General features: G+C 41.0%; 2 protein-coding genes across 3 annotated transcripts; one reads left to right on the top strand and one right to left on the bottom strand.

Annotated features, from left to right (window-relative positions):
* The first annotated feature begins 88,623 nt into the window (after positions 1–88,623).
* On the top strand, positions 88,624–89,866 carry LOC148865507 (uncharacterized). Its single transcript, XM_088979193.1, has 2 exons — positions 88,624–89,052; positions 89,168–89,866. Exons 1-2 carry the CDS (start codon positions 88,762–88,764, stop codon positions 89,576–89,578), a joined length of 702 nt encoding a protein of 233 aa, XP_088835319.1. The 5' UTR covers positions 88,624–88,761; the 3' UTR covers positions 89,579–89,866.
* Positions 89,867–90,142: 276 nt separating this feature from the next.
* On the bottom strand, positions 90,143–112,097 carry DRT111 (D111/G-patch domain-containing protein). 2 transcript variants are annotated; one of them, XM_088979192.1, is made up of 3 exons: positions 111,064–111,388; positions 109,718–110,705; positions 90,143–90,700 (listed from the first exon to the last, which is right to left on the bottom strand). In XM_088979192.1, exons 2-3 carry the CDS (start codon positions 110,609–110,611, stop codon positions 90,404–90,406), a joined length of 1,191 nt encoding a protein of 396 aa, XP_088835318.1. In that variant the 5' UTR covers positions 110,612–110,705; positions 111,064–111,388; the 3' UTR covers positions 90,143–90,403. The 2 variants fall into 2 exon arrangements, with proteins under 2 accessions (XP_088835318.1, XP_088835317.1); XM_088979191.1 differs by having other exon boundaries at positions 109,718–112,097.
* Between the last annotated feature and the right edge of the window lie 21,309 nt (positions 112,098–133,406).

The following is a 133,406-nucleotide window of genomic DNA, read 5'->3' as shown; positions in this document are numbered from 1 at the left end:
TGTGGTACCTCGTCAGTACCGACCAAAGTGACCTTGACGCGAGGAGTGACTTCTCTCGAGGGCTTGCCAACCTAATTGGCCACCTACGAAACGTGCTTTTTTGACCAATTCTACATGCATCCCATCACTCTTGGGTCTCTCAGAAGTTAGCTCCCACATCGAATGTTCTGGAGGAAACCGAATAAGGTGCAAAGGCTGGTCTACATGCATGACTACCTCTGAGGACTTTCGACCGATTAAGCACGTCTTCCCGGAGATCTCGGACGTGGTGCGTGAAACCCACGCCAAACAATGCCTATATAAGGGTCTTACCTCCAACCTCAGAAGACATGCACAATTTAGCTTTTGCATCTCTCTTTCTCTCTCGCTTTTAGCTCTCTCAAAATTCCACAGCTTGCTAACTTAAGCATCGGAGTGCACATCCCAGGCACTTTGGCATTGTTTCCTTACAAGTCGCCCTAGTAAACTATACAACTCATCATTATTCAGCTAGGCATCCAAGCCACCTTCCAGCTAGGAATTGTTCATCTAGGCATTCAAGCCACCTTCTAGATAAGAATTGTTTAGCTAAACGTCCGAACCACCTTCCAACTATGAACTGTTCAACTAGGCATTCGAGTCACCTACCAGTCAAGAACTGCCCAAATACACATCATCAGTTATCATCCAAATACATAGATCCAATCAGATATGGTTTGGTTCAATTCCAAAAATCGATCCTTCTTGAAAATAGAATGTTTCTCACATGTGACATGGCAATTTTGGCAGCTTATCTAATGGGTCTTGAGCCCTTCTTGGAAAAATAAAAAATTGCCGATTTGCACTATGCGAATGCCACATCTTCCAATTGGTATGAGAGAATATGGTTTAAATTTTTGGAATTTGAATCACACTTGTTCACACCTGAATTTATTTATGATAAATTACTCTATTTGGTTTTAGGGTTTTTGGGTTAATCTTGTTAATTCAACTAAAGGTGTGATTAAATTACACCCAAGAGCTATGTGACATGAAATTCTAGGGTTTAAATTTTGTGATAATTATTGTTTAATTGTTGTAGTTTGGCTGATTTATTGATTGGTTTATTATTTATTTAATTTGTATCATTAAAGGGTTGTAATAAACTTGGACGGCTATTATTATCATATCGACTTCCCAAATGTTTATCTTTTCTCATTCTTAGTTCAAGCTGTACTAGGTCTTTTTGTTATAAGCATCATAAAAAGTAGGTTCTTTTGTTTATTTTTGACAGATGTAGATGACACACAAAGCTGGACAGCCTGGACTCTCGATTTGCAAGATTGGATTGTGGTCAAATTACACAAAGGAGAAGGAGATTTTGGTCATATCACTTTAACAACATTATTATTGCGTGTTTTGTGGTTATTCTTCCTTGCTTTTGGTTCAGATAACATAAGTAAATTATGATCGAAGTTATAAGTTGTAACATGTCAAACTTTGAGGCCCCGTAGTAAAATACTTATCCGGGTAAATGTACTTGACCAGGTAAGTGTTTCTTAAGAAAGATTTACCCATGTTCTTTTATTTCACAGGTAAATAAGGTAATGACCATTTTAGCCATAAAAATCTATTATTACAAGGGGCATTTTTGTCCCATTCAAGTCCTGGCAACTTTTCCCCAAGGTGGGAAAGGTATTTACCCACCTAGGAGATGGGTATCACTTACCTGGGTAAGTAAAAGATCCCCACATAAATCTGAAAAAAGAACATGGGATTTTTTGTCAATGGGAATCAAAATCCCATTAACCAACTTTTCCCCCTCTCAAAATCCAAAAAAGAATGCCCCCTAAAATCAATGGCTAAAAATCCATCCATCTTGACAGGTGAATTCAAGTTGTGATGGGTGCAACCTGTTAAAGGTCATAATTTTGCTATGATTACTCATTACTTATTCAAGGATTTGAAAGTGCTAGAAACTCAACCAAATTGCCCCATGTTGGGAACCCAACCCAATAACAATAAAGCAAGACAAGCCCAATGTTGACCACACTAGTTTATGGGCCGAATTGCTATTTCTTTTAAGGCCCATGACTTGCATTGTTAAAAGTCACAAGTTTAGTGACGACTGAATTATTTAGTGGGGTCTAGGTTTCACTTGTTTATTATTTGTCGTTCTAATTAGCTTTATGTTAATGTGTTTACATAGTTGCTTGTCCTAAATCGCACATGGCCATAAGAACTTACCCATGTTTAGGCATTACACAGACTCTAGCTCATTTAAAAAGAATCTAACCACTTAAAATCCATAAAAGGGTCATTGCAGAATCCCCCTTACATAACTGAGTCCAATTTAGATTCCTTACAAGAGGGATAATTGCAATCAGTTACCCACTTGCACTTGGTTTTAATTCTAGCTTTATGAAGGCTAATAGGAGTTACCTTCCAAATACAAATTGTTCCCCCACTAAAATATAAGCGCATGAGATATAGGGATTGAACTTTTCCATCGTCGACAAGAAGGTGATGTGAAATAGAAAGAAGATATGCATTCTAAAATGGGGCTACCTACTTAACTATGGATGCTCTTGGATCCTTTCATGTGATAATAGGGCATCAGGGGTTAGATGGAAAAGGTCTATTCTTAACTATAAGACTTTTCACCATACCTTTGGTGTACCTATATGATGGATTTGCACTTAGATATTAGAAAAAGTTTGACCTAAATGATTATGAACCTTAGTACAATATTAGTTAGAAAGACTTTAGTACAATATTAGTTAGAAAGAAAATTCATTGGATGAACGGATAAAATATCTTTCATAGAAAGTGTTGGGTTATTTCTACATTCTTAGAGGTGTTAAAATACATCATTTTGTGTGGAATAGTACATATCCAAGGGTAAAGTGGCAAAACCACACCTACATATACACCGAGACTTATGATAAATGATAAAATTGATACCTCATGGCTCATTAAGAAGAAGAACAAACAAATCCTCCTAAGGCCAAGGCTAAAGAGAGACTCGTGTGACCTCCCAAGAATAGTAAGCAAACCTTGTGAGTCTAGCCTCGCGAGGCATGGCTAATTTGACCTTGCAAGGGTAATTCCTATGAGGCAAGGCTAATTCGACCTCATGAGCCAAGCTTTGTAAGGTAAGACTTATTCAATCCCCTGAATCAAACCATGTGAGTCAATTCCTATTAGGCTAAACTAACTTTATCTTGAGAGGTAGATCAAACCCCACTAATTTAGTTAAAACTTGTGAGACCAAATTAGGAGTTTAGAGTGTGGAGGGTAGCTCTAAGGATATCAAACACGTGATTACTGCCTTGGAAAAACTTGACTACTTGTACCTAAGTGTCGTATTGACACGAGTCACCCTTATGGAAAGCCTAAAACTGTGGTATTACGACCTTGTGGTCCTGAAGGACACACACAAAAAGGAAAGGAATAGATGAAATCTGTTCCCAAACAATTTTTGAGATGAAGAATATTCCATAATTATTGTTTCATGTAATGTAGCCCTTTCCCTCGCTTTTATAAATATGGAAACCATCCTTTGTGAATGGAATTCAATCTAATTCTATTCAAAGTTCCATTTCCCTTCCCCTAGATGACATCTTCCTATTTGCTTCCAACTCTACTGCCATCAGTAGAAGATGCCATACAGCCATTGGCATTGAAGGTGGAGATCTCTTCAATAAAAAAGAAGATGAAACAATGTAGACAATAACTAGGCCAGTTTGGCCAGAAAATGCATAAATTGCAAGATTGACTTGATTAGATAGAGGAGTTGCAACAAAAAATATTGAATCAGATAAATGGAGCAAAAACAACAATGACTATTTCAGCTTCTATAAAGCCACCTTTTAGCATAGAAAACTTAATCAACAGCACCAACAAGTATGAACACCACCAGATTCACTAGATTCGGATCCAACAACACTAGTAGGAGGCCTTCTAGCAATAAGAGCAACCAAGATTCATCAAGAAACAAGGATTGCACCAAGATCACCGTCACCAATAGCACACCATCCGCCATCCCCAGTAGTTGTAGATCTGGGTTTGGCAACATTAAAGCAATGAAAAGAAAGAGCCCAACACTTCACTAAAGAGGAGATCGTAGAGTGCCCATAGTCACTGGTTTTCAGGAGCAAACCAAATCTTTTGTTCCACCAAAAATTATATCCCATCTAGACTTGGCAAATGGGTTGGGTGGGTCGAATTCAGGTTGGGTCAAGACACTTCGATTTGATTTGGGTCAAGTTGAATTTCTGGTTGGGTTAGCAAATGCTAGACCCTAAATTTAAATGTTCAGGTTAGGGTTGACCCATGAGTCAATTCGTGTCATCCCTAAACATAACTAAAGTTTTACAAAAATAAAGAAAAAATACATGAAAATTCCAAAATTAAATGAATTAACCTTAAAATTCCAAACAAAAAATATAAAAGAAAAAACTTGAACATTCAACAATTCAAAGAGTAAACAATAAAGAGTGGAACCTTCTAACAATACAAAACTAGTCCCAATTAGACATGACAATAAAGTTAGTGGGTTGACCCATGACCCAATTGAACCCAACCCAACCCAACCCCTTTTTCCCCCCGGGTTGGGTTGGGTCAGGTCATTCTCAAATTTAGGTAGCCAATTATGATACCTTAACCATGTTTTTTTGGGTTGGGTTGGGCCAAATTTGCAAGTTGGGTCAACTTTTTTCCAGGTCTAATCTCATCCATATTGCACAAAGACCCTATCCACCTAGTTATTAGTCACCATTAACCAGACATGTGTACAATAGAAAGTGGGGGAGCCCCCGGGAACACATCAACAAGTTTGAAAATACCTTGTGATTCTATCCTATTAACAAAGAATTAAATCTAAGAGAATTTTTGAGGACACACATGGGGACAAGGTAGACGTGGTTCGTGAAGGGATGAGAGATCCATCATATAGATGGTCGAACCCTGCAGGAAGGTTGGGCAAAATTTCAAAAAATTTTCTCTATCTCATGTGGGAATCACATTTCCTATTTTAGAAAAACTGCATTTTCAAAGATCAATCTTGAAACCAAACCGAATCAGATTTGAAACCAAAAGGTAGGGGAGCGATATACTTGATACGGAGTAACAATAACTCCCAACGAAGGTGCTCATGCCCAAGGAGAAAACCAAAGACTGCTCCCACTGAAGATGACACAGTGTGAAGTGGAGCAGAATCAGTAGGATGGCTCTTCAGCAAAAACCAAATTCTTCAGCAAGAATGTGACGGAGGGCTGATGAGCATGACTTCAGAATAACTTTTCTACTAAAAGATAATATCAAGAACCTTTCTTGATCACACCCACAGGTGGAGATCGAACTAACAGGTGCGATAAGAGCAGGAAAGAGCAGAAGACAGGAGTAGTCAAATTGCATATTCTTCTCTCTTTGTAATCCATGAACTAAGTATATTGTCTCTTGGAAGTTCGCCCTGCTCCTCTATTTATAGCCTTTAAAGAAAGCATCTCCTAATCCCATTAAGAGTTTCTTAATCCAAATCTTGTATTTGGATCTGAACTATCTTTAAGAGATAAGGATAATCCCTTATCTGATATGCATATAGAAATCATCCCTCCTAATCAAATTAGGACTTTCTTTATCCAAATCTTTATTTGGATCTGGACTCTCTGAGTAGATGGGGATAATCCCTTATCATATCTGCTGATCTAAATCCCAGAACCACCCATAATTAATAAGTCTTATTAAGTTAGTTTGAATTAGGCTTTAGGCCCATTAAGTCCATCTTCTTACTATCCACTCAATCTGCTGCCCAATTGGTTATCCTTGTATGGCGTGGGACCCAAACATTGATCTACACATCAACCACATGGGTTCAGCCTAGTCTCTGTTACAAGGCCTAGCCGAATTCACTGTAGGAGATAGTGAACCCCTAAGTCCGTCACCATGGGCTCTTAAGGGGCCCAACATTTACACTAAATGGTCATTGGGTCAAGCCATCTTATAAAAACCCAAGGACAATGGGCAGATGCGAGATTAGCCCATCAAGTATTACCCTCAATGGTTTTACACTTAACCTCTCAGCCCATAATGATCAAAACACTGTCCGACAAGAGAGGACATCTCCCTCGGCTGCAAGGTACAATGTTGCACTCTCTACTCACATGGATCTTGGGAATTAAAACCTTTTTGCAAACATTTTGAAACCATAATATACATAGGTATATCTATATAGAAATATATTTTGCAAAACAAATTTTAACAGTTGAAATTAACTATCGGCAATTTAGGTTTCCATTAGAGAGAGTGCATCCCCAATCATTCACTTTATTCGATAAAGGGGTTGATCTTGTCAATATGATCACTCACTTAGATCACTCATTTAGTGATCACTCACTTTGACCCCCTCTAAGGATCTCACTGATTGGCATATCAAAGACAACTCAATCCGACACGTAGTGTAGTATCATAATCGAGTTTAGGGGTCAAGTGTAACATTCCAGTTTTGCCCATCTATCTCCAAGGTAGGGCTCGTGGTACCTGCTGCACACCCTTCCTCCTCTACTTTGAGAACCGTGTGAACGGAGAGTGGGCAGAAGGGAAGGAGGTCCTTATACGGATTCGCACACAACCTTGAGCAGTGCGGGAGACTGGGGAATGGGTCGAGTAAACTCCCCTGGGGCCGGAAAAATCACAGACAAAGTCAGCCTTTGATTTGATTGGTATTGATTTTTTCTTGGCGATTGGAAGCCTGGGTATGTTATAGAAAGGGAAGGCAGAGGTAGTACTTTGTATGACGAAGAGAGGCGGCTCGACAAGGAAGGAATGGGAAATCGTCAAGGATACTGGAATTTTGGTCCGATTAAGGGTTTCAAGAAAACCCACACTGCATGTACCTCAGGTCTCACCCTGGAAAGTGAGACAAAATGCCCCAACCAACTTGGCGGCACATCAGTGTCAGGCTTGGCAAGATAAATCTCCCCAGATCTATCCAACGACTGTGAAGATTATAAACTCATATATGTCGAGTTTAAGAGTATTACATAGAAACACACCATAATAACATGAATTAAATATGTACTTTATTCATTTGCATTAATTGTCATAATGTACATCATTCTGATTGGAGCTAAGGGCATACACTGTCTAACAGCTCCCACTTGCACTTAGGTCCAATCTGGTATAAGTCGGAGTCCCATGCTTTCCACGTGTTTCTCAAACATTTTCTGTGTCAGTGGCTTAGTCAATGGCTCTGCTACATTTTTCGCTGATGTTACCTTCTGAATCAGGGTGTCCCCTCTTGCAACTATCTCCCGTAGTACATGGCACTTCCTCTCGATGTTCTTCGACTTCGAGTGGGCTCGTGGCTCCTTAGTTTGAGCATTGCCTCTAGTGTTGTCACACAACAATGGAATGGGTGATGTGCTAGATGAAACTACACCCAATTCCTGAATGAACTTTTTCATCCATACAGCTTCTTTGGCAGTTTCACTTATGACAATGTATTTTGCTTCAGTTGTGGAATCCGCTGTGGACCCCTGTTTGCTGCTTTTGCAGCAAACAACACACGATCCTATCATGAAAATATAACCAGATGTAGACTTTCGACTTTCTATCATTTGGATCTGATTGGAAATCAGTATCAGCATACCCCTTGATCTATAGTGAACTCACACCGAATACCAGGCAAAACTCTTTTGTCCTTCGAAGGTATTTTAGTATATTTTTCACAGCGGTCCAATGCTCCTGCCCTGGGTTAGATTGGTATCTTCTTACCACACTCACTGCCTGAGAAATGTCAGGACGAGTGCACAGCATGACATACATGATGCTCCCTATGGCTGAGGCATAGGGAACCTCCTTCATGCCCTCAACCTCTTTGGGAGTCTTGGGAGACATCCCCTTGCAGAGAGTGGCTCCATGCCTAATAGGAACATTTCCTTTCTTGGAGTTCTCAATGCTATATCTCTTGACTATTTTGTCAATGTAAACAGATTGGGATAATACTATATCCTCTTCGATCTATCTCTATAAAGTCGAAGACCCAATATTTAGGAGGCTTCTCTAAGATCTTTCATGGAGAATTGCTATGAAAGCCACACTATCATCGTATTCAACATTCCTACAACATTCCCAATGATTAGAGTGTCATCTACATATAAAACCAAAAACGCAACTTTATCACCACTGGTTTTCCTGTAAACATAGGGCTCATCTGGATTTTGCTCAAAGTCAATCTGTTTGATGGTAGAATCAACCAGATGTTCCAAGTCATTGAAACTTGCTTAAGTCCATATATGGATCGGTTGAATTTACATACCATGTCCACCTGACCTCCAGCTATGAAACCTTGCGGTTGCTGCATATAGATATCTTCACTAAGATCTCCATTCAGGAACGCAGTTTTGACATCCATTTGGCATATTTCGTAATCATAGTACGCTGCTACAGCTAACAGAATCCTAAGGGATTTAAGCATGGTCACGGGCAAAAATGTTTCATCATAAACGATTCATTCTTTTTGAGTGTACCCTTTTGCCACAAGACAAGCATTGTAGGTCTCAACCTTACCATCAAGGCTCTTTTTTCTCTTATAGGTTCATTTCCAACCAATTGCTTTTACCCCAAAGGGCGGATCTACTAGAGTTCAGACTCCATTGGTCTCCATTGAGTCCATCTCAGCTCTCATGGCATCTACCCACTTCAAGGAATCTATGTCCAACATAGCTTCCGTATAAGTCACGGGATCCTCCTCAATGGTCGTAGCTTCCACCAAGTAACTATCCTGGTCATAGCCGAGATGAACCGGAGGCCTAAAAACCCGGGTAGATCTTCTAAGTTGATCACTACCTGGAGCTTGTGGGACATCTCCCACTGACCCTGAGCTTTCCTCATCAAGAACAACTTCGTGACGATGATTGTTCATGATGTAATCATCCTCCAAGAAATGGGCATTTTGGCTACAGAACACATTCTGTTCTCTTGGGTCATAGAATAAGTAACCCATAGAGCCCTTGGGGTAGCCTACGAATAGGCAACGACTGGTCTTGGATTCCAATTTATCCGCACTCATTTTTTTAATGTGTGCCAGACAACCCCAAATCTTCAAGTGTCTTACACTTGGTTTCTTTTTACGGTCCGAAGCTCTTAGGGAGTGTTCGACACTGATTTGATTGGAACTTGGTTCAGCACATATATTGCAGTCTCCAATGCGAAACCCCAAAAAGGATGTGGGCAACTCTAAGTGTACGAGAAGTGGCTGGACCATATCCAGTAAGGTCCTATTCTTCCTCTCTAAAACGCCGTTTAGCTGTGGTGTAGCAGGAGGAGCTAATTGTGATACTATTGTTAGACAGTGTATGCCCTTAGCTCCAATCAGATTGATGTAAATTATGACATTTATTGTAAATGAATAAAGTACATATTTGATTCATGTTATTCTGGTGTTTTTCTGTGTAATACCCTTAAACTAGACACTTATGAGACTCATGTTAGTTTAGAATGTTCACAGCCGTTGGATAAGTCTGGGGAGATTTATCCTGCTAAGGCTGACACTGATGTGCCACCAAGTGTTGGAGTGCCCGTCTCAACTGCCAGGGTGAGACCCGAGGTACATGTAGTGTAGGTTTACTTGAAACCGTAAATCGGACCAGATTTCCAGTATTGCCCTGGACCTTGGTGATTAGTGGGCAAAACTGAAAAGTTACACCTGACCCCTAAACTCGATTATGATACTGCACTAGGTGTCGGATTGGGTATCTATGACATGCCAATCAGTGAGATCCTTAGAGGGGGTCAAAACCAGTGTATGTTGGGACAATCCGAGAATTCATCTGAGAGGGTCATCATAGTAACAGGAATAGCCCCTTCGTCGGACAAAGGTAATGATTGGAGATGCACTCTCTCTGATGGAAACCAAGACTTCCGACAGTCGATTTCAATCGTTGAAATTTGTTTTGCAAAATATATTGTATATACGGATATAAATATATATATATTATGGTTTCAAAATGTTTTGCAAAAAATTTTAATTCCTGAGATCCATGTGAGTAGAGAGTGCAACACTGTTCCTTGCAGCCGAGGGAGAGGTCCCCTCTTGTTGGGTAGTGTATGATCATTATGGGTTGAGAGGTTAAGTGTAAGACCATTGAGGGTAATACCTGATGGGATAATGTTGCATCTACCCACAGTCCCTGGGTTTTTATAAGGTGGCTTGGCTCAGGGACCACTTAGTGTAAGTGTTGGGCCCATTAGGAGTCCATGTGATGGGTTTCAGGGGGTTCACTATTTTTTCAGTGAATTTGGCCAGGCCTTATAACAGAGGCTAGGCTGAACCCATGTGGCTGATGTGTAGATCAAAGTTTAGGTCCCACGCCATACAAAGAAGCCCAATTGGGCAGCAGTTTGGAAGCAGTTTGAGCACTTTGACTTATTGGGCCTAAAGCTCATTTCGAACTAGCCTAGTTTGACTAGTTAAATAAGGTGGCAGATCTGGTATTAAATCAACAGATAGGATGGGGACTTACCCTTTCCACTAAGGGAGTCCATATCTGAATTCAGATATGGAAACCTCCTAATGAGATTAGGAGAGAGCTGATCTAATCTGCAGATAAGATAAGGCTTATCCTTATCTCTTAAAGAGAACTCATTTTCCAAATACAGATTTGGATTAGGAAACTCCTAGTGAGATTAGGATCTCTCTTTATGGCTATAAAAAGGAGGAGGGGGCGAACCATTCAGATCATCCTTAGCATCCCAAATACTCCAGCATTCCAGAGATACTAGATCTTAAAGCACAGAGAGAAGTTGAATATAGTGTGACTGCGCGTGTGATTGCGCCTTCTCCCTACGTTCTCCTCCTGCCGCCGCCATACTGCCAATTCATTCTCCAGTTTAGTAGGAGCGATCAAGATCACTTCTTGATATCAGTCTTTGGAGAAAGACTGATTTGAAGTTGTGCTCATTGCCTCCATCGAAATCTTGTGAAGGGTTCGATTATTGGGAAGAACACTGCTGATTCTGCTCCACCCTACACTATGTCATCTTCAATGGGAGCAGTCTTTGGAGATTTTCTTTGGGCGTGAACACTTTCATTGGGAGATACCATTTCTTCATATGAGGTATATCCCTCTCATTCTTTTTGGTTCAGATCTGGTTTGGGTCTTGATTCAAGATTGATCATTGAAAAATGCAATTTTTCTAAAACAGAGAATGCGATTCTCACATGGGAGAGAGGGAAGTTTTTGAAAATTTGCTCTACTTTTTTGCAGGGTTCGGCCATCCAATCCGACACGTAGTACAATATCATAATCGAGTCTAGGGGTTAGGTGTAACATTTCAGTTTTGCCCATCAATCTCCAAGGTCTAGGGCAATACTAGAATTCTGGTCCAATTCAAGGTTTCAAGAAAACCCACACTGTATGTACCTCAGTTCTCACCCTAGCAGCTGAGACAAGCTACCACAACCTACTTGGCAGCACATCAGTGTCAACCTTGGCAGGATAAATCTCCCTAGATCTATCTAATGGCTATGAAATTCTAAACTAACACGAGTATCATATGTGTCCAGTTTAAGGGTATTACACAGAAAAACACCATAAGAACATGAATCAAATATATACTTTATTAAATGTCATAAGGTACATCATTTTGATTGGAGCTAAGGGCATACACTGTTTAACACTTTCTTGGTCATAACCAAAGCGAACTGCAGGCCTAGAAACCCGGGTAGATCTCCTTGGTTTGTTATTTTCTTGAGTTGGTGGGACATCTCCCACTACTCCTGGGCTCTTCTCATCAAAAACAACTTCCTGATGATGATTATCCAGGATGTAATTTTCTTCTACAAACTAGGCATTGCGATTACAAAACACCTTTTGCTCTTTTGGGTCATAGAATAAGTAACCCACAAAGCCCTTGGGGTTGCTTATAAATAGGCAACGATTGGTCTTGGTTTCCAATTTGTCAGCACCTTTTCTTTTAACAAGTGCCGGACAACCCTCAATCTTAAAGTGTCTTACACTTGGTTTCTTTCTGGTCCAAAGCTCATAGGGAGTTCGGAATGGATTTGATTGGAACCCGGTTCAGCACGTATATCGCAGTCAGGCTCCTCCTTTCAGACACACCGTTTAACTGTGGTGTAGTAGGAGGAACTAGTTGTGATACTATCCCATTGTCCTTTAAGTATTTCCTAAATTCTTAAGAGAGATACTCACCACTTCGATCTGATCGAAGGGTCTTAATTTCTCTCACTAACTGTTTCTCGACCTCTTATCTGAATTCTTTGAACTTTTCAAAAGATTCAGACTTATGTCTCATTATGTACACGTAACCATACTATGAGTAATCATCGGTAAAGGTTATGAAATAAACATGTTGCTTACGTATCCTAACATTCATGGGTCCACATACATCAATATGTATAAGGTCAAGTGTGCCTGTACATCTTTCAGGCTTACCGTTAAATGGCCATTTCATCATCTTACCCTGAATGCAAGGTTCACAAATTGGAAAATCTTCTACAATTGGAAAATCCAAAAGACCATCCTTTGCCAATCTTGTGATACGATCTATATTAATGTGGCCAAGTCGGTAATGCCACAAGAACATGGGATTCACTGTATCACAGGTCCTATTCTTAGAGATTATTTTCGACGTAGTTTCGATAAGGTTTGTTTCCAGAGAAGGATGAAGAACATAGAGACCATTCAAAAGTTCTCCATATGCAAGAAATTCGTTATTCCTTTTAATAGTAATCACATTACTGAATAAGATAGAATAACCATCCATGCCTAACTTTTAGACAGAAATCAATTTTTGTTTTTTAATTTGGTACAAAAAGACAATCTTTCAGTAAAATAATTCATTCTCTGAAAAATAATTCTAAAGTTTCTATGGCTGTAGCTGCAACTGTTACAGAAGTCCCCAAGTAGAGAGTCACTTCTCCGTTACTCAGTCTTCTGCTTATCTTGAACCCCTGTAGTGAGTTACATGCATGAATTGAAGCCCCAGAGTCAATACACCAAGAAGCAGAAGTAACCAATAAATTGGTTTCTATGATAAAAGGTTTGAAATTTCCTTTCTTCTTAATCTCCAGAAATTGACGATAGTTCCCCTTCTAGTGGCCGACCTATTTGTAGAAGTGATAGGCAACTGAGACAAGCTACCCCAACCAACTTGGCGGCACATCAGTGTCAGCCTTGGCAAGATAAATCTCCCCAGATCTATCCAACGACTGTGAAGATTCTAAAGTAACACGAGTCTTATATGTGTCAAGTTTAAGGGTATTACACAAAAACACACCCTAATAACATGAATCAAATATGTATTTTATTCATTTACATTAAATGTCATAGTGTACATAATTCTGATTAGAGATAAGGGTATACACTGTCTAACAGTTCGTGCTCTGGTAACCAAAAATATTCATACCTAGGATGACTTGGTAGAGAAGTTTGTAACAAAGTGATTCACTCTAAAGAGAAAGTCAACATTAGTAGACTTAAGTGATGTAAGACAATACAACTCGGAGAAGGTAGGAGATTATGCTATGAGGTTCAGAAATAAGTTATTGAGGGTACTTAGGGAGCAGAACAAAAAAATCTTGGTGGGCAAGTGCATACATGGTATGAATCCCAAGTATCACATCTTGTTGGAAAACTTGGGAATAAAAAAATTTTCAAACCTATATGTATGTGCAGAACGAACTTGTAAGACAATGAAAAAAGTAATAGAACAAGAATAGATGTAAGGTATGGCATGAAGCAAGAGACGTACATAGTTGACTTAAGGTGAGGCAGATTCTTATAGGTGGTTTTGAACCCCTAGATGAAGTTCAGGAAGATTGCCTTGCACTTCTTCGGCGAGGTCAAAGTTTAGAATTCCCTCATCATTTCCATACACTAGGCAAGAAGTAGTCCTTTTCATGAGAAGACTTATTGTAGATGGGAAGATTGAGCAACTCCAACCCTTATCCCACCCATCCAAGAAGAAAAACAAGGCCCCATCTTCTATGAGTTTCACCAATCCACGATACATGATATGATGGACTATTACATTATGAAAGTTATTTAAAGAGTTGTTCCTTTATAAAAACCCCAAGAAAGGACAAGGCAGTGGCAGTAGCATGGTAAACAATGATCCACTCCCACCTCACCCACCAGTTGGAAGAATTAATATTATTGTCACAATAGTCATCAACAGAGATGACGAGGCACCCCTAGCAGCAAGGTTTAGTAGGAATCAACCCTTGAAACAATTCTTTCAAATAGAAGCTATTATGGAGGAGGTGCAATAGAGAATGTTAAGGCAAATGGAAAGGGCAAGGCAAAGCAGAGAGGGAGACAAGGAGGTGACATTCAACCTTGAAGATATGTTGATCAAAGACCTAGAGCATAATAAATCATTGTATGACACAACGAAGTTAAATGGCTATAAGGCTAGACAAGTCCAATTAGACTACATGAGCTCAATCAATGTAATGGCCACCCACACCTAAAAGGTAAATGGGAATTGATCCAAAAGTGCCAATTTTTCCACTACTACAGGATACATTCTTCTGAAAATAGAGTTGGGCCCCTTCTAATTTGAGGAGGAATTCCAAGTGATCAAAGGTTGAACATCTACCAAAGATTTAAATTGGTACAATTTATTTATCATTAATGCATCAAAGGTGTGAATAAGGAGAAATGGATTCGCATTCCAAGAACAAGGGCCATGTTTGTAGTATTAGTGGCACATTGTCATGGTGTAGTGTACTTTACCCAGCTTTCCATAAACTTCGAAATGTAGTTAGTGAAAGTTACTAGCCATTGTCTACAAGAACCCATGCTAGTTGCATCAATGAGCACCTGATTTTTGCCTGGTCCCCTCACTAATCTACTTTTCACACTCCGAATGCTCGACCAGTCCTCACCAACCTCTCCAATATATGCCAAAGCCCAAAGAAACAAAATTTCAGCCCAAATACCCTTGATTCACCCTTAAATCTACAAGTTTCCCTTCACACAATCATGATTGTGCCACACCACCACATCTGCCACAAAAATTAGACTCAATCATATGAACAGTTTCTTTGAAACCAATCATACCAAATTTCAACCCTAAATTCTATGATTTCATCGTTCATTCATTAAATATTTCATTTCAAAGCATTTAACATTACAACAATTCACGAGCCGAAAACCTACAATTCATACATCCCTTACACGACCAAACCCTTGCAACAGCCTCATAATTCAAATCCATGCCACTCTACCAAGTTTCAACTAAAAAATATTCATTTTCCCCTTATCTAAAAAGATTCGAAATCATCCTCTCCCGTTATCCGCTACTCTCAAAATCTTAGAAACCAATCACGACCACTCCTAAGACACCAAAACTTTCATTAACCACCCAAAAAATTATGTATATAAAAATACCTATTTTGCCCCTTAAATGTAAAGATTCCAAATAAACCACTCCAATCACCTACTACTTTCAAAATCATAGATCTCAGTCGCAACACCAGTCCCAAGACACCTAAACTACACCAAAACTTTCATCAACTACTTGGTTTACTACCCAACAAATTTCAAATGTAAAAACGTTTACTTTAACCTTCATACACAAAGATTCCAAATTGCCCACTCTCGTTGCTTGCTACTCTCAAAACCTTAGATCTCTATCTTGACACTTACCATAACATTCATCAACCTCCCGATCAACCATATACCCAATTTCAAAACTCAAAATACCCATTTTGCCCTTCACCCAAAAAGATTATAAGCCAAACATCCTTAGCCACTTTCCTATTTCAAAATTTTCATCATGGTACATTATCCGAGACCTTAAATCCCACCATAACCTCCATCAATCACTTGATCAATTATCCATCCAATTTTAGACAACAAAATGCCCATTTTGCCCCTTATCTAAAAATATTCCAAATCAATCATCACCATTAGTCGACGTTGTCTAAATTCAAGATTTTCATCAAGATACACCATCTAGAACCTTCAAACCCTATCAAAACCTCCATCAACCTTTTGATGGTTGATTCGTCAAAATTTAGACCCTAAAATGACCATTTTACCCTTTACTTAAAAATATTTTAAATGAAGAATTCCATATTGCCCGATACTATCTAAATTCAAGATATCCATCATCACGCATCATCTAACACCCTTAAACCATATTAAAACCTCCATAAACCTTTGAACATTGATCTCTTAAACTTTAGACCTTAAAATAACCATTTTACCTTTCACTTAAAAGGATTCTAAATGAACTATCCTTGTCGCTCGATAATCTTCAAATTCGAGATATCCATTATCAAGCATTATCTGACACCTCCAAACCCCATCAAAACCTTTTGATCGCTGATTCGTCAAACTTCAAATCTTAAAATAATCATTTTATCCTTTGCTTAAAAAGATTTCAAATGGATCATCCTCATCGCTTGATACTCTCAAAATTCAAGATTTTTGCCATAATGCATCATTTGACTCCTTTAAACCCCGTCAAAATCTCCCGATTGACAACCTAATAAATTTTAGACCCTAAATTTACCATTTTACCTCTCATAATAAATTCTAAATCGAGGGCTCTCATTGGCCGCAATTACCCAAATTCAAGATTTGCATCACAGTATATCCTTTGATATGCATAGAGTACATCGTCACCTTTGTAAACGTCCTGATTGACCATCCTTATTTTTTAGACCCAAAATGGCCATTTTACACCTTCATCAAGAAAGATTCTAATATGAGGGCCCATATTGATCAATACACTCCAAGCCACAATTTCTTATTCCAACATGCCCCCTGAGGCTATCAAACCCCATCATTACCTTTTTTGGACACCTTAGAACCTCCTTGAAAAATTTCGTTGCGAAATTCCCAATTTATGCCTCCATCTATGAACATTCTAAGTTGTGAAATCTTGTTGGTTGAGACAAACCCTATCATCTTGAGGTTTAATTCCTACCCTTGAATCTTGCACATCACACCCCTGGAGCCTAGAATTTTGTTCAAACCCCCCTGCTGAATTTTCACACATACACATTTCTAAAAATTTCTTAGAGCTCCCCAACAACCCTAAATACAACCTTAGCCCTAGATCTAAACCCACACTCTTTTTCTACCCTAGGATCGGTCTAAGCCTCACTTAGCACACCCAAAACCCTAGCTTTCTACTCTTTCCTTTCTCTGAACAACCAAATTCAATCATATCTCCCATTGAGCTATTACCACCGAACCCTAACATCTTCTTTCTCCTTTCCGCTCCACCTCCTTCCTCCATCAATAACCAACCAAAATCCTCATCACCTTGTTCCCTCTCTAGCTCTCTCACTCCGCCACACCTAAACCAAAATTCCAAGACCCTCTCACCAATTATCACCTTTTACCTTTTCTATTCCCACAACCAAAATCCACTACCACACTCATCTCCCTTCTCAACAAAAACCCCTTAGCAGTCTCTCCCCCTTCACTATGCTCCACCAACAACCGAAACCCTAGAATCCATTCTCCCTAGCACTCTCTCTTTCACAACATTGAACCTAGCCTTCCATTTTCTTCCTCTCTTCATCAACCCAACAAAAAACAAAACATGTCTCTCCACCCCTTCCTTCATTCAGTCCCAACAACTCTAATAAAAAAAATCAGGAAGGTGGATTTAGCCATGTGAAGAAAAATGAAAGAAAAAAAGAAAGAAGGAGATTCACCCCATTGAATTTGTGCAAATCCAAAGCCAACATTACAACATCATTTTTCACATTCAAACTCCTCAATCATTCTTTTTGGAGTGTTTGTCAAAAGGCCACAAAGAGGTAATTTACTCACCTCATCCTTTTTCATTTTTATTCTTAATATTTTTATTTTCTAGAATTTTTTTGGTATCCTAGTTTCCAATTTTAGCATACGATTCCTTTCTTTTTGGATGATATAATGTTATTTCCTTGGTTAATTTCATGGTGGTGAGATGTAGGAGGCCCTAAGATGAATTATTTTAAGATGTAGATGAATTTTCCATGTCCTTGTTAGCATTTATGTAGCTTGATTTGGATTTATACCATTACTGAAATTTGATTTTGTCTAGTCAAGTAAAACATTCATGTTTGAATCATTGGCTTGGAAGTTAGAATACAATTTTAATGGCGCTTTTCCCCTTTTTATATCCAGTTCAGTTTATTTTTCTTTTTTACTTCTCTGATTATTTTCTCACATGATGTTCGTGTTTAATCTTATGAGTAGATTGTAATTAGGGAGTCCAAGGTGAGGTTGCTCATAGAGGATTGAATCCCTTGTTTTTAACCATTCTCATTTGCCAGTAGGATTCAGGGAGACCTTGGGCAAAAAAGCAGGATGCATGTAGTTGCCTATTCCTTTGCTCATTTAAGGGTTTCCCACACCTAAATGTAGAATGAGAAGGTTAAACCACATAGGAGATGATCCACTATGACAATCATTTTCTTGGTTGGACAAAGCTAATATTATTCTTGTAGATTGTGCTTTTTTAGTTTGTTTTTTCTTTTCTCTTATATAGTAGGGGAATGGTACCACAAATTGCATATGGGAGAGGGTACCTAACACCTTCCCCCTATCCCCTCTCAAGTACCTAAAAAAGTACTTTTTGGAAACATGAGTCATTTCTTGCATTCTTGAACATAGGAGGCCCATCACTCCCATGTATCTTCCTTTGATAGGTGGTGGCTCCACACAATTTCAGCTTTGAACATCACACCCATGTTTCTTCCTTTGATGGGTGGAGGCTCCATACAATTTCAGTCATGAAGTGAACCTCCGAGTATAATTGAGATGTTACAAAATGACGACTCCACTAGGGATAGGGATGAAATCTATGCAGGTATCATTCCCTTACCATTGAGTGGAAAAGTGCTTTCAGCCCACTTTTTTTAATTTGAATGTTGTCTAGATTTGTTTTATTTTAATTTGCAAATTATTTTTGTTTTTTTTTCTAATCTTTAATGCATATTTTCAAATCTGAAATGATGTATGTTAATGCATGTTTAAGTTTCAAATCATGATGTTTATGTTTCCATTATAAGTATTTCTTGAAGCTTGCTTATTGTAGTATTTGAATTGATCTATTGTGTGATCTTTTTTTATTTTTCTTAGTGCTGTCATCAAGGGTTTGAATTGAATCTCCCCCATTTTTCTTTCTTATGTTTGTTGAGAACCTAAGCTTAAGATATGTGTTGACATTCTCTCACCTTTGAACATGTTGATTTGAACTTGTACTTGCTAGAGTGATATTATCAAGTATGGGCAGATTTCGGCATGCTATTATGTTTTCTTCCTCCCTTAGCAAACCTCCTATTTATTTATCTTTTGGTGATGCTTTTGGGTCAATGATATGGTCTTATGCTGCTTTAGGGTCAATTACCAAGTTAGAAGTATGTTGTTTCACATTGACTTTGGGCATAATGGATGATGGAAATGCTAGTTTTATGTTTATTGTCAATGCTGAAAGTCTTGCTTCCATCTTGCTATGTGATTAATGCTATTTGTGGAACCAATCACCATACTGAAATCTCACTTTTCATAATCATTCTTAGGCTCAGAGGGGAAGGAATATATTGGTTTAAGGTTGATATCTAGGCTAAATTGTGTAGTAGGTTGTTTGTATGTGAAGCACATATTGAATTGAAAAAATGTACATGCTGTAGTTTGGTTTCTCATGTTATTTTTAGATGCAATATGTGAATAACAATGTATTTGATGATGGACCCCATTGTTGAAATGTTAAATGCACTGTTGAGTTTGGATCATGATATGCCTTAGGATTAAATCCTTGCTGAAATGTGTCTAGTGGGAGCATTATTTGTGACAATGATAATCAAATTCATCTGAAATTTGTCACATTAAGATTCACACACACACACACACACACACACACACACACATATATTTGCAAAACAAAATTCCAACAATTGAAATCAACTGCTGGCAGTTTGGTTTTCATCAGAGAGAGTGCATCCCCGATCATTACTTTTGTCCGACAAAGGGGCTGATCCTGTCACTATGATCACCCACTCAGAAGAATTTTCAAACTGTCCTAACATACCCAGGTTTTGACCTGCTAAGGATCTCACTGATTGGCATATCAAAGACAGCCCAATCCGACACCTAGTACAGTATCATAATCGAGTCTAAGGGTCAACTGTAACTTTTCAGTTTGTCCCATCAATCACCAAGGTCCAGGGTAATACTGAAAATCAGGTCCGGTTCAAAGATTCAAGTAATCCTACACTACATGCGCTTTGGGTCTCACCCTAGCAGTTTAGAAAAACCACCCCAACATTTGGCAGCACACCAGCGTCAACTTTGGCAGGATAAATCTCCCCAGACATATCCAACGGCTGTGAACATTCTAAACTAACATGAGTCTCATTAAGTGTCCAGTTTAAGGGTCTTACACAAAACATACCACACAATGAATCAAACATGCACTTTATTCATTTACACTAAATGTCCAAAGTACATCAAAACTGATTGGAGAGCCAAGGGCATACAAAATGGTCAAGCTACCTGAACCAAGCTCCAAGAAGCTCGATTAAAATTGGGAAGGTCCCTAGAAAGAGACTAACGCAATGGGACCTGGCACCTATGAGCTCAAAACTCCTGAGAGGAGGTTGGTCCCCTGTACGTGCAACGCTAAAAACCTAAGGAGGTATTATGTCTAACTTGAAATAAGAAGAAGAAGAACTGTTTACTGTATTATAGGTTTGAAGAGAAGAAAAGAGAGAGAGAGGGGGGGGGGGGAAGAAAAGAAAGAAGGGGTTCAGTAGTGAATGATCTGCTGCCCCATACACTCCTTTATTTATAGATTTTTGGATCCTTACAAGAATTGGAAATAAACAAAAATTTGAAACAATAAGGCCACCTGCCTAACTTAACAGAAATCAGAATCTTCTAATAATAGAAATTAGAAACTACTAAAAAGAAATTAGAAACTATTAAAAAGAAATTAGAAACTACTAATAAAAGAAATTAGAAAGAACTAGGTGTGGGTATGAAACCACACACCCTAGAGCCTAAGTGTGGATATTGAACCCCACACTCATGGCTAACCAACTGTTTCTTCACTCCCCCTCAAGTTACGAGTAGATATTTGTCATGCCCAACTTGCATAGATCTATCTCAAATTTGCCTTTTGTGACTGCTTTGGTGGAGCGAGCAATAACATTTTGTATCTTGCTTCTCCAAGAAACAAGATTTCCCCCCACAAGTGCACAATATCAAGAGGTGAACCTCCTATCACCAACACATCCAGCCTAATCCGCATCTGTATACACTTCTATTTTCGTATGACCATAATTATTGAAAAGTATACCTCTCCCTAGACATCTCTTTAAGTAGACAAAGATCCTTTCTACTACAAGAAGATGAGTGGTCATAGGAGAATGCATGTATTGACTGACAACACTGACGGCGTAAGAAATATCTGGTCAAGTTAAATACAGATAAAGAATTTTTCCATCCAACCTTTGGTAAATAGCCCTGTCCTCAAGGAGTTCTCTACTTTCTGCACTTATCTTATGGTTAGTATCAATGGGAGTATCAATAGGTTTCACTCCTAACTTGCCAATTTCTTTCAATAAGTCTAGAACATACTTCCTTTGAGAGATGAAAATGCCATGCTTAGATCAAGCTACCTCAATTCCTAGGAAATAGTGTAACTTTCCTAGGTCTTTCACTTCAAATTCCTTGTGAAGGTGTTGTTTAAGGATTTCAATTTCACTAGTGTCACTTCCTGTTATCACAATGTCATCTAGATAGACTGCAAGTAGAGTTAGGCAATGACCCGTCTTCTTAAGGAAGAGTGTGTGATCTGATTGAGTCTGTATTTATTCGAATTTGTTCAAAACCAGTCTAAACTTATCAAACCAAGCTATCGGGGATTCTTTCAGCCTGTACACAAGGCCTTACTTAAAAGGAAAACTTTCTTTCCTACTTCTGTACTATAAAAAACAAGGGGTAACTCCATGTATACTTCCTCTTGCAAGTCCCCATTGAAGAAGGCATTCTTAACATTCAGATGAAATAGTGGCCATGAGAAGTTTGCAGCAATGGATAGAAGAACTTTGAGAGTGTTCATTTTTGCAACAGGTGCTAAGGTTTTTATATAGTCTATGCCATAAGTTTGTATGAATCCCTTTGCAACCAATCTGTCCTTATACCTCTATATAGTACGATCACCATTATATTTCATAGTAAAAACCCATCTACATCCAACATATTTTTTCTCTTTAGGCTGGTTAACTAGTTCCCATGTGATGTTCTTGACAAGAGCATCCATCTCTACTTGCATTGCTTCCATTCAGGAATCAAAAGAGCTACTTGCACTTTTCTAGGTATAGCAAAAGCAGAAATAGATGCCAAGTAAGATCTGTAGGATTCTGAGAGACAATTATAGGAAAGGAACTTGGAGATGCAATGGGTAGTGAATGAGGTGCAATGGCGCTTCCCTTTACGAATAACAATTGTAAGATAAAGGTCATCTGTCAGTAAAGGCTAAACCTCTATAATAGTGGAATCAACAGTGGGAGCAGTACTAGTGTTTATATCTGGAGCTGTAGAAGATGTTGGAATTGGTCTGGATTGCTATTGAGTACGAGAATCAACCTGCCTCCACCACTTTCTGTGATACACTCTCAACTCCATACATTTTTTAATAACTTTTTTGCAACTCCCCCCTAGTAACTGGTATAGGTAACATAAATCTTGGAGGTGAAACTGGAATCCCATCCTCACTATTCTCCCCCTGAGGAGAAACCTTATGATAGTAGGGCATATCCTCAAAGAATGTGACATCCATGGACACGAAGCGCTTCCCTGAAATTGGCTCATAACAGCAATATCCATTTTGATTTTGTGCATACACAAGGAAAATACACTTAATGGCTTTGGGATCAAACTTGGAGCGATGAGGTTCAAGGATTTGAACAAAAGCAAGTACACCCAAAAGTTTTGAGGGGAATAGTGGATAGGTCATTATTTGGATATAAAAGACTGAATGGGGTTTCCATGTTTAGGACCCGTGAGGGAACCCTGTTAATGAGGTATATGGCTGTACGGATTGCATCTCCCCAAAAGCATATGGGAACATTGGAGTTGAGCATAATGCTTCCAGCTATGTCTAGGATATGTCTATTTTTTCTCTATAACCCCATTTTGCGGAGGTGTGTGAGGATAGGTGTTCTGATGAATGATCCCAGGATCAAGGAGATAGGATGCCAAGAGTTTTGCAAATTATTCTTTGGCATTATCAGATCTAAGAATCTTGATATTGGTTTCCAGGATCATCTGATGGAAAGCTTGAGTTAGAGAGGAGACCTCATCTCAAGAGTGCATAAGATAGACCCATGAAAAATGGGTATAATCATCAACAAATAATAAGAAATAACTGTACCCCCCATGGGGGGAGTATGGTTGGGCCCCCAAACATCGGTATACACAATCTCGAAAGGAAGGTTGCTTCTTTTATTACTTAAAGGATAAGATGATCTATTATGTTTTGCAATTTCACAACTTTCACATTTTAACCCAAACACTTCTACTGACTCAAACAAGTTTGGAAAAAGACTCTTTAAAGACCCAAAAGATAAATGACCTAAGTGATTATGCCAAAGCATAATCTTACTACAAGACTTGGAAACAAACAACTTCCCTACTTCACTCTACTCCCCCAATGAATGTTCTAGCAGCTAGACTCCATTCATCTCATAGCCAATCTCAATCACCTTCTTCGTTTCCAGATCCTAAAAAATACACCAATCAGGGAAAAGAAAGTTACTGAACAGTTTTGATTTTAGTAATACTACTATCTGAAAGTAAGTTAGCACTAATCTTGGGAACATGCAAAGCTGAGGATAATGTGATGGTATTTGATAATCTGATGTCTCCCTTGCTAGAAATTGGTACAAGAGAGCCATCGATAATAGAAACTTTGTCTTTCCTAGAGGATAAACAAAAGGTGCTAAATAGAGTAGATATGCTAATCATATGATCTGAAGCACCTGAATCTATTACCTAGGAAGGTCTAGTATTACTTGGGACAGAAGCATGACAAGTAATAGCTCTTGTACCTGTATGAGCGAGGGTTAAAGTAGGTTGTTAAGCTGATGTAGGCTGAGATGAATTACTATATTCATTTTCTAGCTCAGTTAGAGCAGCTTGGATAGTACCTAGGGTATCTAGAGGAGTGCCTCTTGTACCTGACAAAGTTGTATGATCAGGGTTGACAACCATATTAGCATTCCCTTTTTTATTTCTGAGCTTTGTTGGAACTAGATGAGGGTGCAACTTCCAACAGGTGTCCTTAGTATGTTTAGGTTTCTTGCAGTGTTCACAAAGTAAGTCCTTCTTAGCTTCCTTCTTCTCCTTATCCCCTTCTCCAGATTTAGGTCTCATTGCTACCAAAGCTGATTCGTAGGGCTATTGCTACAACATAACCTTCACTATGCACTAGAGAATAGGCTTGTGATAAAGTCACACTATCTCTTGTCAACTACTGTTATTTCACAATGTCATATTTAGAGTTCAGACTAGCTAGGAACTTAAAAACTCTATTAGTTTCAACCTGCTTTCTATATGATATTGCATCTTTCTGATTCTCCCACTCAATTGTTTCAAGATGGTGAATTTCATGTCATAGGATTTTAAGGTTGAAAAGTAAATAGAGACCTGCTCTCTTCTTGCCTCTGATTTTTAACCTCACATTTTAGCTCATAAGCCCTAGCAACATTAAGAGGTTGAGAGTAGGTTTCCTTCATAGCTTTCCAAATTTCCTTAGCTGTTTTGGCCCACAAGTAGTTTCGGCTGATGTGTGGCTGCATAGGTTCGTATAGCCATGCCATCACAAAAAAAAATTCTCTTGGACCCACCTAGCATAAGTTGGGTCCTCCTTGAAAAGTTCCTTCACATCCCCTAGCAAGAAGTTCAACTTTCCTCTACCCCCAATAATCATCATGGCTGATTGGGCTCATTCCAAGTAGTTTGATCCATCAAACTTAATAGTTGTAATCTAAAAGGTGTCTTCAGTTATGTTACCTGAACCACCAGTCCCAAAAACAACTTTCCCTTGGTTCTTGTACTCCATTCTAAGCTAAGAAGAGGCTTTAAACTACTATTACAAGAAAAAGCTGAATTTTAAGGTTAATAATGGTCGAGTTTATGAAGAAAAAAGCCCAGAAAGCATATTGCTACCTTCAGTCTTAAATCTTGATCAAGAATCGATCTTCATCACTCAATTCTTGTCTGATTCTTCTTCATTACAAGAAGCTCTCTCCAATCTTAGGACAGCTGCTAAAGCCTTCTTGCAACCTCCAAGAATCAGCCAAAATAAGGATCTTTCTGAACTTTTAGCCCTAAACAATTCTCATGTGGTTGGGTGAATTAAATCCACATGAGAAACCCTAGATCTGAAGCTCTGATACCAACTTGAAAGAAGTAGAAGAAGAACTGTTTACTATATTATAGGTTTGAAGAGAAGAAGAGAGAGAGAGAGTGAGTGAGAGAGAGTGAAGAGAGGACAAAAGAAAGAAGTTGTTCAGTAGTGAATGATTTTCTGCCCCATACACTCCTTTACTTATATCTTTTAGGATCCTTACCAGAATTGGAAATAAACAAAAATTAAAAACAATAAGGCTAGCCTGCCCAACTTAACATAAATTAGAAACTTCTAATATCAGAAATTAGAAACTACAAAAAAGAAATTAGAGACTACTAATAAATGAAATTAGAAACAACTAGATGTGGGTATGAAACCACACACACTAGAGCCTCAATGTGGGTATGGAACACCACACTCGTGGTTAACCAACTATTTCTTCAGTCTAAAGTTTTGAGCTTGCCGATGTGAACTTACAATTTATTTTAGTTGTCAAAGTATAGTATCTGATTTTTGTTACGGGGTAAGTAGCTCAGCTCTAAGAGGCCGACACTATCTATGCAAACTCCGCTTATGCAATTGGGTCCAACCAACCTACTTTTAGCACATTTGTTCAATTGTATTGCTTTTAAGTACCTCAGTACATCATTTTATTACTTAATGGTATGTTGACACACTGTTGAATGAAAAGGTCATTTCATTACTTTGCCAAAAGGAAAAGGAAGGAAGGTACATGGACACAAAAAAAACAAGGAAATGAGAAAACTGAGCTTGTAAGCCCAAGACACATCCAGTTTGTATCTACAAGGTCCAAGAAAAGAGTTAAAAAGACTTACCAATCAGTGGGGACAGGTCATTCCCCTAGTTCCCTCGTCCTCGCCATCCTCCCCCTCATCCTTGGAGTCCGGATCCTCATCGTCATTGTTGACCGGCCTCACCATCTCCTCGATAATGGTTGAGGTCTTCAACTTGCCCAAGTTAAAATCGGGGAGGAAGGAGGTGATGAGTTCATGACACAACTTGAATCCTTTGCTTAGAGCAATAACAATGTACTCATCTTTCTCCTGTTGGCATAGATCGGAAGAGTGGTATTCCTCAACACCTTTCACACGCTGGCAACACATATGTCTTTAGTGTACTTTGACCTTTGCTCTGCTAGTTCGGCATCCTTATGCTCTAGTTGGGCCATCAAAGTGTTAACATTCTTCTTGGCCTCATATAATTTCTCCAACAATTTTGCTCTTTCTACCTTCTCCTACCCCAGAGCAGCATGGAAGGACTTCAACTCAACCCCATGGTACGGACACTAGTTCGACCCCTTACTAGATGTGCCAGAAGGCTCTTCACCCTTCCCAATAGGATTTGGGCCAGGCTGTGGGCCTACAAAAGAGCTTCGGTGAGTGTAGATAGCATGAAGAAAATGAGGAAAGCAACAAAAAAGATGAATACTAAGTACTTACCATGGGAATAGATCGAATCAGTTTCTTGTCGAGCATCAGAGTGACCTGGTTGTCCTAGCCTTTCAGGTTGTTGGAAGGAGGATACCTTTGCCCTACTCGAGTGTCACATTCAGGTTCAATATCCTGCCGAACATCATGACCGTCTAATTAGGGCTCAGCTTTGGAGCCTATGTCTCAGTCACGCCTTTGACAAGTGCCAATGTCTTAGTCGCCTCGGAGCTAAGGACCAAGGAAGTCTACTCGCTGGAATGGACCTCACCAATGACGGGCTCCATCTGCATGTCCTCTGGCCTCTCCTCCTCAATGAGGTCGATATGGAAGACCTTCATAGCTTTGCATTCCACTGAGCCTGAATTCTCTTCCTCTACAACCCAAGCAGTGTCTCCAACCTTCCTCTCCGTTTGGTTCAACATCCCAAGACGACATATGTGTTGACTCCTACCATCTCTCCTACAAAAAATAAATGTGGGTTAGCCAAACAGCTGAAGTGAAAACCTAACAAAACAGAAGAAAAATACCTAAGTACGGTGTGATGACCTACCAACAGGACTCAATCAAACTCGGACCAATGCCTCTTCATCTATAAACTCACTGGCTTGCAGCTTCTTGCTCACTACTAAATTCTTTACCCAAGCTTCTAGCCGCTCATCCAGGGATACCCCCCTACATCCTTAAGCACCGCTCTCTACTTTGAGGACAAAGGCCACCCTCTTTCGGTCATGGTATAGATAAACTTCCTCTTCCAGGCCAACACTTTGGAAGGGAAGTCGCCCAACAACTTATGCTTGGGGTGATAAGACAAATAAAGAAACCCATTTTGTTGGCAAAGCTTTTTATTTGATAGAGGCCAGCGAAGATTTTGAGGTTCAAAGGGAACTTAAACTTGTGGCAGACTGAGATGGTGTTGACTAAGGTGTGGATGGAGCTGACCTAGGGTTATGCCATAATAGTTCAGGACTTAGGGAAACAAAGGGTATAGTGGAAACCGAAGAACAAGGGTGGCCAAGAGCTGATATTTTCATGAGGTATTTGTGAAGGAAGGATTAGGATCCATCAGATGGATGGGTAAACCATGATAGATGGTTGGGTGAAATTTCAAAAAATTTCGTAATGCTTTCGAGAATCCAATTTCCTATGTTTCGAAAAACTGCATTTTTCTTGGATCGGTCTTGCACAGAATTGGACTAGATTTGAAATGAAATAAAGAGGGAGATGTATACCTGATATGGATGCCACAAATGTAGATCCCAAGGTGGAAGTTTATGCCTAAATCAGACCTAAAACCAACCTTCATTGAATACGGTGCATTGTAATCTTGAAACCGCTTCAACAACATTGTTTTCAGCAAAACTGCAATCCAACTGGTTGTATTGAGATGGGGAGGTGAGTACAAAATCTCTCTGAATTTTTCTTTCAAAAATCAAAGAGAAAACTAATCTTTATCAGTCCCAAAAGCTGTACTCAAAATAGGGCTTCTTGGAAGACAAAAGAACAAGAGAGAGAAGAATTGAGAGGTGTTCTTGATCAGTTCACCCTCTTCTTCTTTTACTTTTTTATGGAGCACTTCTCCTAAACAAATTAGTAGATCATCCAAATATATTTAGATTTGGATTATACTAAGAGATAAGCCTTATCCTCTTAAGAGGATAGGTGCTCCCTACTCATTTCCAAACCCAGATTCGCTCCATGTCACATGAGAACTTAAGTTGTCATGTGACATCTTAATTAATCATATTAATTATTAGCTTTAGGTCCATTAGTTATAAGGCTCACAACCCAGGAGTGTTGTTTGGCCAATTTAGGCCTGATTTGTATAGCGTGAGACCCCACAATGATCTCACATAAGTGCACATGGGTTTGACCCAACCTCTGTGAAAAGGGTTGGCCGAATTCACTACTAAACGTAGTGAACCCCTAACCACATCACTATAAGCTCAAAATGGGCCCAACATTTACACTTAAATGTGTTAGACAGTTTTGTATGCCCTTAGCTCCAATCAGGATGATGTACTTTATGAGTTTATTGTAAATGAATAAAATTGCATATTTGATTCATGTTCATTGGTATGTTTCAATGTAATACTCTTAAATTGGACACTTAATGAGACTCGTGTTAGTTTAGAATGTTTACAACCAGTGGGTCAGTTTGGGGAGACCTATCCTGACAAGAGTGACACTATGGTGCCACCAAGTCAGTTGGGGTGGCCTGTCTCAGCTGGGCACATACAGTGTAGGTTAATTGAATATTTGAACTGGACCAGATTTCCAGTATTGCCCTGGACCTTGGAGATTGATGGGAAAAACTACAAAGTTACACCCGACCCCTAGACTCGATTATGATACTGCACTAGGTGTCGAATTGGGCTGTCTTTGATGTACCAATCAGTGAGATCCTTAGCGGGGGTCAAAACCTGGGTATGTTGGGACAGTCTGAGAATTCATCTGAGTGGGTGATCATAGTGACAGGATCAGCCCCTTTGTCAGACAAAGGTAATGATCGGGGATGCACTCTCACTAATGGAAACCAAGACTGCCGGTAGTCGATTTCAATCGTTGAGATTTGTTTTTCAAAATATATTTTATATGGGATATATAAGTATATAAATTATGGTTTCGAAATGATTTGCAAAAGGTTTTAATTCGCGGGATCCATATAAGCAGAGAGTGCAACACTGTTCCTTGCAGTTGAGGGAGAGGTCCTCTCTTGTCGAGCAGTGTATGATCATTATGGGCTGAGAGGTTAAGTGTAAGACCATTGAGGATAATACCTGATGGGTTACTGTTGCATCTGCCCACAGTCCCTGGGTGTTACAAGGTAGGTTGGCCTAGGGACCACTTGGGGTAAGTGTTGGGCCCATAGAGACCATAATAGTGTATTCGGCTTGGCCTTGTAACAATTGTCGGGCCGAACCCTTGTGGCTGATGTGTAGATCAATATTTGGTCCCACGCCATACAAGGAAGCCCAACTGGGCAACAGTTTGGAAGGCTAAGTGAATACATAACCTTAAATGGGCCTTAAGCCCATTTCAAATTGGGCTGATTTGATTAGTCATTCAAAGGGGCGAATTTTGAGATGGATCAGCTGATAGGATTGGGCCCAGACCCTATCCACTTAGAGAGTCCAAGATCTAAATAAGATTTAGATCTGGAATCCTCCTAATTAGATTAGGAGATGGCTGATCTAATCTGCAGATAAGATAAGGGTTATCCCTTATCACTTAAAGGGACTTCTTATCCAAATATGATTTGGATTAGCTACTCCTAATGGGATTAGGAGCTGATCCCTTTAAGATTATAAAAGGAGGAGGGGGCGGCATCCTTTAGACATGCAGTACACAACTCCTGTCTTCAGAGCTGAAATCACAAGAAGAGAGAATTCTACACCCTACGAATACTCTCTTGCTGCCTCCTTCCTGTAGCTGCCACCTCCAGTAGTTCGATCTCCTCCTCTCTATTGGAGTAGTCAAGATTCGAAATTGAAACCAATCATTTGGAGAAAAGATTGGTTGGAGCTATATTTACAAGCCCTCCAGTTGATTCTTGCGAAGGGTCAAGTTCTTTTGAAGAACACTACTGAATCTGCTCCACCCTGCACTACGCCATTTTCAGTTTGAGTAGATTTTGGATCCTTCCTTGGGTGTGAACTCCTCCATTGGGAGATACTGTTTCTCCGTATCAGGTATAACCCCTTCCTACTCCTTTTGGTTCAAATCTGGTTTAGTTCATGGTTCAAGAATGATCGTTGAAAATATGATTTTATAAATAGGGAATTTGATTCCTAATTGAAGGGAGAGAAAAATTTTTGAAATTCGCCCCCTTATTCTGCAATCTTTGGGTGTTCATGTGATGGATATCCTATCCCTTCATAATGATCATTCAATTCCGTCATCCTATAAAGACTCAAGGATAATGGACTTAAGTAAGATAAAGCCCATCAGGTAATCAACCCTCAATGGTATCTTACATTTAACCTCTCAGCCCATAATGATTAAACACTGCCTGACGAGGAATGACCTCTCCCCTGGTTGCAAGGTGCAATGTTACACTCTCTACTCAGATGGATCCTGAGAATTAAAACCATTTGCAAACATTTTTCATATAACATAATATATATCATATAAATATATTTTTCAAAACAAATCTCAAACACAATTGAAATCAACTACTGATAGTTTAGGTTTCCATTAGAGAGATTGTAAACTCTATCATTCACTTTATCTGACAAAGGGACCATTCTTATCACTATGATCACCAATTTAAGTGAATTCTTAGACTATCCCAACATACCCAGGTTTTGACCCACAATGGATCTCACTGATTGGAATATCAAAGACAACCCAATCAAACTCTTAGTGCAGTACCATAATCAAGTCTAATGGTTATGCATAATTTTCCAGTTTTGCCCATCATTCTCTAAAGTCCAAGGCATAACTGGAAAATGGTCTGGATTCAGTGTTTTAACCAAACACATACTTCCTGTGCTTTGGGTCTAACCGTAGTAGCTAAGACAAACTGCCCCAACTTATTTGGTAGCACATCAATGTCATCCTTGGAAGGATAAACTCCCCAAGTCTATCCAACGACTGAGAATGTTCTAAACTAGCATGAGTCTCATAAGTGTTTTCTTCACAACTGTTGGATAAATCTGGGGAGATTTATCCTGCCAAGGCTGACACTGTTGTGTCATCAAGTTGGTTGGGGTAGCTCGTCTCAACTGCCAGGCTGAGAGCTGAGGTACATGTAGTGTGGGTTCTCTTGAAACCCTGAACCAGACCTGAATTTCAGTATAGCCCTGGACATTGGAGATTGATGGGAAAAACAAGAATGTTACACTGACCCCTAGACTCAATTATGATACTGCACTAGGCATCAGATTGGACTGTTTTTGATATGTCAATCAGTGAAATCCTTAGAGGGGGTCAAAACCTGGATATGTTGGGATAGTCTGAGAATTCATCTGAGTGGGTGATCATAGTGATACGATCAGCCCCTTTGTCAGACAAAGGTAATGATCGGGGATGCACTCTCTCTGATGGAAACCAAAGCTGTCGGCAGCCGATTTCAATCGTTGAGATTTGATTTTGCAAAATATATTTATATAAATACATGCATATATATTACGGTTTCTAAATGTTTGCAAAATGTTTTAATTCTTGGGATACATGTGGATAGAGAGTGCAACATTGTTCCTTGCAACTGAGGGAGAGGTCCTCTCTTGTCGAGTTGAGAGGTTAAGTGTAAGACCATTGAGGGTAATACCTGATGGGAAAATCTTGCATCTTCCAACAGTCCCTGGGTTTTTATAAGGTGGCTTTACCCAGAGACCACTTAGTGTAAGTGTTGGGCCCATTAAGAGCCCATGGTGATGGGATTAGGGGTTCATTGTCCATAACAGTGAATTCGGCCAGGCCTTGTAAAAAAGGCTAGACTGAACCCATGTGGCTGATGTGTAGATCAATGTTTGGGTCCCAAGCCATACAAGAAAACCCAACTAGACAACAGTTTAGAAGGTTAGTGAGCACATGGACTTAATGGGCCTAAAGTCCAATTCGAACTGGTCTAATTTGATTAGTTAAAAAAGGGGGTAGATCTGGGATTTGGATTAGTAGATAGGATAGGGAGTTATCCCTATCCACTCAGAGAGTCCAGATCCAAATAAGGATTTGGATCAGGAAGCTCCTAATGAGATTAGGAGGGCTGATCTAATCTACAGATAAGATAAGGGCTTATCCTTATCTCTTAAAGAGAAGTCTTGATCCAAATACAGATTTGGATTAGGAAACTCCTAATGAGATTATGAGCTCTTTTTAAGGCTATAAAAGGAGGAGGAGGAAGAACCTCCATTCATCTCAACACAACTGATCTTAGATCACAGAAAGAGAGAAGACAACTACAGCAAGATTGCGCCATCTTCTGCTCTTGCGCCTCCTCTTGCGGCCGCCATTGCCAGTTTCTCCACTATAGGAGCGATCAAGAAGGGTTCTTGATATCAATTTTTGGAGAAAAACTGATTTGAAGTCGTGCTCACATACCCTCCATCAAATTCTTGTTGAATGATTCGGTTCTTGTGAAGAACCTGCTGATTCTCCTCCACCCTACATTATGTTATCTTCAATGGGAGCAGTCTTTGGAGTTTTCCTTGGGTGTGAACACCTTCATTGGGAGATATTGTTTCTTCGTATCAGGTACCTCTCTCTCCTACCTTTTAGTTTCAAATATGGTCCGACTTAGGTTCAAGATTGATCCTTGAAAGTGCATATTTTGTAAAACTGGGAATGTGATTCCCACATGGGAGAGAGAGGAATAAGACATGGTGAAAAGAATTACCTAAACATGAAGGGAAGGAGGAAGTTTAGGTTTGCTTAAAAATCGAAGGTTTGGGAGTTGTGGTTCACTCGAATGCGAGGTTTCTTGGAGACAAATGATGGAGAAAAATCGGTACTAAGGCACCTATTTAAAGAAGAATGAATGGCCCAAATCATGTTGAATCCAATGGCCAAGAAACCTCTGCTTCCACAACCCAACGGTGGTGCTCCACTTGGCGCCCAACCTCGGAAGACAAAACGATGCCCAAGCAATGACTCAGATCATGTCAGATCCAATGGCCATGGGGACCTCTACATCAACGACCTAACCATGTCGTATCCCCAGGCGCCCACCCTTGGGAGACAGAATGACATCTCGAGCAAACCAATGGACCCAGTCGTCCTGACTCACCAGTTCGGGCCCTTTAACTCGGTGTATGCACATACCGGCATACCCGGAAGGCTGTTCCGCACATGGGAGCCCCACCTGGTCTTCGAATCTATGCTAGGCACAGTCCCCATGCGCCAGCCCGAGATGCTAGTGCCGCATACACCTTCAAGTCGCTAGTTTGAGAAGGCACGAGCTCGGCTTTCCCGAGGCCTTGCTGCTTGACCTCCCTAGAAGGTCAAAGCGCGTAGGGAACTTCGTCCCCCTTTGGTGAAAGATGAACCGGACGAAGGCACAAGAAATCCGATGCTACTGCAGGTACCCCTTCATCGCCGGCCCACTACTGGCACCCACCATTGCTACTCCCCTTGGCCAAAGCCGAAGTCTCTGCCTTGGCCTCGGGAGTGGGGGGGCAAGTGATGTAGGGTAACCAGGCTAAACCCATTACGACTTGGAGGGCCTAGCCCACGGGAGACATCCAAGGTTCTGGTCCAGCACGGCGAGGGCTACCCTGCTCCCCTCATACGGAGCTCATCGGGAGCGTCAATCTTCACCAACCTCCAGGTAGTTCAAGTATAAATATGGGGTATCCCCCTCCAGGTAGGGGATTCCGGAACACTAGCTCTAACTAAAAGCTTAAGTAAAGGACCTTTCCTCCTAGGAGCCTAGTGGATATAAGCACCCTCTTCAGAGCCCTCATCTGCACCAGATCCCTCTCTTCTTCAACCACCATAAAACTTGACTGTCAGAGCCTTCGCCTTGGGTTCTCACCCGGGGCCTCTGACATTTACTATCTTGTAGGACCTCAGATTACCAAGGACTTCTCCACCTAACCACCAGCCCTTGGCTTCTACAGTACTTAGAGATGATCCGCCTCGGCCTACGACTCTCGGCCTTGGCACACCTCCTCCGAACCCCTCAAAGCCTTTAGCTTGCCTTCAGAGCTCTGGAGTGTTTTTACCTTTTTTCCCTTGGCCAATCCAGGTAGCAACAACTATCTTCTCAAGTTAAATCCCACTGTGATCGCACATCCTCTCTGCCGCTGCAATGGTCAAATATATGGGAACCATTGAAAAATTACACCGATCATCAACATCTAGACGCCCACAAATTTGCATGCACACTTTTATGTCACGAGTACCAAACGACACCAGAGTAAATCCCAACAATGGATTGGTTCCATTTTTCATCGTTGAGTGAATTGAAGCCTAATATAGTCATCGTTGTAAATATGCGTTTACACTGCAAACAAACGTAGCTTAGGCTCCATTTGGAAGGAGTACAAATACAAATATGTACAGCACAAAACCTTGTATTTTGTATTTTTTTTGTATGTATTTGTAATCTACGTATCTGTATTTATACTCCTTCCAAGGCTTAGCTTGGAAAGAATACAAATATAAACATGTACATTGTAAAACCTAGTATTTTATATTATTAAACTTTGTATTTGAACTATACACATTTGTATTTGTATTCTTTTCAAATTGAGCCTAATTTTCTTAATTTTGATTTATTGAATTGCATAACATTTCTGTTATCTCAATTTAACCAACTAAACATGTATTTACTACAGTGTTGTGGGTTGGCAACAAGAACCAAGAACTGTCGGAATTGATTGGAGGCAAAATCATGCACAGGGCTGGGCAACATGTCATAAGTGAACACCACAATGGCCTCATGTGTATGCATAATGTGTGGGTCCCATGTAGCCTTATACATAAATAACAATGGCATGTTCAATTATGATAGGTTGCCCAACCTGCTAAGCATGATTTTGTAGGTGTTTGGGATCGTTTCCTCAAAAAATGTGTCACATCAGCACCACATAAAAAATCTGTTTTATGAGAAAACACATGTTATTTGCTTGGTTGTTTTTTAGAAAAAAACGTTTTATCAGACCATGCCTTGAAAATCAGGAAAGGTGTGGTATGAGGAAAGATCCTTTTTGGTGTTTTCCTATTTTTCTACTATTGCTAGTAAGGATGTGCTGATGTGGATAAAGTACATTGTTGTTTCATGTTAATATTGGTATGTTTATGTGTATTACCCCTTAAACAGGACACTTAAATGACTTGTGTTTGTTTATAATGTTTTCAGCCATTGGATAGATTTGGGGGGTTTATCTTGACAAGGTTGACACCAATGTGTTGTTAAGGAGTTGGAGCAGTTTGTCTCAGCTGCTAGGATTAGACATCAAGTATAGCCAATGGGTGTTCATTAGAAGCACTGAACCTGGACCAATTTTCAGTTATGCCCTGGACCTTGGAGATAAATGGGCAAAATTGGAAAGTTACACATAACCCTACACTTGATTATGGTACTACACTAGGTGTTGGACTAAGCTATATTTGATATGCCAACCAGTGAGATCCATTAAGGGTCAAATACTTGGGTATGTTGGGGCAGTCTAAGAATTCACTTGAGTGTGTGATCATAATGATAGAATCAACCCTTTTGTTGGACAAAGTCAATGTCAGGGTTTACATCACCTCTGATGGAAACTGATGTAGGGTGAATTGAACCGACCTCGTAGCACAGGGACACGTGTGTGTGACCTGGCTCGACGAACAGCTCAACCTAACAGCACAACCATGACTCGACAGGAGGGACCCATCGAGTCCAACATTGGCCACTCAGTGGGTTAAGCGAGTCGCTGGGGACTACCGCCCGACCAACCTTGACTCCCAGCGAGTGTGGGAGATCCTGAACCCCTCTCGGGGCCCGAGCTCCTCTTGGGTCCCGAGCTCTCCCTTCCTAAGAAGCGAGCACCCCGACTTTTGGCTAAGTGTCCCGAGGGAGAAACAACTCGGGGCAGCACCGTCGAGATTCCTGTTCGAACTTGCTTAAGGCTCACCGCCAATTTGGGCACCTCGGTGCAAGACAAATCTGCCCCAATTAGTTCGGTATACGGTAGCTCGGTAGACTGTAGGGAGATCTGCCTGACATCCGTGACTACCTGACATTCGTACCTACTAGATCCGGTGGCAGTGCTCGGATCCCTTGCTAGGTGGTATTGTGCCTGCCGTCTCTGAAAAGCATGGCATGCCTGTTGAAGTCTATACCTTGTAGTAGCAGCCTGCACCTGCCACCTCTGCCCTGGCGGTAACGACTAGGGCAGTGGCAGTTACACCTGATGTGACCGAGCTCCGGTATAAAAGGACCCCAACCCTCACGAAGTGAAAGTATTGAAGCTAGCACTTTCAGCACTCTTAACTCTCTGTATCTTCTTTGAGTTTTCCATAGAGTTCTAACTTAGCCATCGAAGTGTTCCTTCCGGGAGAGCTCCCAAGGAACCCTTCACCTTCTTCTTCCTCTCAGGTGTCGTCCATCATTGCTAGGAGTCATTTCTCAGCCAGATAGGAGTGCCTAGATTGTGTTGCATCATTTGGCGCCGTCTGTGGGAACGCTTCAAAAGACCTTCCTCTAACTTTTGTGAAACTTCTCTCAAAGAACTCATCATCACCATGGCTTCCTCCAGCAACTCTGGACGTCGAAACACCCCAGAGGAACAACCCCAGCTACCCACCACCTGCATCGGGCAATTCATTGTCTCCCTCTCCGTGGACGGGGTACCTAGTCTGAATGTGCCCCTGACGGTGGCACCCGTGACCATTCCATTAACACCTGCCGTTGGAACTACCTTCGCTGAACCCACCATCCTCCCTCCGGTGGCCAGCCAAGGTCAGCTTGAAGACCTGATGCAGTGCATGCGAGCCATGTAGGCAAAAATGCAATAGTTCCAGCAACTTCAGTTCCACTAGCAGCAATTGCTTCACCAAGTGCCCAGCACCAAGTGTCCCAGCACCAGTATCAGCAACAGTTTCCTTCACTCACTCCTAGGCATCCTGCTGTGCAGCTATCCAAGCCTCACCGCTGAAGTGAAATTCCTTCCTGCTGAGGAGAGACCTCGGTATCATTCCATGGAAGGAAGCAAAGATCCCTTACCCCTGCCTCGTAGCCTGCAACTAGGTCGAGGGGCTCCCAACTGGTTAGGCCGGTATCACCTCAGTGCTCACAGTTTGAACCTCTGCTTGCCGAAAACCGGTTCAAAGTGCTGGCCGATGACTAGGAACAAGGTCCCTTTGTTCGCAGCTACCGATAACCATCCGAGCATTTTCCTAGGCCCATCGAGCTCAGTAATACTGAGGCTAACAGCACCAATGTCGAGCCAGCTAAGAAGCAGCGAAGGCATCGTCGAACTCGCCTAGCTGCCACCCGCGACCTGCTCGAGCTCAGAGGCAAGGTAGAGGTGAGTTCGAGCGAGGTAAAAGCTACATCGCTTCTTTCAATTCCCTTCCCCCTGTCACCGGAGCTCCTTGCTGTCCCCATGCCAAGGGACTTCAAGCTCCCCCTACTGGACAAGTACGATGGGTCCTTTGATCCCAATGACCATGTGGACATCTTTCAATCCCATATGCATCTGGCCAGAGTGAGCGAGTCTTGCATGTGTGTGGCCTTCTCCACCACTTTCAAAGGAGTAGCCCACAATTGGTACCGAAACCTCGCGCCAGGTTCAATAAGGAGCAGGGCGCAGTTCATGCAGGTCTTCACCTTCCACTTCATCACCAGCAAAAGGTGTCCGAGGACCCAAGAAAGCCTCTTCAGCATAGTCCAGAGGGAAGGAGAGTCCATTTACAACTACATCAAGTAGTTTAATGATGCTTGCCTGCAGATACCCGACCTAGACCCTGCAGTTCGGCTCACCGCGGCCAAGCCGGGCATTACCCAGAAGGAGTTCAAGTGGCATGTGGTGGTCAATCAACCCAAGACCATGATCGAGTTCCTCAAACTGGCAGATCGGTTCATCCAGACAGAGGAGGAGATCAACTAGAAGGGCGAGCAGACCCTTGAAAAAAGAAAAAGGGAACCGGAGCCTCCAACTCCAAGTGACAGCAAGAAGAAGAAGGACCTAGTTCGGGAGGCAAAGCCAATTCAGCCTTCCTGAGCTCCAACAGTTGATAAGAGTAGAATTTATCACATTTTTATCCCTAAATATTCTGTCTTGCATACTTAATTAGTACTTAATTTGACTCACATTTCTTGTATTTCGGTTTAGGGCATGAAAGAAGGCATCAGGAGCAAAGAATGGCAAATCGGATAAATTTTCACAGTTTCGGCACTGTTCAGTAATCTGGGCCTAACTCGCGTATCCGAACTCCGAATGGTCTGATTCATAACCCACTGGATAGATAAGAAAAAAATCCACAACTTTCATGTTTTGGGCTTTCGCAGATTCGACTTGTATCGAAGTCAAATCCGGGCCCGAATTCATAAAATTTGTAAAAAGGCCCAATCCGCAGCTTAAGCCCAACTTGTAGAAAAGCCTGGTAGCAGCCCAATTCGTAGACGAGGTCTAATACAAATCCAAGAACAAGAAACTGAGAAGAGTCCTATCAGATCTAAATTTATGATGTAATCCCATAAAGATAAAGAGATTGAGTTCATTAGATAAAGAGATAAGAGTAGGATTAGACTAGGACTTTCTACTTTTGAGAGATTAACTTCAAGAAAGAGTAGGAGATCACCCCCTCCCCTTAAGCTATATAAAGAGGTAAGGGGCGGACTAGAGAGGCATCAAGAAGCAGAGGAGCAATCAGTCAAGAAAGCAAGAAAACTGCAAGAAGAATGTGGCGGCAAGGAAAAGAGGAGATCTCAACTCCAAGGGCGAAACCATGAGTTCTTTTTTTCCTCTTGTTTATTTTATTTCTGCTATTTGAACTAATTTATCTGTAGTTAGGGTTGTGGAAAGCCTAATCATATCAATGAATATATTTTTATTCTGATTTATTCAAGATTGTGATTTCCATATAGTCTATGAATTATCTTGCTTAATGCTATTAGGAGTGACCATCTCTTAATTGATCAGGCGTATGTGAATGAATCGAGAGAGGAATTCACAAAACTGACCACATAGTTCATGGTGTGAATGGAATGGTATATAGGGGTATATACGCATGATTCATCTGAATGTAATAGTTTTTCCTTGGACTTAATGCACTTCTATCTTGAGAACTCTAGTCGAGAGATCAAGGGGTTACCTGATAGAAGTAGTTTTAGTATATCTCGAGAGAAAATATTAAATAAAAATGGAAAGACTTCAGCATATGGGAATGAAAAATTATCTTGGATAATCTCATCCACTAATATTCATTGGAATGGGTAGGAGGACCAAAAGCCCTAGCAAATTCAACCAATCGTTACATACTTCAGCATTGTTATTTCTACTCTTGTTTTCCTATTTCTGTTTTTATCTTTAGTTCTTATTCTCAAATCTGAAATTCGATTGTCCAAATAATTAGGGAGGGCTGTAGTTCTAATACTTATTTTGTTAAATCCTCGTGGGAACGATATTTTTATACTACTTGGTAACTAGTGCACTTGCTAGGGTTATAATCATAGCTATCAGTAGTAGAAAGGGATTATACGCCCCTCAACACGAATCGGGCCGAGACACTCATGGCGATCAAGGACGCCCCATATGTGAAGTGGCCACCTCGGCTTAAGGCCAATCCCAATGTTAGGAACAAAAACTTGTATTGTAGTTTTCATAGAGATCACGGTCATAGTACCGAAAACTATAAGAATCTCCGCGACGAGATAGAAGAACTTATCCGTCGCGGATATCTGAGAAATTTTGTACAATATAATAATAGTAATAAAGCAGGTTGGCATGGGGAGCAGAGTAAGGAAGCTTTGGAGTCCAGCAAACAACCTGAGCAACCACAGAGGCAGCCTCCCGACGAGAGACCAGTCCGGGGGACCATTCACGTAATTGTCGAAGGATCAATTGTCGCATGCTACACCTCGGTAGCAGCTCAGTCATCAGCTCGCGAGGCCGCCAGGGAAGAGCTTAACCCCCAAAGCGGCCCAGGATGGAGGAACCGATCTTCTTCACTGAAGATGATGTGCGAAGGGTCCATTATCCCCATGATGATGTGCTCGCCATAAAGATCAAGATCAATGACTTCGAGGTCAAGCGCGTCCTAGTCGATTCATGTAGCTCAGCAGATATTCTCTTCAAGACGGCCTTCAATCAGCTATAGCTCCAAGAAAGCGACTTGAAGCCCACAAACACTCCACTTGGGGGATTCAGTGGTGAGGAGGTCAAGCCTTTAGGGAGAGTCACTGTACCAGTAGATGTCGGCACCTGGCCCAACATGGTAAGGCTCAACCATGAGTTCCTAGTGGTCGCGACCCCCTCCCCGTACAACACAATAGTAGGTTGGCCCATTACCCACGCCCTATGAGCAGTAGTCTCCACCTACCACCTGACAATGAAGTTCCCTGCAGACTTTGGAGTCGGGGTGACGTGAGGCGATCAGCTCGAATCCCACAAGTGCTACGTAGCTGCCCTCAAAGAAAAGGCCGAGGTAGTAGATGACCTCGAGCTAGAATGACCTGTGGAGCAGTTCGCAGAGCGAGCCACACCTACCAAAGAGACCAATCCCATCCCGGCTTCGGCAGAGGATCCAGCTCGGGTACTTCAGATCGGTGCTTCTATTGAGGAAACCCTACGGTCTCAATTGGTAAGTTTCTTACTCGAAAATTTAGATGTTTTTGCATGGTCAGTGGTAGAAATGCCCAGCATAGACCCCAGCATGATAACTCACAAGCTAAACACTGATCCTGTAGTTAGGCACGTTAGACAAAAGAAGTGGAACCTAGCCCCAAATCGATGGAGGGCAGTCGAAGAGGAGTGAGAAGCTCATTGCGGCCAAATTTATCACGGTGCATGTGCGTCGACTATGCTGATCTGAATCGAGCTTCCCCAAAGGACTGCTTCCCACTTCTCAGGATCGACCGCCTAATGGACGCGACCTCGGGGCACGAGTTGGTGAGCTTCCTGGACGCCTATTCGGGGTACAATCAGATCAGGATGGACCCGACTGATGAAGAAAAAATTGCCTTCATAACCGACTTTGGCATGTACTGTTACAAGGTCATGCCCTTCGGGTTGAAAAATGCTGGAGCCACTTTTCAAAGACTTGTAAATAAGCTGTTTAAGCCAATAGTTGGCAAAAAAGTAGTGTTATGTAGAGGACATGGTCCTCAAAACCCAATTTTCACATGAATTAGTACAAGATTTACATTCAATTTTTGAAATTCTACATAAATTTAATATGAAGTTAAATCCAAACAACCGTGTCTTCGGTGTCACCTTGGGTAAATTTCTAGGTTACATCGTTAACCGACAAGGCATTGAGGCCAACCCGGACAAAATCAAGGCCATCCTAGAAATGAGACCACCCCGAAAATTAAATGAGGTTAAGAAGTTGAACGGTCGGTTAGTCACCATGAGTCACTTTTTGTCCAAGCCAACAGATCGCTGCCTGCCTTTCTTTAAGGCCATAAAAGGCAAAGGCTTTGAATGGACCAAAGAGTGCTAGCTCGTGTTCGACGTGCTCAAAAGACACCACGCTAGCATTCCAGTCTTAACCTGACCCGAAGTGGGTGATGTTTTAGAGTATACCTCTCAGCAGGTGACGAGGTGGTTAGCTCGGTACTAATAAGAGAAGTAGATTGGGTCCAACGACCTGTCTATTATGTTAGTAAAGTGTTGCAGGGAGCAGAGACAAGCTACCCAGAGATAGAAAAGTTAGCCTATGCACAGGTTATAGTAGCCCGAAAGCTCCACCCATACTTCCAAGCTCACACCATCATTGTCCTTACCAACAAACCTCTGAGGCAAGTTTTGCTCAAGCTTGAGGTCTCAAGAAGGTTGACAAAGTGGGCCATCGAGCTCAGCGAGTACGAACTCCAGTACAAAGAATGAAATGCTATCAAGGCCCAAGCCTTGGCAGATTTCGTCGCAGAATACACCTTTAGCTCCAAAATCCCCAGGCCGATGGAACACGAGGCCCCCAGTACGGGAGAGCTTGAAGTTCCCAGGCTGGTTGAACTCGAGCGCCGTGAAGTAGCAAACAGTGCGGCATTACTCCTAGTTAAGCCAAGCCCGAACTGGGATGAAGAACCCTGGCTCCTTCATGTAGATGGCTCATCAAATCGTCAGGGCAGCAGAGATGGGATCGTTCTATACAGGCCAAGCGGGGTGAAAATGGAGTATGCACTACGCTTTGAGTTTGCGGCATTCAACAATGAAGCAGAGTACGAGGCGCTGCTAGCCGGGCTGGATCTGGCAAAGGAAGTGAAAGCTAAGCACATCGTCGTCTGTAGTGACTCCCAGCTCGTGGTCAATCAGGTTCTAGGCGAGTACGAAGCTCGTGAGCCAATCATGGTAGCATACTTAGCCAAAGTAAGAGGGGCTCTGCTCAACTTCCGATCACACTTCATCCAGCAAATCCCGAGATCAAAAAACGCTGAGGCCGATGCCCTATCACGGTTAGCCAGCATGGGAAATAACACCATGAGGACTGTGTATATAGAAAACTTGCCTTGGCCTAGCATTGTCAGGGGGGCAGAGGAGGTCGCTCCCGTCATTCAAGCAGAGCCGAGCTGGATTGATCCGCTTACGAGCTTCGTGCTACATGGGGCCCTCCCTGCAAATCATAATGCCATCAGGAGGGTAGAGTACCAGGCAGCCAAATACGTCTTCATAGATGGACAACTGTACCGAAGATCCTACACGCTCCCCTAACTGTGCTACCTGTGACCCTCTGAAGTCGAGCTCGTCCTCTGCGATACTCATGAGGGCCTGTGTGGTGGACACCTAGGGGGTAGAGCCTTCGCTCATAAAGCACTACGACAAGGGTATTACTGGCCAATGATGAAGGCATACGCCACCAAGCTCATCAAAAAATGTGACAAGTGTCAGAAGCACACTAACATCCTTCACCGGTCTGCTGTCGACCTAAAATACCTCACTAGCCCGTGATAAAACTTCACTTCAGTCGCACACTCTCAAGCAAACGGTCAGGCAAAGGTCACAAATAGAGCTATTCTCCGCGGGTTAAAGGCACGCCTAGACCGAACTAAAGGACTATGGGTGGATGAGCTTCCCAGTGTCCTATGGGCTTACCGAACCACAGAGAAGACCGCCACAGGCGAAACTCCCTTCAACCTTACATACGGCACCGAATCAGTCATCCAAGCAGAGATCAAAGTCCCTTCACTACGGCTGGTAGCGTATGATGACAAGGTGAACGAAGATGAGCTACACACCAACCTTGACCTACTTGATGAAGTAAGGGACCTCGCATACATCAGGACCGCGACCTACCAGTAGAAGGTATCTCGGTACTATAACGCCCGGGTCAAGAAGTGGAACCTCCGAGTCAGTGACCAAGTACTCCGTAAAGTTATGGTACCTAACCCCGGTGTTGGCAAGCTCGGGCCAAATTGGGAAGGACCCTACCGAGTCAAGCGAGTGCTCAGGGAAGGAACGAATGAGCTTGAGACCCTAGAAGGGAGACAAGTACCTCGGGCGTAGAATATTGTCAACCTAAGACAATATTACCCATAAATCACCAAACTGAGTAGACCACGAGTCGCTCCTAGAGCCTAAGGGCCAATTCGCTGAGCAAGCGACGACCTCGGCAACATGAGACCCAGTCACCCCCACGGCAGGGGCAGACTTTAGGAGAATAGACCACGAGTCGCTCCCTCTAGCCTAAGGGCCAACGTGCCGAGCTAACTAAAGACTTCAGCGCTATGCATGACTTAACCATCTCGCCAGCATAGGATTAGTATGCCGAGGACAAAAAGCGTCTAAGGTACGAACTCTCTGACGCTTAACCTACCTTGGTATACGCTGCTAGGGGTAAACACCAACCTAAGTAGCCAAGTAGACAGGTCGGGCACGCGCCTTACTATGTCCACCTCAACGTACGTTGTAAGATCTTATGGTCACCCCTACAAAGTACAGGGAAACAGTTCAGAGTGATAGCAGTAAAGAAAAAGAGAGTAAAACTAAGTACAAAATATGCACTCTCACTACATAATATGTGCTTTCATTACAAAAACCTTGGTACAAAGGATCAAGAAAAAGAGAAAGTAAAACTGAGCTCGCAGGCCCAGAGTTCAAGGAGCACACAACTACTTCGAAGGCTCGTCGACTTAACTCGGAGCCTCTTTAGGGGTGTCTGCCAGGTCGGATGCACCAGCCTCCTCATTGCTGCCCTCCTCTTCGGAGTTTGGGTCATCCATGGCCTGGCGGGCCATGTCATCTGTGATCCTCCAGGTGGTGATGGCACTTGTGTCGAGGTTGGGGAATGCATGCCTTATCAACCACCTGCTGAGCTTAAACACCCTACGGTAGACTTGCGACATCACGTCGTCAAACTGAGATGATTTGACATAGTCGATGACGGCCTAGACCTTCGCCTCCCCGAGAGCTTGATCGAAGATCTTGGTCTTCTCCTTAATATCAGCTTTGAGGTACTCCGCCTCATGCTCCAGGGCCCCCTTGGCATCCTTAAGTTCTTGCACCTCGAGCTGCAAAGCCTCCTGACTCGACTTGAGGCTCTCCACCTCGAGAATTAAGGCCTCCTAGCCTGCTTTAAGCCCGTTCACCTCAGCCTTCGACCTGTCCCTCTCGCGGGATAACTCCTCCTTCTCTAACAATAGAACTTCAATGAAGCTCTTCTGAGCTGCAGTGTCACCTTCCAACTGATGGATCTTACACCGAGCTACCCTCATATCAGAATGGGTTGCGCGAGATGACTCCTCAACAGCCAAAGCCTGCTTCAGATATCTGTCAGACTAAAGGATCAACAAGTGGACGGTGGTGTTCACCTGGAAAAAGGAGGTCCGTCAGTACCAAAGAGAAAAGAATGAAAGAATGGGAAAATGATGATTCTTAGAATGTGAACTCACCACCATAAAAGTACTTTTGTAAAAGTGCTTTCTGTAAAAGTATTTTCCTAAAAGTGCTTTCATAAAAGTACTTTCACAAAAGTGTTTATGATGGAGCGCGATCCAGCCGGTCTTAGCTGTCCGCGGCCTTGCTTTTGAACGGGGTAGCAGGGAACCTGAAACGGAGGAGATGGGGAAGCTTCAGGGGGAACCCGGCGTAGAGGCTCCGAAGCTCATGTTAGAATCTTTCAAAAGCAAGGTAATACTAGATAGCGCAAAGTTTGCATACCTCCTTTGTCGGGGGGCAAGGGGCTCTTATAATCACTTCGTACACTCGCCGCGAGGCCCTTGTTAGGTCGGGTATGATTACTCTGGTGCTTGTCAATTCGGCCGTCGTCCTTTCTGCTGAGACAGAACCGTCACTGCCTAACCGTCTTTCTAACTGGAGATGGTGGTGGCAGGTGGCCGTTTAGAGTGCTGCCGCCAAACGTCAGATCCCAAGTCAGTCAGGCGCGGCGCCCTCGGGCACGGACTTCCTTAGTGTCAGGCATGGTACGACTTGTTTGGTTTTGGTGCCCAGAAGGTGATGCGAAGTGCTGAGCAAGGTGAGGTCTTGAGCTCGGAGGTATCTATAGGGCAGGTCAGTTCAGTGAGGTGTATCCCGAACTGTTAGTGGGTCAGTTCGGCGAAGTGTATCCCGAGCTGTTACAAAGTGGATCGGTTCGGCGAAGTGTATCCCGAGCTGTTACAAAGTGGGTCAGTTCGGCGAAGTGTATCCTGAGCTGTTACAAAGTGGGTCAGTTCGGCGAAGTGTGTCCCGAGCTGTTACAAAGTGGGTCAGTTCGACGAAGTGTATCCTGAGCTGCTACAAAGTTGGCCAGTTCGGCAAGGTGTATCCCGAGCTATTACAAAGGGTGAGTTCGGGCCCCCCGTAGGGAGTTCAGTCCGCTAGTGTCCCCTTGTTCCCGCCTAGGCTTGGCCCCTTTTTTTGAGCTATTGTTTTTGCCACATGTCACATAATAGAGAGGTCGGGCCAAATCTTCCTTCATCAATTGCCCCCCACTCCTTGCGCCGGGGGTCTTGCCATGGTGCGGGGAGTTTCGTGAGGTAGCAGGTGGATTTGTCCCGCCCTTCAAATCTTCACTGTGCAAGTTGCTTTTGCTAGGGTTCTTTCGGTTTCCGAGAAGGCTTGAAACGTGCTCACTCAAGAATGCTGATGGTTGTGACAGCGCACGTTTTAAATTTCAAACCAATTTGCGCCGCTGGGACGTGACAGCGGGTCATTTCAAAAAGGCACGCCACTGTTGTACGTGTGTGGGCGACTGTCAGGGAGACGTGCGGCGCGTTAGTTTCGGAAAGACGTGTGTCGAAGCGACGTCGGTTTCAAAAAGGCGTGCGTTGACGTTTCGTTTTTTCGGAAAGATGTGCGCTAATCACGTCTCGACCTTAAGGGTCGTGCGGTCAGTAAGAACGTGGGCTGTCAGATCGTCTTCGATCTGCACGGTCGATTCTTGGTTACTGTAGCTATAAATAGTGGGGGACCCCAGTCGGTTTGTCACTTCTGCGGTTTGTCTACTGAGCTCGCGTCCAACCCTTCAGCTCGTGTCAAGGCTGATTATATAGCCTTCACGGTTCTTTGGCTTGTTCTTCAAACTTTCTGGTGAGTACTTTCCTGAATCCATCTTTTTCCCCAATGTCTAGCTTTGATAGCTTAGACGATTCTTCGAGTAGGGCCGACGTAGGTTCCACCAACCGAGCCGTGTCCCCCGACTGTCTCAGTGATCCTGATGTGGAGCTTGAGGACTATGAACCAGTAGGCCGAGTCGCTTCGGGCAGTTTGGCATCTACCTCCCGCCGAGGTCAAATGCTAGACAGGTTTGGTCCTTCGACCATGACGCCTGAGGGGCTTCAATCCATACTTATGTCTTACAACCTTCCTGGGGGGTATACATATTTTATTCCTTCGGGTAGCTTTCCTTGGGAACACGGTCCAGACGAGATCGTGATTTTTCGAGAGCAGCTCGCTGAGGGGTTGCGATTTCCTTTCCATCCCCTTCTCGTCAAAGTCATAAACGACTTCGGTGTCACCATTGGCCAACTTCATCCGATCTCTATTCGGAACCTGGTGGGGGCGGTTTCTCTTTTTTGCGAGCAGAACTTCCCCTTAGACTTAGAGATATTCCCCTCCATCTTGATGCTCAAGAGACAGGCAGGTTCTCTTCCTGGGGGGAGACGGGCATATTACCTTTCTCCTCGCTAGGGTTTTAAGCTTCTGCACGATCTTCCTAATAAGGTCCCGACGTGGAAGCGGGACTACTTCGGTGTGTGAAGTGCACAAGGATGGCCCTTTCAGACCGGGTGGGGTGAGGCCGCTCCTGATTTAGGCGTGACTCTCGATAAAGAGACGGTGAAGGGCCTCCGGCAATGGGCACGGCAAGGTTTAAATTGCCACCACTACTTAACGAAGGCCAAGTTTATTGCAGTCGGCCTGAGTTCGGGTAGGTTTCTAGCTATGCGGTTTTCTTGCTTGCTCTGTTCTTTTCATTTTTTTCTGATGTCGAACTCGTTTCTGTAGGTGTGATGGACGCGGAGAGAACTCGTGGGGGGCGTTTTTTCCAAGGTATGAAGAGGAGGAAGCGGGTCACCAAGCGAACTCATACCGAGCTGCCCCTGTATGAGGAGCCCCAAGTTCCAGACCATACGCCGGAGGATCTGCCCAGGGAGCCCGAAGTGACTACACCGATGCACGAAACTGCCGGGGCACCTTACACCGAGACCACTCATACGGGCGCTCTTGCATACTGAAGTGCTCCCGCTCACTCCGAGTCCGCTCATACGCGGGCTGGGCCCTCGGGCTCGGGAGCTCAAGGGGAGTTCAGGAGCGTGTTGACGCCGAACTATGCTCTTTAGAAGAGTAGGGACGCTACTTTCCCTGAGGAGGTCGCAGCGTGGACCGATCTTCCCTTGAATCAGGTCGCTTGCCGCGCCGTAACACATGCCATGGTGGTAAGTTAGATTTTGTCTTCCTTTTTTATTCTGTTGCTTCTACTATTATTTGTCACTTATTTCTTTTGGTAGGTGAATTCTTCAATTCATGCCTTGGCGGCCTAAGAGGAGAGGAGCTCACGACAGGCGTGAGCTGCTGAGGCTGCCGCTCATGCTGCTGAAGAAGCTTTCCGTGCTGTAGAGGCAAATACCTGGACTGCTGAGGCGGCTGCTTACGCTGCTGAAGAGGCTGCTCGCATCACGATGGCCAGGCAGGCGATGTCTCAGCGTGACGCCGAGGCCATGGGGGTAGTTGTTAAGCATATGGCGGACTTGAAGTTGGATTTGCAGCATCAGGTCGAATATCTTCAGGAGGACATCAGGGAGAGAACACAGATTTTTTCCCAAGGCATTGAAGACGCCAAGAAGATGGTAGTTGAGGACTACATTGCCTCTCCGCGTTTTGACGATATGATGGTGGATTCTTACAGGAGGGGGTTCAAGTTGAGCCAGTGGATGATCCGGAATACGTATCCCGACCTCGACGTAAGTGCCATATCCACTTCGCGTATAACTCAGGAGATGGCCAATGCTGCCGATGGTGAACCGGACTCTGAAGGAGAGGCAGGGCCTTCAGGTGTTGTTGAAGTGCCTTCTGATGGCGAAGAGGTGGATCCAGGCATGTAAATTTTTTTTTTTTTTGTAAGTCCTTTCTGATGGCCAATGTACTCTTGTTTCTTGCAATGGAATAGATGGTCTTTTTGCCCGTGTTCTTTTTCCCCGAACTGATTCTTTGTCAGTCACTTTGTCCGGGTTATTATACTTCTGCGATCTGTTCTGCCGCAAATTGGTTTTTTGTTGAGCTGATAATATGCTCGACTTCTTTGCGTGTTTACGCCGAGGTTTCTCTTGGCTTGCATCGTGGCACATAGGACCTGATTTCGTCCACTTCGCTTGGTGGTTTATAAGTAGTATCGCCTTAAGTTTATGATGTTCCACGCTCGAGGTACTTGTTTGCCTTTCAAGGTTTTGAGTTCGTATGCCCCCCCCCCCCCCCCGAGCACTCTTTTTACTTTATAGGGACCTTCCCAGTTAGGTCCGAGCTTGCCCACGCCGGGTTCGGGCACCATAATCTTACGAAGGACCAGGTCACCGACTCGGAAGCTTCGTTGCTTTACTCTGCTATTGTAGTAGCGAGCTACCTGCTGCTGGTATGCCGCTGTTCGGATGTGCGCGAGGTTCCTTACCTCATCCAATAGGTCGAGGTTGGTACGTTACTCGTCTTCGTTCGTCCGGTCGTCGTATGTTTCTAATCGCAATGTTGGTACTTCGATTTCCGTCGGGATCACTGCTTCAGTACCGTAGGTGAGGTTGAAGGGGGTTTCTCTTGTGGCAGTTTTTTCGGTAGTTCGGTGAGCCCATAAGACACTTGGTAGCTTTTCGGCCCACAATCCCTTAGCTTGATCCAAACGTGCTTTCAGTCCGCGCAGGATGGCTCTGTTCATTACTTCCGTCTGACCGTTTGCCTGCGGGTGCGCAACTGACGTGAAGTTTTTCCGAATCCCCATGTTCTGGCACCACTCTTGGAACTTGATATCCTCGAACTGCTTGCCGTTGTCAAAGATTAGTACCCGAGGTAACCCGAATCGACATACTATGTTCTTCCAAAAGAAGCTCTGTATGTTTCGAGCTGTAACAATTGCCAGAGGTTCGGCTTCTATCCACTTCGTAGAGTAATCTACTGCAACAACTAGGAATTTTCTTCCACCTGTTGCTGGTGGGAATGGCCCCAGGAGGTCGATGCCCCAATGTGCAAAGGGCCATGGGCTGACAAGGTATTTGAGGTCGGAGGCAGGTTGATGGTGGATATTGGCGTGTTTCTGACACTTGTCGCATTTTCTGACGAGCTCGACAACTTCTGCCTTCATCGTTGGCTAGTAGTATCCTTGTCGAAGTGCTTTTTGGGTGAGTGCTCTGCCCCCCAAGTGTCCACCGCACAGGCCTTCATGAGTGTCGCGGATTACGAAATCGGCTTCGGCAAGTCACAAGCAACGCAAGTAGGGGAGCGTGTAGGACCGTCGGAATAACCGTTCGTCTATTATGACATATTTGGCTGCCTGCGCTGCACCCTCTTGGCCGCATTTGTTCTGCAGGGAGGGTTCCGTCTATTAAGAAGCTCGTGAGTGGGTCGATCCAGCTCGGCTCTGCCTCCAAAACGGGAGCGACCTCCTCTGTCCCCCCGAGAATACTAGGCCGAGGTAAGTCCTCTATGTAAACAGTTCTCATGTTGTTGTGATTTCTACTGGCTAACCGGGACAGGGCGTCGACCTCAGTGTTCTCTGACCTCGAGATTTGCCTGATGAAGTGTGACTGGAAGTTGAGAAGGGCATCTTTTACTTTGGCTGAGTATGCGATCATGGAGAGCTCGCGTGCTTCGTACTCGCCTGTAACTTGGTTGACCACGAGATGAGAATCGTTGCAGATGACCAAGTGTTTTGCCTTTACCTTTCGCACTAGGTCCAGCCCGACGATCAGTGCTTCGTACTCTGCCTCGTTGTTGGATGTCGCGAACTCAAAGCGTAGTGCGTATTCTAATTTTGTGCCGCCCGGGCCGCACAAGACTATTCCAGCTCCGCTGCCTTGCCGGTTCAAGGAACCATCCACGTGAAGGATTCAGGGCTCCTCATCCCAGTTCGCGCTTCGCCTGACCAGGAGAGATGCCACACTGGCTACTACTTCACGGGGTTCGGACTCTATGGGCTCGGGATCTCCGGGTTCGCATGAACTAGGACCTCAGGCTCGACCTGTGGGGCTTCGTGGCTGAAAGTGCACTCGGCGATAAAATTTGCCAAAGCTTAGGCCTTAATAGCGGTTCTTGGTTTGTTCTGGAGGTCGTACTCGTTGAGTTCGATGGCCCATTTCGTCAGTCGACCGGAAACCTCGGGTTTGAGTAAAACTTGTCTCAGAGGTTTGTCAGTCTGGACGATGACGGTGTGAGCCTGGAAGTATGGGCGGAGTTTCCGAGCTGCTGTTACTAGGGCGTATACTAGTTTTTCTATCTGCGGGTACCTTGCCTCTCCTCCCTGCAAAATTTTGCTGACATAATAGATGGGTCGCTGGACCCGGTCTGTTTCTTTTATTAGTACCGAACTGACCACCTCGTCGCTTGCCGAGAGGTACAATTCTAAGACCTCGCCCACCTCGGGTCGGGCTAAGGTTGGAATACTAGCGAGGTAACCTTTTAGCTCGTCGAACGCAAGCTGGCAGTCCTGGGTCCACTCAAACCCTTTGCCTTTAATTGCTTTGAAGAAAGGTAGGCAGCGGTCTGCTGATTTGGACATGAAGCGGCTTAGAGCGGCTATGCGGCCGTTTAGCCTCTGAACTTCTTTTACTTTCCGTGGTGGTCTCATATCTAGAATGGCTTTTATTTTGTCCAGGTTGGCCTCAGTACCGCGCTGATTAACAATGTATCCTAGGAACTTGCCCGAGGTGACACCAAAGACACATTTGTTGGGGTTCAATTTCATGCTAAACTGACGCAAGATTTGGAAGACAGAGTCTAAGTCTTGTATTAATTCTTGTAAAAATTGAGTCTTGACAACCATGTCATCTACATAGCACTCTATCTTCGTGCTAATCAGGGGCTGAAATAGCCTATTTACAAGTCTTTGGAAAGTCGCCCCGGCATTTTTTAGTCCGAAGGGCATGACCTTGTAGCACTACAGGCCGAACTCGGTTATAAAGCTGGTTTTTTCCACATCGGATGGGTCCATCCTGACTCGGTGTAGTCGACGCACATGCGCCACTTGCCGTTTGCCTTTTTCACCAACACCGGGTTGGCCACCCAGCTCGGGTAATGGACTTCCCTTATGAAGTTTGCTGCGAGGAGCTTCTCGACCTCCTCGTCGACCGCCCTCCAGCGTTCCAGGGCTAAGTTGCGTTTCTTCTGTCTAACGGGTCAGTTCGGTTCGTAGGGGATCCTCGATGGAAGCTCCGATCTGAAGTGTGCGAGCTGGGTCCATAGCCGAAGTCGGGATTGCGAACATTTCCTCCGTGGGCGAAGCTCGTTCCTCACCTTGCTCCGCAGGCCGCTCCAGTTCGAGGTCGTCGGCCGCCTTGGTTTTTTCCTTCAGGGCGGCAACATAACACTTGCAGGACTCGAGCTGGTCGCCCCATGCTACCCCTACACCGAAGTCCGTAGGGAACTTCATGGCCAAATAGTAGGTGGAGACCTTCGCCCGTAGGATATGCGTGATCGACCGCCCTATTATGGCATTGTATGGGGAGGGGGTCGCGACTACCAGGAAATCATGGTTGAGTCTGACTGCACAAGGTCATGTGCCGACTTCCACAGGGACGGTTATTTTTCCGAGGGGCCTGACTTCCTCTCCGCTGAAACCCACCAGGGGAGTGTTCATGGGCTTCAGCTCGCTCCTCTGTAACTGCAGCTGGTCAAATGCTAATTTGAAGAGGATGTCCATTAAGCTGCCCGAATCTACGAGTATGCGCCTGACCTCGAAGTCGCTGATCCTTAGTTTAATGACAAGCGCGTCATCATGGGGGTAGTGGACCCCTCGCACGTCGTCCTCCGTGAAGAAGATTGGTTCTTCAGTCTTTGGTCTCTTTGGGGGTTCCGTTCTTCGAGGGCCGCTTCGCGAAATGAAGTCCGGGTTGCTGCCGAGGTACACCCCGCTACCACCGAACCTCCCACGATTACATGGATGGTTCCCCGAATTGGCCTCTCTTCCGGAGGCTGCCGCTGCAACGGTTCGGCAGGTCTGTTGCTAGACTCGGGGGCGTCCTTTTCGTGCTCCCCTTGTCGACCTACCTTATTGTTATTATTGTTGTGCTGTACAAAGTTTCTCAAGTATCCACGACGGATGAGCCCCTCTATCTCGTCCCGGAGGTTATTACACTGCTCGGTACTATGACCATGGTCTCTATGGAAACTACAATACAAATTCTTATTTCTCTCGTTCGGATTTCCTTTTAGGCGAGGTGGCCACTTCACGTACGGGGCGTCTTTGATCGTCATTAAGATCTCCATCTGCCTCGTGTTTAACGGCGTGTAGTCCGTCCGAACTGCTAGGGGAGCTCGGAACGACTGGTTCGGCTTCGGCTCCCGGGTCGGGTTTTTTCTGTCCACCGGTTTGGAGAGCTCGCCTTCTCTCTTTCTTTTCTCGTTCCTGCCTTCGGTCCGTTGGTTGATTTCTTCCTCTGTCCTCATGAACTTATCCGCGAGCTTAAGGAACTCGGCCACGGTTGCGGGCTGGTTTGCCACCATGTGCCATTTGAATTCTTTGTGTGTCACCCCTCTTTTGGCCGTCGCGAGCTGCACTGCAAGGTCCAACCGCGGTATCTGCAAGCATGCTTCGTTGAATCGCTTGATGTAGCCCCGGATGGATTCTCCTTCTATTTGGACTACTCCGAAGATGCTTTCCTCTGTTATGGGGCACCGTTGGCTGGTGACGAAGTGTGCGGTGAAAACCTGCACGAACTGGGCCCAGCACTTTATCGACCCGGGGGCTAGGTTCCTATACCAAGTGCGGGCTACCCTCCTGAGGGTGGTGGTAAACGCCACGCACATGCACGATTCGCTGGCCCTGGCGAGTTGCATTTGGGACTGAAAGGCGTCAACGTGGTCGTTGGGGTCGAAGGACCCGTCGTACTCATCCAGAGGTGGGAGATTGAAGTCTCTGAGTAAGGGGACCGCCAGGAGTTCTGATGCGAGGGGGGAAGGAACCAAGAGAATCGGGGCAGCCCCTACCTCGTTCGAGCTCGTGTCTTTGCCTCTGAATTCTGACAAGGCACGGGTGGCGGTTCGGCGACTTCACCGGCGCCTTCGCTGCTGAGCGGGCCTTGTACTGGCGCTGCTGGCCTCCGTGCTACCGAGCTCGATGGGCCCGAAATGCTGGTAGTATGCCTCCAGGGCACCGAATCGGTTTTCGGTGATCAGGAGCTCGGGCTTGGAGCGCCGAGGTGCCGACCTCACGGGCGAGGTTCCCGACCCGCCTGCGGGTTGCGAGGCGGGGATGACATTTTTCTCTCTTCGGCCTGGGGACGAGGCCTGGCTGTTAGGGGGGTTCTGGGGTCGGGAGGCCTCCGCCTGGTGGGGGCGTCCATCTTGCGGGGAGGCCTTGACCAGCCTCGGAGCGGGGTGGCGAGGTGGAAGTAGTAGTTGGTTCAGTGGCAGTTGGGGGAACTGCCGTTGATAGTGATACTGGGAGATGTTGTGCAATACTTGGTGCTGATGAAGCTGGTGCTGCTGGAACTATTGCATTTGGGATTGCATGCCCGCATGCACTACATCAGGTCGTCCAACCGGTTTTGGCTGGCTGCCAGGGGGATGACAATCGGTTCAGTGAAGGTTGTCTCAATGGGGAGAGGAAAGGGGATGCTTGTGGTAGGAGGATTTACGGGTGCCACTGCTTGTGGCGCGTTCAAGCTGGGGATCCCATCCACTGAAAGGGGGATGGTGAACTGTCCAACGCACACCACGGGGACTTGAAGTAGTTCCCCGGTGGCGTTTGTCTCCGAGCCACGTCCGGTGTTGCTGGAGGAGGCCATGAGTGTTGGGTTTTTTGAAGAAAAGGGGTTATCGAAGTTTGGAGGGAGGCTTTTTGAAGCGTATTCCCACAGGCGGCGCCAATTGATGGAGCGCGATCCGGCCGGTCTTAGCTGTCCATGGCCTTGCTTTTGAATGGGGTAGCAGGGAACCAGAAATGGAGGAGATGGGGAAGCTCCGGGGGGAACCCGGTGTAGAGGCTCCGAAGCTCATGTTAGAATCTTTCAAAAGCAAGGTAATACCAGATAGCGCAAAGTTTGCATACCTCCTTTGTCGGGGGGTAGGGGGCTCTTATAATCACTTCGTGCACTCGCCCCGAGGCCCTTGTCAGGTCGGGTATGATTACTCTTGTGCTTGTCAATTTGGTCATCGTTCTTTCTGCTGAGACAGAACCGTCACTACCTAATCGTCTTTCTAACTGGAGATGGCGGTGTCAGTGGCGGTGGCAGGTGGTCGTTTAGAGCGCTGCCGCCAAATGTCAGATCCCAAGTCAGTCAGGCGCGGTGCCCTCGGGCACGGACTTCCTTAGTGTCAGGCAAGGTACGACTTGTTTGATTTTTGTGCCCAGAAGGTGATGCGAAGTGATGAGCAAGGTGAGGTCTTAAGCTCGGAGGTATCTATAGGGCAGGTCAGTTCGGCGAGGTGTATCCCGAACTGTTAGTGGGTCAATTCGGTGAAGTGTATCCCGAGCTGTTACAAAGTGGGTCAGTTCGGCGAAGTGTATCCCGAGCTGTTACAAAGTGGGTCAGTTCGGCGAAGTGTATCCCGAGCTGTTACAAAGTTGGTCAGTTCGGCGAAGTGTATCCCGAGCTGTTACAAAGTGGGTCAGTTCGGCGAAGTGTGTTACAAAGTGGGTCAGTTCGGCGAAGTGTATCCCGAGCTGTTACAAAGTTGGCCAGTTCGGCGAGGTGTATCCCGAGCTATTACAAAGGGTGAGTTCGGGCCCCCCGTAGGGAGTTCAGTCCGCTGGTGTCCCCTTGTTCCCGCCTAGACTTGGCCCCTTTTGCCAAACTGTTGTTTCTGCCACATGTCACGTAATAGAGAGGTCGGACCAAATCTTCCTTCATCAGTTTCCATAAAAGTGCTTTCATAAAAGCACTTCCATAAAAGTACTTTCGCAAAAGTCCTTTTATAAAATTACTTCCATAAAAGTGCTTTTATAAAAGTATTTTTGTAAAAGTGCTTTCAAAAAAGTGGATTCATAAAAGTGCTTTCATGTAAAAGTACTCAACTTTTGTGCTATGAATATGATTTTTTCATTCTAAAAAGAATGTGGCCCTTGTCAAGAATTTTGTAACCATACACTCTAGTGTTATTCATTCTTGTCCATTCTTGTTTAGAATGAGCAAGAATTAAAAGAATGAGGCCCAGAGCAGTGAACCAAACATGGCCTTAATTACTGGCAGTGGATTTCACCTGTGTTTGAAATCTGGTTTTCCAAAATGTATTTATATATTATATACTACTATTTTATGAAAAAAGATTTGCAAAAGGTTTTAATCCCAATATCCATCTAAGCAGAGAGTGTGACACGGTACCTTGCAGCTAGGGGAGAGGTCATTCCCTATTGGGTAGTGTTGTGATTATTATGGGCCGAGAGGTTAAGTGTAAAAGAACATTACGGGGTTGATTACATAATGGGCTTTGTTTTACATGAATCCATTATCCTTGGGTCTTCATAGGGTGGTTGAATGTAAGGATCATTTAGGTGTAAATGTTGGGCCCAAACTGGACTAATGCTGAATGGGTCAGGGGTTCACTGTAGTGAATTCTGCCTAACCTCTTTTAGAGGTTGGGCCAAACCCATGTGGGCTTATGTGAGATCATTGTGGGGTCCAATTCTATACAATACCATGCTTAAAATGGTCATGCAACACTTGGTGAAAGAATGGTAGGATCCATCTAATGGACGCCATAAAGGTTGCGGAATGGGTGGGCGAATTTCAAAAATTTCCTCCCTTCTCCCAACTGGGAATCATATTCCCTAAATTTAGAATACAATATTCAAGGATCCTACTTGAACCATAATCAAACCAGATCTGTACCAAAAGATAAATTGGAGGAATATACCTGATCCGGAGAAGCAGTATCTCCCAAAGTTGGTGTTCACGCCCAAAGAATGCTCCAAGATCCGTTCCTACTGAAAATGACACAGCTGTGGATGGAACAGAACCAGCAGGGTGCGTCCTACACACTGGATCCTTCACAAGAATCCTCTAGAAACACTAAACACTGAATCCTTTTAGTCTTTGTTGCGAGACTAATGTCAAGAACAGATTTCTTGACTTTCTTTTCTGCAAAGATCTAATCTTGCAAAAAATAGATGGCGGCGGCAGGAGGAGAAATCTAAAGGCGAAAAAACTGAACTGCCTTTTTCTTTTTCTGGAGTATGAATGAGATCCTATCTCAATTCGCAGGAGATATCCTATCTCTCTTCAAGGTGGTTCGAAATTTGATATTTCTCTTTCTGGGTTAGGGTTTCTCCTCCTTTCTTCTTGATTAAGAATCCTCCTAATTAGGAGTTATCCCAATCCAAATCAGTATTTGGATAGGGGATAATCTTAATCCTATCTACAGATAAAGTAGCTTACTCCTGATCTTATCAGGAGGTTACCAGATTCAAATCTAATTTGAATTTGGTCTCCAAGAGTGGATAAGGCTAAAGGCCCAATCCTTTTACTAACATTAATCTCATATTCGCCCCAAGGATGGGTGATCATATCAGCCCACCTCGAAATGGGCTAAAGGCCCAATCTGCTGCCCAGTTGGGCTTCTTTGTATGGCGTGGGACCCAAGCATTGATCTACACACCAGCCACATTGGTTCGGCCCAGCCTTTAATACAAGGCCCAGCGGAATTCACTGAAAAACTCAATGAACCCCTTGAGTCCATCATATGGACCCTATGGGCCCAACACTTACATTAAGTGGTCCCTGGGCCAAGCCATCTTATAAAAACCCAGGGACTGTGGGCAGGTGCAAGATTAGTCTATCAGGTATTATCCTCAATGGTTTTACACTTAACCTCTCAGCCCTTAATGATCAAGCACTGCCCGACAAGAGAGGACCTCTCCCTCGGCTGCAAGGAACAGTGCCGCACTCTCCTCTCACATGGATCCCGGGAATTAAAACCATTTGCAAACAATTCGAAACCGTACAATATATATATATATATATATATATATAAATATATTAATTTTGCAAAACAAAATTCCAACGATTGAAATCAACTGCCGGCAGTTTGGTTTCCATCAGAGAGAGTGCATTCCCGATCATTACCCTTTGTCCGACAAAGTGGCTGATTCTGTCACTATGATCACCCACTCAGATGAATTCTCAAACTGCCCCAACATACCCAGGTTTTGATCCCCGCTAAGGATGTCACTGATTGGCATATCAAAGGCAGCCTGATCCAACACCTAGTGAAGTATCATAATCGAGTCTAGGGGTCAGGTGTAACTTTACAGTTTTGCCCATCTATCTCCAAGGTCCAGGGCAATACTGGAAATCTGGTCCGGTTCAAGGATTCAAGTAATCCCATACTGCATGTGCCTCGGGTCTTACCCTGGTGGCTGAGACAGGCCATCCCAACACTTGCTGGCACACCAGTATCAGCCTTGGCAGGATAAATCTCCCCAGACTTATCCAACGGCTGTGAACATTTAAAACTAACACGAGTCTCTATAAATGTCCAGTTTTAGGGTTTTACACAGAATTAAACCAAACAACATGAATCAAACATGCACTTTATTTATTTCCACTAAATAACAAAAGTACATTAAATCAGATTGAAGCTAAGGGCATACAAAAACTGTCTAACACTTGGGTCATGAGTCTTTAAAGTAGATGGGCCTAAGGCCCATAGTTAATAAGATTAAGTAACTTGTCACATGACAATTTTATCTGGGTTTGGTAATGGGTGTGGAGCACCCATCCTCTTAAGAGGATAAGGCTTACCTCTTAGTAGAGCTTAGATCCAAATCAGATTTTGGATAATCTCCTAATTTGATTAGGAGAGTGCTCCATAAGGAGATATAAGAAGAAGAGGGCACACTAGACTAAAACACTTACCTCTTTTGTTCTCTCCTCTTCTCTTTGTCTCCCAAGAAACATTGTCACAACGTAGGCTTTCAAGAACTAATTCTTTATCGATTTTTCTTCTAGTTTTTACAAGAAAAACATTGAAAGAAATCAGACTCACTTACCTCATTTGATTCAAACAAGTTGGATCACAGTTTTGCTGAAAATAGTGTTGCTGAACTGGCTTCACCTACACACTACGCCATCTTCAGTGAAGGCTGCTTTTAAGACTGGTTTGGACGTGAACTTCTGCCTCAGGATCTGTGCTTGTGGTATCCATGTCAAGTATAATTTTCCATTCTTGATTTGGTTTTAAATCTAGTTTGATTCAATGCAAGATTGATCTAGAAAATTAAATTTTAAAATTTACCGGGAAATCGGTTCTTAAAAGGGTTAGAAAATTTTTGAAATTTCACCCAACCATTTAGAATGGTTCGACCATCCACAAGATGGATCACAACCCTTCCAACAACTTTTGCATTAGCTTTCTATAAGAAAACGCCTACCAAGAAACGACATCAATTCCAAACACTGCCTTTGTCTCTAGCCCATTTGGTCCTGGGACTAAGGCAATGAAAATGATTTTGACGTTATCTTAAAAATATTGATTTTGTCAAACTTAAATGTATTATATATTTAAAATGCTGTCTCTTTCAGCTTATTCTCTTTCCTTGGATAGCTTCTCGATCCAATGATTCTTATAAATTTGTGATTATTTAAATTGAAAAAAAAAATCAAACATAAGGATACTTTAATTCACTCAAAACCAATTCAGTTTTATTAAGAAATTAATGAAATCACTCCCTGTAGAACATGAACATCTTTTAACACCTGCCCAATTACAATTTATAATATCACTGTTTCAAGATTATTTGGATATGAAAAAAATGAGATTATTTGTTATTTCATATATATTTTTTATTTTTTGAAGTTTTAATTGAGCAGATCAAATCTTGGTTGATAAGATGATTAAACAGTTCGACCCATGACCTAGTGACTAAAATGGTTTTGCATCCAGTTCGAGTTTTGGCAACATCGTTGTATTACGTTCACAAGTTTGGGTTTAAGAGACAGATCTAGGGTCATTTTACTTAAAGACTGTTTGGCAAGTCTTTCTAGGTAGATATTTCAATAGACCAGAAGACAATAACATACATTCAGTTTTTTGGGTCTTATCTTTAAAGATGAAAACTGTTTGGTTCGCGTCATGGTCTACTGGCTGGACTGTTAAAAACAGTTGAAAGGGCTATTTTCAGTGTGGAAGGACCAAAAACATCAGTTGAAGTTTTCTGATTTTCGTCTTTTTCAATTTTTCCACACATTCGTCTTTGCGTAAAAAAATATCAATTTTTGTTTTTTTAAACTTCCGTTAGACCGAAAGATGTGCCAAACACCACCTTAATTAGTTTGTCCCATGTCTGAACCGTTCGTTGGGTCCCACCTAAATGAAAAACCATGGCGATTAGTAGATGAGCTAAGCTTCAACCAAAGTTATTCGAGGATTCCATTAAACTCGAATAATGCATGCATCAGAGCTGATCACTGAGATCCGTTGCTTCTGGATTGGATTAAATGCTGGGCCCAAGACCACAACTAGGGTACTGTGGCCCGAAGCCCAAGACAGCCCAGCCAACTCGACGAAAGATGTATCCAATGGAGGCCGATACAGTGTAGTGATTATTGACAATTGACAATATCGGCATCTTTCAGGGCTTGACCTTGACGGTTGTCCATCGCCGTTTCTACAACGCTTTTGGTAATCGCCCCAAGCCTAAAGTAGACAGGAAAGCATATGTCCAAGTTCAAATTCAAGCATATGTCCAACCTCAGTTCTCAGTTCTCCGCTGGGGATTTCAGAAAACGATCAATTCGAAAATCAAATCCATCCATCATTTGATCTGACAACTTCCATCGCATTTACTCTCCTGATGGCAATTACCAATTAGACATCGATTCCTGATGTTTTCGTTGATATCAGTGTGGGTAAGTTTGGGCCATCTGCGTGAAATGTCAGATCTCCAAGCAAGAGTTCAAACGGTAAGCCACTGTCGGATTGGAATTTTCTAGTTTAGCATGGACACTGATATTTCTGTACAATGGCTTGAGAGGATAATTGATTGGGATAAGTGTACCGCACTCCATCTCATGAGTCATGACAACCAGCTAGTTCGTGGTGATTCCGGTTCCGCTCCTCACCGCCTGGCGCCTCGCAAGTTCCTCACAAAACGTGAGGATGCCACGCGTTCCCAAAATCATGTAAATTACATATACGAATGGGGGGAGCTTTAATTGCCGTTAGTCACCATTCCGTTAGCCCCCCACCCCCGTCACCGAGTATTCCTCCTCTACAAGTTTTATTTATAATTTTCTGTTCTTTCCTCCTAAAGAACTGCTAAATTCTAGCGCCCTCCACCGATTGAGTAGTGCTTTTTCCGGCGGACAGCGATTTCATCGGCGACAATACAAAGTCTTTCTGCGATCACAGACGAAACGAGACTGACAACTCTAACCGAAAGAAAGGAGAAATTACAGAGTTCGGAAATATTTTGGCAAAAACTATTGGAATATGACGAAACAATGAACGAAAAGCATGGAATGTTTATCACCGCAATTGTACCTTTAGGATTTTTGTAAAGAGAAGATGCAGAGTTTGACCATAAGAAGTGATGCTGCACGATCTGGGTACTCCTAACTAGCTGACCTGGCTTATGACCGGAAAGAATGGTACCTAAGAGGAAGGAGAAAGTAAAGGGTTCCCGGGGAGTTATCCCGGTGGGAACACTCCGATGTTAGAGCCTGGTCATACCTGGTTCAAAGTGCTTAACCTTCAATACATTTTCTTTGTGAGAGTTAGAGTTCTTTTATGTTAGAGCCTGGTCATACCTGGCATAACCGCAATCGCCCTTGTCGTTACTGCCAGGGCAGGTATGGCAGGCGCAGGTTGCCGCCACAAACTGCCATCGCCAGGTACGGGCTTGACTGACGTGCCATGCTTTCTAGAGGAGGCAAATAGAACGCCGCCTAGCAAGGGATCAGAGCCCTGCCACCGGGTCCGGTGGGTACGGATGTCAGACAGGGCTCCCCACAGCCTATCGAGATACCGCGCACCGGACTTGTACCTATACCGAGGTGTCGAGGTGTCTGCACAGGGGGGGATGGTGCTGCCCCGAGGTGCTCGGGACACTTAGCCAAGAGCCAGGGTGCTTCCTCTTTGGGAAGGGAGAGCTTCGGGCCACTAGGAGAGCTTGGGACCTTCCACACTTGGTGGGAATCAAATTGGCTAGGCGTCAGTCCCCGGCGAGTTGCTTAACTCACCGAGTGGCCAGCGTTGGACTCAGCATGTCTTTCCCATCGAGTTGCGGTCGTGCTGTCAAGCTAAGTTGTTCACTGGGCTAGGTCATATACACGTGTCCTCGGGCTACGAGTGGGCCAAATCACCCTTCATCAATTGCCCCCCACTCCCCGTGCTGCGGGTGGTGATCCAACGCAGAGAGTTCATGACGCGTCGGGTGGATTTGGCTCGGTACTCGTGCCACCCTATCGGACGACTCGTTGTCCGAATCGATCTGGCATTCGGTTCGTTCGGAAAGAAAACCTGGGTCGTGTACAGCTTACGCGTGGACGTCACGCGATCTGGACTTTGCGGTCGCCAAAAAATGCCCTAAACTGATTTCGCCTTGAGAGTCTCGCAGCCGGTTTTCTTGAGGACCGTCATTTTCTTTCGCCACTAAGTACCTTTTGTCTACCGTGAGCTCGCATCTAGGGTTTTCAGCTCGGGTCTCTTAGTCCGGTTGCGTCATTTTCCTAGTGAGTCCTCGAGCTTCCCTTTCTCCTTTTTTCCCAGTTCATTCCCTTCCATGTCTAGCGGGGACAGTCTTTTAGACGAACCCGAGATGGGTACCTCGGGTCAGCGTGACCCGGTCGTCACCCGTCCTTCCCATGAGGCTCGGGTGACCTCGGGCAAATTGGTGTCTACCTCTCGTTGAGTTCGGGTTCCGAACCAGTTCGGTCCATCTGTCATGATGCAGGAGAGGCTTCAGCACCTCATCTAGCAATTCAACCTACCTCAGGAGTACTCGTACAATCTTCCCACCGGCAACTTCCTTTGGAAGCATGGTCCAGATGAGATCGTGATCTTCAGGGAACAACTTGTTGGCGGGCTTCATCTCCCGCTCCACCACCATATTCCCGAGTTGTTGAGGCGCTTCAGCATCACGCTAGACCAACTCCACCCCAATTCTATTCAAAACTTGGTCGGGACTATCTCCCTCTGTTCCGAACATAACTTCCCTTTAGACGCAGATATCCTTTGTTCCATCCTGTTAATAAAAAAGAGAGCCTCTGGCGCTCCCCCCGAGAATGGGTAGACCTACTATCTGTACCCTCGCCCCGGTTTCAAAATGCTACACAAGTTCCCAAGCAAGGTCCCGGCCTGGAAGTAGGACTACTTTGTAGTCTGGAGTAGCACGGAGTGGCCATTCCTTACCAACTGGAGGGTGGCCACTCAAGCTCACAGCATTGCTCTTAACCGGAAGACGTGGGAGACCTTTCACTCATGGGCTCAGGCCGGGTTTGATCACAGGGACTACATTGCCAAAGAAAAGCTCATTCAGGCCGGTTTTAGCCCGGGTAGGTCAATTTCCACTTTAGTGTTTTGCTCAATCAGTCTAGTGTCTTTGAATTTTACTGACCTCGAGCTCTGTTGCAGGTCCCATGGAGGAAGAGAGGATCACCGGTCTGAGGCTCCTCCGTTAGATGAAGAAGTGGAAGAAGCGGGCTACAAAAGAAGCCGCTCGTGGAGCCCTAAAGGACCCCTACCCCTGAACCCAATCTTCCACAGGTCCCCTCTTCGAGGCCTGAGCTCCCTAATGCCCCTCCCGTGATAGACTTGGAGGGAGACTTACCAGCTCAGGGGGCCTAGAATGGCAGCAAAGTCGATCACTGAACCAGCTGGGACTGCCGCTAAGTCCCAAATCTTGCTGGGGCTGCTGCCGAGGATTCCAAAGGATCGGCTCATCGTGCCACAAATACGGCGGCATCCAGCTCGGGGACTCAGGAGGAGGAAGAGAGGGTTGTTATCACCGCAGAGGGTGTAGATTGGGCCGAACTCTCCCCTAGTCAGCTCGAGGCCCGCACTGCAACCCACTCCATGGTGGTGAGTTCACTCCCTAAGAGCCACCTCTCTCTCTCCTTTCTCTCTTCTTTCTTTAGTACCAATCAACCTCCTTCTGCCAAGTGAACACTGTTGTGCACGCGCTAACCTTTTAGTCTGACAAACACTTGAGGTGTGCTTTGGCTGCTGAGGAGTCATCCCGCGCAACTCACATTGAGCTGAGGGTAGCTCGGGGCAAGATTCACCCACCAGTTGGAGAGTGACACTACCACCCAGAAAAGCTTTATCGAAGCCCTGTTGTTGGAGAAGGAGGAGCTAGCCCGCGAGGGGATAGGCTAAAGGCCGAGGTGAATGGGCTCAGAGCAAGTCAGGAAGCCTTGAAGCTTGAGGTGGAGAGTCTCAAGGCATGTCAGAGGGCTTCGTAGCTTGAGGTGTAGGGGCTTAAGAAAGCCAAGGGGGCCTTGGAGCACGAGGTGGAGTACCTCAAAGCTAACATCAAGGAGAAGACCGGGATCTTCGACGAAGCTCTTGGGGAGGCGAAGGCCCAGGCCGTCGTTGATTATGTCAAGTCGTCTAGGTTTGACGATGTAATGTTGCAGGCCTACCATAGGGGGTTCAAGCTCGGGAGGTGGTGGATGAGGCACACATACCCTAACCTTGACGTAAGCGCCTTCACCACTTATAAAATTACAGACGACATGGCCCGTCAGGCAGCGGAGGACCCAAACTCTGACGATGAGGGCGACAACGAGGAGGCCGATACTACCGACCAAGTTGACACCCTCGAGGAGTCCCTGAGTAAGGCTGATTGGCCTTCCAAGTAGTTGTGTGTTACTTGTATTTTCTTTTCTTGTTTCTTTGTACTTGGGATTCTGTAATGAAATTACACTTATGCAATGAGAGTATATATGTATTTTCTGTTAAGCACTTGTGTGATTTACTTCTGCCGGAGTGTTTTCCTTATCTGAGATGCTGAGTTAGTAAATTCAATTCCTGAGGTGAGAGACCCTTTACCGCTATCACCCTGAACTGTCTTCCTGCACTTAGTAGGGGTGGTCATCAGGTTTTAGCGACATACACCGAGGTAGGCATAGTAAGGCGCGTGCCCGACCTACCTGCCTGGCTATTTAGGTTGGCGTTTACCTCTAGTAGCGTATATCAAGGTAGGCTAGGAGTCAGAAAGTCTATTCTCGAGACGCCTTTGGTCTTAGGCATGCTAAGCCTATGCTGACGAGGCGATAGAGTCATGCATAGCGTTGAGGTCTTTAGTTAACCTAGCGTGTTGACCCTTAGGTTGGAGGGAGTGACTCATGGTCACTCCAAACTGTTTTCCTGGAGTCTACCCCTACTGAGGGGATGATTGGACCTCGTGTTGTCGAGGTCGTCGCTAGTTTGGCAGATTGGCCCTAAGGCTAAAAGGGAGTGGCTCGTGGTTCACTCAGTTCAGTGGTTCACGGGTAATATAGTCTTAGGTTGACGATATTCCACACCCGAGGTACTTGTTTCCCTTCTAGGGTTTCGAGTTCGTATGTTCCTTTCCCGAGTACTCGCTTTACTTGGTAGGGCCCTTCCCAGTTCGGACCGAGCTTGCCAACGCTGGGCTCAGGCACCATAACGTTGTGGAGAACCAAGTCACCAACGCGGAGAGTTCGCTTTTTGACCTTGGCGTATGTGAGGTCCCATACTTCGTCTAGTAGGTCGAGCTTGGTACATAGCTCATCTTCGTTTGCTCTGTCCTTGTATGCTTTCGATCTCAGCGAGGGGACTTCAATCTTGACTAGGATGACTGCTTCGGTACCGTATGTAAGGTTAAAGGGAGTTTCTCCCATGGCAGTCCTTTCCATGGTACGGTAGGCCCAAAGTACACTGGGCAGCTCGTCCATCCACAGTCCCTTAGCTCGGTCCAGGCGCGCTTTCAGTCCTCGAATGATATCCCTATTCGTAACTTCCGTTTGGCCATTCGCTTGAGGGTGCCCCATTGAGGTGAAGTTCTACTGAATTCCCATGTCTCGGCACCAGTTCTGGAACTTGATGTCCTCGAACTGCTTACCATTATCGAAGATCAATACCCGAGGTAATCCGAAATGACACACTATGTTCTTCCAAAAGAAGTTCTGCACATTCGAAGCTATGATTGTTGTGAGAGGTTCGGCTTCAACCCACTTTGTGAAATAGTCCACTACCACCACTAGAAACCTTCTTTGCCCTGTTACTGGTGGGAATGACCCAAATAGGTCAATCCCCCATTATTCAAATGGCCATGGGCTAGGGAGGTATTTTAGGTCAGCAACAAGCCGGTGGTGGATGTTAGCGTGCTTCTAGCACTTGTCGCATTTTTTGACAAGCTCAATCGCATCTGCTTTCATGGTTGGCCAGTAATACCCTTGTTGTAGTGCTTTCTGAGTGAGGGCCATGCCCCCCAAATGTCCACCGCACAGGCCTTCATGAGTGTTGCAGAGGACGAGCTCAGCTTCCGAGGGTCGCAGGTAGCACAGGTAGGGGAGCATGTGGGATCTTCGATACAGCCATCCGTCTATCACGACGTACTTGGCTGCCTGGTGCTCTACCCTCCTGGCGGCATTACGATCTGCGGGGAGGGCCCCATGTAGCAGAAAGCTTGTGAGTGGATCAATCCAGCTCGGCTCTACTTGAACGGTGGGAGCGACCTCCTCTGCCCCCTGAGAATGCTAGGTCGAGGTAAGTTTCTATATACATAGTCCTCATGATGTTGTCTCCCGTGCTGGCTAACCGTGACAGGGCATCGGCCTCAGCGTTCTCTGATCTTAGGATTTGTCGGATGAAATGTGACCGGAAGTTGAGCAGAGTCTCTCTCACTTTGGCTAAGTATACTGCCATAGTTGGTTCGCGAGCTTCGTACTCACCCAAGACTTGATTTACCACGAGCTGGGAGTCACTACAGACGACGATGTGCTTGGCTTTCACTTCCTTTGCAAGGGTCAGCCTGGCTAGCAGCGCCTCGTATTCTGCTTCGTTATTGGATGCCATTTACTCAAAGTGTGGCGCGTACTCCAATTTCACACCGCTTGGTCCTTACAAGACGATCCCAGCTCCACTGCCCTTCCGATTCGATGAGCCATCTACGTGAAGGATCCAGGGTTCTTCATCCTAGTTCGGGCTTGGCCTAACTAGGAGAGATGTCACATTGGTTGCTATTGCACGGTGCTCGAGTTCAACCGGTCCAGGAACTCTGAGCTCTCTCGTACTGGGGGCCCCGTGTTCTACCAGCCTGGGGACTTCAAAGCTAAAGGTGCATTCTACAATGAAATCTGCCAAGGCTTGGGCCTTGATAGCGGTTTGCGGCTTGTACTGGAGCTCGTACACGCTGAGCTCGATGGCCCACTTTTTCAACCTTTCTGAGACTTCGAGCTTGAGCAAAACTTGCCTCAAAGGCTTATTGGTAAGGACAACGATGGTGTGAGCTTGAAAGTATGGGTGGAGCCTTCGAGCTGCTATAACCAGTGCATAGGCTAACTTTTATAACTCTGGGTATTTCGTTTCTGCTCCCTGAACATTTTACTAACATAATAGACGGGTCATTGGACACGATCTACTTCTCTTATTTATACCGAGCTGATCGCCTCGTCACTCACCGAGAGGTACAGCTCTAAAACATCGCCCACTTCGGGCCGGGTCAAGACTGGGATGCTGACGAGATGCCTTTTGAGCTCATCAAACGCGAGTTGGCACCTTTCAGTCCATTCAAAGCCTTTGCTTTTAATGGCCTTAAAGAAAGGCAGTCAGCGATCTACGGAATTTGATAAAAAGCGACTTAAGGCGGCCAAATGGCCATTCAGCTTCTGGACCACTTTTAGCTTTCGAGGTGGTCTCATTTCTAGGATGGCCTCAATTTTGTCCGGATTGGCCTCAATGCCTTGCCGGTTTACGATGAACCCCAAGAATTTACCCGAGGTGACACTGAAGCCGCACTTATTCAGATTTAACTTCATATTAAATCTACGCAAGATTTCAAAAACTGAGTGTAAATCTTGTATTAATTCATGTGAAAATTGGGCTTTGACGACCATATCGTCTACATAACACTCTACTTTTTTGCCAACGAGTGGCTCGAACAACTTATTTCCAAGTCTTTGAAAAGTAGCCCCAGCATTCTTCAGCCCGAAGGGCATGGCCTTGTAGCAGTACAGACTAAACTCAGTTATGAAGGTGGTTTTCTTCTCATCAACTAGGTCCATTTTGATTTGGTTATAGCCCGAATAGGCATCCAAGAAGCTCAGCAACTCGTGCCCCAAGGTCGCGTCCACTAGACAGTCAATCCTGAGAAGTGGGAAACAGTCCTTTGGGCAAGCTCGGTTCAGGTCAGTATAGTCAACGCACATGCGCCACTTACCATTAGCCATTTTCACCAGAACGGGGTTGGCTACCCACCTCGGGTAATGGACTTCCCTAATAAAATCATCTGCAAGGAGTTTCTCGACCTCCTCGTCGACTACCCTCCATCACTCCGGGGCTAGGTTGTGTTTCTTTTGTCTAATGGGCCTAACTACGAGATCAGTAATAAGTCTGTGAGTGATAATGTTGGGGTCTATGTCGGGCATTTCTACCGCTGACCATGCAAAAACATCTAAGTTTTTTAGTAAGAAGCTTACCAGTTGAGACAGCAGGGGCTCCTGGATAGAAGCGTCAATCTAAAGTACCCGAACTGGACCATTTGTCGAAATCGTGATAGGGACGGTCTCCTCGGTAGGCGTAGCTCGCTCCGCGAACCACTCTGCAGGTCGTCCTAGCTCGAGGTCATCAGCTAGCTTGGCCTTTCCTTTGAGGGCGGCAACGTAGCACTTACGTGACTCGAGTTGATCTCCTCGTGCCATTCCGACTCCAAAGTCTGTAGGGAACTTCATCGTCAGGTGGTAGGTGGAGACTACCGCTCGTAGGACATGGGTGATGGGCCGTCCTACAACTGCATTGTATGGAGAGGTGGTCGCGACCACCAGGAACTCGTGGTTGAGCTTTACCACATTGGGCCAGGTACCGACCTCCACCAGCATAGTGACTTTCCCCAAAGGCCTGACCTCATCGCCGCTGATCCAACCAGTGGAATGCTTGCGGGCTTCAGGTCCCTTTCTGGGAGCAGAAGCTAATCGAAGGCTGCCTTGAAGAGGATATCTGCCGAGCTGCCCGAGTCTACTAGGGAGCGCTTGACTTCGAAGTCATTGATCCAAATCTTGATGACGAGCGCGTCATCGTGGGGGTAGTGGACCCCTCGCGCATCATCTTCAGTGAAGAAGATCGGCTCCTCCACCCTTGGCCGCTTTGGGGGGTTTAGTTCTTCTCTTGCAGCTTCGCGGGCTGATGATCGAGCCGCTGCAGAAGTGCAACCCGCAACAATCGATCCTCCGACGATTATGTGGATGGTTCCTCGGACTGGCATCTCGTGTGGAGGCTGCCTCTGCGGCTGTTCTGCTTGTCTGCTGGACTCGGGGGCTTCTTTATTCTACTCCCCGTGCCAACCTACCTTATTATTATTATTGCTATGCTATACAAAATTCCACAAATATCTGCGACGGATGAGTTCTTCTATCTCATCGCGGAGATTCTTACAACTTTCGGTACTATGATTGTGATCTCTATGGAAACAACAATACAAGTTTTTGTTCCTAACATTAGGATTGGCCTTGATTCGAGTGGCCACTTTACGTATGGAGCGTCCTTGATTGCCATGAGGATCTCGGCCCATTTTGTGTTGAGGGGCGTAAACACCCTTTTTGTTACCAGAGCTCGTTAAGGTTAGACTGGCTTTGCTCCCCGAGCTTGGTCCTTCTTCTTCTTGTAGTCACTTGGAGCCGGGGGTTTTGGTTCCTTTTTTCTTTTCTCGAGGGCGTGCTCGCCCTTCTGGTTGATCTCCTCTTATGTCCCTATGAATCGATCTGTGAGCTTGGGTTGGTTGACGATCACATGCCATTTAAACACTTTGTGGGTGACGCCCCGTTTGGCCGCTGTTAGCTGAACTGCAGGGTCCAGGTCGGGTATCTGCAGGCAAGCATCATTAAACCACTTGATGTAGTTCCGGATGGACTCCCCCTTCCTCTAGACTATGCTGAGGAGGCTTTCTTGAGTCCCCGAGCATCTCTTACTGGTGACGAAGTGGGAGGTGAAGACCTACACGAACTGCACCCAACTCTTTAGTGAGCCCGGTGAGAGGTTTCGGTACCAGGTGCGGGCTACTCCTTTGAATGTAGTGGAGAAGGCCACGCACATGCAAGACTTACTCACCCTGGCCAGATGCATCTAGGATTGGAAGGCGTCGACGTGGTCGTTGGGGTCGAAGGACCCGTCGTACTTGTCCAATGGTGGGAACTTGAAGTCCCTGGGCATGGGGACTGCAAGGAGCTCCGGAGACAGAGGGGAGGAGACTAAGAGAAGTGGCGTAGCTCTTACCTCTCCCGAACTCATTTCTATTTTGCCCTTGAGCTCGGGGAGGTTGTGGGTGGTGGCAGTTCGGCGAGCCCGGCGGCGTTTCTGCTGCCTCTTGGTCGGCTCGGCATTGATGCTACTGGCCTCAGTGTTGTTGAGCTCGATGGGCCCAGCGGGAGGCAGGGATGGCTGTCGGTAGCTGCGGACAAAAGGACCTTGTTCCAGGTCGTCGGCTAGCACAAACATGTTCTCCGCAAGCAGAGGCTCGAACTGCGAGTGTTGAGGCAACGCCGGCCCGACCGGCTGGGAAGCCCTTGACCTGACTGCAGGCCGTGTGGCAAGGGTAGGGAGTCTTCCCTTCCTTCCATGAGATGATGCCAATGTCTCTCCCCGGTGGGAAGGGAGTTCACTGCGGCGATGAGGCTTAGCTGGCTATGCAGTTGGATGTCGCGGAGGGAGTGACAGGAATTGTTATTGGTACTGATACTGGGACACTTGGTGCAACACTTGTTGCTAGTGGAACTAAAGTTGTTGAAACTATTGCATCTGGGCCTGCATGGCCCGTATGCACTGCGTCAGGTCTTCAAGTTGACCTTGGCCGGCCTCCGGAAGAGGGATGGTAGGTTAGGCGAAGGTCGCCCCAACTGTCGGGGACAATGGAACAGTCATGCGTACCACCGCGATAGGCACGTTCAGGCTAGGAACTCCATCCGCAGAGAGGGAAATGGTGAACTGCCCGATGCAGACGGTGGGTAGTTGGAGTTGCTCCTTTGGGGTGTCGTTCCGGCGTCCAGAGTTGCTGGGAGAAGCCATGGGTGTCGATGCTGATAGACAAACAAAACGCCACCTGGCGAGGGATCAGAGCCCTACCACCAGGTCCGGTGGGTACAAATGTCAGACAGGGCTCCCCACAACCTACCAAGCTACCGCGCACCAGACTGCCTGGGGCAGGTTTGCCCCTGTACTGAGGTGCCAAGGTGCCTACACTTGGGGGGGGGGGGGGGGGGGGGGGGGGGACGGTGCTGCCCCGAGGTGCTCGGGACACTTAGCCAAGAGCTAAGGTGCTTCCTCTTTGGGAAGGGATAGCTCTAGGCCCCTTAGGGGGAGCTCGGGCCTTTGGGAGAGCTCGGGACCTTCCACACTTGGTGGGAGTCAAAATTGGTCAGGCATCAATCCTCGGCGAGTTGCTTAACTCGCCAATTGGCCAGCGTTAGACTCAACGTGTCTCTCCCGTCGAATTGCAGTCGTGCTGTCAGGCTGAATTGTTTACTGGGCCAGGTCATATACACGTGTCCCCGGACTACGAGGTCGGTTCAAATCACCCTTCATCAAGAAGCAAACAAATAGAGGCACGGAGTACAAGAGTGAAACCTGGCACTAGGGACCCTAGAAGGGACATCAATGTCGAACTCAACGGGCAAACCAAGAATGCCATTGTAGCGATCGAAAGTAAGGTGGGAGACATGCCTGATATTCGTAGGCTAGCTAATATTCATGGCACAAATATCCTCCCTCTCCATGCTACATGTCACCAACGAATTCCTTAACGCCGCTAGCAAAATTTCCAAAATTGGGAAATGATGATGCTCATCTCTGGCACCTCGCTCTCTCCTTGAAGGAATTATCAACGGAGTGGATATTGGATCGGAAAAGCAATCGTCACTGTCATCATCTTCCTCTCCTTCGTCTTCGTTCTCAGTCAGATATAATGACGGAGTCGGAGGGGATAACTCTGTTGGATTTTAATCTCATAAGAGATTAAATTCAATGGTTTTGATTGGTCAATTACATGAGAAATTGCATCTGTACACTTGTTTGAAAAAATCAGTTTTTCTCTTATAAAAACCCAGTTTTGAACTAGTCCCACATTAGAAAATTATAAGTTTTATTTTCAATATTTCAATAGGAGCTAATTTACACTCCTTAGAATTAGTAGAGAAGAGTATGGGGATTCAATACCGCGCAACGCGTGCGCACGCGTGTGTGGCGCAATGAGATGTTTTATAGGCGCACTTTGCTCGCACTTCACGCGCACCCACGTGGCTTGCGATGGGCGGCTCTGGTTTTGGTACGTTGATGACCGTTGATCACCATTGATGAGATCGATGGTCACAATTCGATCAGGTGTGATCAAGAGGCAAAATTCAAAGTTAACAGTCACCAACTGTTAACAACTTTTTAAACAGTTACAATGGTTGAAATTGTGACTGTTCAAGGTGTCTTCTCTAAACCAGCACCTACCTTTTCCTCATACCTCTTCACAAGTAATTTAAGGAGCATGAATCAGACTCAAAAAACACAATTTCGAAATTCACTATCCCTCTCTCTCTTAGTCTGGTCTGCTACAGTCTCACAGAAGGTTTCTTTCGAGACTCTTCAACTTTGCTGATTGCAGATTCTCGCCCAAGGCTCTATTGTATCCTGGGAACGAATTTGCCCGTAACCCAACAGCAAACTCAATAAAACTGAGTGGGGGCAAATAACGTTCTAAAGACAGTGTCTTCAGACGCGCTTCAGAGCTTCTCCTCCTAAGTTACAGTGACCCCATCTTCACCAATAATCCAACACCGATATCCGTCCAAGTCTAAAAGACCTGGATTTGAAGAGCTAAGACATAGAATTACAAGACAAGTAGGAAGAGTTTCAGAAGGAAAATTAGGATTGGTGTTCCGAGCAAACGTTGAATTTGGCGAAGCAATCGAGATGCGGGGAGGAAGGAAATGATGAGCTTGAGAAGAGAAGAGATATGGTATTTTTTTTATTTTTTATTTAAAAAGAAAATCCGTCGTTGTTAGCTTTGCTATCTATCAGTAGATAAATCTCGATCAAACGGACGATGGAATATACAGAGAACCGAGCAAGTTGGAATCGTAGGCTTGTGACATGGTGGAGACAAGAGACAACGACGACGAGGAATCGTAGCTTTGCTATCTATTAGTTTGGGTCCTTAGTGAAAAGGAACAGGGATTAGAGCTTAGCCAGGGAAAAGAGAAATCAACAGAGTTCTCAGTCTCGTTTCGTCTATGATCGCAAGGAGACTTCGTATTATCATCGGTGAAATCACCGTCCGCCGGAGAAAACACTACAACCGGTGGAGGGCGTTAAGGTTTACCAGGGGAGGAATACTCGATAGGGGGGCCTAACGGAATGGTGAGTAACGGCAATTAAGGCTCTCCACTCGTGTATGCAACTCAAATGATTTTGGGGACGTGGTGTCCTCACGTTTTGTGAGGAATTTGCGAGGCACCAGGAAGTGAGGAGCAGATAGGAATCTAACTGGATATAGTGTTGTGTTAGAGTTACAAATAAAGCCAAATTTGGCATGGAAAAGCAAAATCTGTATTTGATTTGTGAGAAGATTTTGGTGAGATGGAAAAAGATGGGAAATGAAAAATGAGTGGAAATTTATAATGTTCAGTTGTTTGATTGTAAAAGGGAAAACAGTGGGAAAGTCAACCCTAGTAACAGATATTAACTAATGAATATTAGTAATATTTTTATTATTCTATATTTTACTAGTATTAATTAATTATATCTTAATGAAATTATTTTATAACTAATTAATATTGATAATTATCTAATTAATGATTATTGTTTTAAACTTTAGTTTATTAATTTTAACTATGAATGAATTAATTGTTTTACGTTTATTTTGAATCATTTTTCATTATTTAACATTTTTGTGATTTAATTATTTTTATTGAACCATTGATTCAATTAATAATAAGATCCTTAGTTATTTATTTATTCATTAATTACTTAGTTATTTAATTATTAACTATTTTTTGTTAATTATTGATTAGTTCATAAGACATTTTTATCATTTAGTATTTACTATTAATTATTTAAAATCAATATTTAGTTGGTTATTTTTTTAATTAATTATTATTTTACATTTTATTGCTTTAAGAGTTATTATTAATATTAAATTTTATTAATACCCATGACTTAATTAATTATTTTAATATTATTTATAAAATAATTATTTAATTAGTAAATTAAATAAGTATTAAATCGATTCTTAATTAATTGATAATTTTTTTATTATTTAGTACTTTAAAACAAGGAAGTTTAGAAAATTTCTCCCTTTTTCTAATTTTTAAATTTTTAAATTTTTTAATCCATGTCATTTTCAAAACTACCAATTAGAAACTCTACTTTCCCCAAAAAAATCTACCTAAAATCTCTCTCTCTCTCTCTCTCTCCCCCCACATACACATTCCAATAACCTAATAAATCTAATATCCCAAAATTTCTCCTAAACAACCTCTCCCATTATCCCTGACTTTCTCCTAAGTTATCTTTAATTTAGCAAACGGGATTTCCCACTCACTTTTTCTACCCGCCATGAATTGCATCCACACATCTTCTATTATAAATTGAGAGATGTGAGACTGCAATTCACAACGGGTAGAATGTGGGTAGGAAAAGTAAGTAGAAAATTTAGGTTCTTAATTTAGTAGAGAGTTCTCTCCTAAATTATGTATAATTCTTATTTATCTTCTCCCCTACTTTTTATCTACAGCACTCTAAAGAATGTTTGAATAAAAAAATTTTAAGAGCTATTTAAATATTTAAATATTCAAATTATTATTAATTATATATTTTTACAAAACTCATCATTAAATTAAGTACAAACAATATAGATTGTGACTTTTTGGATTATTCAATCTAAATGTTATTCAAATAATAAAAAATTAACATTAAAAATGAAATACTATTAAAAAAAATAGTTACTGAATAAAAAATATTAATATTAAAATTTTAATTCAATTAATAATTATTTTAAACAGTTACTAAATAACTTTCAATTATAATAAATAGATTAAGATTTTAAATATTTAGTTAAATAACTAAATATTTTAAATAACAAAACAAGATTTTAAATAGTTAAAATAACAATTTTATGTATTAATAGTACTATAATTTTATGCATTATTAAATTTAATAAGTAATTAATATTTTAACATTTAAATAATGATATTATTTCAACAAATAAATAGTATTTTAAATAACTAATTTCATTTATACCAATTAATAATTCAAGAAAATAACTTTCAAAAAAATTATTGTTTAATAATAAGAATCTTAAAATTTTATTCTTTATTTATTACATATTTATCTATAATAAAATTAATATTAATTGTATTTCAGTAATTATTTATTGTTTTTTGTGATAAATATATTTTCAATAATTATGTATAAATCTATTTTTCTTTTATTATTTAAAGAAAATTTATACTAATTATTGGAGTTTAAACTTCTATTAATTAATTTTTTAAATTTAATTTATTATGCATTTTTTTTATAAGTTTTTAATAATTATTGGATATTAAACTATTGTTCACAGGTTGGTTCAGTTTAATTGTAGGTTGTTTGGCCAACCAAATCGACTTGGTCAAGTTGGGGGGGTGGCCACTCAGGTCACACCGGCTTGGGTCAATTTTCAGTTTGGTTGGTCGGTTCAAAATTTTAAACTTAAAAAATTAAATTTAAAAATTAAGTTTAATTAAAAAATTACAATGACATTATTTAAAAATTAAAATTATGATATAAACTATTTTGGCCTAAGAAATATTGGAGTTTTTCCACTTTCCTGTATTAAAAAAAATATATTTAAAATTTAAAACATTAATATATATCTATTGTTGGGTTGTTTGATTTTAGTCAATTACAAATGGCCAAAGCGAAACTGATCCTACCCAGTCTGGTTGGGAAATTGTTGAACAAAAGCCGACTGGAAATACAAGAAATCGAGTTAGTTTCATTAGTTTGATTCAGAATGGCAACGGGGCAGGGCAGAGACAAGGAGCCTCTCCCCATCCCTGTCACCATGGAAATTCCCATCCATGTCCCCGCCCCCATCCCCATCCCTGCCAATATGGAGGAAAATTTCTCCATCTCTATCCTTGAGGGGGAAAATCATCCCCATCCCCGCCCAATTCAGGGTAAATCTCCACGGGGATCGGGGAAATGGGGAAAATTGTCATCCCTAAGTTTGATAAACAACGCTATCTAAAATTAATTTTGTTATTTTTGTATTGTAAAAATTATTAAAAATAGTATATAAAATATAGATTATTATTAATTATTACATAAAATAATTGTATATTCTTACATGTTTCTATTATTTATCTTTAACTTAACAAATCGTGTGCATCGCACGGGTCCCTACTAGTATATATTAAAGGAAGGTCTTCAAGCAACACCCCCACCCTTCAAACATGTGGCATTTTAAAATTTTAATAGATAAAATCTCAGAAGGGGTTAAACTCTCACTCTTAAAAAAGTCTATCCACTCACAAAAAACTGATAACTCCACTCTCTTAAAATTCACAGAAGTAGCACCCTAATCCCTAAAATGTGGCCACTTCAAATGATATGGTAGTAACTAAATTTTATTCAAATACAACCATTTTAAAAATAAAGTTATCAAATAAATAGTAAATTCCAATTAAGTGGGTTATTGCTTACAAATAAGACCTCATTTGATCTCTTAAATCATACTAAAAACAACATAAATTAATAGTCATTTTCAAACAAATTATGTGAGAATAGATTGTCAATTAAGTACAACAATGTAAGACCCATGTTAACTTTTCTAATAGTAAATTTCAAATTAAATGATATTGTAGTTGCCCCTTAGTATGGGGTCATTCTCTAGATAAAACATGGTAAATATCTTAAATAAAAATTAAAAAAAAATAGTCTAACCTAAATGGATAATATAAATAATTTAAAAATTGAAATAACTCAGATTAATGATCACTTACTTTGTACGGGGTCATTCCTATTCCTAATCTATATAAATATATTAACCTGAAATTGTTTGAAGGAAAGCATGAGGACTCAAATAATGTGATGTAACACTAACTTTTGCTTTTTTCCCTTAGAAATTACAAGAATACCACATAAAGGCAAACTCATTATGTGATTGACTTGTAATTTCCCCTATGTCATTCGAAATTTACATGACTACCACATATAAAACAAATCTTCCAACTTATAATTGCCTCTATGGTATTTGAAAATTATAAGACTACCACATATAAGACAAACCTTCCAAGTTAATTGACTATAAGACATTCAAAAATTAAAGGATTGCCCCATATAAGACAAATTTACTCTCTTTACAACAATGCATTTATGATATTTGGGAATTACAGCAACGCCATATATAATTATTTACAATTATGCCATCCTATAAAATAGAATGTCATCCCTCTTCTCTCTCGCTTAATTCTCACTCCTCCTATTCTTTATCTCAACCTTCATTTATTCATTAATTTATTTTCTATTATTATGTAAGCATTTATTTATTTAATAAAATTAAATAAATTACTATAAATCAATAAAATAAAAGAGATTTGGCATTGAGAGAAAGATTTTAATAGACATTTATTTATTTATTTTAATAAATTATTTATTTTATTTATTTATTATTCAAAAATTACAGCAATGCCATATATCATTATTTAGGATTATGCCATCCAACAAAATAAAATATCATCCCTTTTCTCTCTCGCTTAATTCTTTCTCTCCTCTTGTTTTTATCTCAACTTGTATTTACTAAATTATTTATTTTTTAATTAATTTATTTAATAAAATTAAGTAAATATTTTAAATCAATAAAAGAAAAAAGATTTGACATTGAGAGAAAGATTTGTGTAGAGATTTATTTATTTATTTTAATAAATTATTTAATTTATTATTATCTAAGCATTTATTTAGTCAATACAAGTAAATAAATTATTTATAAATCAGTAAAATAAAGGAGATTTGACATTAAGAGAGATTTTAATAGACATTTATTTATTTATCTACTATTATTATTATCTAAGAATTATTTATTTAATAAAATTAAATAAATTATTTCAAATCAATAAAACATTTTAATAGACAATTATTTATTTATTTTAATAAGTTATTTATTTTATTATTATTATCTAAGCATTTATTTAGTTAGTAAAAGAAAATAAATTCTTTATAAATCAATAAAATAAAGGAGATTAGACATTGAGAGAAAGATTTTAATTGACATTTATTTATTTACTTTACTATATTATTAAAATATTTAGAAATAATTTACTAACAAAATATTCTCTCCCCTTGAGCCTAATATTTAGGTAAGGTTGTCAATGGGTTGGGTCCAACCCGATAGACCCGATGGCCCAAACCAATTGTGACGGATCTAGTTAAGGGAACTAGAACCAATGGGTAAATTCTGGGTCTTGATATAGGGTCCCAATTACTCTTGGTTTAGAATATAAATCTATATATCTATATATATAATGTATAATATATTAAATAAATAAATTATATATACTATACATAATATATATAGAATATTTAATACATATTATATGTAAATATTTATTTTTTATTTATTATAATTGGGTTTGTTGGGTAGACCCGATTGTCTCGAGAACTTATCAGTTTGGTTCTGGTCCAAAAATTACAAACCCTATCGGGTCTGCATCTAGATCCCAGGTCCTCGACATTTCATGTTGGAACGTTCTAGTTCCAAGTAGTTCCTACCTAGACCCAACCCGTTGACAATCCTATATTTAGGGCTATAAATAGGTAGGTTTGAGCTTAATATTTATGAGTAGGGTCAAAATGTAAGTGGAATGGGGCCCATGGCTTCCCTGGGTCCCCTTGGCTCCACCCTTGAGGTTGGGACTAAACTTATTCACAGGTCACAGCAGGATGTGACCTTTGCCTTTATATGAATCAAACATATTCAAGTCCAAATTTGAACATGACCGAACCACTAGGCCAAGATCTTGAGCCTAGAGCTCGACCAAGAAATTGAGAAAAAAGATTTGAATTCTTTATTTAACAACATTGATTTATTTATATCAAATTGACTTCAAAAGTGAAAATTTTAATTGTTTATTTATTAGGGTTTTTAGTTTGGTTTTTATTAAATTAAATATATTATTATCCATAATTTTTATTTGTTTAATTCAACATGCGCCCAATATTTAGGGTTGTCAATGAGTCAAGTTTGGTTCTAGATAACTTGGACCGGTCATGTCCCAATAATAAATGAATAGTTACTTATTTATTTTATAACAATAAATAATTTATTTATTTATTTTACAAAATTAAGTAAATTATTATCCATAGATTTCTATTTATTTAATTTATTAAATTATTCGATTATTTAATAATTTATTTTACTAACAAATTATTTTACTTTCTCCCCGAGCCTAATAATTTAGGGCTATCAATAGGTTAGGTCTGCATTAGGGGTGGGTAATTTAGGGCCATCAATAGGTTAGGTATGGGTTGGCAGGAGCAGAGCTAGGAATTTTTTATGAAGGGTGTCAAAATCTAAGTGGATAGGGGGAATAAATATGGATGGCCATTGGGGGGGGGGAGGCAACCAGTGGAGTAGGGAGTGGGAAAATATACATGAAGAGTGGGGGGGGCAACCATTTGGGGTCAAATGGTTGTCATAAATAAATAATAAAAGTTTAGAAATATAAAAAATACAAAAAAATAGAAAATAAAGAAATTTTACAAAAGAATTGGACACATTTATATTATTATAGTATATTCAATTACCTCTTATTAAGTCCCATATCTTATATCATACATACATACATATATGTATGTATGCATGTATGTCTATATATAGATATGCATACATACATACATACATATATACATATATACATAGAAATGAGATATTGGGCTTTTGGAATCTCTTGAGTTTGGTTCATCTTCCTTGAAAGGGAAAAAAATGTAATTAAAATAATACTATTAAGTACATTCAATTATCTCTCAATAAGCCTCATATCTAAGGCATTAAATCAATCTCATTCTCCCCCCCCCCCCTCTCTCTCTCTTTCTCTCTCTCAATCTCTTAATAATACTATTAAGTACATCCAATTACTTTTGTTTTTCATCATTAAATTTACTAATAAATTCATACACAATAATATTAATAAAATGAAATTTTATACTTTAAAATAAACCTATAAATGAAATTGTATTTTCCATCAAGCTGATGGGTAAATAGTTCAACCATTTGGGTTCAAATGGTTGTCATAAATAAATAATAAAAGTTTAGAAATATAAAAAATACAAAAATATAGAAAATAAAAAAATTATAAAAGAATTGGACACATTTCTATTATTATAGTACATTCAAATACCTCTCATTCAATTGGACACGTTTCTATTATTATTATTATAGTATATATATATACATATATATATTGTATGTATATTAAAACAAGTCTTGAAATTTTATCCTTTTTTTGAATTTTTAATTTTTATATCCATGTCAGTTTCAACTTTCTCCTAAGTTATCTCTAATTTAGTAGAGAGTTTCTCTCCTAAATTTCCTCTAATTCTTATATATCTTCTCCCCCACTTTTTATCTACATCTATCTAAATAAATTTTGAATTAAAAAATTTCATATGTATTTAAATATTCTAACAAAAGTATATAATAACTCTAAAATGTATATTAAAAAGACAAAAATAATAATTATAATTAATTTAATATTATCTATATGATTAATAATTACATATTTTTACAAAATTCATCATGAAATTAAGTACAAACAATATAAATTATGATCTTCTAGATTATTCAATCAAATAATAAAAATCTAACATTAAAAATGAAAATTTCCCCACCAACGTCCCCACCAACAGGGATGAAAATTTCCCCTTTTTGTCCCCGTGGGGGGAAAATCATCCCCATCCCCGCCCCAATTGGGGTAGATCCCCACGGGGATCAGGGAAATGGGGAAAATTGCCATCCCTAAGTTTGATAAACAACCCCGTCTAAAATTAATTATTGTTATAAAACAACTGTATATAGGGATGTCAATGGCTCGGGTTAAATGGAATACTCGACTTGACCCGACCCTGGTCAGGTTAGAGTTTTGATTCTTTGACCCAAGTCAAGTTCAGGTTTTGGCTGGCCTCCCCACCAGTCATGACACCTTGCATATATACCATTATTCTCGCAATTTTTTTACTTCTAACTTTATAAGCTTAAAGTTTATAATTTATTTATATGTTGGTTTTGATTTTCTTTTTTTTAATGGAAAAAATAACACCTTAAAATCTATAAAACAGTTTCCTTACTCAAATTAATGTATTTTAGGTCTTCAAAATGTGTTAAAAATACATTTAAAACTATACATGTCAAGTTGGGTCAAAACTGGGTTAAACCCTATAGCGTTGCGTTGGGTTTGGGAATCATGTATTTTTAAGCTGGGTCAAATCGGGTTTGGGTTGGAGTGCTGGAGGGTCGGGTTAGGATTGATGCAAACTCGTGCCAAACATGACTCGTTGGCATCCCTATGTATACTCCTTGTGGGGGGAAAATCACCCCCATTCCCACCCAATTCGGGGCAGATCTCCATGGGGATCAGGGAAATGGGGAAAATTGCCATCCCTAAGTTTGATAAACAACCCTATCTAAAATTAATTTTTGTTATTTTTGTATTGTAAAAATTATTAAAAATAGTATATAAAATATAGATTATTATTAATTATTATATAAAACAATTATATATTCTTACATGTTTCTATTGTTTATCTTTAACTTAACAAATCCCATGCATCGCACGGGTCCTCGCTAGTAAATATTAAAGGAAGGTCTTCAAGCAACACCCCCACCCTTCAAACATGTGGCATTGAAAATTTTAATAGATAGAATCTTAGAAGGGGTTAAACTCTCACTCTTAAAAAAGTCTATCTACTCACAAAAAAGTGATAATTCCACTCTCTTAAAAATTCACACAAGGAGCACCCTAATCCCTAAAAAGTGGCCACTTCAAATGTTATGGTAGTAACTAAATTTTATTCAAACACAATCATTTCAAAAGTAATAATTAAACAAATAACTTAAGTTAAAATATTCAAAATATTAAATGGATAAAAATAAAAATAAATGAAATTCATAAAAATGACTAAAAAATTAATATAAATGGTGTGAGCTTCATTCTTTTAGATGAAATAGTTTATTAATTGCAAACTAGATTTAACTTTTTTTTGAAGAATAACCTAATTTATCTTTTAAAAATAAATTTATCAAATAAATAGTAAATTCCAATTAAGTGGGTTACTGCATAGAAATAAGACCTCATTTAATTTCTTAAATCATATTAAAAACAACATAAATTTAATAGTGATTTTCTGACAAAGTACGTGAAAATAGATTGTTAATTATGTACAAAGATGTCAGACCCATGTTAATTTTTCTAATAGTAAATTTCAAATTAAATGATACTATAATTGCCCCTTAGTGTGGTGTCATTCTCTAGATAAAACATGATAAATCTCTTAAATCAAATAAAAAGTCTAACCTAAATGTCTAATATAAATAATTTGAAATTTGAAATAATTCAGATTAATGATCCCTTAGTACGGGGTCATTCCTATTCCTAATTCCTAATATATATTAAAGCAAAAGGGGTGCTCTCCCCTTTCACTAAATGGAATATTACTGTAGGTGAGCATGCGTTGGGATCTCCCCTTTCTTTATATCCCCCCTTCTCTCTTTCTTTCTTCCTGCTCTCCCCGTCTTGTCTATCTACCTTACATTCTTACCGCCGCTGCCTCTCTTCATTTTTGTCCATGACCATGACAGACAAATATCATGCACCTAAACAAATCAATGTTTATTATATATTACATACAAATATCATGCACCTAAAGCCAGATTTCAGTGGGCCTTAAATCGGCTAGGGTTCCGCACGTAACCTCATGATGAGGTGTGGGGCCCACCACTGAGGGAGGTCATCCAATGAACAAAAGGGACACCATGGCAATGATGTGCATTCAGCCATGGTGTGCGCAAGAGCCACTGTCGAATGAGCATAGGCCAAGTACTTATGGCCCATGTACGCAGCACATCACACATCCATACATCTCATGCAGGGATAAATTGATCCAATCAATTAATTATCTGTAAGGCCCATTGGAAGCCCATTAAAATTCCATAATATTAATCATTAATATTATCTAGGTATATGGGCTGAATTAGGGTTACCCAGTTCAGCCCATATAGCTTTATCCTTTAAAATGGGCTTTTGCAGTTTTAACTATTTAAAATTGGGCCTTTATAGGTTGGGCCGAATTAACCATTCAATTAAATATCAATCCTCAGGCCCATTAGTGGGAAAATTAGGGCTGACTTTCAGCCTTGATTAAACCCTGGATTTGGTCCAAACAGTTTGAACCAATCTTGATTCGAATGGGTCTAGGGTTTGATTTTTAATTCAATCCTTAATTCAAGAAAATAATCTAAAATTAAATAACTGATAAAAAAAACAAGAATCAATTAATCAGGACTGTTCGCACACTCCATCCTGCAAAACAAAGGTTAGATCACAGACTGCAGTTTCTCAAACTACAAATCGCAGATATCGAATCTCCCATCTGCGAAATCTCCTTCTCTGCGCCGCCATCTTCGGTCCAAAATTAAAAATAAATAGAAATCCTATTTCTATTAATTATTACATCAGATCGAACGCCTATACATTGAGTCTAAAAATAAAAAAATAAAAAAATTATTTACAGACCAAATGTAATAAATAAATTCAATAAACTGCAAATCTTGTAGTTATCCCTGCGCAAACCAAGAGTTCGATCTCCTCTTGTACAAACAGCCCATAAATCAAGAAAATTATAAAGAACTATTCTAAATAATAGTCAGATTTATATAAAATTAATTTCAGATTATTTGTCCATCTGTTTTGGGAACAAATTTCCCAAAACCCATATTTGTGCAAATTGGGTAGAATGCCTTCTCCCTATTTGCGCAGGTTCAAATCTGAAACAGAATGGTTCAAGATTTGAACTATGGCTCTGATACCACTGAAGGGATAGGAAATCCATCACATGGACGCCCAAGATTGCTATATAAATGGGGGTGAATTTCAAAAAATTTTCTCTCTCTTCAACTAGGAATCGAATTCCCTATTTATAAAATCATATTTTCAATGATCATTCTTGAATCAAGATCCAATCTTGATTTCTCCCCAAGGAATGGAGATCGAACTGCTGTAGGAGGTGGTTGTAGGAAGGAGGCGGCTAGAGAGTATTTGCAGGGTGCAGAATTCTCTCTTCTGTGATCTCAGCTCTGAAGACAAGACTGTTGGTTGTCTTTTGTGATGTGTCTAAAGGTTGTCGCCCCCTCTTCCTTTTATAGACTTAAAGGGATCAGCTCCAATCCCATTTGGAGTTGCTAACCCAAATCATATCTAGATTAGAAGTCCCTTTAAGGTAAGGGATAATCCTTATCTTATCTGCAGATTAGATCAGTCATCTCCTAATCTAATTAGGAAGTTTCTAGATCTAAATCTCATTTAGATCTTGGACTCTCTGAGTGGATAAGGTGTGGGCCCAATCCTATCAACTGATCTTATCTCAGAGTTCGCCCCTTAATGACTAATCAAATTAGCCTAGTTCGAATTGGGCTTAAGGCCCATTTAGGGTTATGTATTCATTTAACCTTCCAAACTGCTGCCCAGTTGGGCTTCCTTGTATGGCGTGGGACCCGAACATTGATTTACACATCAGTCACATGGGTTCAGCCCAGCCTTTGTTACAAGACCTGGCCGAATACACTGTTATAGACAGTGCACCCCCTGAAACCCATCAGATGGGCTCTATGGTCCCAACACTTACCCTAAGTGGACCCTGGGCTAAGCCACCTTGTAACACCCAGGGACTGTGGGCAGATGCAAAATTAGCCCATCAAGTATTATCCTCAATGGTCTTACACTCAACCTCTCAGCCCATAATGATCATGCACTGCCCGACAAGAGAGGACCTCTCCCTCGGCTGCAAGGAACAGTGTTGCACTCTCTCATATATGGATCCCGGGAATTAAAATCTTTTGTAAATCATTTCGAAACCATAATTTATATACTTTTATATCTCATATAAAATATATTTTGCAAAACAAATCTCAACGATTGAAATCGGCTGCCGGCAGTCTTGGTTTCCATCAGTGAGAGTGCATCCCCGATCACTACATTTGTCCGACAAAGGGGTTGATCCTGTCACTATGATCACCCACTCAGATGAATTCTTAGACTGTCCCAACATACTCAAGTTTTGACCCTCGCTAAGGATCTCACTTATTGGTACATCAAAGACAGCCCAATCTGACACCTAGTGCAGTATCATAATCGAGTCTAGGGATCGGGTGTAACTTTCCAGTTTTGCCCATCAATCTCCAAGGTCTATGGCAATATTGGAAATCTGGTCCAGTTCAAATATTCAATTAATCCTACACTGTATGTGCATAGGGTCTCACCCTAGTAGCTGAGTCAAGCCACCCCAACCGACTTGGTGGCACCACAGTGTCAGCCTTATCAGGATAGGTCTCCCCAGACCGACCCACTAGCTGTGAACATTCTAAACTAATGCGAGTCTCATTAAGTGTCCAGTTTAAAGGTATTACACAGAAACATACCAAGGGAATATGAATCAAATATGCACTTTTATTCATTTACAATAAACTCATAAAGTACATCATTTTGATTGAAGCTAAGGGCATACAAAACTGTCTAACAATATGTTCAATACGAATAAAAACATTAGCTTTAGTGTAGTTTTCCTTTCTTGGTCTAATTAAAGTGAAGTTCTGCTTTTATTTTTACTTGGAAGACTTTGTATTTGCTTAAGATTAGTTTCGCAAATAAAATCACTTTTGAAAATCTCCATAGTGCCCATTTAAATCTTATCTATATTTTGGTTCCCTTGTCCATGTTTACAAGCTTTTGCCTCCCCAAAGAAAAAATCGTAGCTCCGCCCCAATAGTGAGGCATTGACAATAGGAGCAGAAATATTAGGCCCATTGGAGAGGAGAGAATGATGGGTTTCCTCTATGTGTGTGAGATGATGCTGCATAAGCAATTTGCAATGGGTCAAAAGGTTTGTGCTCCATGATAACCTTCCAACGAGATTTTCAGATGTGCCAAGGTATTGGACCCTTGGACAATGATAGAAAGAATATCGGCACTCAAAGGATCATCCTTAGTAAACCAAGTCGATAGCCAATCATGGAAAGACTACAAAGAATGAGCATCAACATGCATGGAAAGACCACAAAGAATGAGCTAATCATGAAAGGGCTACGAAGAAAAATAAAATATATTCTTTACATCCATACGAAAGTAAAATAAGGGTTAGATTATGATACGAGAGGCGGAGCTAGAAAACTTTCATGAGCGGACCAAAACGTAAGGTGGATTGGGGGAGGGAGGAGGGAGAAGGGAGGGTAAATTTTACATGAAATAATGGGGATTTTTGGGCTATAGGGGGGCCATGACTCCCCTGAGTCCCCCCTGACCCCGCCCCCTGTATCATATCTTTATTGATGGTTTTAAAAACTAATCTAAAAATGAAACTATTTTGACCAATGATTTTTGATTGTACAGTCTAACCATCCCCTCCGAACCCTAGTTAAACGGTTTTGAGGTCCATGACCATGGCAACTGTGATAAGGGCATTAATCTGTTGAATATGATCATTAATCCAGTACTCAACGAGTGGAAACCATGAAAACTGATGTATGGTGTGTTAAGTATTGATTAGGGTTGTTCATAAGAAGGCCCAACCCGATCAAATCGATTAATCTAGACCGACCCAACCCGAGTTGGCCGGGTTATCTTCAGCATTGGTCGGTTTTGGGTTGTAAAACATCATAAACCAATGGTTCGGATCGATTTCAGTTTTCTTGTATGAAAACCGAAACCGATCCAAACCAAACCGACTAATTGTCCCTTTATGAAGTTTAAATTAATTAAGCCCCCATAACTAATTGTCTATCTTCAAATCTATTACATTGGCTAGATTAATGATTGTAATTAAATGTCCTAAAGTCTCCCTACAAAATTCACCCAAATCCCAATTAATTATACCTCTATAATAGGCATATTATTATATATGGGTTTTGCTCTTCTTCTCCTCTCCAAAGTCCAAACTGTGGACTAGAGGTATATGATGTTTATTAAAAACGAGGCTTTTCCCGCGTTCACTACCTCACATACTGTGGTGCCATCCCCACATATATATTGCAGTTGAGTTTTAGTTAAGCATGGTTGAACTTAGAATTGAAACCGACACAAACCAACCCAACCCGATTCAAATCGATCAGGTCGATTATACTTAACACTAGGTCGGTTTTAGTTTCAAGTTTAGATAATCCAACCAAATCGGGTCGATTGAAAAAACCTCAATAAACCAAACCAACCCGATCAATGAAGCGAATCCATTTTGTTAGTATGTATAGGTTCATTTCTTATTTTCATGCGAAGTTATAAATATTTAAAAGGTTAAAAATACTCAATGGGGGCTTTTCACATTTTGAATGTTTATAACTTTACGGTGGAATTCCGTTTTTTTTTTTTTTTTTTCCTTAAAACATGTATGCATGCAGTGGGGGAGAGAGAGTTGGGTCCATCGTTGGGCCGTCTTCGCACCCTTTCTTGGCTAGAACTCTGATATTTGACCAACTTTGACGGAATAATGATGAGTGGCTATAATTTTCTCAACCTCAAATTTGACAAATTACCCCCCTAAAGATTAATAATAAATGATGATGTAATGGGATGTACTGTACTGACCATCAGATTAGTATCCAGCGTCTCAAATTTTGCCATTTGTCCATCTGCTCAAGAAAAGCTTCTCTGTGGGCCCATCCAATAGTTATGGGCCCACCACTCACCAGTTTTATCATTATTTTCATTTGTTGCTTGTTGGGTCATGAAAGGAGAAAGGAAAACCATGTCTCGAGCTCACACGTTTCTCGTCTCTCTCTCTCTCTCTCTCATCTCTGAAAACTGGAATCACGTCCTTTACCTGCCGCCGCCACGCGAACTGAGCCGGTTCCCTCCCTCCCTACTCCCCACTCCCCACTCCCCCTCCAGTCCCTTTCATAGTGCCACGTCATCACCTAGAGAAACGATATTCCCACGTCCTCTGGAATTCACTTCCGCTCCCTTCGATGGTTGATGTTAAAGCCACGTCACCATGATCATAAGACTCTCTAAAACATGAGCCACGTGGCTTTCTTATCTACCATTTATGAGAGGAAGTTTTGATTTTGAATCCGACGGTTTTAGGTTAAAGGGAAGTGGTGGGTGGACCTATGGTCCAGGAGGGTTGCAGAATGCAAATACTAAAAAGCCCGTAAGAGATTATTTGGAGAATTCTACAAAATACTAAAAAGGACAGGTTACTGTACGAAAACAACCCAAAGATGTTAGAGAGGGAGGGGGGAGGAGAGAGAAGAGAGAGAAGAGAGACGAGATAAATGAAACAGGAACCAGAAAGAAAAGCTTACAGTTCAGAAGTAGTGAGGAGAGAAAGAGATAGAGATGAAGGAAGCAACGAAGGGATTGACAAGCGAGGAGAAGGTGGCGATAGGGATGATGGGACGGAGCGCGAGTGAGAAGGAGAGGACGAAAATGAGGGAGAGACAGAGAAGGGCCATCACCACTAAGATCTTCAACGGTTTGAGGAAGCATGGTGGTTACAACCTCCCTCCTCGGGCTGACATCAATGACGTTCTCCGTGAACTCGCTCGTGAGGCCGGTTGGGTTGTCGAACCCGACGGCACCACCTACCGCGCTACCTCATCCACCACCACCATCACCACCCCACCCAACGTAAGCCTTCTTCCTCTCCGGCTCCTCTTCTCCTTTCTTTTTTAAGCCATTATTATCTTACTGGTTGGACACTTGGAGTACGACATGTTTGATTTTATCCATTCTTTATTCCTAGGTGGTGGCAATGGAGCAGGTGTCCCACTTCCAGAGCTGCTGTAGCACCTGCATCACCGGAAAAGGCAGCGGCACCCCTACTCCTACCAGTAGCTTCGGCGGAGGAACCGGAGGTGACTGCTCCACTACCGCCTCCCCTCGCCATGCGACCTTTTATGACGCAACCCCACCTCCTGCTGGCCCTGGTTGTGGTGGTAATGGCAGCGTACCCACCTCCTACCTCGGCTCCCACTTCGGCATGCCCTACACTCGCAGCGTTCCTGGTATTGGCGTTGGCGCTATGCCCCACCTCTCCACCGCCCAATCTCTGGCCTTCATGATGCCGCAGCAGCATCAGCAACTCTACTTCCAGGAGACCAGAGCGTCCAACCAGATCACTCCCGTCGCGTCTCCGCAGCAGCGCCGTACTTAGAAAAAGAAAAGGGCACTGTCACCAATTTTTGTCCTACTCCACTCACCCTTCTTCTTTTTGAGAGTACATCTGAGAATTCTCTCTATTTTCTTTTCTTTTTTGAGTGCAACAGGAAATTCAGAGAACCGGGAAATGGTTCTTTCAGTTCTTCGCCCCTTGATGGTTGAATTGGACAGTGAACCCTCTTTTTGTGTGTGAAAAGTGAAACAAGAAAAGTTTATAATGTAAAGGTTCATGCTTCTTTTTCTATAAAACATTTTCAAATGTTTAATGGGTTCAATTATTCAATGCCACCACGGGACTCGTACATTTGACAAGGAAAAGAAATTAAAGCTCTTAAGGTTAGGGTTGCCGAAAACTTTTACTCAAAACATTGAAAGATCAAAGAACACAAATTGTTGGGCTTTCGAATTTCGTAGGCAGTTTGGAAGAGTACAAATACAAATATGTATTATTTTATATGTATTTGTATTCCTTCCAAACTGAGCCTAAAGCACAAAACCTCGTCAAAGGTTTATGAGCAATTGTTCGTTCTAAATTGTAGACAAGACATGGTCAACGATGTCACAGAAAGATCCCAAAGTTAGCGGCTGTTCATGGAATCATGGTAGCGAAACCACTGTTTGTTACAAGGTATTCTGATACTGCTCGCTTGTGCAAACTAAACAATGCCAAATTTAACTTTTCCAGATACAGAATTACAGTGGACTTTCATGACATCCAAAAGCTAAATCCAACCACAAGTCACCCCCCCCCCCAAAAAACATGGATGAGAGGGTAATAGCTGTTCTATCTCGATTTCTTGCTCTTATAGCTCTCAACCTGTCATGGATAACCAGGGATTTCTCCAGGAATTGGAGCCAATTCGTTCCGACTAAACCTCTCTTCATCATAAAAGGATGCACGAACCACTCTCCCACCAAAGAAACGGCCATCAAGATCAACAAATGCTTTAGTCGTCGCCTCTGACCTATCAAACTGAACAAAGATTCTAACAGCCTCATCCGCCGGGAAATCTGGCTCTGTAATTTCAAAAATGAGAACCCTCGTTACTATCCCATACTTGGCACACTCTGACGCTACCTCGTCTTCAAGCTCATCATCAACTTCTCCTGGCCCCACCTGTGAACAGAAAGCACGACACGGTTACAACTGACAAGGCACTTCCGGTTCCAGCTCGATTCTAACAGTGCAGAAAGTTTCGTAGACCATTCACTAATACAACATAAAAAAGCACTGGAATACAGAAATCAAAACATTCAACAACATCAAATTTACGAATCCTTCATAAAATTATGAAATCAGTTTATTTATTTACAAGTCAAAAAGCCTGACCATCAATTGAACGAGACTGATGAATGACCAAATATTATAATATCTCGTGTCAAAAGCAAAAAATAATCTACACCTAAAATCATGTGTTGCTGACAAAAAAATTTAAAAAAAAAAAAAAAAAAAACAATCTATACCTTGTCAGCTCAGAAAGAAAAATGGCAGAGTATGCATAAGCCAAGATTCAGAAATCAACATGATGACAAGGGGGTTAATATTGTAATTGTATCTTTCTTACTATGCTACTTTCGTACACTGCTGTATGTTATTTATTCTTGTAGGGACAATTATCCATCCACTCAATAATATATAGGGATAAGTAGACTGCACTCCACCTCAGAATTCTGAATTAAACTGAATCAGCCCCCCACAACACATCTCCGCCGTGAATTGGGAACACTAATTAACAGCAATTGCTTTCAAGTGGCCCTGTATTCCTCCATTCAATAAGATATAGCATGCTGGCCCTTGCCCACACCAGAATGCATAATCATTGTTCTGAATTTTTTTTGATACAGAATAGAATGAAAAAAATATATCGTGTCAAAACAAAAAACGATAGACAATCTACACCTTGTCAAAATGTCAAGTCAAAAAGAAAAATGGCAGAGCATGCATAACACAAGATTCAGAAATCAACATGATGATAACAGTTCTAATTGCGAGTTGGTTTAGAACACTAATTAACAGCAGTTGGTTTCAGGTGGCCCCACAGAGTGCATAATCTTTCTTCTGGAAATTTGCTGACATAGAACAAAATGGCAAAACACAATTCATGTAGCCAACCCCATGTGGTTGGGATAAGGCTTATAGATGATGATGAGGTAAAATGCTTCATATGGCACATTAAATTTGTGAAAGTTGTCGTATAGAAGAAAAGGGCAATTGTATGCAAGTTCTACAGGTCAAAGAGAAAATGGAGCACATTGCTATTCTACCAAAAAAAAGTTAGCATGTGGCTAATAACCACTACATTTTTCGGTAATCAAATAAAACTTGTTAAAAGGAATAAAAGAAATTACAAAGGAGAAAAGAATAGAACAAAACTTTAAAATCCAACACAAGAATTCCAAGACATCCTATCCGCAATAAAACCAGCTGAAACCCACAAATCACCACAAAACAAAACCCCAGAACAGAAGACCCAAAAACAGCCCAAAGACAAACTCAAGACTCAAAGCCAAACAAAAAGAAGAACCACTTCAAACCCATGAGCACACATCCTTACTCGATAACAACCACAGCCAAAAACAACTCACAAGCTATGACATTTGATCCACTAAAAGGCTAACATCTTCTTTAGGTTTTCTTGACCTTCAACAAATTCTTGTTTGGTCCAATTCCAAAGAGACTTCCTTTTAGTCTCACAAACGCTTTTGGCACCAAGACATTACTATGTTTTCTTGGTTTTTCAAGTCTTCTATTGGTCACAACAATTTTCTTGGGTTCCAACAAACAAAAAGGGTTCTCATTAATCCTAAAACAAAATCTTGTTTGGTCCAATTCCAAAGAGACTTCCTTTTAGTCTCACAAACGCTTTTGACACCAAGACATTACTATGTTTTCTTGGTTTTTTAAGTCTTCTATTTGCTGCAACATTTTTTTTGGATTCCATCAAACAAAAAGGGTTCTCATTAATCCTTTCTAAATCTAGGACAGTGTTCTTCTAAAAAAAAAACCGAACATCCACCAACTCTCTAGTTCTTTCATTATCAGCTTCTTTTGGTCTAATTGTACTCAAGTCAATATAACTCTCATCAGTCAGTGCCGGATGCGCTTGAAGATCTCCACCATTGTCCCACACAGGCAACTCGTAACATTGCTCTAACATGAAAAATCTCCTCGTGAAGGATTCACCTCCCAACACAAACAAACCCAGGGTTTTACCCATCTCCATTGTCACATCAACCACTTCGTTCAAGTCAATGGCCTTGTCGATGCAGTGTCTTTCATCCATAAGACCTTCCTCTTCCATTGGTTCACTTAAACTCTCAGTTTTGTCAGCAGTCATCATCTTCTTTGGCTTTCATTTGCTAATATTTTATAACCTTCAATGATGATTTATTTGATGACTTTTGGGAACATGATAACCTCCCTCCCTAAGTTTATGTTTGTTCTGAAGGAAAAGGTAGGGAAAAGAAGGGAAAGGCAAGGAAACCTATACAAGGTTTGTAAAGGTTTCCTTAACTTTCCCTAGGTTTCCTTGCCTTTCCCTTCTTTTCCCTACTTTTTCCTTCAAAACAAACACAGCTTAAGGGTTTGTCTAGGAAGTGATTCCCATTCTTTTTAATTGAAGGAAATAGTCATCTATGCATAATGATTATTCATGTTTGCCTGCTTCTGTGTATGAATGAATGTGTGTGTGTGAGTGAGTGAGAGAGAGAGAGAGAAAGAGAACTAGTTGGGTCATTTAGTGATAATCTAGACAACCAATGAATCTTTCGATGGGCAAGATTCCCCCTCACAAGTTTTTATTCATGGGACAAAATACATCTTTTGTCACATTACCAAAATGAGTCCCTTCTGGGATGCCTTGAGTTAAATATTTACTTAAAATATCTCCTATTGTTAAGAGAGAACACCAATACATGGCGGGATATGGGGCTAACATGGACCGGGGAAGTGAGCATCTTTATTAAAGAGAAAGATGTACAAATAAGGTTAGTTTGAAAGAGTATCTTTATTAAAGAGAAAGTGCATGAGATGATGTACAAATAAGGCTAGCCTGACACAGGGTACAAAGGCACTATCACTATAAAGGTTTTCCCTGTGTGCACCAGGCTTGACTAAACTATCTGCTACAGAGATTAGAGCCCTGCGAATCCAGATTAAAGTTGCATTCAAGGAGAAGAAACATGAAGTCCCAAACAAATCATACACAGAAAGAACCTAAGCAAAGAGAAGAAATTTATTAGGATTAACCACAAAATAGATGGATATGGGATTCTTTTTCTCTGGGAACACATGCATAGGCTTCCTCTGGCAGGCAAGGCAGAAACATCCAACATTTAACTCAAACAAAAGAAATTAATAGTTGGAATCCACATTGGCTCCACACAGAGCGCACCCCACAGCACATCCCAACCGTGCATTAGGAACATCTTCCGTACTTGTCACGGGGAGATGTTCCCAATACACAGTTCGGATGTGCTGTTGGGCACACTGTGGGGAGCTGATCTGAACTCTAATAGTTGTAGGATAAAATATATGTTATAATTTATATAAATATAAAATTATTATGTGTCATTTTATAATATATTCTCAAGGAACCATTGAACCTAAAAGCTTAAGTTGTTAGGTGAGGTCCCTGAATAGGTTTTTATTCTCTCCTATCTATCTATATATATATATATATATATATATATATATATATATATATATATATATATATATATATATATATATATATATTGCGGGCTCAACCTAAAGTTCCAGGCCCAGGCACAGCCTAGAAATGATCATCCTATCCACCATTAGGTACTGTACATTTCTGGGAAGCAACCTAGCCACTTGGAAGACATGAAATAAAGTACAGAAGCAAGGTGCAGTGCAGGAACAGAATATTCATGACAAGGGGTGATCATCCAGGCTTAGCACCTATTATAAGAGGCCCAAAGCTTGATAAAGGAGGAGGGCTATGTCACTTTAGAAGCCAACACTGAAACTTCTGCCAAACCCTCATGATTTTTTTTATCAGCAACACAGAAGATTCATTAATTACCAAAATATTGTAAAACAAGAAGTTGTGCTAAACAAAAAGTCCACATAAACCCCACTAATTACAATACAAACCCAAGCTTAACCCAAGAAACAAATTAATTAGTTATAGACCAGCCCCAAAGGACCCAAAGGATATCCCACTAGCTATAATGTAGCCCAGAACATAGATTGCCTTTGGACTCCTTGCTTAGCTAGACCATGAGCTATGCTATTAGCTGACCTCCTAATCCATCTTATATGAATTTCCATATCTTTAGAAGCCCCAAGGACCCAAGAAACAAATTCATTAGTTATAGACCAGCCCCAAAAGATATCCCACTAGCTATAGTGTAGCCCAGAACATAGATTGCCTTTGGACTCCTTGCTTAGCTAGACCATGAGCTATGCTATTAGCTGACCTCCTAATCCATCTTATGTGAATTTCCATATCTTTAGAAGCCTGCTTAAAGTGCCTGAACTCATTTCTTAATCTCCAGATTGCTCCTTCCTCTTTTTTCAACCAGTTTACAACAACTTTTGAATCGCCTTCAATAATCAACCTGTTAATCCCCAACTCTTTAGCTTTCTCAACACCAAACACTGCTGCCTTCAATTCTGAACTTACCACATCACCATACTAGATAGGGCCTGAGAACATGGCAATGATATTTCCATTCTCCTCCCATATTACCCCACCAATACCCGATGGGCCAGGGTTTCCCAAACAGCTACAATCAAAGTTTAGCTTCTTCCACCCAACATCCGGAGGGGACCAAAATTCAGTTACAATAGGTCTTCTAGAAGCAATATTTGCAATTCTTCCCCATGACCTGAAGAAATCTTCCATCTTAAAATCTGCAAAGATTTTCCAAGTTTTCACCCAATGTGCCACCCTTATAGCTATCACCCAATGTGTCACCCTTATTGCTATCACTTCAATCACAGTATCTCTACGTCTTTCCTCATCATCAAATATCCTCAGATTTCTTTCCTACCAGATTATCCAAGCCACTGCTACTCTAGTGCATTTTCCCATCACTTTGCCTCTCCTTTTAGAGCACCTGAATATGTTGGAGCTAAAAATATCTTCTAGATTAGTAGGAGGGTTCCAGCTGCAACCAAACAGAGAGGAAAACCACTCCCAACTAGAGTTAGCAGCAAAGGGACAAGAGATAAAGAGGTGAAAAGCAGTCTCACCATTCAGCTTACATAAGGAGCACCAGTTTGGGGACAAGCACCACTTTGGTCTCTTCCTCTGAAGCAAGTCACAAGTGTTGATGCAACCACGGAAAACTTCCCAACAGAAAGCACTGATTTTAGGAGGAATGGGTCGAGGCTCCTTAATAGGGAAAGAAGGAGAGGAGGAGGTGGCAACAAGAGAGTTCAAGAAAGATTTGCAAGAAAAAGAACATGACTGATTGAGCAAACCTCCATGATCATTGATGGTGATATATAACATAATATAAACCAACATACTATGTTGTACAACATATATAAAATATAGAATAGATTTGGGGGAGGTCGCAACTCGCGCCTCTCAAAGGGACGCTTCTACTAATTTAAGCTTTCGATATTAATAGAGTATTAATCGTTTATCAAAAAACAGCAATATATAATATATAGAATATATGTTATAAGGGTGGGCCTTGGCGCAACATTGGATTGATCTATTGTGACCATGGTGACGAGGGATCAAATCTTGGAAACAGCATCTCTGTATGTGCAAGGGTAAGGTTCGTATCCCAGACCCCACATAGTGCGAGCCTCATGCACTGGGCTGCCCTCAGAATATATGTTATACTTAAAATAATATAAAATATTATATACAATCTGCATTTATGTATCATGTCATAATACTTATATAATGATAATCCATATCTAAACTACAATAAAAAATATGAATGAGGTGTTAGATTTCTGCTAGGGCTTCACAAAATTATATAAACCGACTAACCATCTGATGGTTGGTTTCTAAAAGAATTCGGTCAGTCTTGGTTAGAGAAGTGTCAAAACCTGACTATTTTTGGTTTGGTTGCGGGTAATGCATTTAAAACATAAATTGAAACTGATCCAACCAACATGCATATATATAATGGTATAAAACCTTTTCTTTTCTTATTTGACTTTTGTCAGCCGCTACACTCACTTCTATAAGACTCTCCTCAGTTATAATTATTTTCCTACAAAAAGACATGATACTTATAAAGTAAAAAAAGGCTGCAAAGTTTGAAATCCTAACCTATTAATAAAAAGGCTGTCAAAGTGTTGTGACTGGGAGGGTTCTCTTGAAATTACAGCCATCTACATGTATGCCTGTAAATGGAGGTTATTATAAAATAGGTTTATAGACAGCATAATTTGATTTTGGTTTAACAGATTAAGTCTATAGACAGTACAATTTGATTAGGGTTTAAGTCTAAAGACAGGTCTATAGATAGGCCTATAGAGAGCAGAATCCTAGACTGCAGCTGAGATTAGATTAAAGGTTGCAAATTTTGATTTTGGTTCGGTCCAAGTCAAAGCAATTAAACCGAAGTCAATCTAAATAACACATGTAGCTCTTGCATTTTATCAGTTGGTTTCGGTTGGCCTTAAGGTGAACCCAAAAGTGTCGGTTCCATTGGCAATATTAAATAAAACTGAACTGAACCGAACCCATGAACAGCCCTAATTCCCACACTTTTTCTTGACAAAATTACCCATATTTTAATTTGGTCACTCTATTACAAGGGCAAAAACATAATTTCAGTACTATTCCGTTGGCAATATTAAATAAAACTGAACCGAACCGAACCCATGAACAGCCCTAATTCCCACACTTTTTCTTGACTAAATTACCCATATTTTAATTTGGTCACTCTATTACAAGGGCAAAAACATAATTTCAGTACTATTCAGTTCATTCAATTCCCTCTCGTTTAAGTCCCATATTTAATGTATTGACTCTCATCCTCTCCAAGTGAATTCTATATTTAAGGTATTCTTGCTTCTCCTCATTAAATTCTACTAATTAAATCGATACAAAATAATTTTCATAGTATAAAAAACATATTTTATCTATATCTATACTACTATAAAATGTATGGATGTTCTAAAAAGATTTCTGGTTTTTTGTTTGGACAGAAATTATCCTTCCATCTTGACATTTTTTTAAGTGTAAATAAGGAAAGAAGAGGTATTCAAATACATGTTTGAAAAAAACCTGCTTAAAGGCCAAAATTAAATGACTGCAAGTACTGAACATGTATTGAATGGTAAATTAGTAACCAAAAGTGCTCAAAGTGTATTCGATACTTCACTCTTCTTCCTAATTAGTGGCTTTCTAGATTTATGGGTAAGAAGTCTTCTTTATCGTTGGCCATTAAACTGCCCTAGTTTTACCCATTAATTGAAGGATCAAATTTTAATTGATGTCCCTTATCAATTCAACATTTCTTCCTTTTTTAGTGCCTTGCCCATTAGATTTATCACTGAAAATATATTTTACTTTGATGTTCCTTTTGATGCACTATTTTAGTACTTCCCTACAAGTTATTTTTTATGCACTTAAGTTAGTATGCTACACAATTCCATTAACAGCAATTCAAATTTTCAAACTTAAGATGGAACATTGGACAAGATGACTTGCTTCAAATGTCACATTAAAACATAAGGTGGCATGGCATTTTCCACATGCAACATACATGCACACTTAGTATAATAAATATTACATGCATATAACTATATATAACATATATGCATATTTTCATCTGGCAGGGCCTAAAGTATTCGGCCCAGACCCAACCTGCAAATTTCTAGTCCTGATGCAAGCCTAAGCAAAGCTAGAATCATCCCAGCCCAGACGAGCCTGCATCTGGCTCACAAATTTCAGGGTCGAGCCTGGGCCCAAATACTTCAGGACCAGCCTGCATGTATTTATATACACATCATTTATATATAATTTATACAAATGCATATATAAATATATATATATATATATATATTATTTTATGTTATATTTTATATGTGATATGAATATTATAATATGACACCAATAATACATACTGTGTAATATTTTATGTTATATAATGTACAAAATATTTTTTTTCTGATCAGTAATGGCAGAATTTATTAAGAATAAGAAACTTCAATTACAAGAGAGGGGGAGGTAAACTTTCATAATTCCCCCATTTTAGCAAAACAAAAAATACAAGATTAGAAATGAGCCCAAAAGAAAGATCCCCTATTCACCCCTTGCTTGGCTAACCCATCAGCAAGTGAGTTAGCAGTTCTCTTTACCCAACCGTATTTCACTTCAATGTCCCTAGTCAGCCACTTAATTTTTTTCTTTTCATTCCTGTAGTTCTAGATACCGCATTTCAAGGTATGAGCCTCGCCTAGGTCCTAGGCACACCCTTTCAAAAGGCGCATGCCTGGTGCGCCTGATGCGCCTCAACCCAGGCATGCGCCTTTTGAAATGTCTTCTTAAAAAGCAATTTGGTAATGTTGTTCATTCATTCATCCTAATAAAATGTCTTCTTAAAACGCAATTAAAACAATAAAATCATTATTTTTTTGTGTGAAAACTAAGAATTTAAGACCTAATGTGAACTTGTTTGGGCTTGCCTCGAGGGTCATGGCACAAAGGCAGCTCGTAGAATCAGGAATGTAATATGTTTTACATCACATTAGCTAATTAAAGTAATGCAATTGAGTGAAAAAAGAGATTAGAGGTTTTACATGCTTGAAAATGGTTTATATGTTCGATTTTATTTTTAAATGGTTCATACGGTTTATATGTTCGATTTTATTTTTAAATTCTCATTTGAATATGCTTTACACCTTATGTTTATGTATTTTAATTTTAGATAATAGGTCTTTTAAAACATTATTTTAAAATTTAAGTTTATATTTTTATTAATATTATGTGTAATATTTTTTAAAAAATTTTTACATTTTTTTGAATTTTCTGACATTTTTTTAATTTTTAGCTTCTTTTTTGTATTTTTTGTGCCTTGCTTCAAAAAGGCAAGCATCTCGCCTTGCGCCTCGGGCATAAATTGACCCTTGTGCCTGCGCTTTTAAAACACTACATAGCACCCATGAATCCATGTTGTCACAATCAACTAATTGCTCAAATTGCACCTAACCCCGTGTTTCATGAGAGAACAAAGCATAAGTAGACTATAAGACTACCACTTTGCTAGGAAAAATATCATGAATGATATATTCACCACAACTTATGTGAACTCTAATATCCAATCGGTTGATTTTTTCCTAGAAATCGAACTTGGATGCAAATGGGCAACTTTTCAATCAAGTTTAAGCTGAAGGACATGAATGCTCAAGCTTGAGAGGGTGTATTAGAAATCTAAAATACTTTAAAAGTACAAATAGCCCCTAAAATTTTCTGGAATTTTAGTTGGACAAATTTTGCCCCTTTATGTTAATGCTTTCAGATTTGAATTTGAGGACAAATTTGATATTTTGTTGATTGTTTTAAATGAGTTACTTAAATGAATTGTAACTGAAATTTCATGGATTGTTTAGCTGGATGTATTTTTCTCTCTTTTAATTAATAAATAATGAATTATAACTGAAATTTCATGGAATTTTTAGCTCTCTCTCTCTCACACACACAATTAATTAATTAATATTGAACAAAATCATTGTTATTATCTTCAAAAGTTTAGTTGCCACTATTTAGTGATTTTAAAATGTGGGTTTCGAGTGTGATTCCACAATTTTGATTATGGTTTTTGGGTTAGCTTTTCCATGGGTTTATTAGTTTCTGCTCAATCTCAAGATGTTCGAGAGGGTCTCATCCGAAATATCCATTTCAAAGTCAAGTTTTTTCTAAAAAAATTGCCAGGTTCAAAAACTTTCTAAGATTATGAGCATCTCAATATAAACAAACAAAGAAAACTAGTTGAGTGCCCCAATTATTCAAGGCATAAATGATAAGAAGGCTTTGAATAACATCACAATTAAAATTAAAAAGAAAATATAGTGTTAGAAATTGAATATTGTTTTTGAAGATGAAAGATTTGATCCCTTATCAAATAAGTTTTGAATGTGGTTCTTCCATTTACAAGGCGTTATCTAGCCAATTGGTAAGGTCTCTTGGATCAAATCCCACCTACACCTAGGTTGGGGGTTATGGGTGTAGGGAATAGGCCACCCCCAGTGTGTAACCCCATGGAGCAAAAAAAAGAAAAAATAATTGAATGTAATTCCTCTATTTCAAATGATGTTCAAATGAACATACCCCCAAAAAGATTGATAAAATTCAAAGTCAATTCTTTTAAAGCCCAAGAGAAGGCAAGGGAGCAATTGTAGGATAAGTTAGATTACAAATTAATGACTTTTATTTTTGGGAAAATCACTAAAAATCCCTAGAGTTTCTGGACAATCTATAAGAAGTTTCCCCTTTGTGTTAATGCTTTCATATTTGAATTTGAGGGCAAAACAAGAATTTTGTTGATTATTTAAAATGATATCAAAATAGAACAAATTGAGCCCTCCATTGTTAATCTCTTGCTAAATTATATAAGAGGATAAAAATGGAATTCTTTTATGCTTCTTAAATAACTACACAAATTGTCTGATTTTTTTTAATATCACAATGTGTCTAAATAGACATCTATAAATTACAAAGCTTAATGAGTTTTAATTGAAATTGCATGGAGTATTTAGCTGAACAAATTTAATTAGACACTTGGAGCTACATGTTGATTTGTGGATGAATTACATTACTTGGAATCTATAAGAAATGGTGATAAATCTTTTAAGGCTTTTGGACGCTTTCTTGACTTGTAAATTGTAAATTGAATACTATTTTTCATTTCTTTCCATTCTCTCATAGAATCATATGTTTAATATATTTTTGTTTCTTGTCATAAAATTTCACTAATTAAATTTGCAAATAACAATTTTAATAGTATAAAAACTTATGTATTCAAAATCAACTTGGAAACAAAATTGGCTTTTAGGTACGTTAAATAAGAAGAATTTTTATGAATAATAGAAATGGAATACAAAATTTAAAACTTCCTTAGCAATGAAACCACTATCATGTTTGTTAAATGATGGAAATAGAATACAATTTTTTTATCAATAAAAATGGAATACAAAAATTATGAAAAAAGAAAATTAATGTCTATTACATCACCCTACTAAACAAATCGAATGATTTAATGGTTTGAGTAGCTAAGTCACCATGTTGTTGGTCAAGTCAATGCTCTTTTACAAATAAGCAATTTGGTGGAAAATGAACCTAAAATCCTGGTCAAGTAACTATTCAATTAGTTTGATCAATCTCTAGGCAAGTAATGGTTCAATTAGTACTATAAATTGAAATATAGATATAAGCTATAGAATTGGAAGATTTGATACAAGTCTTTAAGTTGAAAGGCAATAAATCACCAATATACATATACCATTATTATTGTTGTTGTTATCATTTGAAATTGCCACGTGTTTTTGCACGTACAGATTTTCTAGTATCTTTTTTTTTTTTGAGAAAATTTTTATTGAGAATAAAGCAAGAGGAGATATACAAAACGGGGGGGGGGGGGGGGGGGGGGGGGGCTGCAAGTTACAAAGGAGGAAGCTTGTCGCTATACAGATGCTTCAAATACACACCAAATTTAGCTAGGCCATCTGCAGTATGATTGTATTCCCTAGGAATCCAAACTAGGTTAACATTCAATCCATCGAAAGAATCCCAAGCTTTAGTCAAATAGTGATAAAGTCTCCAAGGGCCCCCTTTTTTGTCTCTTAACCATTTTATTGTATTTGCTTAATCACCTACAATGATTAAATTCTGAATTCCCAAATTCTTAATTATCTTGATTCCAATGAGAGCAGCCATCACTTCAACCTTTGTGGAGTCGGCCCAACCGATTGGGCCACTAAAAGTCCAGCAGATATTGCCCCTTTCGTTCCTTACTGTACCACCAATACCTGCAAAGCCCGGATTGCCTAAGGCACAACCATCAAAATTAAGGGTTATCACAACTTCACAGATGGAAACGGGATGCCTCAAGGGAGTTTACTGAGGATGAGGCAGAAACAGAAAGGGGTGAATATTTCTGATAATATCATTGACTGAAAGTCCTTTAAATAGATCTGAATTCACCAACCAAAGGATGCAAAGATAGGTAATATCTGAGATTAACTCCTCCAAGGTTCTGCTTTTATTGTCAAAGATACGGGTGTTTCTTTCATCCCAAACGCCCCACATTACTGCATGAGGCACTGATTGCCAAAAGACTTTACCCCTTTTGCTAAGCCCTATTCCTTGCCATTGATTCAAGTTGTCCATAATGTGTTTAGGAAAAGCCCAGCTGTACCCCGCCATATTCAAGAAATGGGACCATATCCTTTGAGTGAAGCTGCAATGAAGAAGGATGTGATCTGCAGATTCACTCGTTGAGACATAAAATACAAACATGAGGAGAAATGCTTCCCAAAAGTTTTTTCTGAAGGAGATCACAAGTAATAATTTTCTGGAGACAGGCTTCCCATACAAAGAAGCAAATTCTTGAGGGGATGTGGCTGCACCAAATTTTCTTGTAAGGAAAAGAGGGATGCTGACAGTCAAAGCCCTAAACATAGACTTAGAAGAGAATTCGCCATTTGGGTGAAGGGTCCATATTCGGGTGTCAGAATGAGGGGGATATATAGGCATCTTTGAGAGTTTGGATTAAAGCTATTAAATCAGAAATCTCCGAGTCCCTTAGGGGTCTTCTGAGGTGGAGCTTTAAAGAATTCTCGGCGGACTGGTTTGGGAGGCAATCAAAGATAGAGGCTTCTTGGACAAGGGTGAGGTTAAACAGCCTAGGGAAATAGGCATCCAGGGTAGATTCCCCCCACCAAAGATCTTTCCAGAATTTAATTTTAGAACCATTTCCCACTTTATACCTTATAAAAGGAAAGAAAGAAGTATGAACGGAGCATATACCTTTCCAAGGATTGATGGCCTTTATCCTGTTCAAATGGAGATTGCAATCTCACCTGTTTGTATTTCATCCATATTTACTAGAGATGACAGCAGTCCAAAGAGCATTAGGTTCTTTCGGAAATCTCCAAAGCCATTTTCCTCGAAGAGAGGAATTTTTCTCTTTAAGCTGTCCAATACCAGATTTTCTAGTATCTTAAGTGTCTGTTTGGAAGGGTTTTCATGCCATGGCTTCTAACTTTATAAGGTGAGCCCAACTAGGGGTGGCAATTTTCCCCGTCCCCAACGGGTACCCAGGCTCCCCAACCCGATGGGGTCGGGACTTCTAACTTTATAAGGTGAGCCCAACCAACTAGGGGTGGCAATTTTCCCCGTCCCCAATGGGTACCCGGGCTCCCCAACCCGATGGGGTCGGATATGGGGGGTACTTTGGCAGGGTTGAGGTCAGGGATGGGGGGATCCCCGAATCCCTGATCAGGTTCGGGGACGGGGATGGGGAATGCAATCCCCGCCCCGCCCCGCCCCGGCCTCGAATAATATTATAATTATAAATTATATATATTATATATTATATATTATATAATTATTAATTTATTATTCGCTTTTTTAAAAGATTAAAACTTAAAAAAAAGTAAAACACTAAAACACTCGAATAGTAATTAGTAAAACCCTTCAACTAAAAATCAACTTCGAGTCTTCAACAGATAGAAGAGAGACGACTGAATCCTAGCTTCATCTTCGTCGCCGATTTGCCGACCGCCACCGCTGACTGTCACCACTCGCCCCGTCGCTCGTCAAACATCAGACAAAGGAGAGGACAGAGATACCCGAGTCTCGACAAAGGACAGAGAAGAGATACTCAAAGATCTTCCTTCAACCTTCGTCATCGTCGCCCTTGCCGACCTCAACTCTCGCAATGGTCTCTCTCTCTCTCTCTCTCTCTCTCTCTCTCTCTCTCTCTCTCTCTCTCTCTCTCTCAATTCAAGTCTCTCATACTCTCAGTCTTTCTCTCAACTCTCGCAACGGTCCTTGGCACCATCGCCGTCGCCCTTGTTCAACATTGACACCATGTAAGTTTCGATTCAATTTTTTTTCCCAAACATGTTTTATCTTCAATCATTTTGTTTTGAAGTGATTACAGCTTATTAAATCTCATGGTTGTCAATTTTATCAAACTTTTTCAACATATTCAGTTACAGAGATTTAAAGCCTCGAAGGAACTGTCCCCCATTTCACCAACTTAGTGTTCAGTCAACCTTTAAGCTGCTTGTATATCTTCTCTATATCCTATTGGATACAAGAGAGTTCCTAATTTTTTAGTAGTACATTAAAATTTTAATTAAAATAAAAAGAGAGAAGATGGGGAATTTGGGGATTCGGGTCTCCGACGGGGATGGGGTCGGGGATGGAGGAAGGATTCCTTTCCCCGTCGGGGATCAGGGCGGGGATGGGGGTAATTTTGGGGGTCGGAGTCGGGGATGGGGAATGTAATCCCCACCTGAACCTGTGCCCCGTTGCATCCTAGACCCAACACAAAAAGCTTGAAGCTATGTTTGGTGAAAAAATCCAAGAAGCCATGATACACTTTAATTGAGCTAATAAATCAACTTCTTGGTGAAGCTAGTTTCAGTAGCTTCTTCAACACAACTCAATCAAAGTTGAAGCCCTCCCAAACAGGCTTAATGGGTAAAATGCATTGGTGTAGACAGCACAAAGGTAAGAGACTGGTTTTTTCTCTCTATCATTTCCTCTTGATACCTAGGACCCATTTTAGCCACCTAATTAACTACTTTTGGGGTGGGTCTTGCATCAAATAATCAGATTTGTTTTAGGCAAGAAAATTTTGAATGTTATTTATGCACATGCACCTTAAGTGAGTCCAGATGAAAAATAATTAAAAGATGATTTTAGGAAATCTTCAATGGACCAATTCAAGAAATCAAATAAGGAGAGATTTTTATAGGACACCTAAATAGTTTCTCAAATAGAAGACTACACATCTAAGATGGTAACGGAGTCCTCCAAGTGTATTAGAGGGAGAGGAAGAGGAGAAAGGAATAAAAGGCAGATTGCATAGTTGCTTCTTTTGCTTGGGTGTGGTTGTTGAGGGGGATGATATGGATGTTGGCACATGCATGTTTGAAAAATGGTGTTTCCTTGTGATGAGTTTGTCTTGATTGTACTTGGACAACTAGGTTAAAGATAAAGTGCTGATTTGAGTATAGTTGGCACGATTCCAAAAGAAAATTGGAGAAGAAAGGTGGACAGGTATTGAGAAAATTGCTGAGCAAAATGTTAAAATTGGAGAAAAAACTTGGCCCTTTCTTTTTGGGAGGAGAGGCGCTTGCTAGAAGAGCCATTGAAGAGTTCGAGAGAAAGAGGGAGCAGAGTCTAAAGAAAGTTATTGCGGGAGAAGGAGGAGAGGCTTGGAATGAAGCAAAAGTTGGGAGTGGTGATGGGCATGCAGAGAAGTAATGGAGGCTGGCACATGTCTCACATTTTTTGTGTTTGTTGTTGTGGGGTCTGGGTGGAAGGGGGTGCTGGGTGTTCTTTGTGGGTGACTGCTTGTCACCTCTCTTGTAGGCTTTTTTCATTAATTTTCTTTTATTATAAAAAGAAAAAATTATACCATAGTTAGACAGCAATAGAGATGCAAAAGAGGCAGTTAATTAAGAGAAGCGTGTGAAATGCAAGTATTAGCAGTGGTGAGCAGCTGAACATGTCCAAGAGATGTGTGTGAGATTGGGAAAGGTGTGCTACTGTGTACCAACCTGCACAAGACGGTCTTTGATAACAAGCCAAGTTGAGGTGGCATAACAGATCAGTATGCATTGTCAAACAAACATTCTAACAACACTTTTGATGTGACTTTTTAAGACAAAGCAATAAAGTCCAAGAACTGGCAAGAATAACTATAAATACAGACTCAGATCCCAAAGACAAACAACCAGAATCAGACATACATCAAAAAAGGGAGTATCAACTTAGGAACCATAACCTAGGATATTCCTATACAGACCCCAGTCTAGTGCTTGGTCTTCTTCACTGACTCACCGTGATTACCACAGGAGCTTCAGCATTACTCCAACTTTCAAAGTACAAACCACCGGAGTCATCACCATCGCCTTACACATACTTTATTAACATTTAAATCATAATTCAATAGCCAACAACCAACTACAATCTTATTCTTGAAGCATGCTTTAAAACCTAAACAGCAAAGCTTACACAAAAGCCAAACCAATCAACCTGTAAACCTTTTTCTGCATATCTCAAAGGACTTTGGCTGGTAGATAAAGTTCGCCATGGATTGAATAACGAAGACAGCCAAAAGTAGAAAAATACAGAGTGAAAAATGTATGAAAGTGATCTACCATCTTCTTATTTTCTAAAACATGGAGCATAAATGACAAGGAATATCCCAAATGTTTTTTTTTTTTTGATGATTAAGGAATATCCCAAATCTTACAAATATACATCCATTCACTTCTACAACACCTCAGAGAGAAGGAACTAATCAGCCCAACATCAGCTCCAGTCACTAAGGAGCTTGCAACCTCCTGAATAACTTATTCACTAAAATCCTAAGCAATAAGTGCCTCCTTTGAGGAGGGCTAAAGCACAATGGCTTCTAGGGATGGCAATTTTCCCCATCCCCGGCGAGAACCCAATTTCCCCAACCCCATTGGGTCGGGAATGGGAATTGAGGTCCCCGCCCAAGCCCAATATATATATATATATATATAAAATTGGTGAACATATGTATGTATGTATGTATCTCTCTCTCTATCGTGAACATATGTATGTATGTATGTATGTATGTATGTATGTATGTATGTATGTATGTATGTATCTATCTATCTATCTATCTCTCTCTCTATCTATATCTATATAGAGAGAGAGAGATACATACATACATATGATCACCAATTATATATATATATATATATGGATAGATAGATAGATATGTGTGTGTGTGTTTGTGTGTGTGTCTGTGTGTGTATACATACCCCGCCCCATTGCCATTCCTAATGGCTTCTGGCTTTCCAAGGTGGACGATACAGTGACAGCCTTTAAGCTATGTTTGGTGAAAATTTTGGAGAACCCAAACCAGCTGTCAATCAGTCACTTTTTGGGCTGTTTGCAACTTTGCATCAGCCTCTTTAGATGGTTTAACCCCAAGCGCCTAAAAAGCAGCTGAACCAGCTTAATTGAATGTTCAGCTCAGCCCTCCCAAACGGAGCCTAAGTCATTCAGTGCATCCACTTAGCAGTTACCAAATAGCCTCTTAGCCTGAACACTTGGACCACCACTTCCACCATCTTATCTTTGGAATTTGCCACTTTTAAGTCCAAGAAACAAGCTTAAGGAGACAAGTTATGAGCAGTAAGCTGACTAAAATGCATGTCCGAAAAACCAATACATACAAAAGTGAAGAGAAGTATTTGTTTCTAATATGCATTTTATGGCCCATCATTCATTCTTCACATATCTATCTCCCATTACATCTACCACCAACTCCAACTGGACAAATCTCCCAACAAGACACCCATGCAAAAGAGAGAAATTTATCCAGACCAAAAGACAATCACCTCCAAAAACCAAGCAGATGTCTTTCCTTCTTCCTCCATCCCCAGGAATGTCTTCTCAAAGCTAGTGAACAATCAATTTAAATGAATGCTCCAGTGAACATCCAAACATTTTTTAACAGTGACAAAGTCTTTATTTCCATTTTCACGTTTGAATTTATTAAGATTTATTTGTTTTAAACATTTCTTTTCATTTTAGATTTCCTTTTTCCCACCCATAATAAGTTTAACGAACAGAATCAGAGCATATTTTTTTGTGGCAAACAAACCAGTGAACCACGAGAAGGAATTTACTTGACTACTTTCAACTCTAAAAAAACAAACCTAGAAGATTGATTTTGATGCAGATTATTTAGTAAAGACACTGATTGCAAAATTCCCAAAGCAACCACATCTCATTGAAGAGCTGCAACAGGTAAGAAAAAGAAAAAGGAAAAAAAAGAGGGAATTTTGTATTTTTCAATCTTCAGTCGGTTGCCTAACAAGGATTCATCCAACCAAAGCAGTAAAGAATATAGTGAAAAAGGCGTGTCAGATATGTATATTATTCTTAAGGCATCATATTAATCATGCTTTCCAGGATCACCATCCCCTTGTAACTTCTCATTTATGCCACTAGCACAAGGTCCATAGCTAAGTTAGAGGTTTCAGACTCAGTACATATTATATCTTGTTACATAAAATTAAACACAGTACAACAAAAGTACATCAGGATAAGTTGCAGGCTCTTGAAAAGAAACAAATGGATATTATGTTGAAAATTTTGAAAATTAAACTGGAGGGTCATTATGCCTTTCCTGGTGAATGTCTTTTTATATTGACCAATAACACATACTTTTTATTGAGCTTAGTTGGTACATCTTTCAATTGATGAATTTTCTATTTTATTTTATTATTATAATCACAAAAAATAAAGAATACAAAAGTGTTGCATAGTAGTATGTATAAAATAGGTAGGCAATTAAGCAAGACCAGCCCTCCATGGGTGATCTATCCATAAGAGCATTACAAGAAATCTTTTTTTTTTCGTTCATTTCAAAAACCAATGAATTAAATAAGATACAATGATAACAACCAATAACAACCACATGCTGTTATCTGGTAAACAAACAATAAGCTAACCACCTAGGTGACATCTTGACAACAATGTAATGAACCCATAGTACAACAAAGTGATCCTATCGCAAGGGCATGACAGAAAATATATTTCCATTCATTTCATGAATCAACAAATTAAAGAAGAGACTATGATAAGCAACCAATGACTACCAAATGCTGTTAGCTCACAAACAAACAATCAGCTAAAACTAAGCATATGTAAACCAGTGGAATTGATCAAAAAAATATACAAAACTAGTGGAGCAAAATGTATTTAAAAAGCTTCAGACATAAAACTCTTCCCTTCTGAGGAAGGGCTTCAGACGGCATAACCCCAGTTCTTTGGAACAGAGAAGCCCAGAACCCACCATCCCACCCTCACCCTAATCACGAATATTTTTCTTTATGAAACCCCAAAAAATGTCTAAATGCTATGTAAAAAGCTTCTATTTCACAAGAAAATTTTAAAATTATGCATACCATGTTCCGGAGCAGAAGAACACGAGTGGGTGGGCCATTGAACTTCACGCTCTTCATCTTCTTCTCCGGTCTAGATTCACTAGCATTTACAATTACTCCAGCTCGTCGATCTGTCTTCTTGGCCATCAAAGGAGTTGTAATCCCCTGCTCCTGCTTTCCAAGCCCCTGCCCTTCCTTCCAACCCATCTTTGCCATCATTCTTTGCGCTGCAGTCATCTGCCCACCTGCACCAACACCTAGTCCACCAGATCCTGATTTCCCAATAGTAAACCCATCGCCATTGGATGGAGGAGAAGGTGACCTTGGCGGTGGTCCTCCCAAGGTCCCACTCATTACTGCCCGCCGCTTCCATGCTTCCTCCCCAGAAATATTCAACAATGATGATCTTGACTCACTGTAATCCCTCTCCCTTTCTCTTTCAGCTGCTTCTCGCTCTCTTTGTTCCCGCTCTCGCTCTCTCTCCTCCTCTTCCTGTCGCCTTCTTTCTAGCTCCCTCTTCATCTCAGCCTCTAAAGCTCGCCTCTTCCTCTCCCTCCTATACTCCTCGTAATCGTTAGGCCTTGCAGGGTCATACTCCTCGATGACTGTCGAAGTTACCCCAACAAGAGCAGGTTGAAACGATGGGCTTTTCACTCCATCATCAGGTAATGCCGATGAAGTTGCAACTGCAGTTACGGTCTTCGCTTGGGACGAAGTAGCGACTTTCGCTTTGTTCTGTGACTGTTGGGCTTTCAGAACCGAAGCGGGTGGTGTGTAGAAAGAGCTGGGCTTCCGCAATGTAGCCGGTGCCATCTTGGCACTGCTTGACCACACAGCAGAGTTGCTGCTTCTCTCTTCATCCGCGGAAGGTGCCGAAGAAGGAGGAGGGAGATCCCCATACAAGCCACCAAGCATTCTCTTTTCTACTCTTTATTCACCCCTATGTTGAACAACTACTACGTACAGAATGTCAAGCAATGCAAGCTTCTAGACTTCAAGCCTCTTCTTTCTGGATTCACTCATATGGATGAAACCGAGTACGGAATATCACCACAGAACCGATTAGGGAAAAAAAATCAAGCAAACAAGAGATTCTCCAATAAAACAAACAAAAATGTGGAGGGACTCCTCTCGGGTCGAGTAATCGAATCAAATAAGAAATTTTAACATTTCTAGGGTTAGGGTTTGGACCCAAAGAGAGTGAAAGATGGGGAAACATAAAGTTGATCCAAAAAACAGCATATCGGGATCAATCATATGAAGCGAAGAGGACATTTTCGGTGAAAATAATGAAAATTGTCGTCGTTTTTATGATATAACCTTTTATAAATAAGGGAAAAAGTAGAACAGATAAAATATTAACGTACCGATCTTCTGCAACTACGGAAAAAAGAAAAGCCACAGTCGCCACTCGCAACTCTTCCCTCAAAGCCTGGGCGCGCACAGATATATAAATAACCAAGTTAACTCCTCAGTGAGCATTGAGCAAGGGTGCGTGGCCTCGGCTAAATGTCATTAGACTCATTACCGCGAAGGATCAAAGCATCCGGGTGGTAAGGTCTAGCGGAGAGACGAGACTTGGGATCGACTACCGCCTAGGGGTGAGAAAAATAAAACGGAAAAACCGAACCGACCGAAATCGAATCGAAAATTCGATTAACCGATTTGGTTTCGGTTCGATATTTTTAAAAACCGACGGTTTCGATTCGGTTTCGATTAACCATTTAAAAAACCGGAGGTTAACCGAATCGATCGATACATATACGGTAACATATATTTATAAGATATATTCTTTTTTTTTTTTTTGAAAATCAAACCGAAAATTTTCAAGAAACAGGTTGAAACTCTGCTGACTGCTGACTACCGGTTTGTCTTTTCAAAATTCGAAACTTTCAATTTCTCTTTTTCTCTCGGTCCCTTTGATTAATCGTTGATTTGACTCGAAAAAGAAGATTAAACTAGTTTACACTATCAAAACACGGAAATAGGTAAAAAACACGGAAATAGGTAAGAAAAATAAGGCATTACTTCTATCCATTTGTATATCCTCGATCTTCAAAACCCACCACCCACCTCCATCTTCACTAATTTAATCTCCACTCTTCCGCGTGTGATGGGATAATTAACTTTCGTCTCTCTTCTCGGCTTATCGTTTGTTATCTCCGCCATGCAACCCGCGCCAATCACCAACACCAAGCGGCAATGCTGGTCGCCGCCTTACCGATAGTTTTTAATTTTCTTCTCGGCTTCTCGCCTGTCATCTCTGCCGCGTGGCTCGCACTAACTGCCTGCACTAAATGGCAACGCCAGTCGCAGCACTGCCACCATCTCTGTAATCTGTATATCTCTTCTCTCTCTCACCTCTCCTCTCTGCAGCTCCGCCAAACACCACCTCAAGCTTTCACCGCGATAACCTACAGGAACCCCTGAAAATAACTTTGTTACAAGCGTCATGATTCGATGTAGTATCTGAACTGATGGTCGGCAACGATAGGAGAATAACAGATGGCCGGCACCAACAGCAATCATGGGTCCACCGACATTTTTAGATTTTTTTATTTTAAGTGCATAAAAAATCGAAAAATCGAACCACAGTTAACCGGTCCATCGGTCGGTTTGGGTATTTAAAAAATTGATCAAATCGGTTCGGTTAAGTACCGCCTGGGTTTGGGCTGATAGGGGATTGTAAAATAAAATTAAATTAAATTAACAAATAAGTATATTTTTTTGTGAGGTGGGATAAATCATAATTTACAATATATATATATATATATATATATATATATATATATATATATATAATTTATCTATGGATATGAATATGAATAATTTGAATGTGCAAATCATCAAAACCAATTTAAGATATAGATTAATATTTTATTAAATTTAATCTTTTTAATATGAGAAAATGGGAAAATTCTTATATTTCTCAGTCTAAAATAACCAAAATTGTAAATTTAAATCTTTTAAAATTTTATTTTCGAATAACACCATTGCAATTTTTAAATTTAAACCTTTTGAACCAATCTATCAAATCGATAAATTAATCCATGCTAATATAACCCGAATTAGGTGGTTTTCACTAATGATAGATTAGTTTTTATGATCAATTTCCTAATCCGATTATGTCAATTCGGTTGGCCAAACAACATACAACCAAACCAAACCAGCCCATGAACACCATCTCTCAAATTGCCACCTTAGCAAGGTCCCCTCTCCTTCACTATTTCTTATCACACATTTATTAGGAAAGTTAATATCAAATTATGAATAGTCCATAGCATTTCTATTATTTTTTTAATACATGTGATTCATACGTGTTCAACCACTAATCGTGTAACCATTTAGCTCGCACAATCTATTATATATCTATCTTGCACTTATCATCGTCCAAAAGCAACTCCAATTCCATAAATGGCAATATTTGTGTTAAGGAATTGAGATGTTGGAGATAGGCACTACTTGCGGTGGTAAGTTAGTCAAAACTATAAAGTGGAAACTAAAAATTACAAGATGTTTCCCATTCTTTTTAGCAAATTTTTTTTTATTGGGGGGTTTTTTTTGGCAAAGTTAGATTACCATGGCTACAGTACAAGGAGTACACCAAAAAAATTAGAGAAAAAAAAAAGACCAAGAGGAAAAAATGTAAAAAAAAAAAAAAAAATTGTTCAAAACTTTAGAGGCATTTGACAAGTCTTTTTAGGAAAATATTCAAAAAACTCAAGACCTCAAAAAACATATGAGCTTTTATAGGTAGAGTACACGAAAATAAATAAATGAATAAATAAGACCAAGAGGAATAAATGTAAAAAAAAATGTTCAAAACTTTGAACATATTCAAAAAACTAAAGACCTCAAAAAACGGATGAGATTTTGTAGGTAGATTTTCAAATAACAAAGACCATTTGGTTGCAATTTTTTAAAGGTCTTTTCAAAAGTTGGAAAACTCTTTAACAACCATTCTTGTTGATCTCTCTTATATACGTGTAAAACGTTACTTGTGGTTCCCACTTATACATTTGCATACACAAAGTAATAAAATGGGGCTCATTCATGCATTTTCTTATCGTAGTCCCTATTTACACATTGACATATGCTATTATTACTTACAAGTTCCACTTGCGCATTCACCTATTAAAAAAAATCACTATAGGCCCATTTAGCTCACCACATTACAAACAATACTTCACTACATGCATGAACATTTTCTTTCTAATATTGTCCATCTTCTCCTAATATTCATTGGCCAAGGGCAAATAATTTTAAAGTTGTAATGATCTTCCATGTACATATGATTCCATCTCATATTAATTTCATTTATTTGTATGCTTAAGACCCAACACTAATTATTGTTTGAAAAATTTTGCAGAACATCCCCCCTTATCTTCAGTTAGTGTTTCTGTCTTTAAGAAATCCATCAAATATTCATCTTGTGTGTGTAACAAAATAATAAAATTGTACAACACAAAAAATGCAAAAAAAAAAAATTGAATTTACCTATACATTAGATATGATAGCATAAACTTTGAGATTTAAATTCTTACATTTAGGACGTAAAAGCAACATTCTATCACATTTCTTAATGAACAATGTACATAATTGTATTGTTCTTCAATAATTTTTTGACAATTACCTTTTTTTCCCTTCAAATCCTTTAAGTAGTATATTTTAAAGTGAAAAAATGGACAAAAACCCAAGAATACTTACATATATTAAATCAATCACATAGTATTTTCCTATATTAAAAAAATTATTAATCTTATTTTAATAAAAACATCAAATTATAATTATACATACAAATAATTATAACTTGCAAATCTGCAATGGGTAAGGAAATAAATTTATAGGTTATTGAATTGTTTGTCTCTAAGAATACCCTCAAGTTATTAGTCATTTCATTCTATTATACCTTGACAAATGTAAATAACATATTAAATGAGCATGTGCATATCCGTTTTGATTTAACATTGACTTTTTTCCTCAAAACATAACTTAATTATTGATTGACATACATGCATGGACATATGTGCCACCTATTGCATCAATACAATTATGCAAAAAAATATACAAAACAAATATTTAAATGCAATTTATTAGAAATAATTATTATTAAATAAGCAGAGTTTTAGGATTATTACCTCAAATAATGGTTAACACTTAGATTTTCTCAAAATATTAGCCAGAACACATTAAGGTTCTTGGTGGATAATTTCTTTTTTATATTTACATTAAGCCTTGATTTCAAAATAAAAATTGTCAAAATAATGTTATTCCTGAATGTTGAAAATAATTTGTATGTCGAAGTGATTTATTATATATCATCCCTACTTGTAAATCAATATAGACATATTGATTATCTTTGGCTAAATATCTTTATATCAAATAAATTAACGAATTGATAAATATATTTCGAGGCAATCTAAACATTTAAAGACACATTTTGATTTGTTCAAAATGACATTACACAAATAACTTGATTTAATAATATATCGTCATGATAAGTTGTATTGAGAATAATATTATTCTGCTTATATGCTAATGTATACAATAATCTCAACTAAATATATTTTAATTATTCTTTATCTTATAGAGTTACTACAACTATATGCAACAAATGCTCCCAACTTATAATAATATCATTAATTCCCATTAAACACATATCAATACTTAATGATTATAATAAATAATAATATACAATGTGATTAAAAAATAGTTCATTCAATAAGTTATCTATACAAAAACAAAATCCATTCAACAAGTTGCATATGAAACATTCTTCTACAAAAAACAAAGTTCAACATGTCTAAGTGAATGAATTAATTTTAATTGATCTCTCGTGCCTAAAATTATCTATAACCTCAATAATACATATTTTCGTAAGTTGAAATAGCAAAGTTAAATACCACTTTACTGCATATGGCATTTAAAACACTTCATAGATTTTGTAGTAGTCTCAATACTCTAGTCTTATTAGGTTTATATATGCTATCACACTTGCCACAAAGCATTTTTCAATTCTCTCAACTATAATATTGATTACATACACCAATGAAGTCATGATCTTATTGGCAACTTCAGTAGATTTTCTCATATCTCACTAATGTCCAATGCCTTCTTATTTCGATATTCCTTCAAAGTATTTTGAAGTAAATGTTCAACAATATCAATAATAGCATCATCACCTTCATTAATTTGAGGATGTGAGACATCTTCAATGGATTGCTTAATTTGGATGTCATTTGCTTGAGATCTAGAGAAAATAACACCACATGTGCCAACGGGATATAAACCGATCAGTAAGAGTTGTCCCCCTAAAAATTACATTAAAATGATAATAATCCACAAAAACTCGTGGTGTAGAGCCTCTTAGCCTTAGAGTTAACCTAACAATCAAGATAAGGGATATAAATTATATTCAAAACCAACTTACAAATAATATAAATCCATTATAAAAATACTGTAAGTTATAATGCTAAATACTTGTCCCATGTCCTTGATGATGCTATGACCAAAATGTTTTTCTTTATTCTAACCAAATCATGATTGTCCAAATCCTAATTTTGAAAACTCTTTATACCTATACTTCAAATTTTGAAACTTATTGCTAAAATTCTTTATGTTAAACTTCGATCAAAATTTAATAAAAAAATCCATTTTTAACTTCATTTCATGCACTAATCTTTAAACACACTCCAATCATCTTTACCCATTTGGACTTATTCAACCAACAAATCTATAAATTTTTTTTTTTCAAAGTCAAGGTAACTTAACTAATTGGTGCAATATAAACTAATAATGTTTATCATGCCAGTAAACATCTATAATGGTATTATTCATACACCAATAAAAACAAAAAAAAATTATAATAATCAAAATGTATCAAACAGTAAAATATATTCACACGCACGCACACTCACAAATATTAATTAAATGGGTGGTAAAATCATACTTGTCATGGTTATATTTTTAAACAAGCACAATTGTTGATTGTGGCATTGAATAGGCTGAACTAAATATTGGTTATATCATAAGCAAAAAAAGTAAACAAAGAAATTAGCTCATAAATTCACTCGAAGATAATTTTAAGCGCATATAATATATTGTTGGTGGCAAGAACACTATAAATATAGCCATATTATACATCAATGGCATTACAACTATAATAGTAAGATGAGAGCAATATATGTAGATACAAAAACGTGCATACTATTGTGTAACACAAAAACAATATATGGTTATCAATGTTGAATAAAAATTTTTGACACCATGGGTAGTCTATCTGACACACCTAAGAACAGTGATCCATGTCAAGAAACTTTGACACTAGCCACCCCTACACCGGTGGAGAATCCCACAGAGGTAAACATTTGAGCTATACTTGGTTAAATTTTGTTGCAATTAATTTTCTGTTGTTTAAAAAGAATTAAACGACGAATCAAATAGATGAGACGAGTGAACGGATGAACACAAAGATGGAGACAATTGAAAAAATGCCTGAAGGAACCCAAGGACAAGGTTATAGTTCGAGTGGAAGAATAATGTTTCAGAGTTCCTTTCAATTGATTATGTGGGCGTGAGTACTCTACAAAGGATGATTGAGACAATCTTAGAGAGGGAGTACAAGTCATGTGTGAGCTTTGAACAACCTCTGGTGTCACAGGATATTCTTAGAGTTTGGATCTCCTGCATCGCTTGAGTGTGGAATAACCTCTTCAAATTCTTTATCCTCTCTTGCTAATATTTTTTATCCTCTCTTTCATGTATCGATTTCGATTGGATTAGTTGGCTCATTTTCACCATTTATTGGTGTAGAATGATTGTTTTTGTTTTTATAAATACTGATGTATGATGACCATTACAACTAAACTCTGTAATTTTAGATCACTATTTGTCAACACCCGATTTTTGCTTGGTTCTTTGTCTAAACCCTCAACTCACCCTCAAATACCGATTAAACCATTCTGACCCTATCAAAACCTAAAAAATCCAAAGAATCGAAATCTCAACCTCCATGTCAAATACCAGAATACCTTCATGTCAAATACATAAGACTGCTCACTTTTCAAGTCATCGAAAAATGCCCCTCATAAATTAAATTCGCAAAAATACCCCTCCATTCCAAATCCTTCAAAATTACCAAAATATCCCTTAACCAAATTACCCAAAATACCCCTTCTCCCGAGTTTTGAAGATACCCCTTAACCAAGTTACCCAAAATACCCCTTCCCTAAATTCCTAGAATACCCCTTGACCAAATTACCAAAATACCCTCCATGACCAAATTACCCTTATAAACCAACCCTTTCAAACCCTAGACTACCCCAATCATCCTTTGATACCCAAATTATCAAATTGCACTTTTATCTCAACTTTGTAAGTTACCACTAACCCAAAATTACAAAATTACCCTTTGGACCTCAAGTTACGAAACCTTTCTATATCTCTAAACCCCAACCTTCCAAAACCCCATTTATTTTAAGAGTCAACAAAAACTACCCTTTCCTCTCCTTACAAACAGGATGAACCTATCCCAAGAAGAGGGGTCGAGAATTAGAGAAAAGGAATAGTTGCTTGAGAAGAGAAGATCGATGGTAAGTGATGGACCCCTGAGTTGAATCGGTGAGAGGGCTTCGAAAGTAGAAGAAAGGGGCTCTCTCGGTGGTTCTCCTTTTGAAAGTCTAACAAACTAAGATGAAAGAGCAATTTTTGAAGAGAGAGGGAGGCAAAGAGATGGGTTCTCTAGGGACCAAGAGAATTAGAGAGAGAAAAATAGATATCGAGCAGGGAGGAGTCATTGTGCTAAGAGCATATAGAGATTCTCAAGTTTAGAAAGAGAAAGAGAGACAAGAGAGGGCTTAGGCTAGAGCAGAGCGTTTAAGAGAGTGCTCAAGGGGAGAGGAGTCATCTCACTAGGAAAGCCGAGAGAGAGACTTTCAGGTTCAAAAAGAGGTAGTTCAAGAGGAGAGAGAGAGTGAGAGAGAGAGAGAGAGTGTGAACAGAGAGAGGGTTCGAGAAGGAGAATGAGAGAAAATTTAAGGGAGAAAGGAGCAACGATTCAAAGCAAAATATAACAATCACCATCTTCGTTATAGTACTATCATACAAAGCTCTCATCTATCGAATGTTGACCTTCACCTGATTTTTGTCAAAGCCTTAGCGGCATCCTGCTCTCACCTCCACTACCGAGCTGGGGTTTTTCATAACAATGATATCAAAGATTAGTTTCGTCAAAATTGTCCAAACTAAAGCCCTTGAGTTTACTCATTTAGCAAATCCCAACCGTAGCGTCGTTATTTCGTTCAGGGCTACAAAAGTTAAAATCCTTTACCTCACATATTGCTGAGTCCAGGGTTTGCTAGCATGTAATTTGATTTATTTTAAGTTTTCCTTGTTTTGTTTAAGTTTCAGCCTTGCATTAAATTTTGCATATGAGAACATGCGCATTCTCTGACATTTGAGAGGCTCGTACTTCTCCTTCCTTTTGACCAACCAACCGAGTCCGATGGTTGGGGTTTGATGAGGGGTGATTTGGCTTGACCTAGTGGTGACCGAGGTATACGTGGATGTGATCAGCCAGTAGGATGACAACTCAGCAAGGGAGCCTTTCCAGCAACTTAGGAGCTTAGGAGCTTGAGCACCTTAGCGTAAGATCATCTTAGCACAAAGGCATCTCGGCGTAAAGGCACATCGACCCCTAATTTAGTTCGGGGCCAAAGAACCGAAGTGCCACATAATCAACTCCAGAAGCTTCTCCAACGGACTTCGAACCCCCTGGGATCATGATGCCCATTAACAAGACTTATCCTCACCCCACCCAAATTGGAGGGAAGAGATAAACCTTATCAACCGGCTCATCACTCTCCTTCAAAAACAGAACGGATCTTATTTATTTATCCCAAAGATCCCGGAGCCTTTCCGTGTGACTCACGGCTACCAAACTATATAAAGGCATCGATCCTCAAGGCAAAGGTACACGCAATTACTTACACTCAAGCTCTCTAGCATTCATACTTAGCTTGCAAACACATAGAATATTGACTTAAGCATCGGAGCGACCTCATCGGGTCTTCCACCCCGGTCCCTTTGAGCACTGTTTTGTAGGTTGATCCAGCTCTCCATGCGAGAACATCCAAGCAATTCTCTAGCTAGGAGCTTCCAGATCGCACACCACCAGGGTTCTAATAAAAAAGGGGCGACCTTCATCCTTTATCTTAGACCCTACTTACAAAAGGGTGTTGGTACAAAAGTGCAGTTGAGGAGTGAGCTGGCGAAAGATGTCGAGCTCGAGCGACCAATGGAGTACACCGAGGAGCAAGCTTCCCTGATAGAAGATGAAAGAATGGTAGGATCCATCTAATGGACGCCAAGAAGGTTGCGGAATGGGTGGGTGAATTTCAAAAATTTTCCTACCTTCATCCAACTGGGAATCATATTCCCTAAATTTAGAATACAATATTCAAGGATTCTACTTGAACCATAATTAAACCAGATCTGAACCAAAAAGAAAAATGGAGGAATATACCTGATCCGGAGAAGCAATATCTCCCAAAGTTGGTGTTCACGCCCAAAGTGGACACCAAGATCCGCTCCTGCTGAAGATGACACAGCTGTGGGTGCAACGGAACTAGCAGAGTGCGTCCTACACATTGGATCCTTCGCAAGAATCCTCTGGAAACTCTGAACACCGAATCTTTTTCTATCTTTTCTGCAAGACTGATGTCAAAAACTGATTTCTTGACTTCTTTCTTCTTCAAAGATCGAATCTTGTCAGAAAGAGTGGCGGCGGCTGGAGGAGAACTCCTAGGACGAAGATGGCTGAATTGCCTCTCTTCTCTCTGGAGTGTGAATGAGATCTAATCTCCGTTCGCATGATGCTTTCTTGCTTTCTCAAAACCCCTTGTTCAAAATCTAATGTTTTTCTCTTAGGGTTTCTCCTCTTTTCTTTTTGATTAAGAAACCTCTTAATTAGGAGTTATCCCAATCCAAATCAGTATTTGGATAGGGGATGATCTTAATCATATCTGTAGATTCAGTTAGCTTACTCCTCTTCTTATCAGGAGGTTACCAGATTCATATCTTATTTGAATTTGGTCTCCCATAATGGATAAAGTTAAAATGCCCTATCCTTTTGCTAACATTAATCTCAAATCTGCCCCATAGATGGGTGATCACATCAGTCTAGCTCGAAATTGACTTTTGGCCCATTAAATGTTCAGTGCTTAACTAGTTTTCAATCTACTGCCCAGTTGGGCTTCTTTGTATGGCGTGGGACCCAAGCATTGATCTACACACCAACCACATTTGTCCCAGCCTTTATCACAAGGCCCAGCCGAATTCACTGAGAAGCTCAATAAACCCTTGAGCCCATCACATGGACTCTATGGGCCCAACACTTACATTAAGTGGTCCCTGGGCCAAGCCATCTTATAAAAACCCAGGGACTGTGGGCAGATGCAAGATTAGCCCACCAGGTACTATCCTAAATGGTCTTATACATAACCTCTCAGCCCTTAATGATCAAGCACTGCCCATCAAGCACTCTCCACCTCATAGTTCTACAAGATTAGCCCACCAGGTGGTCGATGAGGACCCTTCATTCAGGCCAGTAAGACAAAGAAAATGCAACCTCGCCCTGGAGTGGTGGCAGGTGGTCGATGAGGAGGTCAAGAAGCTCCTCACCTCAGACTTTATCAGGGAAGTCCATTACCCGAGATGGGTCGCCAACCCGGTGCTGGTGAAGAAGGCCAATGGCAAGTGGCGCATGTGGGCTGACCACACCGACCTGAACAGAGCCTACCCGAAAGATTGCTTCCTACTACCCAAAATTGACCGCCTAGTAGATGCGACCTCGAGGCACGAGTTGCTGAGTTTTCTAGACGCCCACTCCAACTATAAACAGATTAGGATGGACCCTACTGACTAAGAAAAAACCACATTTGTAACTGAGCTTGGGCCGTATTGTTATAAAATTATGCCCTTTGGTTTTAAAAATGTTGAGGCAACATTTCAATGCCTTGTAAATAAAGTTTTTGAGCTGTTTATTGGCAATAAAATAGAATGTAATGTTGATGACATGGTCGTGAAGACCCAATTCTCGAACTCTTTGTTAAATGATTTAAATGATGTATTTAAAATTTTAAGAAGATACAATATGAAATTAGATTTGAATAAGTGTCTCTTCGGAGTCACTTCGGGAAAATTCCTATGCTACATAGTCAACCAACATGGCATCAAAGCCAACTCAGAAAAAAAAGGCAATCGTAGATATGAGACCACCTCGAAAAATAAAGGAAGTCCAAAGGCTCACTGGCCGGGTAGCTGCCCTAAGCCGCTTCATGTCTAAATTGGCGGGCCGATGCCTACGCTTTTTTAAAGCAATAAAAAAGAGCAAGAATTTCGGATGGACCGAAGAGTGACAGCTCGCCTTTGACGAGCTGAAAAGGTACTTAAGTACTGCATCGGTTTTAACTTGACTTGAAGAGGGGGACAAGTTAAAATTATTCCTCTCCGCAAGTGACGAAGTAGTTAGTTTGGTACTGATCAAAGAAGTCTTGTCTTCAGAGCTGAGATCACAGAGGAGAGAATTCTGCACCCTGCAAATTCTCTCTAGCTGCCTCCTTCCTGTAGTCGCCGCCTATAGCAGCTTGATCTCCATTGCTTGGGAGAAATCAAGATTGGATCTTGATTCCAATCTTTTGGAGAAAAGATTGGTATGAGTTGTATTCACAAGCCGTCCATGTGATTATTAGGAAGAATCAAGTTCTTAGGAAGGACACTGTTGATTCTGCTCCACTTTGCACTGCGCCATCTTCAGTGGGAGCAGATTTTGGTTTCTACCTTGGGCGTGAACACCTCCATTGAGAGATATTGTTTCTCTGTATCAGGTATTATCTCTCTCCTCCTCCTTTTGGTTCAGATCTGATTCTAAATAGGGAATTCGATTCCCAATTGAAGGGAAAGAAAAATTTTTGAAATTCTTCCCCTTTATTCCACAATTCTGGGCGTCCATGTAATGGATTTCCTGTCCCTTCAGAACTGATTGAGCTTGCTCACACATTGGAGGCATCAACCGGTGCGGCACCAGACCCAATCAAAGTAGTACCGACTTTGGATGAGGAGCCATTGATCCTCCATGTAGACGACTCATCCAACCAACGAGCAAAGTACCTTATCGTATGTAGCAACTCACAATTGGTGGTCAACCAAGTCACTGACAAATATGAAGCCTGCGACCAAACTATGGCAGCTTACATGGCCAAAGTGAGAGAGATCCTGCCTAGTTTCAGCTTATGTTTCATTAGGCAAATTCCAAGGTCCAAGAACATTGAGGCCGACGCCTTATCACGTTTAGCGAGCACGAGCGACAACACTATGTGGACTGTGTAAATAGAGGACCTATCTCGGCCCAGCATTCTCGGGGGGCATAAGAGGCCGGTTCCTTGTTGCAAGTGGAACCAAACTAGATCAACCCGCTCACTAATTATTTGCTCCACAGGACCCTACTTGCTGAACGCAATGCAGCTCGAAGGGTAGAGCGTCAATCAGCAAGGTACGTCCTCATAGATGGACGACTATACAAGAGATCTTTCACGCTCCCCTACCTATGCGCTGCCTACAACCCTCAAAAGCTAAGCTCGTACTTTGTGACACCTATGAAGGCCTGTGAAGAGGACATTTGGGGAGCAGAGCCCTTGTACAGAAGGTGTTAAGGCAGGGTTACTATTGGACCACAATGAAGGTAGTTGCACTCAAGCTCATCAAGAAGTGCGACAGATGTCAAAGGCATGCCAATATCAACCATCAACCTACTACTGATTTGAAATACCTTACTAGCCCGTAGCCTTTCATGTAGTGAGAAATCAACATCCTTGGTCCTTTCCTACCAGCAACCGGGCAGAGGATGTTCCTGGTTGTGGCAGTAGATTACTTTACGAAGTGGGTGGAAGTCGAGCCCCTGGTAACCATCATGGCTCGTAACATACAGAATTTTTGGTTGTGCAGTGTGTTGCCGCTCTTCTCCCGAGCTGAGCGGCCGGTAGTTTGGCCAATCGAGTAACCTCTCCGGGGAAGACCGCACCTTTTCTTTTGAGGGAACCAAGCTTTAGACTCAAGACACTTCGACCTGGGATGTCGCCGCCCGATGGGGTAGCCTACTGAGCTCGCTGAGCCTTGGAAGATGTAGTTTCCTCGGGCAAATGACGTGGAGAAGCCCTATCCTGGTTCTCCTCGACCAGTTCGATTTCCAGTGGCTGTTCGGTGTCGGCTGGAGGTTCAAAGGTGGGGACACAGACGTCCGAGGTGGGAACCTCCCCATGAATGTGGGCCTTCTTGGAGGCCCTCTTCTTCTTCTTGCCTTTCTGCATGCCTTTGAAGAGCTCGTCAGCAGAGAAGTCGGCCATGATGACTGCAAGAAGGCAACAAACAGAGTTAGATGCAACATCAAAGTAAAACAAAATAAGAAAAAGAGTAACAGTTGGTGACCTACTGGGAGAGCAAAGGCCTGCCTGCACGAGCTTCTCCTTGGTCACAAAGTCCTTAAACTTTAGGCCAAGCTTTGCCCAAGCTCGGACTTCCTCCCACACCTGTTTATCCAACCTAACATCGGGGTCCTGAATGGCAGGCCTCTAGTGAGTTGAAGAAATCCACCCTCCGCGTTATGGACTACGAAGTAACGTCTCTTCCAGGCCAGGAATTTGTTGGGAAGCTCGTGTAACAACTTGTACGTAGGGTGAAGAGACATGTAATAACCACGCCTGTGCTCGGGTAGAACACAGGTAGAATTCTTTTTGATGGAAAGGATCGAGGAAAAAATGAAAAGGTTAGGAGGTCAGTTATAGTCCTGAAAAAGGGAGATGGTACTTACAATGTTGCGAATGGAGTTCGGGTGGAGCTGGTCTGTGGCGATGTCAATGAATTTGACGATTTGAACTATAAAAGGGTGGAGTGGAAGATGTAGGCCAGCTACGAGTTGTTCCTTGAAAATCATGATCTCATCGTGACCATGATCCCAAGGAAAATTGCCTAAGGGAATACTATAAATGAAGTCCTTGGGAAGCCTATACTGAGCTACTAAAGATAGGAGCCTATCCACTGTCATTGTAGACAGACCGAAGCTGTCTAGTAGGCGACCTCGGTGTGAGGAGGATGCCGATTTTCCATAAGCTTCTTGCTCTCAGCGAGGTGAGTCTGCCTCAGACAGATTGGGGTCATCATCCTCTGCCGAAGTGCCCACCTCGGCAGGATGAGGCTCCGCGGTCTGTGCCAAGGTACCCACCTCGGTCCCAGCGAACTCACCGCTCCCATCTAGAAGGCTATCTAAACTAAGGGCAGACATAATGAATAAAAGGGGAACAAACAAAATCAGAGTAAAAAAGGGGCGGGACAAGGCGAATTCACCGAAAGACGAAAGAGGAAGCGAACTACCCCGGATACAAGACGCAAGCTGAAGAATGGATGTGCGACCTCAACTCTCGAATGCACTTTGAAGGACAAAGGAAAGGGGACCTTGGTCCCCATATTTATAGCCACCATACCCGGGAACTGACGGTTCAGATCGAAGTGATCCTATGGCTCTCATGAAAACCGTCTGCACTCCCTTCGAAGAAAGATTTCGGTTGAGCGCGATTTTTTGCGTCTGCGGAGTTTATAAACCGCATCGAGTTCGTGCGTCCCCAACATGCCATCTGGTTTTTTCCATTGAGCCACATGGGTTACATTGGTCTGACCATAAAACTGGGAGATGAACCAAGAAGAAATCGGGCAACCTGCTTGCACTGATTGTGAACTCCCCGCACCGAGGTTACGACCCCTGGCATGGGGAGTGGGGTGCGATTGATGAGGGGTGATTTGGCCTGACCTAGCGACTAGGGTACACATGGATGCGATTAGCCAGTAGGATGACAACTCAGAAAGGGAGCCTTGCCAGCAACTTGGGAGCTCGGGAGCTTGAGCACCTCAGCGTAAGATCATCTTAGCATAAAGGCACCTTGGCCCCTAATTTAGTTCGGGACCAATGAACCGAAGTGCCACGTAATCAACTCTAGTAGCTTCTCCAATGGACTCCGAACTCCCCGGGATCACAACGCCCATTAATAGGACTTATCCTCACCCCACCTGAATCGGAGGGAAGAGATAAACCTTATAAACCGGTTCATCACTCTCATTCGGAAACAGAATGGATCTTATCTATTTATCCCAAAGATCCCGGAGCCTTTTCGTGGGACTCATGGTTACCCAACTATATAAAGGCATCGATCCTCAAGGCAAAGGTACCTGCGATTATTTACACTCAAGCTCTCTAGAATCCATACTTAGCTCGCAAACATACATAATACTAACTTAAACATCGAAGCGACCTCACCGGGTCTTCCACCCCGGTCCCTCTGAGCACTGATTTGCAGGTTGATCCAAGCTCGGCACGTGAAAACATCCAAGCAATTCTCTAGATAGGAGCTTCTAGATCGCGCACCATCAGGATTCAGGGGCGACCCTCGTCCTTTTAGTTAGACCCTTGCTTACAAATGGGGGTTGGTTCAGAAGTGAAGTCGAGGCATCCTGTTCCTTTCAAACAAATGGATGATTCATGTTTTCATATTGAATCCAAAACAAAAAGGGAAATGTATTCGAGAGGGGTGCCTAACCCCTTCCCCCCTCTATATCTCTCTCTCAACTTACCCAGCTGCCTTGTCGAGATCAAATGGTATGGAGTCACAATTAAATTCGAATTAATTTTTAGAATATAGATCTGGGAGGCCCATCACTTCCAATTACGTATTCTGATGAGTGGCGACTCCACATGCTCGACCATGAAGTGAACTACTGGTATTTTTCCGACGTTCACACTGCTAGAAATTATCTATTGAAAAGTTTACTTTCGCTGAATATATGTTCCAACTTTTAAGCAACCATAGAGTCACAATTAACTTAACTCTCCATTCTACCAATGTTATCTCCTTAAAATCGGAGAAATTTAAAGACAGCAAGAACCTTTGCAAGACCTACTGCAAATTCCATTTTCCTCAAACTCTACATTATACCCTTGTTATCTCCTCAAACTCAAAGAAATTTAAAGCCAGCAAGACCTACTGCAAATTCCATTTCCTCAAACTCTGCATTCTATCCTTAACGGATCATGTATGGCGTAAAATTGGTAATATTCTACCGTCTAAAAATAAAGAAAACATACAAATTACAAGAAAAATTAGCAAAGATTTTAGAAAAAAATATAAAAGTGCATGGATAAGAACAAATATTATAATACATAAAATAAAAGAAATTGAATAAAGATATAAAAAGTGCAACATTTAAAGAAGAAGATAACCACAACGACAAGAGTTCTAAGTTGGTTCTTGCGCTACCTGGCTCAGTAGGTTGGAATATACCATTTTTTTGGATTCCATATTCAAGCAGAAGATTGGGCCATGCATTTTGTTTTGGTGGGGGCCTTGGAATGAGGAATGAGGAAATTCCATATTCAAGGAGATTCGGTTGTCATTATAGGGGTGATACCGAGGAGATGAGGTACAACTAAAACTATTCAGATATCAATACCCAATTTGGCAACCAATTGATGAACTACGACAAGTTTGCATCAATCATGATGTTATTGACGGAAATCTGAGCCTGTGGGATACCTACTCCAGTTACATTAAAGAAACCTTATCACTCTATCAGCATCAAGTTTCAAACGTATTGTATCGGTACTTATAAACGGCTGATATATACATTTTTTAGTTTTCTGAAACCTGGAAACAGGCGTTCGAGACCTTATCTTTTTCAAAAGATACAACACGATACGCCGAGATGAATGGGGTAGAGCACGCATTGGATTTAATTTTTCTTAGATGTTCCTACGACATTGTCTTATTTTATTCTTATTTCTTTGATTGGTAATTACACCTCATTGACAATTTATTTTACTAATTTTTTAATTTAGTAATTTATGGTAACTTTACTAATTTATTAATGCTCTAATTTACTAATTTAATAATGTACTATTTACTAGAAATTTTACTAATTATTAACATTTTACTAAATTCTAATTTCTAGTACTTTAAGCATTTATTAATTTTATTGTTAAATAACTTTATTAAATGAGAAATTTTAATAACTTCACTATTTTTTGGTTTAGTAATTTAAGTAATTTTCTAATTTAAACTTTATTGTTTCTCTTAAGTTAAACAACTTTACATATATAGTACGTTAGCTTTAATTGCCCAATTTGAGTTGATGAAGGAAGATTTGGCCCGACCTCGTAATCATTCAACACATGGCAAAGGCAACAGCTCGACACAACAGCACGTCCAAGGCGCGAGCTCCAAAAGGAGGAACCAGCGGTCCGAACTCCCTACAAGGAGCCCGAGCTCTCCCTTAAACCCCGAGCCTTACGAACAGAAAGGGCAACAACCCGAACTGGCCTGCCCCACGGTAGTTCGGGCCACACCTCTATCCGAATTCAAGACTTCCTCGCACACCACTCCAGCACTTCGCCTCCAGAATGCCGAACTGAACAACCGTGCCGTACCTGACACTGAAGGAGTCCGTATCCAGGGGCGGCGCACCTGACTGACTTGGGATCTGACGCTTGACAGCCGCACTTCAACGGCCACCTGCCACTACCACCTGCCACCACCATCTCCAGTTATAGAGACGGCTCTAACAAAAAGAGCAGTGGCAGTTCTGCCCCAGCAGAGGTGATGACACCCGAAACAGGCAGAAGCGCATAGGTAATCATACCCGACCTGACAGAAGCTTAGGAGTGAGTGTGCGAAGTGGTTATAAAAGGCTCTCTAACCCCCAAGAACAAGGTATGTGAATTTTGCGCCATTTGGTTTTATCTTGCCTTTGAAAAATACTAACTTGAGCTTCAGAGCATTCTCACCAGGTTCTTCCCCGGAGATTATTCGCTTTCTCCCCCGTTTCAGGCACCTTGTGCTCCAGCCCGAGGCAAGATCGTTGACGGCTAGGACCGGCCGGATTGCGCGCCATCAATTGGCGCCGTCTGTGGGAACGCTTCTAAAAGCCTCACCCTAAAACTCTCATAACCTCTTTTTTCCAAAAAACCCCAACACTCTTTGCTTCTTCCAGCAATGCTGGACGTGGCACGGAGATGAACACCATCGAGGAACAACTTCAAGTCCCCGTGGTGTGCATCGGACAGTTCACCATCCCCTTCTGGTGGATGGGATCCCCAGCCCAAATGTGCCACGAACAGTGGTGCCCGTAAGCCTTCCCGCCATGAACGTCCCCTTTCCTCTCCCTGTTGAAACAACCTTTACTACTGGAGCTGATGCTTTTACCTCGTCCGAGCTCGTTTCTTCCTTGCCTCTGAGCTCAGGTAGGACACGGGTGGCAGTTCGGTGACTTCGTCGGTGCCTCCATTGAGCGAACCTGGTACTGGCGCTGCTGGCCTCTGTGTTGCCGAGCTCGATGGCCCCGAAATGTTTGTACTCTGTTGCTAGGGCACTGAACCGGTTCTCCGTGAGCGGGAACTCAGGCGTGGAGCACCGAGGTGCTGACCTTGTGGTTGAGGTTCCTGACCCGCCTGCGAGCTGCGAGGCGGGGGCGATTTTCCTTTCCTTTCGGCGTGGGGATGAGGCATGGCTATTAGGGGGGTTCTGGAGTTGGGAGGCTTCTCCTCGGTGAGGGCGTTTACCCTGAGGGGAGGCCTTAACCGGCTTGGGAGCAGGGTGCCGAGGTGGAAGCAGTGACTGATTCACGGGTAGCTGAGGGAATTGCTGTTGATAATGGTGTTGAGAGAGGTGGTGTAGTACTTGGTGCTGCTGGAATTGTTGCATTTGGGCTTGCATTGCCCGCATGCATGGCATTAGGTCGTCCAATTGGTTATGGCAGGTCGTCAGTGGGACAACAATTGGTTCAGCAAAAGTTGTTTTGGTAGGGAGTGGAAGAGGGGTGTTCAGGGCAGGAAGGTTTAGGGGCGCCACTTCTTGTGGCGCGCTCAAGCTTGGGATCCCATCCACCGAGAGGGGGATGGTGAACTGTCCGATGCACACCACCGGGATTTGGAGTTGTTCCCCAGTGGTGTTCATTTCTGTGCCACGTCCGGCATTGCTGGAAGAAGCCATGGGTGTTGGAGTCTTTTGGAAGAATAGGAGGTTACGAATGTTTTAGAGGGAGGCTTTTAGAAGCGATTCCCACAAATGGCGCCAATTGATGGTGCGCAATTCGGCCGGTTCTAGCTATCAGCGACCTTGCCCCTGATTGGAGCAACGGGGAGCCTGAAATGGAGAAGATGAGGGAACTCCGGGGGGAACCCGGTGAGATTGCTCCGAAGCCCAAGTTAGTATTCTCTCAATGGCAAAATAAAAACCAGATGGCGCAAAGTTCACATACCGTGTTGTTGGGGGTAGGGGGCCTTTTATAACCACTTCGTGCACTCACACCGAGGCTTCTGTTGGGTCAGGTATGATAATTTATGTGTTTCTGCCAGTTCGGGTGTCATCCCTTCTGCTGGGACAGAACCGCCACTACTCATTGTCGGAGCCGTCTCTGTACCTGGAGATGGCGGTGGCAGGTGGCGGTGGCAGGTGACCGTTTGAAGGGTGGTTGTCAAGCGTCAGATCCCAAGTCAGTCAGGTGCGCCGCCCCTGAATACGAACTTACTCGATGTTAGGCATGGTACAATTGTTCAATTTGGAGTCCTAGAGGCGAAGTGCTGGAGTGGTGAGCGTGGTGGTCTTGAGTTCAGAGGTGTGTCTCAAACTGCCATAGGGTAGGCTAGTTCGGGTTAGTGTCCTTTGAGTTGGCTCGACCCCTAAGGGTGAGTTCGAGCTCCTAGTAGGGAGTTCAAACTGCTGGTAGGGAGTTCGGACCACTGGTTCCTCCCTTTGGTGCTCTCGCCTTAGGCGCGTAGTTGTGTCGAGCTGTTGCTTTTGCCACGTGTTGCGTAATTACGAGGTCGGGCCAAATCTTCCTTCATCAGTTTCCATCAGTGAGAGTGCATCCCTGTTCATTACCTTTGTCCGACAAAGGGGCTGATCCTGTCACTATGATCACCCCACTCATGTGAATTCTCAGACTGTCCCAACATACCTAGGTTTTGACCCCCGCTAAGGATCTCACTGATTAGTACATCAAAGACAGCCCAATCCGACACTGAGTGCAGTATCATAATCGAGTCTAGGGGTCGGCTGTAACATTCCAGTTTTGCCCATCAATTAATCCTACACTGTATGTGCCTAGGGTCTCACCCTGGCAGCTGAGACAGGCCACCCAAAACCGACTTGGTGGGACCACAGTGTCAACCTTTTCAAGATAGGTCTCCTTAGATCGATGCACTGACTGTGAACATTCTAAACTAACACGAGTCTCATTTAGTGTCCAATTTAAGGGTATTACATAGAAACATACCAAAGGAACATGAATCAAATATGCACTTTAATTCATTTACAATAAACTCATAAAGTACATCATTCTGATTGAAGCTAAGGGCATACAAAACTGTCTAACAAAACAAAAGGCAACCCTCTAAGGAACCTACCCAAACTCAGACCGGCCTCGATGAGCTTGGCCTCCGTTAGATAATGGTGGCATTTTAGCCCAAGCCATGCCCATTGTCGGAGGCCCTTCGCCGTCTCCCTATCAAGCGTAACACCAACGTCAGGGACAACCATCCCCTACCCGATTTGGAACGGCCACCCCAATGCACTTTGCACCATTCAAATCGAACGCTCGGCCGTTTTGGTAGAAAAATATAAAAAATATAAAAAATAAAAAAATAATAATGGTCAAAACCGTTCGAACAGTTAACTGCCCGATTCAACTGTCCACTGACCAAAATCAATGGTTTTGGGCAGAAATCCGGTTTTTGGGGAAACAGAACCGGTTAGGAGATCAATTCCCGATTTTTCTGGTATGACCATTTGGTCCGGTCCAGTTTTGAAAACCATGATTTAAATACTAAAAATTAAAAAGATTAAAATATTGTTTAAATATTCTAGTAAGTAAATATTTTAAATATTAAAATATTAAAAATATCAAAAGAAATATATCTCAAAATATTTAATATTATGTAAGAACTTTAAAATATAAAAATTAAATAATGAAATTATTTAAATAATTTAAGTATTGCTTATATTTAAATAACTCTATATTTTAAATAATGAAATACTGAAAAGTACAATAGCAATCTTAAATATGAAAAGTACAATAAAAAATTGTGCAATAACAATATACATTCTAAATTTATGAATTATTAAATTTAGTAAATAATTAGTATTTCAAACATATAAATTTCAAAAATATTTAATTAACCATATTTTAAATATTTAAAATATTAAAAAGTTTAATAAGTGAATGATATTTTAAATATTTAAAATATTAAAAAGTTTAATAAGTGAATGATATTTTAAATATTTAAAATATTAAAAAGTTTAATAAGTGAATGATATTTTAAATATTTAAAATATTAAAAAGTTTAATAAGTGAATGATATTTTAAATATTATTTAGTTAACAAAATTCTATAATAACTTTAATAAAATTTATTTAAAACAAAAAATTAATATTAACAGATTTAATAATACTTGATAATAATCATATAAAATATAAATAATTTAGAAAATTTAAGTATTATTAAATTAATGAAAAATAAATTAAATAATTTAGAGGTATTCAAGGTTTTAAATAACAAAAATGTGTATTAACTTTTGAAAAAGTATTTTTAATAGATATGAAAATATAATAATAATAATTACAATTATTACTGTACTAATAATAAAAACATTATTTCAATTATATCAATTAATGATTATAGAGAATAGTTTTCAAAAAATGAATATTTATTGGTAATAGTTTTAAAATCTTTATATGTATTAATTATATATTTATAGGTACTAAAACTAATATTTATTGTTTATTGTATTTTGGTGATAAATATATTTTAAATAATTATTTATAAATCTATTTTTTTGTTAATTAATAGTAAAGTTTCAATAATTGTTGAAGATTAAACTATTATTATTTAACCATTTGAAATTTAATTTATTGTACTTATTGGATTTTTTGCATTTTTTGTTATAAATTTATTTGTTTTTTTTTTCAAAAGAAAAAGGAGCTTCATTGTTGAAAAATATTGGGAATTTGTATAAAGGGAGCCTTTGAAAAGTCATAATATAAGGCCGGCTGTTCTTTACATGCAACATATGCTAGTGTATATGCAACTATATTGTTAAATCTGTTAATATATACAAAATATATATTGTCTAAAAGTTTTCACAATGTGATGAATTTGGTCCCGTGTAGCTGCTCAGATGGTTTTGAATTACTTCCTAGTAGATTCATAAGCTTTGTTGAGTCACTATAAACAAAAAATTGCTGGCAAGTAATGGTAGAAGCTACTTCCAGACCTAATATGAGATTAAACTAAGTTGGCCGATATTTAATGGAGATGAAACATTATTGTATTTTCATAATTATTGAATTTTTATTATTTATTTATTATATTTTTATTATAATAATTATTGGAGATACTATTGTTGGTTAGTAGAAATTACACTATTAATTTAGCTAATAGGGTTATTCACAAAATTGTAAGAACCGACTCAAGCCGAGTAAAACTGATTGATTAATTCGGGTTCCAGTTGAAGAATTAGTAAACCAAGTAAAATCGACTCGAGCCAAGTACATAACATTGCATAACATTATCTAGATTACCTCGTTAAAATGAAAAATGATCTCTCTCTCATTCCCAC

The sequence above is a fragment of the Nelumbo lutea genome, chromosome 3, assembly GCF_056320005.1.
Source record: "Nelumbo lutea isolate HS-2025 chromosome 3, American lotus-T2T, whole genome shotgun sequence".
NCBI classification, from domain to species: Eukaryota; Viridiplantae; Streptophyta; class Magnoliopsida; order Proteales; family Nelumbonaceae; genus Nelumbo; species Nelumbo lutea.
This window is presented reverse-complemented; position numbering and strand designations above follow the sequence as displayed.

Coding starts and splice junctions, on each gene's coding strand:
- DRT111 (XM_088979191.1), bottom strand. CDS start 110,611: ATGCTTGGTGGCTTGTATGGGGATCTCCCTCCTCCTTCTTCGGCACCT. Junction 90,701..109,717: donor TTCTTCTGCTCCGGAACATG/GTATGCATAATT, acceptor TTCTGTTCACAG/GTGGGGCCAGGAGAAGTTGA.
- LOC148865507 (XM_088979193.1), top strand. CDS start 88,762: ATGAAGGAAGCAACGAAGGGATTGACAAGCGAGGAGAAGGTGGCGATA. Junction 89,053..89,167: donor CCATCACCACCCCACCCAAC/GTAAGCCTTCTT, acceptor CTTTATTCCTAG/GTGGTGGCAATGGAGCAGGT.